This window comes from Apodemus sylvaticus, chromosome 10 (assembly GCF_947179515.1).
Source record: "Apodemus sylvaticus chromosome 10, mApoSyl1.1, whole genome shotgun sequence".
NCBI lineage: Eukaryota > Metazoa > Chordata > Mammalia > Rodentia > Muridae > Apodemus > Apodemus sylvaticus.
The window spans coordinates 57,166,388-57,269,203 of NC_067481.1; the positions used below are offsets into that span (position 1 = coordinate 57,166,388).

The 102,816-nt window shown below is 41.8% G+C and overlaps 2 protein-coding genes across 4 annotated transcripts; both read right to left on the reverse strand.

The window, feature by feature from the left end:
- Positions 1-19,369: 19,369 nt before the first annotated feature.
- Myh8 (myosin heavy chain 8) lies at positions 19,370-48,517 on the reverse strand. Of its 2 annotated transcripts, none has more exons than XM_052195486.1 (38): positions 48,308-48,517; positions 47,341-47,484; positions 47,100-47,256; positions 44,074-44,101; positions 43,868-43,976; positions 43,688-43,780; positions 43,492-43,555; positions 42,809-42,907; positions 42,610-42,713; positions 42,317-42,455; positions 41,097-41,215; positions 40,861-41,010; positions 39,290-39,460; positions 37,911-38,220; positions 37,736-37,803; positions 35,399-35,486; positions 35,198-35,315; positions 34,921-35,044; positions 34,698-34,834; positions 33,090-33,345; positions 30,889-31,131; positions 30,601-30,777; positions 30,376-30,521; positions 30,204-30,294; positions 29,552-29,941; positions 28,751-28,877; positions 28,312-28,430; positions 27,998-28,194; positions 26,543-26,726; positions 26,297-26,462; positions 26,078-26,202; positions 24,249-24,557; positions 23,401-23,604; positions 22,184-22,309; positions 21,927-22,097; positions 21,656-21,760; positions 20,934-21,029; positions 19,370-19,605 (listed from the first exon to the last, which is right to left on the reverse strand). In XM_052195486.1, exons 1-38 carry the CDS (start codon positions 48,515-48,517, stop codon positions 19,456-19,458), a joined length of 5,814 nt encoding a protein of 1,937 aa, XP_052051446.1. In that variant the 3' UTR covers positions 19,370-19,455. The 2 variants fall into 2 exon arrangements, with proteins under 2 accessions (XP_052051446.1, XP_052051445.1); XM_052195485.1 differs by having other exon boundaries at positions 37,905-38,220.
- A 20,062-nt stretch (positions 48,518-68,579) lies between these two features.
- Positions 68,580-89,064, reverse strand: LOC127694089 (myosin-4). Of its 2 annotated transcripts, none has more exons than XM_052195492.1 (38): positions 88,861-89,064; positions 88,622-88,765; positions 88,143-88,299; positions 87,522-87,549; positions 87,321-87,428; positions 86,827-86,923; positions 86,617-86,680; positions 86,370-86,468; positions 86,165-86,268; positions 84,914-85,052; positions 83,944-84,062; positions 83,694-83,843; positions 82,968-83,138; positions 80,814-81,119; positions 79,729-79,800; positions 79,106-79,193; positions 78,908-79,025; positions 78,617-78,740; positions 78,390-78,526; positions 78,022-78,277; positions 77,063-77,305; positions 76,698-76,874; positions 76,357-76,502; positions 75,995-76,085; positions 75,516-75,905; positions 74,919-75,045; positions 74,455-74,573; positions 74,144-74,340; positions 73,528-73,711; positions 73,279-73,444; positions 73,060-73,184; positions 72,520-72,828; positions 71,750-71,953; positions 70,369-70,494; positions 70,111-70,281; positions 69,920-70,024; positions 69,722-69,817; positions 68,580-68,732 (listed from the first exon to the last, which is right to left on the reverse strand). In XM_052195492.1, exons 1-38 carry the CDS (start codon positions 89,062-89,064, stop codon positions 68,580-68,582), a joined length of 5,814 nt encoding a protein of 1,937 aa, XP_052051452.1. The 2 variants fall into 2 exon arrangements, with proteins under 2 accessions (XP_052051452.1, XP_052051451.1); XM_052195491.1 differs by having other exon boundaries at positions 79,729-79,802; positions 80,810-81,119; positions 86,827-86,919; positions 87,314-87,428.
- Between the last annotated feature and the right edge of the window lie 13,752 nt (positions 89,065-102,816).

Here is a 102,816-nt window from a genome sequence, read left to right on the forward strand (position 1 = left end):
TTCAGAGTGCTCTCTGATAGACACTGTCACTTCATCTTCTTGGTTTAAGCTATCCCATGAGGCGTTTGTCAGAAAATATGGAATCTCAGACCTTAAGACAACTAAGACAGAACCTGCATGATATCAGGATTCTCAGGAGGGAGAGAATAATACCCAGAATGACTGTTCACAAAGCCCACTTGGCTATAGTAGTATCAGGTTGGGATAGTGTTTAATCAACACTTGTCTTAGAACCCACTGCACAACATGTGGGAAACCCACCAGCCCTTTTATCATTCTTCCTGGCAGTCATCTCCGTTTGGGGGCCTTTCTCTTTATGTGTGTATTCTCTCTGCTTACAAGCCAGAAAACTCATCTTAAATCCCTGCAGTAGTGACCTTGTTCAGGCACTTGACTTGTCTTGGTTCCTGCCTCATGCTATTTAAAATGAAGACACAACTCCTGCCTACCACATCCAAGTGTGTACCATCGACCGGTGACTTCCCTTCCTCCTGTCTGCTTTCTTCCCTCTTTGCATCTTTCCCCCATCTCCTCCTTGTGTTCCCCCACACACATCAACCTTCCTTTCCTTTCTCTCCTCTTTTCCTTCCTGCCCATTCTCCTGTAACTGAAATAAAATATAATTAAAATAAAATGGAATTAAATCTCACACACGCCACATCCGTATTCATCTCCATGTATTCTCTTAAACAGCTAACATTTGAATATCTCTCAAACTCTATGTTAAAGTGAGGACAAGCCCATTCTAGTTCTCTCTTCCCATCTGGCCTTCTGGGAACTTCTGTCCATTAGTCCCCATTGAAATATCCTTTCTGCAATGCTGCAGATGATGTCTTCTATGGGGAGACGGATTTGCTTAGCTCTGGGCCTTATTCTGATGGTTTCATTTTAGTTTTATTTTGGCCCGTGGCTCCTGTAAGTGAGCTATGGATCGTGGTTAAGATTTAATGGAAAAAAAAAAAACAACCCTGGGATTTAATATAGAGTCCTCAAAGAGGGCTCCCAGCCACCACGCTGCTTTAAAATGTCTTGGTTATTTCCTGGAGAATGAAAAGAACCATCCTTTTCCCTTCCACAGGCTTACAGGGGTTGCAGTTCTCCAGCTGGGCAGGCTTTGGACCCCTACATACTCTTCAAATGAAAATGCAAGGAGGGGGCATTTCCAGTGTGTACCGGAGGAGAAATGAGAATTGAGAAAAAATATGAATTCTCTAAAAGATACTATCAATGTCATTAAAGTTACATAGTTATGGAATGTTACTTTTCAAAACTAAGACATTGCAGAGAAGAACAGCACTCTGCTTTTTGCATTCTGTTCAATGTCTGATTAGTTGCTATATCTATTGTCAGATTGGTCAAAGTAAATATATATATTTTTAAGATCGGCTCTTTACACTGTAGTATAATTTAGAGAAGGAAAGGAACAGCAAGGGTTTGGGCTTGTCAAACCATCTTTTAATTATCTATTCAAATAATGTAGCTCATCATTCTTAGATACTTACTGTTTTAAACTTGACGAGTGGTAGAGTTCTCAAAGGCTACTTGCAATGGGGAACCTGAAAACATCAATATTTTTATTTGATTACATTCTAACACATTAGTCTAGCTTGCACCTTAATTTAATTTTATTTTGTTTTGAAACAGAGTAGCCTAGGCTAGTCTCATGCTGGTGTGGCAGGCCTGTTTCCACCAAGCAATCTCTCCAGCTCTTGAATTTCTATTTAATAGATTTTATAGGTCTTCTATTTCTGTTGCCTAGGTAGTAATATATGAATAGATTCTGTAGATGGGAAAACTTGGTTGTCTTATACTTTGTCTTTCTAGAAAAATTAGATTTTTTTCTATTCTAGGGAATTCTAGAGTCCAAGGGTCTCAAATAATTTCTAGTTTTCAGATAAAAATTCCTTTCCCAACCTTCTGCTCAAGTACACTGCCTCCTCATTGTATTACCTGAGTTAAAAAGAGTTGTCTCAGCAAAATTCTTTTGTAGGTGTTATTCAACTTAGTTTTACACCTCCACATACAACTTTCTCCATTCCAGACAGCTCTGACAGACCAAAGGCACTTGTTGCTTTAACTTAAAGTCTGTCTATAACTTTAGGATAGTTGATTACCATCTTAGCTCTTGATAAAGGGCAGATACATCTAGGTCCTTCTTGTTTTGTGTTCTTCGAGACTTTATTGTCCCTGTGTTAAGTGACCCCAGTTGCATCTTCATCCACTTCTTCCACAAAGTACTGTATCTCCTTTACTGTCACCGTACCCAAGTGCAACCCTGTTAATCTCATCATGTGTCATATCCAAACCACATGTCCTTCTTCTTCTCCTCCTCCTCCAGAACGCTCTCTCCTCTCTTGACCTAGGTGTAATGGCTGAGGCTGTGACTGTTCCTTGGCAGCCGTGTCTCTCCGCTGACTCACCATTTTCTGTCTAGCAAAGCCCCTCAATTCTCTCCGGGCATGCGGTTGCTAAGTCAAATCTTCTCCCCATATTTATGTAACTGAGGGCTGAGCCCCAAGAGTAAAAACATTCGTTCTTGGCTGATGAGCTTCATCTCCTCAGATCTGACCAAATTTTCTCAGTACGTGACTCACAGCGGACCCAAAGCTTTCTCTCCTCACTGGGTCCCTTAATTAGCCTTTTTCTGTTCTGCTGGCATGACCAGCTCCCACACTGCATAGCTGTACGCTTTCAGCCACCCGCTCTGCTTCTGTCTCCAAGGACCTTCTAATTGAGATGTTTGCCCTCCCACACAATCTCCATCCACATCCCCCCCCCCCCCCGAGTTCTCCTCTGTTTGTTTTGACTGTACCCTGACATCACCCTTGACTTATCCCTCTCCTAAAGGTTTCCCAAACCGTCTCGTCATCTGTGGAGCTGTCATGACTTGGTGACCCTTGGTTTGCATCTAGAATAAGCTCTAAAATGCAAAGTTTGGAATGAGAGGGGTCACAGTACAACATTGGCTCAAATGACCTCTCCCTGTTATTTCCTTAGTGTTTGTGACAGAGGCATAGCCACATGGATTTAAGGGTTCAGACTGTGCCCAAGGGTCAGCCACAACTAACCAGGCATGTACATGTGAGTCTAGGATGTCGAGTTCAGGGCAGATGAAGTATATGGACCTAGAATGTATACAGTGAAGCTCTCTACTGCATCCAGTGCATTTCTGGGCACAGGGCAAATATAGGGAGCTCTTCCTTCAGTCAAAATTGTGATTTTTGTAATGTCATTTTTAAGACTACTTTAGGTATCAGCTTGCTGATTTCTGTCTCTCATATGCACTGCAAGGTTAAAAATCTCTAGAAGGTTGCTTGCTAAATTCAGTGGCCACCATTGTGATCAAACTGAAAGTAAACTTACCTTCTCAGTTCTCAGTGTGACTGTTGGTGTCCTTCGGGAATTGGGTGTCCTCTGGGGCTGATTCAAAAGAGCAAAGGCAAACAAAAAAGATATGACTCCAAGTTTGTACTTTCTTTCTTTCTTTCTTTCTTTCTTTCTTTCTTTCTTTCTTTCTTTCTTTCTTTCTTTCTTTCTTTCTTTCTTTCTTTCTTTCTTTCTTCCTTCCTTCCTTCCTTCCTTCCTTCCTTCCTTCCTTCCTTCCTTCCTTCCTTCCTTCTTTCTTTCTTTCTTTCTTTCTTTCTTTCTTTCTTTCTTTCTTTCTTTCTTTCTTTCTTTCTTTCTTTCTTTCTTTCTTTCTTTCTTTCCATATAGACCACATGGTTATTCTGATTCGTGCCTATATTGGCAGCCATTTGCATACTCTCTCAAGTCTCCTGAAGAAAGTGGAGACGGGACATCTGAAAAGTCACCTGAGGCCAGAGAATCCTGACCCCCAGCCGGGTGTTTATGAAGCAAGTTACCATCTCAAGGACTTTCCTGCAAAAAAGTCAAATATCAAACTTGATTCCAACAAACTTCCTAGTTACTACAAACTGCTTTAGTGGTAGGGAAGACGTCATGAGATGCCTCGTGGCAGAAGCTGTCAGGTTTTGAGGCACTGGTTGCTCCTTTACTTTCAAGACTTTGATAAGCCTCAGTTATACCCTGAAGCTCACAGAGATTGCTTAGAAGCATTAGCTTCTATGCTGAGTCCCTAGCTTGAGAGAAGTAAGACTTGGAAGCCAAGCTAGTTCTGTTAAGCAGCTACTGAAAATTCTTTGGATTTTTTACTCCTTTCTGTAAAATGATACAGATGTACCAGAAAAGTTTCAAGATTCCTCTCAGCCCTGAGTCCAAAGCAGGAAGTTCTCAGGTAGAGATGATAGCACGAAACCAAAGGACCGTGAGGCTCCAAAAACTAGAGTCGTCATGACAGCTCCTACTGTGCTGGAGACTAGACCCAATGTAAAATCCACACAGGTCTCCGTACAACGTAGAAACCAGTCACCAATACCAGGTTAGAATGCATTTCAATACGAATTAAAAGTCGTACAGTACTGTGGGAATTTCCCCCTTTCAATCAGAAGTTTAAATAGTCCTAAAACCCTTCAAATTGCTTAAGGTAATCACAAAAGAGTTACCATACTTTGGCATGTTATTAATCTGTTAATTGATCAATGTGGCATCTACCTAGAAAACGGGTTTCATTCTGCAGGTGAATCTTATTTTGGTCTCCCAACTCTATGTATTTTTGTTTCTTTTCCCCTTTTAAAATATTCTTGAGGTGCAAGGACTTTGGCCATGTTGCCCGATCTCATCAGTAAGGGCGACTACATTGCCCTTGGCCGGTCACCCAACCATGTTAATGACCACTCTCTGGGGGAGAGGAAGTGGACACTTATGAGTGCTTACCTTAGGTGCTGCGGTCGGAGCAGTTTCAGGAGTGTGGCCCCCAGCTCTCTTTATAGTCCCAAATCTGCCAGCCCAGCACTCTAACTTGGCTCGATTTGGGGATCACCATTTACTCATTAGATGTAAATGCGTCGTAGTCCTGATCTCTCACTCTTGTTGAATTACTTGGATAAATGACCAGCGGAGGCTTTATAATGCCAAGTCAGCTGCATAGGGATTTTGACGTTGGACACAGATCTTTGAGACTTAGAGAGTCATTGGGGCTGAGTGGAACTGGGGCAGAGTGTGCTAAGAAGGTCAGGGAAGGGCAGAAAGCTTCTCCGGGTCATTTGTTACGCACTACATGGATGATCAGTAGCGTGGGTAGCAACCACACCCCGCTTCTCTAACATGATATGAGGTGACTTTCATGATCAACCCCGCATCCTCTCATGTACGGATTTAAGTTTGCCTCCTTTATCTCTGTTTTACTTTTGTAAAGTCTCTTATAGATTGAGAAATGTATTAGAAAGCTAGCATCAAGTTAAAACGGGGATGAATGGGTTTTAAGTGATGTAGATTCTAATGAAAATATATGATAATTCCTGTGGTCACTTGGGAATTTTTTGGAGGGTAGTGGTGGTGAAGCACGAGTGATTCTGAGTATATATAGAAGTAAGAGTCACTCACAGTGGTACAGTGTGGTTACAACCAATGTTTACTAAATGCATGGAAGATTTGTATCAGCACCTCCAGATACTTAGGTCATCCACTTCCAGAGGTCGGGGTACAGGGTAGGATACATTCTAAAACATAGTTGTGAGCAGAGGAGATTAGGAGGGAAGAGTACCAGCACACAACATTCTCCACAGAAGATCTGACAGAACGAGGGAGAAGGAACTGAGCCATTCCACTCATTCCTGTCAGAGAGTCACACAGTCTAGTCCATTAAGGATCCAGAAGGCTTTCTGTAAAGAAATACCAACAACCTTGAATTTTATTTTGGCTTCCTGTGCCCAGAACCCTGGGTCTGTGTCCTCTAGGCAAACACTCTACGGATAACTGTAAGGCCAGCCGTAAGCATCTTTATAAGGGACTTGGCATTTCTTACAATGACTTACTGTTGGAACAGCATCTTATTTGTTCCCTGTTCTGTGAAGCAAGAGAAGACTGCTGAGGGATGCAGCCTGCTGAGGGATGCAGCCTGCATTGGAATACCGGTCCAGCAGCAAACAGTAGAGAAGTGGCATAGAGCTGCTGTGTTCTGAATGTAGCAAACACTCAGTGAACATTCTTGTGATTGTTAACATAGGTGATTGATAAGATAGTATAGACTGAAAGAAACCTGAAGTGTTAAGGCAGAATAAGAAAGAGGTTAGGTCGTCAGCTTCATCCATCAATAATTATGAGGGACCTAACGCATTCCAGACTTCATCCACACTAGGGCTTCGGAACTTCATAACTGTTCTAATAGGTATGTGCTTGTGTCATTTCTATTTTAGAGTAAAGGAAACTCAGTCTCTGAGAGTAAAAGTAGCCTCTCCAAGGCCGCACAACTAGTAAGTAACAGGTATTCAAATCCTCTCTGGATATAGCACCTATGCTTCTAAACTCTCCATGTAGAAGCAAGACAGTACTAAGTACACATTGTCACAGGGCTCTGTGCTGGGACTGGAAAGAGGGATGTAAGATAGGGTCACTGTCCTAAATACTTGACAATGGAAATAGGAACAGGGTACACAGACATAGACAGGGTAAGTATTCTCCAAAGATTAAATACTCAATGAACAGGGTGTAGAGTGGATCAGATTTATTTGTAGTGGCTGGAAACCATGAAGTGCCTCATCTACATATATATTATAAATACTATATATATATATATATATATATATATATATATATAAACCATAATTTATTAAAGGGGCTGAAAAAGAGACTCAGTCAATAAAGTACTTGGTGTGTAAGCATGAGGACACATGTAAAAAAAGGGGGGGTAGGCTGTGGACATAGTGCACACTCCTGTTATCCTAGTGCTGGAGAGATGGAGACAAAGGATCTCAGAAGCTTGCCAGAAGGACAGCCTGGCTGAACCAGCAAGCGACAGCTTCAGTGAAAGACCCTGGCTCAAACAACAACAGAACAACCAACACAATTCAGAGAGCAATTGACCAAGATACCAGATGTCAACCCATGGCTTACATAGACACAGACACAGACACAGACACACACACACACACACACACACACACACACACACACACACACACAGACACAAACACACATAGACACAGACACAGAAACACACAGAGACACACACAAACACACAAGTGTAATTAGAGTGGGGTGGTAACTATGAATAGATAATGATCTTTTTGCAGTTCATATAAAATGTTGTCTGTCTTGTTATATTTAGCTCTTGTGAGAGTTATACTGTTTATATTCTTATTTATATTCTTATTAAGTTCTTTTTTTTTTCAATTGGGGACAATGATGCCTAAGGAGGAAGGTAGTAATTGTTCATAGACAGTGGTGATCCAGAGTTTCTCATCCCAAAGTGATACTTTTATTTTGTCCTCTACCTTACCCTCCTAAGGAGGTGATCATTATTACCCTCTCAATGTCATGGCTTACACTCAGGCCTTTGTGCATTCTGGGTAAGTGCTCTATCATTAAGTCATACCATACTTTAAAGGAGATGGACTTCAGGTTAGAAGAATGAGGGTGAAGAGAGGATCTGGGAAAAAAAGCCCAGCTTGGAACAGAACTTTCCAGGATGTATTTTAGCAGGTCAACCAGGTGAGGCTGGATGAAGGTCAAGATAGAATAATAGGGTTAGCATGCAGCAGAAGGCTGGGCATAAAGACTGTGCTAGTTTACAGTGGGCTTCTAATGCCCAGCAATGGAGCCAGGGCATTATTACAAGATTATAGGGGAGCATGTATATGTATATGTATATATGTATATGTATGTGATATATATGATATACATGTTTATGTGTATGTGTATGTGTGTATGTGCATGTATATGTGTATGTATATATATGTGTGTGTATACATATGTATGTAAATATATGAACTAGCAATGTATTATAATGGTAAAAAGAAAAAGAAAAGAACCTTGGGGTGCTTGATTCCTCAAGGAGTTCAGATCTGTATTAAGTATTTCCAGATTAGTAGAGTGGCCTTCATTGTCTTTGTGGCTTTAGTGACCCTGAGTCCAGCTGCAGATTCAAAGAGAAGAGCACTGTGTGTCACCACAGGTTGTGGTTGCCAAGCATTCCACTTAGATATAATAAGAAAAGAGAACTAATTCCCCATAGGTAGCCATGCGATGAATGAATTGTGTTTGGGAATAATTAAGATCCTTATGAGCTTTAGGCTCATGTTTTGAAGTCTTACCTTCATTATGACAGGATATTAAAATCTGTGTCACATATGCTACTTGCACAGGATACAAAAATAATGCTGTAAAAATGAAGGGATCCTTGATCAAGAGGTTTAAAAGGGAAGAGAAAACCAGAGGTGCTAGCTACCTCGAAGGTGGGACTCAGGACTTTGATAACTGCAGGATTGGAGGCAGGAGGAAGAATGTCTCTTTTCATCCAGCCCTCGTTTCAGCTTAGTAATCTAGGTCCCTGAAATGAGCCTAAAGGAGAAACTGTAAGAAGAAAAAAATGAGTTTAGATTGAAAACATAGCTGGTGGGTGGACACTGGGTCATACATTTAAAGATGTCAAGGCTGAAATGTAGAGTCTGTGTCAGGCAGTATCATTAACATGGCGGTGATAGCTGAAGCTATTACGGAAGATGTAGACTCATGGGAAGACTGTTGAGCATGTGGGAAGAAGAAATAAAACAAAACAGAGGAGAAAAAAAGATACAAATAAAGGTCATTCTACAAGGAAGCAAATACCAAAATGAAAAGTCATATCCCTTTGTTGGAGTCAGATGTCCCAAGTGGGTCTTCATCTGCCTCAAAGGTTCATTTGTTGGAAGCATGGTCCCCAGTGTAACAGTAATGAAAGGTGGTGGGATCTTTAAGAGGAGAGCCTACTGGGTGGTAATTGGGTCTTGACTGCCTTTCTGAAGTGATTAATTTGGTTCATCAGAGTGAGTTAGGTCTCACATAGTTCATAAGGGTGTTTCTACCCTTCTTTGTCTTTCTTACTCCATCCCTCCTTCCCTCTTCCCTTTCCCCCTTCTTCCCTTCCATCACAGTGCTAGAATTTGATCACTATATAAAACCCTATACATACTTAATGTCTACCCTCAGATATGTGAGTTAGGCCTATAGATGCAGCTACTATCCTATTGTATAATCTAGGTGATAAAAATCTGTCACCTTCAAGAGTCTCATTGGGTCGGAAGTCCCACGATTATAGTTTGTAGTTTACAGCTTTGAATCATGCTGTTTGTCTCTCTCATATCTGAGAGGATCTCTGGCAATGAAGATTTTCTTTAGTCTACTTACAAACTCTTCTCTCTTTATATGGTATAGGTAACTTTATTATTGGAGACAACACAGAAGTCAGGGGTGGCAATGTATTCAAGAGGGAGTATACGAAAATGACTATTCAGAGATCTGAAAAAGAGAGGATTGGGAATGGGGCATTGTATGGGTGAGGAGGTTGACCTGACAGGGACATCAGCAGGATGCTGGGGGTGTCGGCTTAGGGTAGGGATTGAGGCAAGAACAGGTGTTGAGGAGGAAGAGTTTTCCCTGATTTTCCTAGGAGAGTCTGGGCACCAATCACAGTGGAAGATGGAACTTGGGGGGAAACTGTAGATTCAGAAAGTGCAGTAGAAGGACAGGAAACTTGTGGCAAGGCCAGATGGAAAAGATTAGAAAAAAGTATGGTCAAGGTCGTACCTTCCATGGGTACTTGAGAAGAAAGGGCAATTAATTGTGCTGGTAGTGGGATCATGTCTCACTCCTCACAACTTGGGCTATCTAAGAGCTAATGTGACAGATGACATTTCAAAGATAACAGGGACAGAAGTTTCTGGATGAATGTCCTAGGACAGGTACATTAGTTAACAGCATTAATTCATATTTGAATTGCCCAATTGAACTGAATGTCAATATTGGATGGTAAAGGGAGTCTGGTGAATTTTCTAGTCTGTCTCACCTTACAGAAATTGAGGTTCTGAATAGGTTCTGTCAGTTTAAGTTATTCTCTCCAACTCCACTAGGATGATTTTTTTTTTACAAACTGTATCTGAAAACTGCTGGTTCCAACACTTTAATGCAGAAAATATAAAGCTATTTATATTACTCAGTAGAGACCCAACAATACAATAAGAGCATGCATTCTTTCCACCAATTAGTCTTCCAACATCTATCGAGGACCTGTAGGATAGGGAATTTTCATATGTAGGGCTCTGTCCTCATGGAAATGACTGTAGCCATGTATATGAGGGGGGTAGCATACAAACTGACATGTACTGTCATTTAGTGATAAATACTCTTGGGAGGAAAAAGAGGGAGGAAGAAACAGTGGATGTGTGCTGTTTAAACAGATGGATCAGGGAAATTCTCTGAAGAGGAAATTTTTGAACATACCCCCTGGTGACATGACTGTTAAGTCGGGATGGAGGTAAGTATTCCAGGCCTAAGAAGCAAGAGCGAAGGCTAGGGGAGCCAATGTGCTTGCACAGGAACAGAAGGAAGGCTAGAGGGAAAGAGAGAGCCAGCCAGTGATGGGGAGGAAGTGCAGAGGACAAAGGGCTATACTCTTGTAAATGAAGATAAGAACTCTAAACTAATTAATTAATTATCTTTTTGTGGTGCTAGGGACCAACCTGGGATTCTGCATGTGCTGGGCACACATTCCACTACTGATTGAGACTACTAGTTGTAGGACTTGGTTTTAAATGTCAGTTGTTATTATTATAAAGCCACTTTTATTCTTCTCAAGAGTTGCTTCTAATACCCTCTCTCCTTTTATTTATCTATTTTATGGAACCCTTAGAGTTGTATATATTTATGGTATATAGCTTGATGTTTTGATACATGTATATGTTGGATATGAGAGAAACCAAGGCAGTCAGCAAATTCATCATCACACGCATTTATTATTTATTTGTGATGAGACCATTTGAAATCTTTTAGCTATTTTAAAATACACACTGTCTTATGGTCTGTTGTGAAATGAAATATCAGAATTTATTTCTTCTTGTATAACTTTGCACCTGTTAACTTTCCCGTACTCCCCTCCTCTCTCACCTGCCCTTGCCTTTCAACTCTTCCTCTTTTCCCTCATTCCCTCTTTTCTCATCATATCTGCTCAAGTTCTGGTAACCTTTAGTCTCTTCACATTGAAAACACTGCTCATCTCTCTACTTCTGTGAGCATGTCTACTTCTTGGTGTGTATGTGTGCGCATGTTCGTGTGTGTGTGTTTTTGTGTGTGTGTGTGTACCTGTGTGTGTGTGTGTGTGTGTGTGTGTGTGTGTGTGTGTGTGCATGTGCACCCTCGTACTCTGAGGTCCAATCAGGCTTTGTGTATCCTAGAAAAGGGTTGAGTCACTTAAAAAACTGCCATCTGGGACCAGAATCTTGTGGTTATGTTTCTTTTGTGTTCAACATTTCTTCATTTTTCAAACAAAAAGACTATATTGAATGTTCCTGTTTTGTTCAGCAAATGAGTGAAAACCCTGTTCTAGGGGTTGGGTATCAAACGTTGTTCTTTGAAATACTCAGGATTTAATTGGCCAATGACAGGTCTCAAAATGCTTAAGAAGGTGGGAATAGCGCTTGAGGGAGCCACCCAACACCTCCAGAGAGAAACCTATATCTCAATGGCCCAAAGGTGGCGGAAGTCCCTTCATCTGAATCCTAGAACATCTGGGAAGGGATCAGACTGAGGGAAGAAAGGGCCGGAGGTGACTTCATTTGCATCCCAGAACATCCAGGAAGAGGTCAGACTGAGGGAAGAAAGGGCCGGAAGTGATATCTGCAGGGGTGGGACCAGCCTGGCGGTCATGTGATATCAATAAGTGTGCACCAGGGTGGATTTCATCAATCTCACCAAGTGGTTTCAGACTGAGTGAGTATGTGTGAAATTTGGTGTGGACAGAGAATCTGAGGATAGGGCAGATGACCTGACTGGCCAGAAGGAAAATTTTGGAAATTCTGGTCTCATATTTTGCTCTCAGATGAGTTTTCCCTGTGTTGCACAGGCTGTACTCAACCCATCCTCTTGCCTCAGTCTCCTAAGTTTTGGAATTACAGTCATACCATTCAGCAGGGCTTGGAAATTGTTGCCAGACCCCCAATTTAAAGTTTCCTAGTCACCTTACGTTGCTCACTTAAAGATTTCTATTTATTCTCACTGAGTTAGAGCTGGGTACTGAAATCTGTGAGTTATTTCCATCGTGATGGTGGTAGTGGTAGTGGTGGTGGTGGTGGTGGTGGTGGTGGTGGTGGTGGTGGTGGTCAAGAACCTCCAAAGTAATCCTTGCTTACAGTACCTCCTTAGCCATGCTGTTAGCAGGATTTCTCATAATTTGAACCTCCACACTGCTCAGAGTCCCCAAGAGTGCCCCAAGGCACGAGCCAGAGCCTCTGTGACAACCTTGAGAAAATAGTTTGTGCTTTTGAAGGTCAGCCTTGAGGAATCTAAGATAAGCCTTGTTTTGGGTGTGATCCCTAAGGCGGGGTGTTTTTCTCTTTCCTCACGAACCAGAGGCCTTCAGTTTTCCTTGTGGCCTCAGGAAGCTGCATCTCGGGGACTCTGGCAGCCAGGAGAAAGGAATCAAGTTGGTAAATTCCACCCTTAAGCAGGGCTTAAGGATCTGCCCCGGGCCGATTCTTCAGCTTCCCGCTTAGGAAAAAGTGACTGTTAAATCTGTAGTGAGGGTGCCTGGGGACACTGATACTGGTAACATTTGCCCAAAGCTCTACCTTAGCCAGGAGTCAGAATGTAAGTTCTACCTCGACAGCTGCTGGGTCTTAGCGCTGGAATGTTGATCCCCACTGAAAAGCTTGCTTGAAAGGCAACAGCTTTTAGCAGCTGTGCTAATGGTGTCATCCATCAAAAGGCTCTCCCCTCCCCTCAGACTTCTGTTGTCAGCTATGCCCCTTTCTTTGATGAGAAGTGGATATAAAATCTTAAGAGGCAGGTTATTTTTATTTATTTTAATAATATGAGCCTTGGAAAAAATTCCAAAGTAATACACACTTGGAAAAGTGGGATCAAGCATGCTGAAGGAAAATTTTATTATTTTTTTATTACGTTGGGAAGATAGCTCAATATAGTGCTTGCTGTGTGAGCCAGAGGATCTGAGTTCTGTTCCCTAAATCCACATGAAAAATCTGGGTGTGCTGGCACCAGTTCTGGAGTGATAGAAAGAAAGAGGATTCCCTGGGCATCCTCTCTACTAGTCAGGGAGCTCCAAGCCAGGGAGAGATGCTTTCTCCAAAAATAAGACCGATGGCTCCTCACACTCACTTTTACCCCACAAAAATTTATTACTTAAGAAATAAAAATTTTAATTTAAAAATTGACAAGAGTATGTGTTTGATCAAGAACAATGCATTTTGAAGTCTATGCATATGTGTTTTACATATGCATTCATTAGAGTTATTATTATTGTTATGAAACACCATAACCAAAGCTACTAGGAGAGGAAAGGGTCTCACATTGTGGGGTCTAGAAGGAATGCTAACAAAGGGTTCATTTGGTTTCCATATCCTGAATCACAGTCCATTGAGGGAGACCAAGGCAGGAACTCAAAGTGGCAGGAACCTGATGCAGAGGCTATGGAGGGGTGCTGCTTCCCAGCTTGCTCCCCATGGCTTGCTCAACCTCCTTTCTTATAGCACCCAGGACCACCAGCCCACCATGAGCTGGATCCTTCCATATTAGTCACTAATTAAGAAAATGTCAGATCTTATGGATTTCCTCAGTTGAGACTTTCCCATCTTTGATGACTCTAGCCTAGGTCAAGCTGACATAAAAGCCAGTCAGCAAGCACAAATACACATGTATAAGCATGTATATGCATATATGTATTTATAATTGCATACATGTATATATGCAATTATACATTTATTCACATGTGAGCATGTATGTATGCACATATGTATACATGACTATTTAAACTTAGCTAATTAACAAATACATTAACTTTCACAGTTACTTTGTGGAAAGAACACTTAATACTCATTCTTCATTTTTCAAGAATAGATGTTATCATGAGCTATACTTATTATGCTGTGTATTCTATTTTGTTTTCTGTTTTGATAAACATCATGACTGAAAGCAACTGAGGCAGGAAAAGGGCAATTTTACACATCCCTATTAGAGTTTATCACCCAGGGAAGCCAGGACAGGAACTTAAGCAGGGTATGAGCCTGGAGCAGGAACAGAAGCAGGGACCACAGAGGAACACTGCGGACTGGTGGCTTGCTCTCCATGGTTAGTTCAGCTTGCTGTTTTATACACGCTGACCCGCCTGCCCAGGAATGGCACCTCCTGCAGTGGGATGGGCCTTTCCACATCAATCATTAACCAAGAAACTGCCCCTCCCCCAGACTGCCTACGGGCCAATTTCTGGAGGTGTTTCTTAGTTGAGATTGCTCTTCCCAGATGACTAGCTTTTGTCACATTGACAAGAATCTAACCTTCACAGTGTATGTTAAGTCTATTCAGTTTATTTCCCTTCTTTGGCTCTAATCTTGTATCTTTTGACTAAAAGTTGCCCAGAAGTCTCCTAAAATTGTAGTGGTCTTGCCTTGGTTTCAATGCAGTTATGGCTTCTACCTGTGTTTGCATGCACCCTGAACACTGAAATTAGGATATGGATTTGCAAACATGGTTCTGTATTTTGCTTTTTGACATGTTTTGAACCTTTCTTGTAGTAGTAATCACAGGTGCTTCACAAACATATGATAGTCATACTTTTATGAGCTTAATTTACAGTAGTGTGAAAGCAATAGTTTAAAATGCACATTGCATTTTGAACTTTTCCTGGACTGCTGTGTGGAACATTGGCCACTCATGACCTCTGAACATCCCAGAAACCTCAATGGGAAATACTCAATAACCTTAAGTTCTCCATTAGGCTAGGTTTCACTTAGCAATATTTCCAGCTGGCAATAGGGTTTCCTGAGACGCAGTCTAATTGTAAGCTGAGGAAAAATCTGTATAGTATCATCTACAGTTGCTAAGGAACAAGCGTGTACATAAAGGAAATGTGTATACTAAAAACTACAGGATGCTAATGAGAAAATCAGAGCTCTAAATAAATAGAGACGTGGGCAGTGGTCATGAACTGGGAGATGGAATGCAGTTAATGGGTTTGTTACAATTTCTACAAAAAAGTCTCTTGCTTTTACATTCAGTGGACATTATTCTGTTAAGAGTTTTCCCAAGGTGCTATATAATTGTAGCATTTCTGTAATAAAACATTTATTTATTTTTACTTAACCATCTATTTTTTTCATTATTTTTTTAAAGATTTATTTATTTATTATATGCAGGTACACTGTAGCTGTCTTCAGATACACCAGAAAAGGGCATCGGATTTCATTACAGATGGTTGTGAGCCACCATGTGGTTGCTGGGATTTGAACTTAGGACTTTCAGAAGAGCAGTCGGTGCTCTTAACCACTGAGCCATCTCACAGGCCCCCAATCTATTTTTTTTAAATCACCATATTGTCATGAATTCCCAAATAAAAATATCTTACGGCTGACTTAATAGAGGCACTCGAACAAGCATTTGCCCAGTCTCAAGTGTGTACATCTAAGTGACGTCTGTGTGGTTCTGATAGTCATTCTGAAGAGACAGAGTGGGGGTTCTACACCTTCACTATCAGTTATATTTTTGTGGTCTTATCTGCCACAAGAAAAAGAAAAAACTATGACAGCAATGAAACTAGAAGACCAATTAACATATTTTTCTTTCAAAACTGGTGTCTGCTTGCATTTTATCTTTCCTCAAAACCTAATATTACCCTTCCTTGGAGGGTAACTTGTTTTATTTTTAATTTGCCACCTGTGCCTGTCAGCACTCAGAGGACAACTTGCAGGAATCCGGTCTCTCCTTCTATCATGTGGATCTGGGGAATCGAACTTAGGTTTTCAGGTTTACCAGTGAGTATCTTTACTCCACAGCACTATCTTGCTTGTCCTTACTTTCCCATGTAACTTGAGACTTCTATAACTGAAACCATCATCTCCACTAAGATAATGAGCTTGTTAAGAATCCCTAAGTTTTTCTTTTTCTCTTTTGTAATCTGCAAGTGTGTCAGGACACCCCGTAGCCCTGCCTCTGCGTCAATCAGTAACCATTGGTCTCTGCTAATGTGGTTTTGAGGAAACTGTATTTATGATGTGAACATATGCATATGAACCAAGTCATGCTTTGGGTGGTAAGATTTCTTTCAGTCAGCACGCATGTCTGGAGCTTTGACCTGGTGCTTTCAGTTTTTCCTTTACTGTGGGAAACAATTCACTGTGTGTGTAGAAATATTTAATCCCTTCCGGGGGGTTCTACCTTGCCTTCGACCCTTTAGTTTCTGGATAAAAGACACACACAGTCTTCATATTTACAATAAGCTTTAAATACCACAAGAGCTGGGGGAATACCTACCCTCCATGCTATTGGAATCTACTTATCTATTGAAAACCCTGACTTATTGCTTCCTATTTACTAGCTTTCATCTGGGCTGCTCCTAACTCCAGTTGGCTAGCCCTCAGGGCCATGTTTCTAGGGCTCACCTAACCCAGTGGAGGCTTCTTTTCCTCCTCCTGCACCTTCTTCTTCCCCTCATGATCCTTCTCTGACTCCAACCCTGAAAAACCCAAAACCCACCTGTGTCTGTCTCTTCTGCCCAGCTATTGGCTGTTGCCATCTTTCTTTACCAATGAAAAATAACTTGGGTGCAGAGTCACTTAGCAGCTTAGGAGCAGACTCTCTCCTCTCTGGGGCAACCAGTCCTGGTTGGCCCAATATTAGCATTAGAATACAAGCAGCATCAGGCTAACCCACTACAGGTAATACTGTAGTTTGTTTACCTGTTTACCTGGTGATGGACATCTGGGTTCTCTCCGACTATGCGACTTTACTACTTACGCTGTGAACATTTCTATGCACGTGTTCATGTGGCAGGTACTTCCAGCTCTCTGGAGAAAGCAACTAGCAGTAGAATGGCTACACTGTAAGGATTATTTCCTAACTTTAAAAAAAAAAAAAGAAGAAATCTGTCCAACTGCTGTGTCACTTCCCACTGACTGACAGGTATGATAGATAGGTTCAGCCCCAACCTCTGGACCACACTTCCTGCCTTTTAACACCTGTGTGGGAAGGTGTCCCTGCGCTTTGTTCTTTTCCTTGGACCTGTGCTGATGAATTATTTCCAGCACCTATTTGCATGTCTGTGTAAACATTGCTGTAGCATGTGGCTTGTCGTGGCTTGTCTTCTCATGCTCTTTAACAGGAGCTTTCAAAGAACAGACACAGGCATCTTGATGTCCAGTTTATATATTTTTTTCATTTGTGGCTCATGCCACAAATGGTCACTGTTATGATTATGATTTTTATTTCCTCTTTGATCCAAAGTTGTACTTGACAAAATGCTCGGCAAATTTTGTCTGTGCTTCTTTCTTTTTTTTTTTTTAATTTTATTTTGTCTTTATTTTATGCATATTAGTGTTTTGCCTGCATGTATGTCTGTGTGAGGGTGTCAGGCAGATCTTGGAGTTCCAGACAGTTGTGACCTACAATGTGGGTGCTGGGGTATGAACCCTGGTCCTCAGGAAGAGCAGCAAGAGCCATCTCTGCAACCCTTTCTTTTTATTTTACTGTTACTGTAAACATACCTGAGACTGTGGCCTGTACCTTTTATATTGTGAAAAATTGAGGCTGCTGGGGGCTGGGGGGGGGGAGATGCTAGAAGGCGGAAGGAGAGGTATGTGACAGGTAAACTTTCTCTAGATTGCAGTTTTTGCTATACCGCTCCGCACTGTTGGATTCCGCTGGCCCTCCCTTTCCCTTGTCAGTCTTCATAGTTCATTTTCTTGTTCCTGTTTCCCCTTCCTCCCACTCTGTCCCTCCTCCCCTTTCTTCTCCCTCTTTCCTTCCCTCTCTCATCTAGCCCATCTGAAAGTCCCCTGTGCTCCCTGCAGGAAATATAGAATCAGCTTTTTAATTATCTCCCAATGTTCTTTCTCTAGTTTAATCCATTGCCATATTAAAAACTCTTACATTTCATGGGGCTCCTCACTGCTCTCCAGGTATCTGCCCGTGGGCCCTCCAGGTTGTTTTTTCAACACACCAGACAAAAAGATTCCTTTAAAATACATATTAATATCTCTATGCTACTTAAAAGCTTCTCGGGCTTTCCCAGTGGACTCTGTGCTGAAGACAAGTAAGGCACTGAGTGACTCTGGGGCCGTTGCATGATCCGCCCCTGGTTCCTCTCTTGTCTCATTCTCCTGCAGTCATAGCCAGGCTAACTTCCTCACACCCGGAGCAGCTAAAGCTCCCCAGCTTCAGTCTTGACATTTTCTGTCTTGAAGTGCTCAGTCCTCAGATACTTGGTCTGGCTTACTCTCTTGCTTCCTTCAGGTCTCTGCTGGAATATGTTTGCATTAGAGAGACTTTCTGTGACGACTCTCAATAAAATGCAACTGTGTCCGTCAACCTCTGGTTTTCCTAGTTGCACAGATCCATCACATTGCATGGCTGCTCATGTGTTGGCGACCTTTCTCTCCTGGTAGAGTGTAGAATCTCTGAGAGCTGTTCATTCTCTCTGACACCCCACAGAATTTCGGGCAGTGCCTGGCAGTAAATGGATGGTATCGAGAGTCACCGAATGAGTCTTTCTGGAGAGTCACCCTCAAAAAGACACTTTCACAGATGTACACTCAGTGAGGAATTTCCTTAGTAATTTATAGCAATCCAGACATATTTATTAAAAGAGGATCTAGCCAAGCATGGCTTTGCGTACTTGTATTCCCAGCACTCCCAGCGTGGAGGCTCTTAAATTCAAATCTAGCTTGGAAAGCATAAAAAGACCCTATCTCAAACAAAAAGCCCTATTGGACCATACTGTGTGGGAGGGAACTTGAGAGTTGAGGTATTGAATGTTCCTGTGTTCATTTGTGTGGCATCAATGGGAGTCATCTGGGAAGGGGAACCTCAACTGAGGAACTGCCTCCATCTGATTAGCTTGAGGGCATGTCTGTGAGTGAGTCTGGGATGTTTAAGACCACGCAGGTGGTCCTGGGGTATTTAAGAAAGTAGATAGAGTAAGTCATGGGGAGCAAGCTAGCAAGCAGGCTTCCTCCATGGTCTCTGCTTCAGTTCCTGCGTCCCTGCCTTGAGAGCCTGCCCTGGCTTCTCACTGGTGAACTGTAAACTGTAAGCCAAACAAACCCTTTCCTCCCCCAAGTTGTCAGTGTGTTATTGGAGCGACAGGAAGTGAACTAAAATAACTCTACATAAACATATATGACAATTAAAAAAAAAGAGTTATGTGAGAACTGGCTTTGCCAACAAACAATTTTGCAAATAAAACAGGGAGCCTGGTTTAATTTATCAATGCCTTGTAGCTTTTAATTCAGTCAGCAGTAGGCTAAAAGTAAACACAGAGAGGCAAGTGACCCAGGAAGCGACCCAAAGCAGCACATTTTGTGCTTTCTTTCAGTCACTTGGCAGCCTCCCGAGATGCATTTACTCCGCACTGATTTTGGTGTGAACCTCGCGGCTCTTCACCCGCAGCTTGTTGACCTGGGACTCAGCGATGTCAGCCCGCTCCTCGGCTTCCTCCAGCTCGTGCTGCAGCTTGCGGAACTTGGCCAGGTTGACATTGGATTGCTCCTCCTGAGAACAGACGAGAGTTGTGGCAGTTAGAAGCCGCAGGCCTCGCTCTGTTTGTTACCAGGTCAGATTATTCTACAATTGTATTTCCTTCTCAAGTAGTGCTGGTCATGTCTGACCTCCAATCTCAACCCAGTTTGTAACTCTAGTGACAATTTTGCCTTGAAGGAAGGAAAGAAGAAATTGTTTTCAAATGGAAGAGACCAGCCTTTGGTCAAACCTTCTTACCACCTCCCTGCTTTTTTCAAAATTCATTTTATGTGTGCAGGTGTTTAGTCTGCATATACATACATACACACATACACATATATGTATAAATGTATATGTTTATGCAACATATTCAGGCAGTGCCAAAGGAGGCCAGAAGTGGACCTTGGAGGTCCTCCAAGTGGAGACTCCTTTCCCTTGGAAATGTAGTTACAGATGATTGTGGGCCACCATGTAGTTGCTGGAAATTGAATCTTTACTCTCTGGAAGAGCAGCCAGTGCCTTTTAACCACTGTCACCTTGCTTACTCTTTTGATGTGTATCTTGGGTGAAGAGGAGGAAGAAACCCAGGTGCCCCCAGAGTCCTCAGTAAGCAAACGTTTCCACTGAAATAGCTTGGAAATGCCACTAACTATTGTTTCCCTGTGTGTTTTAGGACTAATGCAGAGAAGGGGAAAGGTGGGATTAAGACAGAAGTTGCCAGTTTTGTGTTCTGTTACTATTCGTGCCTTCCTTCCTTCCTGTCATGTCTATCTACAAGAATGGGGGTGGGCACAGCAGGGGAAAGGAGAGCTGGAGAACCTTCCAGCATCGTTTCTCTGTTGTTTAGTCCTGCAGAACACAGGGCCGCTCAGCACTAGCTGACCCTCCAGTATCCCTGCATGTTCTGGCTGCAGCTGCACATACAGAGAGGAAAGCCTTCTACACAGTGAATCAATAAGTCAACTGAGAAAGGCGAGCAATCGATATTTGACTTTTAGGAACACACGATTTGTGAATGTTGAGGGACATGAATTGTTCATCCTGGCGTTAGTGTTTCTGATGCGTGATTGTTGCTATCAATTAAGGCCAGGTAATCGGAGCTTTCTTTTTACCTGGTCCTTCCGGCCTAACAATATTTAAACATCTCCTCTTGAGTCCTACTCTGTGATTAGCATGGGGTGTGCACTTATATTATTTGTACGATCACAACCCTAGTAAAATACGTGAATGGTAGCGTCTTACTGTGTGTCCTCCTTCCTCCCCATACGTTAAAAAACAATAAAACAACAAAACGAAGCAAAGCACATTTTCTCTCTTCAAGAGAATTCTGCTTCTTTCTACAAAGCCTCGAAGATACTCACAGCCTCCTCAGCTTGTCTCTTGTAGGATTTCACCTTCGCCTGTAATTTGTCCACCAGGTCCTGTAGCCTGAGCACATTCTTGCGGTCCTCCTCAGTCTGAAAGTTTGATTAAAAAAAGATACACATTCAATCCAAAGAAATACGTCTACCTCCGGTGCTAAAGTAAGTCGCTGGTGTGCCAGAAAGGGGACCATGGGGTAAACTTGACCAACCCACGCCGTGAAGGATACCCATGCTGGTTTAATGTGTATGATGTTCACCTTATGCATCTTAGGAACTCTGTACATCTTCTCTAGTTCTTTCCCTCCCATTCTGGGAGAGGCCACACTAAGACTAACGTCTAGCTTATTTTTCTTTAATGCCTGTATTCATTTCTCTCTAATGCTGCCTTCCCTCTCTTTCTTCCCTTTCTCTTCTCTCTTTCCTCCTTCTTTCTTCCTTCCTCTTAGTGGGAATCCAGCTCATGTGGAATATGTACCTATCCCTGAGCTGCATGCCCCGTTCTATGTTTTTTTGTAAAGGCTTCCCTAATCATCCTAGTTTGGCATATGCCTGGGACCAGCAACTCTGTCTTTTATCCTTTACATACATGGAGTTAATGTGTGTCTTTTACATACATGGAGTTAACATGCCTGTCTGCAAGTGCCACCTAAGTAGTCATGGGAGTTTTCCTTTCCCTTTGGGCAAGATAGCTGTGCATTCTAGAAAGCTATTCCTCTTACCTGGTAAGTAAGTTCCTTTACTCTTCTTTCATGCTTCCTTAACCCTTTAACAGCCTCAGCATTACGTTTCTGTTCATTTTCAACCTCTCCTTCAAGTTCACGAACCTGTAACCAAAAAAGAAAGAAGTATCTCAAGTCAGGGTTGGGGAGTTAGCCTAGGGTCAACTACAGGTATGAGCAGGGTGTTCCTGATCCCACAAGAAGAGCGTGCCCCTTGCCCTTTCCAGATTTAGGAACCCTGCAGACAACCCCCACCCTGCAGAACACCCACCCTGGCCTCCAGTTTCTGGATCTGCTTCTTGCCGCCCTTCAGCGCCAGCTGCTCAGCCTCGTCCAGACGGTGCTGCAGGTCCTTCACCGTCTGCTCCAGGTTCTTCTTCATCCGCTCCAGGTGGGCGCTGGTGTCCTGCTCCTTCTTCAGCTCCTCCGCCATCATGGCAGCCTGAGAGGCAAATAAATCAAGAAAATAATGAGCCCTGGTGGTGGCAGGCAGCACAGGTGTGGGGAAGATAATGTGTGCATGCTCACGTCAGTAATGGCTTTCTTAGCCTTCTCTTCGGCATTGCGTGACTCTTGAATCACTTCTTCTACTTCACCCTGCAGCTGTGAAACATCGGTTTCCAACTTCTTCTTGGTGTTGATGAGGCTTGTGTTCTGTTAAAAAAAAGGGGGGGGGTGGGTGGGAGTTTATAACATTTTCAGGTTTCCCACTTGGGGTTTACAATTGTTCTATTTTAGTCTAACCCCAGAATTTACTAATGTGAAGTATTCTACTTGGCAGAAATTTGCATGGTTGGAACCTCCTTCCTCATACTCAGTCCCTTACTGCCTACCTGACTCACACAGGAGGACCTCTGAAGCTTTAAGAATGCCGTATTGACAGAGTATGACAGTGAGTGCTTGCCATCCCAGCAGTGCAGGGGCTAAGGCAGGGGGATTATGAATCTGGGGCCAGCCTGTGGGAAGATCCCGTCTCGAGATAGCAGCAACGAGTGCCCACTATTGGTAGTCATCTTGTTTTTGTTCTTTTCATTTGTTTTCCTTATAGTATTCTCTGCTTAAAAGGTTGAGAATAATGGGCTTCTTGTTTTTTGTTTTGTTTTTACGTGTGTGAGGGTGCATGGCCCAGGAAGTCTTTCCAAAAAAAAAAAAAAAAGAAAAAGAAAAACCTATGTATGTGTGCATGGCGGTGTAGGGAGAGATAGAGAGGAGGACTTGTCCATTGTGTGTGTGTGGGGGGGGGTTCTGAATTTGTATTATGAAAATATTTTCTTAATATTTTCTTAAAATTTCAACACAGTGTTCTTGCAGAGAAGGAAAACTCCCTTGGTGTGTGTTGGAAGTGCTGGAGTGTGGTCATTTTGGTGTCATGGAGATCTTACAAGGGACTGCTATGACATTTAATGTCTGGGCAAGAAGGGATGGTGCAGAGAGCTACTCGGGGCCGCGCCACAGTGATCACGGTGCAGTTGAACTCTGATGTGCCCCTGAGAAGTGTTGCGTGACATGTGTTTCCATTTGGAGTCATGCTTACCAGGGTTGTTCTTCATGGTTTTATTAACCCCCAACGTCTACCTTTATGTCTAAATCTACAAAGCCCTCTTGGTAGAAAATCTAGAAAAGATAAATAGGAATGCACAATAAGATGACCCAGATCCCTCTCGTAGCTACAATGGTGGTCGAGGATATAGCTCCATCCTCGGTTGTACACATCCTCACTCGCAGAGCATCAGCAGTCGGCTCACCTGGGTGTGGAGGAGCTGCACTCGCTCACTGGCATCCAGCAGCTCCTGCTCTGCGATCTTCCTGCTCCTCTCAGTCTGCTCCAGAGTGGCCCTCAGCTCCTCGATCTCAGCCTGCAGCAGGTTGGCCCTGCGCTCCACTATTGCCAGCTGCTCCTTCAGGTCCTCTTGGCCCCGGAGAGCGTCATCCAGGTGCAGCTGGGTGTCCTATCAGTTAAGAAATATTTTGACTATTCTGAAGAGGCTTCGAACACCTAGGGGGTGAGCTAGAGGAGTGCACTGGTGTTAGGAACAGGAGAGGACTTGCCTGTCATTTGTATGAGCTTCAGAATGATGGCGACACTTGTTTAGAGTGGGAGCAAATTATCAAGGGACAGAGTCTTGTTCCGTCTCTGCCTTTAACTTATTATCTGTCACATGCCTGTCACCATCCTTTATCAATTATAGAGCAGTTTTCTACACACTCCACATAGTGCTTGACACGTGCTACCTCATTGGATCCTTACAGCATCCATGAGGCAGGAAGCTTATTTTTATTATATAGAAGAAGTAACAGGCCCAAGAAGTTAACTAACTTCCTTAAAGTCAAAGTGACAAAACCAAGACCCAACCTCAGGCCTGTTTTGTGTAAAGCCTGTGTATTCTCCTTCTTGTCATTCACCTTTTGTGTGATCGTCTACATATGATGTCTATAGACTATTATGCTTGAAGCACATTGTGAGCCACAGTAAACACCTTCCTAAAGTTGCTTTTCACTAGGATATTTTATCACAGCAGTGGGTGAAAGTAGCTAAGAACAGGTAGCTTAAGAAATAATTGTGAGAACGTCTAAGAGGCAAATGTGTGTCTACCTTGAGGATGCCTTGTGTGTTCCTGTAGTTCCTCAAGCTCTCGGCAGCCAAGCGGTTGGCATGGTTCAGCTGGATTTCCATCTCGTTGAGGTCTCCCTCCATCTTCTTCTTGACTCTCAGAGCATCGTTCCGGCTCCTGATCTCGGCGTCCAACGTGCTCTGCATGGTCTCCACAACTCTAATGTGGTTTCTCTTCAGCTGGTCGATCTCCTCATCCTTCTCAGCAATCTTCCTGTCGATCTCAGACTTGACTTGGTTCAGCTCCAGCTGGATGCGCAGGATCTTCCCCTCCTCATGCTCCAGAGATGCCTTAAGGAAACAGTGATTAGACCTCACTGAGCAGAAGAGAACTCAAGTGGCTGGAGTCTACTCTGAGTTTGTGAGGCGCACTCTTACTGCTGTCATCTTGTTGAACTTTACAGTTAATATAGTTGTCCTAAGAACCTATGTGGTGAATCATTTATTTTCATTTGTTTATCCAGTCACAGATTATATAGGAAGTTCTGTCATAAAGGCACTATGCACTATCTAAAGATTCATGACATACTAACAGAATTATCTTTTTGCATGTAGTATAAGCATACTATATATATACATGTATGTCTGCAGTCTTCATGTATGACATATAAATCTAATAGAAACTATTAGATTTAAAATAGTTTTCCCCAATTATATAATGTGTACTCACTATGCAATGTGGAGGCAATGTCTAAAAACAAAGCTCCCCATTGCTCCTCACAGAAAGACAAGAGACAACTCTTTTAATGTGGTACAATTTTTTCTGCTATTTCTAAGGCACAGTGTCTTGCTTTGTGTCTCAGGATTGCCTTGAGCTCACTCATGGTTTTTCCGTTTCCCCATTTCTATTTTTTGTCTATTTTTATCTAATCAAAGCTTTGTATGCAAATATGTCTTGCATTTTAAAAGCAAACATTCATGTCTATCATAAATCTTTCCCCACATTAATCTTACTTTTGGTCATCTTTTCACTTATTTACTTAATAAATAATTTAGACGGACAGAAAGACAGAACACGAAGGTCAGAGAATAATCTGTGGGAGTTGCTTCTCTCCTATCTTTTGGGTTCTGACGACTGGATAAAGGGCGTAAATTGCCTTAAACTACTGAGCGGTTTTTGTGGGCTTCTTTTGGTCTTCTAAGGTGTAATTTTGCTATAAAGCTCTGAATGACCTGGGTCTTACTATGTAGATCAAGCTGGCCTCAAATTTGGACTTAATCCTCCTGCCTCTACCCCTAAGCTGGGATTTCGGGTATGTGTACCTTTTCCTGGCCTATAGCCACACTTCATTGTTATTTTGAATTCTACTGTTCTAGCTTGCCTCCTTTCTTTATTGGACATATATGCCTCAATGTTTTACCTCTTCAGATTATTTTTCTTGTGGTAAATCCTAAGAAACTGAAAGGATGGGGTCGTTTGCATTTTTCTTAAACTTATTTTTATTTATGTGCACACGCGTCTGTGTGGATGTATGTCATGTCTCTGCAGGAGGTCTTGGAGTTCAGAAGAAGGAGCTAGAGTTGCAGGTGGTTGTGAGCCACCAGATGTGGGTACTGGGAACTGCACTCAGATCTTCTCGAAGAGCATTACAAGCTCTTAACATATGAGACATCTCTCCAGCCTCCAGGACTGACAATATGAAAACTTTTGATAGGATTGTCTACTTGCCCTGTGCACAAAGGTCCCAAATTTAAATTTAAATCTGCTGCATAATAATGTATTCAATTCATAATGCCATGATGTTTGATATCTTTGCTAATGTCTGCCTGCTGTTTTCCCACCCCCACCCCCCAGCATAGCAACAACATACCTCCGCTTCTTCTAAGGCAGCCTGGATCTCACACTTCTCTTGTTCCACTTGCTTCTTTATTTTCTCCAGCTCATGAATGTGTTTCCCTCCCTCTGCAATCTGCTCAGTCAGGTCAGAAATCTCCTCTGTGGAAGAACAGACAGGAAGAAGTGGTTGAGATGATAGCAACATGGGAGGGTCCAGCCGGGACTGAGCAGGGTTGTGAAGATTGGGACTTACGCTGCAGATTCTTGTTCTCTCTCTTTAGCGTCTCCAGTTGATCCAGAGACTCCTCATAGGCGTTCTTCACTTTGAACAGCTCAGTGCTGAGAGAACGGGACTCCTTCTGGCAGGACTCAAGCTCAGCCTGAGTTTCCTCATACTTCTGTCTCCATTCTGATAGAACCTGAAAAGGCCATAGATTGTCAGCTGAGACAAAGAGAAGACTTAATAGAGTTTTCATAAAGTTCAAGCAGGCTAGACCACCTTGTCGAAGTTTCTCTGCTTCTTGTCCAGAGCGGCGCAGGCGGCGTTGGTCCTCTCCACGTCCAGCATGAGGTCCTCCACCTCATTCTGCAGCCGCTGCTTCGTCTTCTCCAGGGAAGCACACTTGGCGTTCACGGCTTCCACGTGCTCCTCGGCCGCCTGCAGACGCTGAGCCAGCTTCTTCCTGAAAAGGCAGCCAGACTGTCAAGACCCAGCCAAAGCCAGGAACAAAACAGTAACTGGACAGCCCCTCTCGCCATCCTGCCCTAGGCTGGTGAGCCCATCTGTTTCTCAGCAGTGATCACAATACTTCATTCTAGACTGACAAATTTGAACGGTACAAAATGGCAGATGGTTGGGCTCAGTGAAGTCTTTGGGATGTTACTGTCAGTGCTAGGTGCTTTAATCTATCAATGACTCCAAACTTACAGAACTTCTGATTGGGAATGACTGTGAAAATCATCAGCTAGGACAACATTGTTGATTGGTTTATACATCCCTTCTTATGACCATGTTTGTTATCTCAGACTTTTCTGATTCCTTTTATGACTCCCTCCCACCCACCCAGAGAGAATGCTATATGTTTGGACAGTCTAACTAGAGAATACAATAATGATAAATATGGACAATTCATGCATAAGCAAAGTGGTCTATATTCTTTCTTTGTTTGTTTTTTGTTTGTTTGGTTTGGTTTTTTTGAGACAGGGTTTCTCTATGTAACATTGACTGTCCTGGAACTCACTCTGTAGGCCAGGCTGGCCTTGAACTCAGAAATCTGCCTGCCTCTGCCTCCCAGGAGCAGGGATTAAAGGTGTGCGCCACCACTGCCTGGCTTAAGTGGTCTATATTCTTGCTTCATTCTTTTTGGTAGGCCAAGGCCACATCCTTCAGATACAAATAACCCCTTTAAACTTGAAACCAGAAAGGTGTATTTGAAGGTGCCCCCTTTCTACCAAGACTAAAGCTTTATTTTATTTACACAAATCCTAGAAATTTTGTATAGTATAGGGAATTCAATTGTGATTTTTATGAGGGATGTTTGGTCTACTCTGAGCTTAAGAAGATGAACTCTGTAATCAGAACCTCTGGCTCCAATACGGGCTGTTCCTCTAAATAAGTCTATGCCCTCAGGTTAGAAGGTTAACTTCTTTTAGTCTCAGTTCTTTCATTGATAAAAGGAAAAAGTAGTGACCTAATATTGCTATGATGCTAAATGAGCCTATGGATGTATAACACTTGGCACAGGGTCAGAGCAGACTAGAAAAGGCAGGACTCTCCTTCCCTTCAGCTCCTGAATCGACAGCTACATGGCTAAAAGGAACTGCACTCAATAAATGTCAGCTACTGACAGTTTTCATGTCACTAGCAGCAAGATCCCCATGGCTTCTTGTGGAACTTGCTGCATTAGGGAGCACGGAGACCATATCTTTGTTCTCTTAAGTTCACATCCCATACTTGGCCTCCTCCAGCTCCTCCGTGCGCTGGATGGCATCCGTCTCATATTTGGTCCTCCACTGGGCCACCTCGCTGTTGGCCTTGGACATGGCCCTCTGCAGCTCGGCTTTGCCTTCCTGCTCCTCCTCGTACTGTTCCCGCAGCAGGTCACAGTCATGGCGGGAGGACTGCAGGGCGTGGGCCAGCGCGTTCTTGGCCTGCAGAAATTATAGTACGATGATTTCATTCGTATATCCCATAATGTTTAGCGCACACACCTCAAGTAGCTATAACATTCTCAGGTTTGGTTTGTCGAGATCTCTGGTAAAACTCACCTTGGTTTCTTCCTCAAGCTGACGCTTCAGCTCCTCAATCTGCTGGGTAAATGCCTGCTTGCTTCTTGACAACTGAGAGACTAAAGCATCTTTCTCATCCAGCTTTCTGGAGTACTCCCCTAAGAAAAGCAGAGGCGGAGAACTCGGGGTTTAACAATAAGCTATGTGCACAGGTATATATTTTTATTCATTTCTAAGCATTGTTATAGACATGGACAGTAGCAAAACAAAACAAAAGGAAAAATGCACCTTGGCAAACAGGGGTGTGGCAGGAACATAAGAAACTTCTGTACTTAATTTTGTTTCCCCACACCTTTGTGACCTGCTCTGAAAAGTTCTGATAGTATGTTGATTTCCCTCTTAAATGAGAGTATTACTGCACAGTAAGAACCCGCTTTGTGCACGGCAGGGTGTGGGAGGTCAGGGAAGGAGTCTCTACCTGCTTCTGTCTGCAGACGTCCCCTCTGCGCTGTCAGCTCGTTGATGAGCCTCTGCTGCTCCTCCTCCTTGGACTTCAGCTCGCTCACCTGGTCCTCCAGAGTGCGGCACATCTTCTCCAGGTTTCCCTAAGGATCACAGGGCAAGGGAGAATCGGAAAACAGTCAAGAAAAGAAAAGAAAAGAGAAGAGAAGAGAAGAGAAGAGAAGAGAAGAGAAGAGAAGAGAAGAGAAGAGAAGAGAAGAGAAGAGAAGAGAAGAGAAGAGAAGAATAGGGAAGGGAAGGGAAAAGAAAAGAGAAGGGGAGGGAAGGGAAGGGAAAAGAAAAGGGAAGGAAAGGGAAGGGAAGGGAAGGGAAGAAGGAAAGGAAATAAAAGAAAGAAAAGGAAAGGAAAAGGAAGGAAAGGAAAGAAAAGAAAAGAAAAGGCAGGGAAGGAAAGGAAAAGAACAAAAGAAGAAAAATTTAACCCCAATTTTTAAAGTAATTGAGATGTTTTAATATTAAAAGGATAAAATATGTTTTTTAAAAGTGAGATATGAGTAGAAAGTTGGTATTTGGCATATGCCAGAACTTAACATGCATCTTATATTCATTATTGGAAAAAAAAGTCATATATTCCAATGATGTTGACACTTAAGTGGATTTCGAAGTCATACTAGTGGTTTACTTTAAAATTTTAGAAAATGTAGAAAATGAAATTATGGGAATATATTAGGATGGGAAATATTTGAATAATGCTATAAAATGCCTGCAAACCATGTTTGATACCAAGAACCATGGATGCTGTCGCAGTGTTAGGTACCTTGGCCTTGGCGATGGCCTCTGCATTACTGCTAAGGTCGTCGATCTCCATCTTCAGTTCACTCTTCTCCTTCTCCAGCTTCTGCTTCACCCGCTGCAGGTTGTCGATCTGCTCCCCAAGCTCAGCCATACTGTCTGCGTGCTTCTTCCGAAGTGTGGCTGATGTGGCTTCGTGCTGCAGGGTGGACTCCTCCAGGTCCCTGCGAAGTTTCTGGAACTCAGCCTCCCTCTTCTTGTTCATTTCCACCTGAGCAGAGGTGGCCCCGCCAGCTTCTTCCAGCCTCTCACTGATCTCCTCCAGTTCCCGGGAGAGGTCAGAGCGCTGCTTCTCTGCTTTGGCCCTGGAGGCCCGCTCTGCCTCGATTTCCTCCTCCAGCTCCTCGATGCGGGCCTGGAAATCAAACATGCACATTAACACATCTCAATGTTATCATTTTTTGGTGTGTAGAAAAAAATGAAAGGCAAGGGGCTAGTAGTCCATGCCTTTTATCTCAGAACTCAGGATGCTGAGACAGGGGGACTGTGAGTGTGAGGTCAACCTGGGCTACATAGTGTAGATGTACACCAGAATGATGACCACCAAGATGAATGAATGAAAAGAAAGAAAGAAAGAAATGAAAGAAGGAAAGAAAGAAAGATGTGAGAAGATTCACCTGCAATTCTTTGATCTTCTTTTGCAGCTGGATTTCCACGGCTTGCTCATCTTCAATTTTGCTTATCAGATTGCTGATTTCAAACTCCTTCCTTTAGACAGAATAGCAGACACATTAATATGCAAATTATTTGAAAAATGGCAGCATACAGAATTCTTTCTGGAGCTCCTACTTTTTAAGTCTCTCATCGAGCTGCTGTTTGTCATTTTCTATGTCCATTGTGGATTCCTGGGCCAGTTTCAGGTCCCCCTCCAGTTTCCTCTTGGCTCTTTCTAGATCCATCCTCAGTTTCTTTTCTTGCTCTAGCGATCCTTCAAGCTGATGGGGGAAGAGAGACCTGTTAAAGTTGACATGCACTTAAAGAAATATGTCAGAAGGGCATTTGAAATGTGCTTACATCATCCACTTGCTGTTCGAGCTTGGTTTTGGCTTTGGTCAGGGTGTTGACTTTGTCCTCCTCTGCCTGCAGGTCATCCAGGGTCTGCTGGTGGGCCTCCTGAAGGGCCTTCTTCTCCTTGGTCAGCTTGGCGATGGTCTCGTCCAGGCCTGCCATCTCCTCTGTCAGGTTTTTCACCTTGGGAAGGAAGCGTGCTTTCCATTAAATGTTAGGTCTTAATAGTTTGGGTTTTATGTTTTGCTTCTTAATTAAAGTGAGTCACAAGCTTCCCATGTTCACATCTCATACCTTGTTCTCCGTGGCGTGCTTCTCCTTCTCGACCTTGGCCAGTGTCAGCTCAAGGTCATCGATGTCCTTCTTCAGCTCTGAGCACTCGTCCTCCAGCTTCCTCTTCTTGGCCGTGAGCTCAGCATTGATCTCCTCCTCATCCTCGGCTCTCTCAGTCACCTCTTTGATTTTGGCCTCCAGTTGGATTTTGTTTTTGATCAATTGTTCACACCTTTCCTCAGCATCAGCCAAGCTGTCTGCTTCCTGTGGATTCATTAAGACATGGAGACAGTCTGTTGCTTGTTTTGAAACTTGCTTTTTATTGGGGGGTGGGGGGGAAGTATCTAGTTTTCATCTGAATTCTGTTTGAATTTTTCAGCATGAACATAAGTTCACCTTAAATTGAGTATTAAGTCTGATGTAGACACATGCACCTAATTAGAAAATGAGACCAGATGTTTAGAAGCAAAAGAATCTACACAATGATTGGGCTGGAGAAGGTGGTGACTGTAGAATTGTGTGTAGCAAAGAGAAAGATTTGCAGGCAGGGCAGTAAGAAGCCTGGATTCTTGTCTCCAAAGATCCATAGGCTTGTCTAGGGCAAGTTGCTCCCCACACCCCCACAGTCTCAGTTTTTTATATGTAAATAAGAAGGTTGTAATAGTTAATTTCTGATCACTATTTAGTTGTTATAGTCAAAGATGTTGATTTAGTGACCAATTGGTTTCGATGTCAATTATTTTATCAATACTAGTTGCCAAATAGGATTTAAAAAAAAAGAAAAGTAAAAGGTAAATGGAATACATTTCCACACAGCATTTTTAATTCATTCCAACGTTTATGATTGTCCCTAACACTATAATTGCTTGAAGTTTCCATTTCTATTTAAAAAAATTACTTATTATCCTCAAAGTGAATTTCAGAATATATAAGAACAAGCAACTCTGAGAAATATGCTGCTATCTAAAAATTTTATAAGTAACTAATTAAAGGACTCAAAAATTCAGCCGCTAACTTACTAGATGCCTCTGCCTTGGGGATTTCTCTAGCTTCTCAGTGTGTGTTTTATCTTAAGTGTTTAAACTGGATTCGGCTGAGGACTTCTTGTGTACTTGATCTTACCTTTAATAGTGATGCATATTTACTCTGATCAACCATGGAAAGAGACAGGATCTAGTTTCAAACGTTTGGAAAACTATCCTTCCCAAGATTTCTTCCTACCACTGTTGGGTTTGTTGACCCAAGAAATGGGCAGTTATGTCTGACTAAGTGCTCTTTCTGGATTCCCTCCCCTCCTTGACTACAGCCTCTTCCTGGACTCAGGAAGGGTGACCTTGAGAGGCTCATTCATGGATGAAAGAGTTGGGGAGGGTGTCACGCACTGCCTTCCGGAGTAAGGCTCAGTGAGTTAAATCTCAAGGAAGGAGGAAAAGAAGGATGGTTATTCTAACTTTTTTAAAGACAGGGTTTTTCTACATAACCCTGGCTGTCTTGGAATGTACTATGTAGACCCTCTGACCTTGAAGTCACAGAGAATCTGCCTGCTTCTGACACCCAAGTACTGATTAGCTTGTCTTATAAGCCAGGCTTAAGCACTCAGACTTTCTGAATAGAACCTTCCTTGTGGAGTTTATTATTCATTTATTTATTTATTTATTTATTATTGTTGTTGCTTTTTTTCTTGCATTTTGCTGAGAACTGAACCCAGGATTTTTAGCAGATGGGAAAGTGCTGTACTGTACCCCCCTCTTTTTTACTCTTTATTTTGAGACAAAATCTCACTCCATTGCTAAGGCTGAAATTGGCTTTGGCCTTGTTTCATAGCCCAGGCGGGCCCGTGGGATCCTCCTGGCTCAGCCTTTGAAATAGCTGGTGTTAAAGCCCCTGTACTAGTAGATTTAGCTCAGAACTATATTTTTAAGGCTGGGATAATGAAGCCAAGTCAAAGAGATAAAATATCTGAGTAAGATCTGGGAATTTTGCTTTAAACTACTTTCTTCAAAGTTGTGAATCCTCCCTTTGCCCTGTGTAATGTAGAAGTAACTTGCTCTCCTCCTCAACACACTAGTGAAAGGAAATTAAACCAACAAAATAAATCTTCTCCCCTCAAAAGATTTTTTTTTCCTCAAGAAAAGTCCCATGATTGACGTGACAGTCTCTGAACGTCCAGGAAGCAGCCCCTGCAGCTTGCTGCCATGACATGGTGAGAAGAGCGCACTCACAGATTGAACCTGGAGTTGCAGGTCGTTTTTCTCTTTGAGAAGAGTGACCATTTTTTCCTCCAGCTCCTTCCTCTTTGCCTCGGACTTGGCCAGCTCATCTTTGGTTTTCTGGAACTCCTCCTTCATGGTGGCCATCTCCTTCTCGGTCTCCGCGCTCTTCAGCAGGGGCTTGATCTTGAAGAAGAGTTTCATCCAGGGCCAGTGCTTGACATTCATGAAGGCGCGGATGTTGTACTGGATGCAGAAGATGGATTCTCTGGAATGTGGGGAAAGATGGTGTAATCATTCCACCTGCCGCAGTGTGATTGACACCCATTGCAGACAACATGGCTTTCCTGTACTGATGCATGCATGTTCATCCTGACAATCAGAGTTAGAACCTATCGTCCTCAGTATCGCTGCTCTGCTAATATGAAGCAATTGAGTGTTCTCAGTTCCTGCCAAGCTGGCAAAGATGGGCTGAGTGTGGAAGGTACAGATTATACCATCTGGGCAACCCCTGCCGTAGGAAGAACAGACACTTATGGCAGGAGTGTCTGGGAGAGCATGGCCATTGGAATCAGATTGTGCTGTCCTGCTGTTGCCACACAGCTGTGAGCTTCCAGGTAAGTGGCCATAGGCTGAAGGATTCACCTCACCTCAGCCCAGCTACCCTTTCCTTCAAACTGTTCCTGTTTTGATTACTGCTGAATTAGCCACCTTTCTCTTGTTGGTGCCTTCAGGTAATATACGGGCTTTTCTAAATTCTCTCAGTCTTGTCAGCGCAATAAGTTCCTTAACATTTTTTTTAGCAACAAGTAAACTCCAAAGTGGCTTTATTTAAGCTAGAAAAAAAAATGAATGCTAAGAGTGGTGCAGTCTTCAAGTGATAGCAATGGGCTGGCAATGTTTGGGTGGCTTATACAATATGTAGGCATCTTTAAGTTTAAAATAAAACCAGGCAGGTTTTATTTCTATTGGTTCAGTTGCTAGGAAGTCCAACTCTGAGAAGGCAGATACCTTGACACAAGATATGATATAGATGAATGGAAAAAACCCTCAAAACTCTTATTACGCCAACCTTAAAAATCCAGATGAACAAAATTAGTAAAATGTGTGTGTGTGGCTAGAGCAATGTATAGAAATGTTGTATAGATGAGTTGGAGGATGTTAATTTGGAAAAGATGAAAGGGACTTGTCCCTAGGTAGATTTGGGTGAGTGTTAAGGTCTGCTCAGCCATGAGAATAATTGTTTAGCGTGGCTGGGAAAGGCGGTATGGTTAGATACGAAAGATGTGGTGGGGAATAGAACCGTGACAGCCAAGCAAAGCAGCCTGAGTTCGATGTGGAATTTCACGGAGAGCTGGGAACAGAGATGTGGGATGATAAAAACTGCTTGCTGCAGAATGATTCTGTGTGTGAGATGAATGGGGGTGTAGGCGGGGCAGAAGCCAAGAGAGAAGCTCTGGGGAGGCTAGCCTGAAGGGTGGCACAAAGGTTAATGTGTTGTAGGACTTAAAGCTCATGCTAATCTCAGAATGAGATGATCAGTGAATGAGGAAAACTGATGGACAGTCCCTGGGGTGGGGACAGGGGCCTTGTGATCCCGAGAATATACATAGCTGTAACCTTCTCAGCAGCATCTTCTGGTACTCGACTCTCATTAGATAGCCCCTGCAGACCGCCTGTGTTCTTGTTATAATCTGGGCCAGCTTTTCATCTCTCATTTCTTCCAGGAGACCCAGTAAACCAGCTTTGAAGAAAACCTGGAGGAGCAGAGAATCACAAGTCATCCCAACACTTACTTAGACCATGGGTTCCTTGGTCAGGTATACAGGAGTCAAAGCCATACCTTGGTGTGTCCAAATTTATACTGAGTGTGATCAATATCAATAGAGCCCAGAAGCTTCTCAGAAGCCTTCTTGCTGTCAATGAACTGCCCCTCCGGAATGGCACTAGCATTTAAAACCTTGTATCTGTACAGTTAAACACATAAGGAATGGTCAGAAAGGCATAATCACTTACCCTACTGCCACCAATTAGAAGAAGCTGTTTAACTCCCAGAACAAAAATTTAAGTAGAGATCTAATGATCTAATAGTACATAATCATAGCATTTAGTGGACTGACCTCTGCTTGAAGTCCCCATACAGGATCCTGCTGGGGAACCCCTTCCTGCAGATGCGGATGCCTTCCAGCACCCCGTTACACCTCAGCTGGTGCAGGACCAGTTCATGCTCCATGGCACCTGCACACAGAGAAAATCAGTGAAATCCTAGGTAGTGGACTTTCAGATTGAGCCCAGTTTGTTGCTAGTGCGTTGTGTCTCACCAGGGGTCTTGGTTTCATTGGGGATGATGCACCGTACGAAGTGAGGGTGTGTGCTTCTCAGGTTGGTCATCAGCTTGTTTAAGTTTTCCTAGAGAGTGAGACAGAAGAGTTGTGAAAGCTGTGTTTTGAGTTTCTTTTACTTCCTTTGCTTCTTTTCCTTTTTGGTAAAAATTACACAACACATCTTAGCTACTGGACATAAGCATATGAGGCTATAACTGCTGTGCATTTTGAAGGCTTTCAGCATTTAACCTGCTTAAATAGTCAGAAGGCCAAAATGCTGGGAAGAAATGCAGATCACCAAGGTGTCCATTATAGCACCTAGGTCCAGACAACATGGTCAGTGGCCTCCAGACAGAGGCAGTATTCTCAGCCAGCATCAGAAGACCGACCATAGGCTGTCTCTGCCAAAAGGGACCAGACTGATTTTGTGTCATCCTCCATCTCCCTAGGCTTTTTGTATGAAACAATGCAGATGACCTCTGTGGCCTCTCTTGTCTTTAGCACTAATAACTTTCACAGTAGCTGGCAAGTTGCAGTGAAAACCTGGCTTAGGAATCATTCCAATCTTTATCATTCAGATCATTTCTTGTGTTTTTTGAAGAGTGTAAAAGCATGAGTCAATATAATTCTATGGGGGTGGATCTTGGGCGCTTGAAACCATTTTCTGCCTAGAGTATATGGGGGAGTAATTGATTATGATAGAAAGTGGTCACTCAGCCAAAAAGAATGCATGCAGATATCTCTCACATATGCTTTTCCCACGCATTTCAGCCACTAGGAAATCAAAACAAATAGCATGAAGATCTAAGCCTGAAAGTGCCTTTATGGCCACCCAGAGGGATCCATCCCATATACAGTCACCAAACCCTGACACTATTGTGGATGCCAAGAAATGCTTGCTGAAAGGAACTTGATATAGCTGTCCCCTGAGAGGCCCTGCCAGAGCCTGACAAATAGAGGCAGATGCTTGCACCCAACCATTGGACTGAGCTCAGGGTCCCCAGTGGAGGAGTTAGAGAAAGGACTGAAGGAACTGAAGATGTTTGCAACCCCAGGAAGAACAACAATATCAACCAACCAGACCCGCCCCCCAGTGCTCCCAGGGACTAAGCCACCTCCAAGACATCAATGGGAGGAGAGGTCCTTGTTCCTATGAAGACTCCATAGATGCCCCAATGTAGGGGACTTGAGGGTGGAGAGTTGGGAGTGGGTGGGTGGGTTGGAGGAACACCCTCATAGAAGCAGGGGGAGAAGGGAAGGGATAAAGGGTTTCTGGGGAGGGGGCAAACTGGGAAAGGGGATAACATTTGAAATGTAAATTTAAAAATCCAATAAGAATACTTTTAAAAAAAGAAGAAATAACAATTGCCAACCCCCCCCCCCAAAAAAAAACAAAAAACAAGTGCCTTTACAGACAAGTTTACAAAGAAAACTTCTGTTTTGTTGGATAATGTAGATGGGATAATGTAGTGAGATGGGAAAAGGATAAGACCAACTTTTCTGGTTAGGTCAAAGGTCATTGGTCATATTTGCATTTCAGTTTTGAAAGCAATGAGGTATCAAAATTCTCACAAGCAGTCCTCTCAGCAGGAGCTGTGCTGTGTAAGAGTTATAATTGCATTATGGGAATGTTCAGGCATATAATGAAAAATCTCCACTATTTTGTAAATAGAAGTATTATTCTTTGGTAGTTTACCCATCTATTTAGATCACTAGGCTCAGTTTTAGTGACTTTTTTCTGTTCCACTGATCTGAGGGGGAGAATGTATTTGGGTGGGCGGATGCTCTGAAGAATGCATGTTCATTTTCAAAGGAAACAGAAATCCGGGCAAGATGGTCCATGCCTGGGATCTAGCATCTAGGAGCCTGAGTTCACAAGTTCAAGGTCAGTTTGATCTACATAGGAAGATTTAGTCTCAAAGAGAACAAAGGAAATCTCATCTCCTCAAAGGCACGGTTAATGGGATTGGAACACAACCCTCACAGGGATAATCACACTGAGGTTCAGAAGTGCTTCCTTTAAAAGCATCCTTATTATTGGTATTTATTCACATGCGTGTGTGTGTGTGTGTGTGTGTGTGTGTGTGTGTGTGTGTTGTGCCCAAGAAGCTTCTAAGGACATGTTGTCATTCCTGAGTTCAGCAGGTAATCATAATAAGGAATAAAGAATAAAGCTCCCACCCTTACCCAAGTATTGTTTTATCGCTGTCCTGATGAATGAATATTGAAAGTGATTCCTATCGCTATCCCAGTCCCTCCTAATTTATTCTAAATTGCACAGATATAATACATAAAAACTGAATATGTTTCTATCAATTTAAATTTATACTTTACCCTGAAAAGGGCTGACACAGTTTGGAAAGAAGAGCCCTTCTTCTTAGCTCCTTTCTTTGCACCACCATCTGAGATAAAAAAGAAAGCCCGTCAATGACGTAGGCTCCCCGGGGTCAGAGTGGTATAGGAACACTCTGAGGGAATGGTTTGATTTGGATGGAGGACACACAAGTACCTGCTTCAGCACTGGCGTATGTGGAAAAGAGGCTGGCCAGGGTTTTCATTGATGACTTCTGGTACAGCCCCACCACGGTCTCATTCAGGGGGTCCTTGTTCTTGTCCAGCCAGCCAGTGATGTTGTAGTCCACGGTGCCCGCATAGTGCACCAGGGAGAAGTGAGCCTCGGCCTTGCCTTTGGTAGGCTTGGGCTTCTGGAAGTTGTTGGACTTTCCCAGGTGCTGGTCATACAGCTTGTTCTTGAAGGAGGTGTCTGTCGCCTTGGGAAACATGCACTCCTCTTCCAAGATGGAGAAGATGCCCAGCGGCTGAATTCAGAAAAGTAGACTACTGTAAACTTCACTTTTCTTAGTGGATGCAGATATAGTGGCTGACATTTGAATTGTGAGCATTCCCAGTTAAATAAAAGCACAGAGTAAGTTGGGCTCCAAGCTCGAACAGTCCCTTTGTTATCTCTCATTCAATCTGTAGCATTAGGTTCAACCAAAAGGATACCCACAGAGTTTATGGGTAATTTGTTAAATACCTTGTATTATCATACTTGGCCTGTTAAGTGAATTAATTTGTTGTCAAAGTTTTAGTTTACTTCAAAAAGGATGTACTGGAACTGGGGAACTGACTCAGCAGGTAGGAGAGCTTGCTGTGCAAGAACACAGGTAAAAGCAAGGTATTGTCACACGCATACCTCTAACCCTACTGTCGTGGGGCAGGTAGGAGCTCACCAGCCTAGTGAGCTATCTCAAGAGAGTAAGGCAGGGTCTGACAGAACAGGATACCTAGCATGCTTCTCTAGCATTCACATGTGCACAGGTGATGTTCCTACAATGTTTGAGCATAGGCATGTGTACATGTGCAAACACACATACACACATACACACAAACAAACAAACAAAAATACAAATGACCCAAACATTACTTAAGATATTTTGGATATTTAGTCTTCTTTAGTAGAGATTATTTAAATAGCACAAGCAATTTGATTTCTTGCTTTTGGATACACTGACTATATGGTCTGTGTATCAGTTCTTATTTAGAAAATGTTTATTTCCTTTAATAATGTCCTAGACTCTAATAGAGGCAGATTAGAACCAGCAAGAGTGGTTTAGTAAAACCAACTGTCACAGACAGAGTATTCACAGCTGCCTTTAAACTCGATATAAGTCGGTGTTGGACCAAAATGGGGCAAACTGAACTGAGACAAGTCCTCCCAAACCCTTCTCATGCTAGAGTTGTAACGAAGTGAATGACTTCTGAATGGTGCTCTTCCAGTGTGTTTGGCTCTCAAGTGATGGGAAGGACAATGATTCTTTCTAAAGTTTCTTAAGACATCTGACATTCATCCTCACAGCCAGAGGCCTCCAGGAAAGTCACACACACCTTCTCGATGAGCTCGATGCAGGCTGCCAGGTCCATGCCGAAGTCGATGAAGGTCCACTCAATGCCTTCCTTCTTGTACTCCTCCTGCTCCAGCACGAACATGTGGTGGTTGAAAAACTGTTGCAGTTTCTCGTTGGTGAAGTTGATGCACAGCTGCTCCAGGCTGTTAAACTACACAGAGAAGCAGAGATTTCCCGGGTTAGGTGGATATTTATAGGAGTAAAATCTGTTAATGAAAACATTCTTGTGGAAGATAATCTGAATAGAGCAGTGAAGTTACACATAAGTATTTAAGCTAATTGTTGTTTGGTCAATACTCCCAGGAAGAAATGTCTTTCCTGTGAACTCTGGATATTGTTTGGGTATTCAGATATCAAACACACTTCAATTTTTCCTTCCTCCCTTCTATCCTTTCTTCCTTCCTTTTTCCTTCCTTCCTTTCTTCTTTCCTTTCTTCCTTCCTCTCTCCATTTTTCCTTCCTCCTTCCCTCTCTTCTTTCCTTCCTTTCTTCCTCCCTTCCTTCCTTCTCTCCTTTCTTTCAGAGTCACAGTTTCACTAAGTGACTCTGGCCGTCCTTCAACTCACTATACTGACCAGGCTGACCTTGAACCCATAGAGATCTATCTGCCTGTTTCTGCTTCCTGGGTGCTGGAAACAGAGCCGTGCAGTACCACATCTGAAAATGCACATTTCATTTTCCTATCTGTTCTCCTATCTACTACACTACGGTCCTAATAGAATCTGCTTTCCATTCACCTGTAAGAACACAAAGACAAGAATGTATGTCAAGGTACTGTGGCCCTGTGCTTCATGGTTCTGACATACAATAGAAAAGTGGCTTATTAGAAAAACTTATTAATAGAGGTGGTGATCTCTCTTCTCTAATTCTAGAAGAGTTCATACTTTTACCTTTGGCTGTCTTGTTTTTAAGGAAAGCTTGTTAAGACACTTGAATGATATGTAAAGTAAAATGGACAGTTAGTTTCTTGTCTGTTGACATCAAATACCCCCACTTGTCTGATCCATGAAAATAGAGATTGTGGTGCAACACAGCAGTTGACGATCTGAGAGTCTCTGTAATCACTCACTTTCTCACATTACCTGGGATAAAGCTGAAGCCTGACAGGGAAATAGTTTCTATAAGATAAACCTGGAAGAGGAGAGGCCACATCTATGGCTGGGCTCCTCCCTTTCCTGCCCAGGTCAACACAAGATGCCTCGCATGTGTACCAAATGCTGCAGATAGATCCTGACTTGGCTTTGTGTTACATATGCTTGATTTTCCTTGTGTATTAATTTTTCAATAATAATAATAATAATAACATAAACTTCTCTTTCTTGGAAGTTAAATGAGGCAACATTTTGAAGTCCCTAGAATATTATCAAAAATATACTGACTGCTCAATAAATTTAGCTGTTATTGTTTTCTGTTAGCTCTGAGATATTTTAGGGCTAATTCTTGTGCTAGATTCAGTGTTGAAGCAGGCAATATGTACAATATAAATGTCACTTAGTACATTGAAGTTCAAAGCTGTATCCCTCACTTCATATTAATATGAAGATAACTCACATCAAAGATCTCAAAGCCAGCGATGTCCAGGACCCCGATGAAGTACTGCCTGGGCTGCTTGGTGTCCAGCTGCTGGTTGATGCGGGTGACCATCCACAGGAACATCTTCTCGTAGACTGCCTTGGCCAGGGCACCCACTGCATTATACACCTTTACAGACATAGCAATGTTTGTTAGTGTTATTAAGCCGTGTCCCTTGGGCTGCAGTGTGTAGTTTATGGAGGACACGTGCTTACTTGTTGCACCGTCTGGCCTTTGGTGACATATTCGTTTCCGACCTTGACCCTGGGGTAGCAGAGGGCTTTGAGCAGGTCAGCAGAGTTCAGACACTGGAGATAGGCAGCCTTGTCAGCCACTGTGGTGACACAAATCGGGAAATGTTTAATAATGGACATCCTCCTTAGCCTCGAACCTTTGTCCTTCCCCTATCCAATTACTCAGTTATTTAGGCTATTAAAAAAAAAAAAAAAAAAAAAAAAAAAAAAAACCTAAACCAAAACAACCTTTAAATCATGTCACAAAAAGCCAAATGAGGTTCTTTGTATGTATATTAAGGTACCTGGTAGTCACTAAATGGCTGGTCACTTATACTGACTTTTACTGACTTGTTGCAAGTAGGATTTGAGAACAGTTTCATTAACCACAATAATGGTGTTTATTGTGATAATCTGTACAAGGTTCAAGACATAGACCCTTCCTTTAAGGCTTCAGGTATTGCTGGAAGGGTAAGATAAATAAGCTGTAACACTCACTATTAGGGAGGGTAAAAGGCGGGGGAATTGGACTCTTTTCCTGGTTCTACCTTTCTAGATTTGACCTGAGCTGATCAAAGGAACCTACTTTATCTAAAAACACAGCAAGGGTTAACTTAAGTGATCCTCCTTAAAAGTCCAGTATATCTGGACACATAAAGTATGTGCCGTGCTATGTGTCAGAATGAAAGGGAACCTCTGGAGAAGATGAAGGGAGATGGAGAGGGAGGAGGGCATGTTTTGGGGCAGGTGAGTAACTGGGTGGTGGTTGCTATTTTCTTTGTCCGCTCCTTTTTATCTTTCTTGCTTGTTGCCTTTGACAGGTGTGTGTATGTGATATACATACATACATACACACATACATATATATATCATACATACATATGTCATACATACATACATACATATGTGTGTAGATGCATCTGACCTACCTAGATTTCCCACCTCATTCTGTCTCCAGTTCTCTGGCCCTAGGTGAGCTTATATGTGGCTGCTGAGGTTTGATATACCTTATTTTAATTGGCAGTGATGATGAAGTAAAGGAGGAGTGAAAAGGGAGGGTGTGGAGGAAGCCATATGTGTACAAAAGTGTGCTGTAGTCTTCAGAAATGCAGTCACAAGGAGCTAGGGGTATGGGTTGGGATTTAAAGTGTTTCAATTTGAAAATTCTCCGACTCAAACCTACGTAGAGGGTATTTTGGTACCTTCAGTGCCATCCGGCTCAGCCTGCTCCTCCCGCTGCTTTTGCTTGAACTTCATGTTCCCATAATGCATCACGGCCCCTGTGAGTTTATAGATGGACACTTTCTCTTCAGGTGAGAAGCCCAGGATATCAATGGCACTCTAGCAGGAAAGATGAAAGGGCAGAGGTTAGGGTAGAAGACACTATAAGAATTTATAATATACACCAAGGTGACCACACCTCTGTGGGGCTCGCTGTTGCCGTTCCCACACAGCATGGGCTTTTTAGAAAGTGTGTGTCTATACTATGGCTTACGTCTGTGGCCATCAGCTCTTCTTGATCATCAATGCTGGGCACCGTGATCTCCCCCTGACTGACAAAGGCGAAGTCGTATGGGTTCGTGGTGATGAGGAGCATTTCTGAGCACACAGAATTAAGGGTAGATGTTTGACATGAGAAATTGTTAGTATAAAATTTTTACCTCCCATCCCACAAACTTAAAGTTCTTCCTTACCAATTAGCTCTGGCTTCTTATTGGAGGTGATCTGATAAAAAATGTGGTAACTTCTTTCAGCTTTTAGCTGGAAAGTGACTCTAGACTTCTCTAGAAGATCTGGAAAGAAAGAGATCAAACTAGGAAAACATTCTTTTGACACATTGTAAACTTTAGTGTCTTTGGCCCTACAAACTGAGGGACACTACATTTCAGTGTGCTCTTCCCATAGTTACATATTAGAACACATGACAGTCGCCATGTACCTTTCCATGTGGGGGCAACACTGAAGCCCACTTCTTCCCCGGAATTAGTTTCAAATGGGGGATCCACAACCTCTGTGTGCTAGTCAGCTTCTAGTGTTTTTGGATCACCTCACATTATCTATGGTAAAGTCTACATTGGAGACATTTACCAAATTGGAGCTAACTGGTAGGTAACTCTGGAGGTAGGAAATTAGAGTTGCTTCTGAGGTTTGGAAGTCCTCTGCAAAGGGGAGTGGATCATTAGCCTAAGACTGAGAGCTGGGTGAGACTGAGATACTGAAATAGTGAACTGTGGGTGAGTCTGGCATTATCTCACCGACAACTCTAGCAGCCAAGTGCTGTTCTGCAGGCTTCTTACATAGAAAATGTTGCAGAATGGCCATGCAACCAAGATGGCTTGTCTCCCCCACTTAGATTTTCCATGGTCCAGTTACTCACATGTTTCAATATCAGCTGATGCCAGTTTCCCTGTGGTACCGAAGTGGATTCTAATGAACTTGCCCTGGAAAATATAAAGACATATTTAGTACTAAACATTGAATCACACAGAGATAAGCATCTAGCATGTCATCTTAAATGGGATGATCCCAGCAAGTAAGGACAGGTAGGGTCCCTTTGTGATCCAGAAACTCACAAAGCGAGAGGAGTTGTCATTCCTCACAGTCTTGGCATTCCCAAAGGCCTCCAGCAGGGGGTTGGCACTGATGATTTGATCTTCCAGGGTCCCCTAGAAAGAACAGTCTTTGCATCTGGGGTTCCAGACTTCTGTGCACGATAGCAGAGTCTGAACCCATATTCTGGCTACTAGACCCACCTGCATTTTGCCAGACTCCTCCTTCTTCTTGTCCCCTGTAACTGCAATTGTTGCAAAGTACTGGATGACACGCTTCGTGTTCACAGTCTTCCCGGCCCCGGATTCTCCGCTGTTAAACACAGGGGAAAGGAGGTCAGAACTGTGCGATCTACCAGCAATGGTTAAGACAGTTGCTGCCAACCAGAAAGAAGAAGAAAGTCACATACGTGATCAGGATGGACTGGTTCTCACGATCTGTGGAAGCAATAAAGACCACCAGTCAAAACTATGCATATTCAACAGAAAGTAATTATGATGGATGAACCCAGACTCATCTACTCTTAGAGTAAGATTTGTGAAAGCAAGAGGCAAGGAATCAACTATTTTCTTTTTCTTTTTTTCATTTTATTGTTGTTGTTTTTTTAGTAAATACCCATAACATAAAATCCATCACCTTTTAAATTTTCCATGTGTCTTTGTGGTGTGTATGTGTAAGTGCATGAGCACCTGTTGAGTGTATACACATATGGAATCCCTAGACTGGTCCTTAGAGTCTTCCTTGATCACTGCACTGTGTTCACTGATGCAGGGTCTCCCAGTTGAACCTAAAGCTCACAGATACATCTAGTCTAGCTTTCCAGTTTGTTTGGGGGTGGGGAGAATCCTACATCCCCCAGGCCCAGGCTGCATCTGCTTGGTTGCTAGGGAGCCACATTATGTTCCTCCTGATTATGTGGAAGCGCTTTATTCGTGGACCTGTTTCCCTGGTTAGACTTACACTATTTTAAGTGTATAGTTCTGTGGGATTATGTTCTCTCATGTTGTACAGCCATCATCAGTACTTCCTGCTTTCAAACATCTTTTCATCTTGTAAAAATGACCCTCTGTATCCATTACATAGTGGCTTCCCATTCCTCTGGACCTGGCCACCACTCCTCAACTTTCTGTTGACAAAGTTGATTATTAATTAAGCCATCATATAAACAGAATCACACAGTGTCTGTCTTTGTGACTTTTTTACTTATGCTCATCTGTGTTGTAGCACTGCCAGAATCAACTCTTTTTAAAGGAAGAGTACTATTCCATTGCATGACTATACCATCCTTTGCCTAACTCTTCATCAGTTGGTGGGTGTGTGGGTTTCTTGCATATTTTTGCTGTTATAAATGCTGCTGCTATGGACTAGACCTGCAAAGAGATCTTGGAATGCCTGCTTCCGCTCCTTTGGCTAGCTTCCCAGAAGTAGGAACCATAGATCAGATCCTTATTATAGTAAAATTGCTTGAGAATCATTTATTGTTTTCCATAGCAATTTTGGCATTTTACATTCCCACCAACAATGGATGGTATCTTGTTTCTTCACTACTTTCTAATACTTCCTGTTTTCTATTTTTTATCATAGTTATCCAAATGCATGGGTGGATATATTTTATTACTTTATATTGTTACTAGAACATTTAAATGCACATAAGAGCAAAGATTATAATAATGAGACTTTGGGCACCCATCCTACAGAGGAATAGTCATTAATACGTGGCCAATTTCATGGCATTGCTATGCTATTCCAACCTCACTGGATTACTTTGAAGAAAACCACAGACATCAGGTGATTTTAGTTATAAGAAGTAGCAGTCACAGGATTGTGAGGTCATTAAAGACCTTAAATGTTGCTTAGGTGACATCTCCCACTTAGCAGACAGTGAAACTGAGACTTAGAGGAGAAAATAGCTTCTTAAATTTGAGTTACAGAACTAGGTAAGGTTGAAGATAGGTATTTTCACGTCCATTTTGCCTGTTTCTCAACTTCTTGTTCTCTGTCCAGATTTTGGTGTCACTAATTTGACTCTTGGCGATGTCAAATAGGAAATGGTCTATTAATTGATTGATTGATTGATTGATTGATTTCCTTTTAATATAAATATTTATTTCTATGTAATAATGCATTTTATGAAATTTCTAGTTTATCAACTCTGCAATTCTGAATTGATAGATTGTGGATTTTTGAGACTTCTAAGTTTAAAAGTATTTCCAGAGAAAATCAATACAAGTCTACATGCTATTTAGATGTATGTACACACTTAGACTTTAAAAACCTTGAGCTTCTGTTCAAGGAAATGGGTATGAATTTTGGATCAATAAGATTGTCTTCTTTTTCTAACATGAATAAAATCATGTACAACATTATTGCATCTAGGAGAACAGACAAGAAAACAATGGTCTAGTGTTTTAGCCAATGTTCAAATAACTCTAAGCAGGTCAATGCCATGTTTCTGTATAATTTTGTGTGAAAATTGTGTTTGGCAGCCTAGGTGATTTTAAATTTAGGGTAGCCCCAAAGCTGGGAGAGTCATTTGGTGTATATTGCAGTTTCTGTATATTGAAACCTCTGGTGGGAGCCAACACCTGGGCAACTTTAAGGAAGGTGGACACAGAGTCCTTGTGAAAGTCCAGGCCAGTTTGTCATAGGAGGTCCCTGTTGTGTCACTTTCCCTCCCCTTAACCTCCCTTTAAAAGACAAGAACAAGACATGAACAAGAACAGCAATATGAACAGAAAAAAAAAAGAGAAATATGTCCAGCTACCAAAACTCCACAGGAGACAGGGAACGTGGGAACTGAGGCCATATGCAGAGGCATTTGGTATGTGAAGATCAAAGGATTTAGTGCTGTTCTGAGACCTATCATGAGCATGCTTTGATAAAGTGGGACTAACAAACCTGAGTGGGAGAATGTTTCAAAGTCTGTGGGAGGGATTTTATAGGTTCTCTTTTCCCATGCACTATCTCCAGTTTACTCACACTCAGTCCCTAAGGCTGGCAACATCAGCTGTGTCATTTGAAAATCCACATATGAATTCAGAGTTCTCTGGATATGCCTGAGACTTTTTTTTTTAAAGACTGTTGAGGAGGTAAATACTTTTAAAAGGATCTCTTTGAACTTTTTTTTTTTGTATCCAAGTTAGGAAAAAAAAATGAGGGAAGGCACTAATCTGTTTTCAGAAACTGACTACTTGCTTTGTCTGAACTGCCATTTGCTGGCCCTGTTGGCTTGGGCGGGTCAGTGAATTCCGGAGTGTCACCGTTCACATCCTAAAGTGGAGATGACTGCCGGAAAAAGCAAATGTCATGCTGTGGTTGGTCTTTGGAAATGGCAGGTCCCATGAGGCACAGGTGTCTTATAATAAGACCGGAGTGAGCTCCGTTTGTCCATCCCAATTGTGTGTGCACATTCCTATAAACAGATGCCCCACTCACCCGTCAGCATGAACTGGTAGGCGTTGTCAGAGATGGAGAAGATGTGAGGCGGGGCCTCCTGGCGCTTTTTGCCTCGGTAGGCCGCCACCACCTCTGGGTTGTACACCGGCAGCCATTTGTAGGGGTTGACGGTGACACAGAAGAGGCCTGAGTAGGTCTGGAGAAAAGATCAGAAAAGTCAATCTACTGTCTCTTGTTTCATTGTTTTACGAGAAATAAATGGGCTAAAAGGGGCTCTCACGTAGATCATCCAGGCTGCGTAACGCTCTTTGAGGTTGTACAGCACTCCGGGCTCGTGCAGGTGGGTCATCATGGCCATGTCCTCGATCTTGTCGTATTTGGGTGGGTTCATTGGGAAGACTTGATCTTCCTTGACCGTGAGAGTCTGGTAAGGAGGCAGAGTGGTTTGAGATAGGTTTTATGCCTGCCTGTTCATTCTGGTTATAAAGCTACAACTGAGCACACTTTCCATCACATGGTTATTCAGTGCCTTTTAAAGGCCTGAGCATTTTTATTTTCAGGTCCGATGCTAAGGAAATCTGTTTCCCATGATAATGTAGGAGTTTGTACTTTTTATTGACACGTTTAATTGTACAAATTCAGGAGGTTTAGCTTGATTGTTTTCAGACACCCATGCAGTGTGCGTTGATCGAATCCACCCAGCCCAGCCCTCCATGAACTGGCTACTGACACTTCCCTGGTTGTATAACCAGAGGAAATGAAACTGGAACACAAAATAGAGACCCGAAGACTCCTGGTTATTGCAGTACTACTCATGTTTTTACAAGATTTTTTCTTACCCTTTTATTCTCTTTTTCTAGGCCAAGCAGTTTTAATTCTTTTTCTCATCCCACCCATCACAAGAAACTTCTTTAAACGTATCAGTACCTTATGGAACTACATAAGTAGCCCAGGAACTTTTGTGATAGTACTAGGTAGTCCCCCCCCCCCAGGCTTGGAGATTAAGATCTGCATGGGAAGTAAAGGGACCTAGTGGAGGCCAATATTAATGAGCAGAATCCTGAGGGAAGGGAGGGGTACTATAGCCTCAACTCCTTTAGCTCCTAAATCTTGGGACCTCATGCTAGGAGGAGGACGCTTATGCGCTTATGCGGCTGCAGGATCAGGCATCCCTAGCAAGCGAGACCTTGCCTCTGGACAGAGTGGAAGAAATGATCCCAGAGCGGCCCCTCCGTGCTGTCACTTACTGCACCACTTTCCGTCTTCACGGTCACTTTTCCTCCTTCCTTGCTTTGTATGACGCTTTTCACATAGGACTCCTTGGGCTCCGCCACAAAGACAGATGTTTTTGCATCAAAAGGCTTATTTTGGGCCTCAATCCTCTCCTTCTCCGATTTTCGGAGGTAAGGAGCAGCTTCGCCAAAAATAGCCATCTCCGCGTCCGAACCCGTACTCATGGCTGCGGCTTATTTAGCCGAGGTATCGGCCTTAGGGGACATTGAAAAGAGAGAAAAAAACAAAAGTCAGAAATGTGGGTGAGGATTTGAAGTGAGGGTTTTCAGGGCAGGCTGAGACCCCTTCTGCAATCTGATACCTTGTGAAAATTTGAGGACCCAGTTTTAGAACTTGGCAAGTGTCCTTCCCAGAATCTTGACTCCCAGGAGTAGGTGCCTACATCTTTGATTACAATGAAGACCTTTCTACCCTGCTTTCCCCTCTGAACTATAGTTAAAGCTGTTGACGGATTGTTTTACAGCAACTGTCATTACTTAATCCTCTTGTCTCTTGCAGAATGTCTGCATCTGCCACACTCTGGGACAGTCACCTAGTTAGGAAGGAAACATGGCTTTGTGCAAATGAAGGTTGCTGGTATTTTCAAAGGAACCAGAGACACTTTCTGATCTTTTAGACAACCATTATTGCTCAAAACCAAATGATTGCTTTTATTTTGTTGGTATTTGATATTATATCTCTCCATGGGCTGTTAGAACTTCCTAACCAATTCTTGGTTCTGGATTTTCATCCTTTGGCTAGGGAGCAGGAGGCTTAGCACTGCCCTGTTTCCCAAAGCTCTTTTGACATGAGAGATTTCAGCTCTCAGTTTAACTGATTTAACCACAGAGAAATGAGTGCTTCTGTGTGGAGGCTCTTCTTCCCACAGAAACTCCACGGGGTTCTTTTCCTTCTACTCAAAAAAAGAAAAGCATTAAGAGTTCACCACATGCGCAAACGTTGTTGACGGACCATGGGTCAGTGAACCCCTGCTGTGGAGGCATGTTAGACTGGTGGACTTTTAGCTTTACTCTCAGGTACTGACTTCTGTAGAGTGCAGTAGAATTGCTCCTAAATTATGCATGACCGCTAACACTCTGTGGCTGGAATACCTGCAGCTTTTTTTTTTTTTTTTTTTTTAAAAAAAGAGAAAAGCTGTATTTTTTGGCTCACAAAAATTAAGTGAATCCTTAAAAACAACTCAGATACGGTTTTAACAAGATGATTATGTTTCCAGTTTTAAGTAACATTGTCTGAAAAGTGTGTGTGTGTGTGTGTGTGTGTGTGTGTGTGTGTTCAATGCTATTCAGGAGGCTTGGCACACAATAGTTGATTGCCACTGGAGAGTTACAGCTGATAACTCACTGTCAAAATTCATCCTGTCCCAAATGTCCCTTTAATCCTGGGCTTCAGAAAGGGTAAGTAGTCTCTGAAAATAAGACATTCTGGAAAAATGATTTCCAGCATGTACAAGCTGTCCCTCAAAAAACACCTCCTACTCTAAAAACAGGGAAATGGTGGATAATTTAGAACTATTCACAGATTCTTTAGGCTAAAATCCCCTCGATCATCAACAAATGAAAATATCCAAGTCTTACCTATGGGGGTCTGGATGAAAACGTAGAGTCACGACTGTCTTGCACTGTGAAACAGGAAGTTTTCTCCATTAGTGATGCTCTGCAATCTGGCCATATAATATAGAATCTAAAAGTTCTCCCACCCTTCTAGCTTAAGAGGAATTGGTTCATGCTCAGGGCGAGCCACTGGGTTCTTGTTGCTTGCCCAGGCCTTAGGCTCGCAATGCTCTCACCCATCACTTACCTCTGGGCTCTTGGCGGAGATAGGGTATGAGGGGCAGCCCTGCTTATATAGGAACAGAAGTGCTGATGCTGCAGCTCCCTCCTCTTTGTCAGGGCAAAACACTTGGCAACAGGAACCCTCGGCGAAGTTTGTAGTGACATTTGGCATCTTCGGATATAATTAGAAGTATTCATATCATTCAGAGTATGTGAACCAATCTCCTATAAATAATTTGACAAGGACCATTCTGCCCTCTGAGAATGCTTTCTAGTGTGTTGGGAAGGGAATCTTTGACAACGCCTGGTGGGTCCTTTCATAAGTTAGTTCTTAAGAGTTATATTCAATTTGGCAACCTGTCAGGCACGCCTGTCCTATGCTGCCAAAGATCAGATGCCCAGCAACGCACTTTCCTTATTTGTTCCCACAGGAGCCCCCACACCGCATTCCCTTGGGCCATCGCCAGGGCTCATCCTTGGAGTCTGACTAGGGCAGCAGAGCCAAATTGAGAAGAGCCTTTATGCTGAGTCTCCACCATTGGGCCAGTGCCCACCCTGCCAGCATGCAGAAGAATTATTATTAGAAGTTAATGCATTCATCATTAAAAGAGAAAATGCACCTAGACTCTTCTGGAGAGAGAGCATGGGGGATGTAAATGGGGTATTACTTATATACACTCATATCTTAACCTGCCTTAACATTAATGTAGCTGATTCAGGCTATTAATATAATTAACATCTTTATTCTTTAAAGAAAATATTTTATGGCTATACTTTTAAAGTTAAATTCTTCCTTTTTAAAGTTATTTACATGGAGATATAATTTACATATGGCCTAACTTACCCATTTTTAGGTGGGAATTATGTTTTTTTTTTTTAACTTCACAATAAAGTTCTCTTCTTTTGCTGTGCTTCAGCATGCAGGTGTTCACCTAACCACCAGGAAGGCAGGGATGCTGTCAGCTGAACTTCTGAGAGCTTTGGCAACTGTATAATTCTGTAGCCTCATGTATTTTAATGACATAGAATCAACACCTTATAGACTAAGCTAAATTTCTCCTTTGGTTTGTAATAACCCAGACTTTGGGGTTGCATTTTCTTGTGTAGTTCCTGGGGGGAAAATAAATTGGTAAAATTGGCATAAAAAATTAGGCTCGTAGACAACGGACACTATAAATGTTTAAAATGTACTTTTGGTACTTGCCAACTTACTTTTCTTCTGCTCTTGGTTCATTTCCTTCATCAGTACACAAGCAAACATGGAACATTGTCCCAGGATACAAACGGAGAATGAATGCAGTGTATTTCTGATGGGTCGTTCATGGTTCCCATCCCCTCATTACTATATTATTTTGAAGTTATAGACTCTAAAAATCTGGGTAGGATTTCATATGCTTAAGATTTGCCTTTTCAAGTTCTGAACAATTTCTTGTCATCTAATAATGCTCCGCTGTAGCATCTCCAACTTCTAGAATTTGGATCCTCTAGACAACCTACATTTTAAGGCAAATTTATGAAAAGATTTCCATTATGTCTTTGCTCCTCTGGGTGTATCGTAAAGGGATTTCTAAAACTTGGGGATTCAGGGTCATACTTAAGTTATTTTATATTTTCAAACTAATGATTTTAAGAAAATTTTAGTTTTGTAATTTGTTTTTAATTAATTCTTAATTAAATTCTGTAATTAACTAATAATTTACAGAAGCTTTATTATGTCTGCCCTTTCTACTGTTGTGGTTTTCTCTCTCTCTCTCTCTCTCTCTCTTTGTGTGTGTGTGTGTGTGTGCACAGCATATGTTAGGATGTAAGATTGGTTTCTGGATTCCATACTTTCTCCCATATTTTCATGCAAATAGCACATAGTTTTCTACATCTATTAGGAGAATTTTTTGTTTATTAATTCATTTCAAGGTTGTTTTGATGATTTGTTAAGTCTGTATATGAGCTTTGGGATCAGGTTTTCAGATGTGAGAAACTTCTGTTGGATTTTGATTGGATCAAGTTGATTTAATAGGTTCATTGGACAAGCATTGAGAGTTGTGAGCTTGTTTCATTCCCTGGGTGTGATATATTTTATGTTTACTCCAAGTCATTACATTTATCCTCCAGAGCTTTTCCAGGTCTTAGATATTTTGCTAGTTTGTTTTTAATTGTTGGATAGGTCTATTTTTCCTAGTATACTTTTTGCTCATTAATTACTGACATGTGCCAGACACTATGGATATTCAGAACTATAGTTTCATTTATGGGAGTAGTTTTCCCAACTAATTCAGAATCTTTTGTATTCAGCTTTTCATTTGTGGGAGTAGTTTGCCCAACTAATTTAGAATATTTTGTGCTCAGGGTAGGAAGATGACACTGTTTGGGGTAATAAGGTGCCAACAGAAGTTGCTGTGGAGGGCTTCTAGTATAGCTTTTTAAATATAATTTATATACTTTTATTTTATGTACATTGGTGGTTTGCCTGCCTGTATGTCTGTATGAGGATGTCAGATCCCTGGAATAGGAGTTATAGTCCTATAGTAAGCTGTCTTGTGGGTGCCAGGAATTGAACCCAGGTCCTCTGGAAGAGCAAACAGTGCTCTTAATGGTTGAGCCATCTCTTTAGCCTACCAGAATGGCATATATATATATATATATATATATATATATATATATATATATACACACACACACACACACACACATATAAAGAGGGGGGAATTCCATGTAGCACCTTTAGTTTTCCCATCCTCCTGTTTCCCTATGTAGAACACTGGTGAACTGCTAGAGATGGTCTTTAATGAAGGGTCAAGAGAATTTTGGAGAACTTTGCCTTGGTATTTCTGAGCTGAACTTTTCTGGAAAGTCATCCATCGGTGGGTCATATAGTAGCAGTGCCTTGTGGGCCTAGTGCCCCAGACCTTGCCACTGGTGACCTTGCCTGCAAGGAGGGGTCTTGGCCAAGCACCTCAGCCCTGAGGCACAGCAGCCATCCCTTCCAGCGGCTCAGTCTGCTTGGGCTTCTCCTCAGCAACAGTTCCAAGTACCCGGGTACTCTGTGCCCCACTCCCCGGGTCTTCCCAAGGCCAGCCCGGGACACTGCTGGACCAGATTATTTTTCAGGAAATCCACTCCCCCACTCATGGCCATAGCATTGGAGCTTTCTGAGCAGACTACCCCCAGGTCTTCAGAAGCCGGATCACCTGTGACCTGACTCCTGAAACAGTGAAGAAGCAGCCAGACATCCATCCTGGCCAGGCCAACACCAGCGCCCCGTCCTGACATGTCAGAATCAGCAGCCTGCCCAAGCTTAAGTGGTGCTAAGCCAGAGCCTACCTTCCCAACCATCCCTGTAAACTAGGAAGGCTAAACAGACACCAGCAAGGGCAGAGAGAGCCCCCTCTTGGTTCATAAAATTTAGCTTTATTGACCCCATAACTGTGCCTTGCACAAAGCAGAAAATACACTCACAGCAGCTATCCTCAAAAAAAGTCATTTATTTCTTCTGTTACACTTTTGCATCTTTTAATCCTCTGCTGAATTCCCTCATTGCTTCATTTTTTGGAGGTTTGGTTTTATGACAGGACCTTTGATTAACCAGGCTGTTCTTGGACTTGCTATAGTCAAGACTGGCCTTGAACTCCTAATTCTCCTGCCTCCACCTCCTGAGTGCCGGGATTATAGACACATACTGGACTTTGCTCCATATTCACACACACACATATATATATATCATATATATATATATGATATATATATATATATGATGTACATATATCATATAGATATATATAAATTTTCAGTGCATCCTTTACAAATAATCACAATTTTGTGTTTTCTTCCTCTCTTAATTTATGTGTTATTTTTCCTTCTCTTATTTCATTGTCTGTGACATTAAGGAAAATGTTGAGTATTATTCAATATATTATTGTACTTATATGGTATTATACTAGCTAAAGTTTAAACTTGTGACACATACTATATGAGTATCTTTGCTCTTGTCCTTATTTTTTATAAAATATTTCATTTTAAAACTTTTAAAAACAGTTTAAACTTCCATGGGAAGTTGTAACTTCCATGGGAAATAGCACAATATCTTGATACATGTATATTTTATGTATTGCATCTTAAGTCTTTTTATAAGTAGTCTTTTTTTTTTTGAGCAGGTGGATTTATCGGCATAACTGGATAAAGCCTTAACTAAAGCCATATTTATGCTATATGTGTGTGTTTAGGACCCCGTTGTCATCATCAAGGTCATGTTTTCAGGACACTGCCAGCAGCATTGTTTGAGAAAAGAATGCATTCGGCACCTGTGAGCACCCCGGTCCTTGGCATACCAAGGGCAGAATGAAATAATCCATATAAGTAGTCTTTTTATAAAAGATTTCTTTGTTTGTTTGTTTGTTTGTTTGTTTTATGAGTACACTATAGCTATCTTCAGACACACCAGAAGAGGGCGTCATATCTCATTACGGATGATTTCAGTCACTATGTGGTTGCTGGGAATTGAACTCAGGACCTCTGGAAGAGCAGCCAGGGCTCTTAACTACTGAACCATTTTGCCAGGCCGCATCTGAAGTCTTATCTAGTATAATACTGGCTATATTTTTTATATTTTACATAACAAAATCAGTAAAATAATTCAGGTTCTATGTATTTACTTAAGAAAATTGAATGCATGCTTTAAAAGTACTTATTTTAAGTTGTATTAATGTGTACATGTCTATATGTGCTTGTAGCACAGGTACCCAGGGAAGCCAGGAGAGGAGGTTGGTCCTCTGGGCATAGAATTAAAAAGGCAGTTCTGAGTTGCGTAATGTTGGGCCTAGGAGCCAAACTTAGGTTCTCTTCTAGAGAAGTACATGATTTTAACTCCTGAGACATTTCTCCAGTCCTTTTATACAAGTTTATTCAAAAGTTTGCACATGACGTTCACAAAAACACAATTTATCATGGCCCAAAGTGGGAATGATCAAATGTCCACCATCCAGCAGGTGCATAAGCAAACTCTATGTGTGCTTGATGGAATGCTAGCTCTGTAAAAAGGGGGCAGGCAGTGCTGGTAGGTGCTGCTATGGAGCAGAACCTTAAGGTTCTATGCTGAATAAATGGACTAGGACACAAAGGTCCCATATTTAATGATTCTATTTGCATAAAATGTGGCATATGAATACAACCTTCTTTATACTTTTTAAAAGATACTTTTATTATTTATATGTATATGTGTGTGTATGTGTGTATGAGTATGTGTGTGCACGTGTGTGAATATGTACCGAGAGTGCGATGCCTGTGGAGACTAGAAGGTGTTGATCCCTTGGAAGCAAAGTTCCAGTCAGTGGTGAGCCTGCCAGTGTGAGTTCTAGGAACTGAACCCAGGTCTTCTGGAAAGGAATGAAGTACCCTTAGCTGCCGAGCCATCTCTCCAGCCCCTCTTTATTCTTTTGCCTCCAATTGTTATTGTAAGATTTCTTCCATATAGTCAAATGTATTATATTTTGCATTTATTGCTGTACAGTATGATAACAGTATTAAATAATAAAGATGATTATTGATCACCTGTAGATGAATTTTTGGCTATTAGTGAGGCTTTTGCTAGAATTTTAATTTTATTTAATTTATCTACATTTATTTTATATGACAGTGATTGCCATTTGTGTAAAATTTAGAATTAGCATAGATCTATCCCCCTTAACATCTTTAGTGAACTTTTTTCATGCATTGAAAATGACTCATTGTTAAGAATACACCGAGTTCAGTGGGCTTACAGAATTGTGTCCTTATTTCTATAATGGTCTTAGAGCCTGTCTTTGAGAAGTTCTTACCAATAATTTGAGCTCTTCAACCCCTGATCAACTCTATCTATACAGTTTTGCCTTTTCTGAAAATTTCACCTAAGTGTAATCCTGCAGTGGGGTCATTTGTGTTTGGCTCTCCCACACATGCTTTCCCTGTTCCCACAGTGCATCTCTCTTTGTTGGTGGCAGTACGTGGATTGTTCCCACCACTATGAATGCAATACAGGTTGCCAGGTAGACAGGTGTTTCCATTTCTCTTGGGTAGTTATCTAGGACCCGGATTTCTGTGTGTTTAACTTTTTAGGATATAGATGAATTCTTTCCCACAGTAGCTGTACATTTGTCATTTCCACCAGCAGTAAACAACAGTTCTGATTCCAGTCCTGTCACCTGTATTTGTGCACTGCCTCCCTTGATTGGGCCCTACCTACTGGGTGTAAAGTGGTCCCTCACTGTGGTTCTGGTCTGCATTTCCTTAATGCACAGCGATTTGAGTGTCTTTATCATCTTCCTGTTTACTATTTATATGTATGTGTGCATTTACAATCTCCAAATCCTTAGCCTATTTGAAACAATGTTGTCATTTTCTTATTTTTTCGGGTGCTGGTTCTTTATATGTTTTATCTATGAGTCATTAATCAGATAGATGATTAATGGGTAGTCTCTTCCTATCTGTGTAAATCTTTTAAGTTCTGAATTAATCAATGAAGCTCAGTTTATCAATATGCTTTTTTACATACCACATTTTTGGAGTCAAATCTTCCACATTTTTGTAATACAAAGTCACAAAGGTCTTCTATTTTTTTCTGATAGCTATTTTATACTTAAAGTTCTTTCATTTGCATCTGTATCCTCTTTGAGGTACATTTCTGCTAATGAGCTGACAGCTTAGTTTCTTTCCCCACTGGTATCTAATGGTTGGTGTTGAAATGGCCAGCCACGATCAGTTGATGTTCCTTGGTGACTGCAGACGTGTTTGATGCACATTTTCTTATTTCAAGATGGGAATGATTTGCTTCTTTAATTCTTTTAGGTTTATTTATTGTATTTTATGCTGTTGAGTATTTTGCCTGAATATATGTGCATCACGTGTATGCCTGGTACCAAAGAAGATAGAAAAGGGGAAGCGATCCATTGGAACTTGAGTTTCAGATGGTTCTGAATCATCATGAGGGTGCTGGAATTGAACAGGGGGTCAGCTGTTAGAACAGTCCGTGCTCTCAAGCCAACTCTCCAGCTTTATGATTGACTTCTTCTTCTCTGTTCCCTTCCCCTTCTCCTTCTCCTTCTCCTCCTCCTCCTCGTTGTAGTCCTCGCCTTCTTCTTTTCCTCCTCCTTCTCTTCCTCCTCCTTTTTTTTTTTAAATGTCTACAGTTTATTTTAGAATTCAGAACATAGGGATACAGCAAGAATCTAGGAGCCAAGGAGAAATAAATACATGACTATTTTGGCATAGAAAATTATTTATTTTAGCTATGATCTGAACATAGAAGTTCATGATGAGTCCACATCAGTCAAAAGATAACTATATTAGATACACCATTAACTAACTTTAGGAGACTAAATTAAAACTATTTCTTACAAACAGTTTTAATTCTGTTTGGTATTGCTAAATTGTTGATTTGATGTAAAGGCTTTGTCCATGGTACAATTAAACAATCATGGGAAATATTTTTTCTTTTCTTCAAGAATTAGTCATCACAAGGATTGGTTTCTTTAGTGAATACCCGTATATGTTCAAAATTCCTGAACCGCAGAATACACGGTAGACACTAGCCTTGTGCTTTCCAGGTACGCAGTTCTCAGAAACATGAATAAGTATCAGATTTTGTATCTTTCAAAAAGGGTTGTAGGTAAATAAACGACCTCACATATTCTTTCATCCCCGAATATGAATAATTTTTGTGAGTGCTATAGATTGATGTTTTAATTTTTTCCACTGAGGAGGAAGCCTCAAAAACCTAATTAAATTAACAAAAATAGTTAAGGTATAATTAGCTTTAATTAAGTTTAATTTTCTATCCACAATAAGAAGTGAAATACTAAGGATTAATATTTCATTATATTCATTTAAATTTAAATTTTCTTTGTAGAGAGAAATCAAATATGAACTAATAAAATTTTCCAGGTAGTTGAGCTTCAGGAGTAGGGCAGGACACCAGCTGTTATAATATCTGAGATTCTTTTTATTCTTTCTAACTTTCACATCCTTTCATGAGGTCAGTAGCATTCCCAGTGAAGCTATATATTAGATATATGGGAAGCATTTAATTTCTCTTATTAGTGCTACAAAGCTTTCTGTTTACTTTTTGAGAAGATGTATTTTCCTTATGGATACGTGTGTGAGTGCCTGCAGGAGTCTGTGAAGACACCTGTGGTGTTCCACCCAGGGTGCTAGCTCCCCTAAAGCTGCAGTTACAGGCAGATAAGAGCCACCTCTTATCTTGTTAGAGGATCTGGGGATCTGAACTCCAGGCCTCTGGGAGAGCAATGAGTGTAGTTAACAGCTGAGCCACCTCCCAAACACCCACATTTACTTTATGATTGCTACTTGTCTTACTGAAATTATCTGTGTCTTGATATGATAGTTGGTCTGTTATTTTCTACTGGGTTTAAGTTTAAAGTCCTCCATATGTTTTTTGACAGATTTGTTACATTGGTTTGTTTAGCTCAAAGACATTTGTTAACCGAATAGAAATTTCTATTTGTTGTATCTTCATGGTAGATTGCATCTTTTAAAAATCAGGGATGGACTGTACATGTTTTGTACTGTTTTGCTTTGAATTCTATTTTCCTCTCATGTCAATCATAATATCTGTTTGCCTTTACATTTTGGTAGGACATATACAAACTGTTTTTTTTCCTACTCACATTTTCAATCTTCTTGACTTACTTTATCTTGCATCTAACTTTAAAGAATCCATTAGCTGGTATGGTTGGATCACGATGAAATGCCTAACTTTGTACAGTTAGCATAAACTAATAAAAATGAAAACTGCTAGGTATGGTGGCACTTGCCTTTAATACCAGCACTTGGGAGGCAGAGCCAGGTAGATGCCTGTGAGCTTGAGGCCAACCTTATCTAAATGGAGAGTTCCAAGTTACCCAGGATTATACCACGAGAGCCTGCCTCAAAAACAATGAAATAAGATAACCAAGCAGTGAGTTGGAAAATACATTATGAAGTCCTGTAGTGTGTAAGTTTTAGACATCAGGCTGGCTCATGTGCCTTTGATGATGTGCCCAGTGTTTGGCTAAAATATTAATGTAGCTGGACAGGTGTCATTTTTCCATTATTTTATTCAGGCCACCCAACCTCTCAAACCCGAGCCTTGTTTATCTGTAAGGAAGGAACTGCTTTGCTTTCCCACCCCTTTTGATATTACTTTATCTAATAATGCTTGTAAAGTATTTTAAATAGTTTTCGGCACTGTTGAATATACTTAATAAATAGTTGTTTAGACTCATGTAAACAAGGAGTTGTATCCCAAGGATGATAGATAAGCCCTGTGGTCTTTTAAATGAGGAACTGACCTTAAGATTTGTTTTAGGCACAATCATGCTAGCAGCACGAATGAGGGATCAGAGGTCTGGAACAGAGATGAAGGACCTACTTACACAACTCTGCTGTTACGGGAAGAATCGAGGACTCAAGCTAAGGCATCAGAGGTGGGGTATGAAGAGAGACATGCAATATTCAGGTTGTAGACTTGACTGACCCACTGAGGGAGAAACAAAAATAATTCTAGATGCCCAGAAACTATTTGAATTGGTTCTTCTTGAGCCAAGTAGAAATAAATAGGATTTCCTTGGATTGAAAGAAATACCTCCCATGCAATGAAAACTGATCTGGAAGTAACAGACAACATGCAGAGGTTTTCTGGGTGGAAAACTTCAATGGCGAGCTTCCCCCAAAGAATGCAAGCTTCCAGAAATGTGATTTTGCTGTGTGAAAATAGATTTTTAATATGTGGTGTATAAACAGTATCAAGTTCCTATGAAGGCAGGTTGATCATTAGAACGTGAATTCTTGTATGTATAAGTTAGTGTGTGACCGAAGTGGCCTTTTGTGTCATCAGAGGAAAGAAAAGACAATTTAGCGAGCCGGGTTGAGATTTACCACTTAGGGGGAAAAAACAAATTTCTTCCCCGCCTTTTCCTATTTACTGCAGTACATTATAAAGGGTTTAAACTCGACCTGAAAATAAAGAGAAACTGGAAAGAGCAGATGTGAAAATGTAGAATGTTTATGCCTTGAGAGGAAAGACACCTTTTCCTTCAGGGCTAAGGATCAAACTAGATGGTTTCGTGTGGTAGGCAAGCTGGCACCACTGCTCTGCACACCCAACTCAGGATGATCTCTAACAGGGTAAGAGCACCACTTCTATTTATGAAGCGGACGCTCTCAAAAACTAACTTTTCAACACGTGACACAACGGGTATCAACAAATTAGATAAACAGCAGCCTTGGGAAAGCTATGGGCAATGATTACCGGATGGAAATTGTGTTCACTCATGTTCAGAAGTGAATTACAGAGAAAGAGAGACCCGTGCAAATAGAAAGTAGAGGTGCGGGATAGGAAAGAGGGTTCTCTGAACAGGGCACGCTAATGATTGGTAAGTTAAAACATTGCTTCAACAGATGCAAGGATGCAAGAGCACACATGCATTTTATCAATTAGGTTGACAAATAATCAAAAGTAGCAAACAGTGACATGTGGAGGAGTGGACATTCTTATTTGATGGAAATAAGGGTGGAGGACACCTTCTGGGGCAATTGGTTGCCTCTTTGAAATCTAAAGTTGCAATAATTTTATTTCTCATTGTATCCTGTGAAAAGACATCGTGATTAATGCTGTGCACTTAGCATTTCTTCTAAATCTCAAACTTTGGGAGACAAATATCTCTTCAGTGACTTTGTGTGTTTAATTAGGTGACCACCTGTTAAGTGATGGAGCTGATGATGTGGTCAGTGGTTGGAACCTGACACTCATTTTAATCTGCGATTTGGACTGCCACAGTCCCTTTTTCCACTAGTTCACTGAGCTGCAGTACTGAAAACTAAAATCCCTGTAAATACTCATAAACCGTGAGGGGGTGCTGATGGGTCTCTACAAGAAAACTAACTAAATGCTGAGATGTGCTTCATGGTTGATTAATTATTGTTGTATTTGTAGTTCTTCTCCAATACATAAATAACTTCTACGTGGGTCCTGTGTGGCAGCTCTTTATTTTAGGTTAGAAACCCTTCCAAGGTCTGGCACAAATCCTTGTCCTTGCTATTCTTGTTAGTATCCACTTACAATTAAGCCTAGGGCAAGACTCGAGTTACTGTCTCTAATGATCCCACAGCTTTGAGAGTCACTACCAGACATCAGCTTGCAATTCCTAAGATTCCCTTTGCCCCAGGAGTCCTTCTGTTTTTCTCTAACTAGTAATTGCAGATGGATTACAGCCACTTCAGACATCTTGTTCTGAGGTGGAAATGGGAAACTATCTTGTCTTCAACTAAAGGAAACAACTTGCCTTTCAAATGCCTTGTTGGCACAGATGTGTTACACTCTCCTGTGAATATACCATTTGGGTTTTTTGTTGCTGTGGTTGTTGGTAATGGTGGTGACTACTTTTCCATTGTGAGGGCATACAACATCTTGTCATCTCTTCTTCCTCACTTTAAGTTTGCTGTTTGATTGTTTTTGTTGTGAGATGGTCTTGCTGTGTTGCCCTGGGTAGTCTTGAGTTCAAAACTTGTGACTTAACTATTCTGAATCTCCCCAGTAGCTGGGACAATATACTTGGGCCACCATGCTCAGCTTGTGTGTATAACCCCTTGCTGATGAATATTTTTATTACCTTTCTGTGAATGTATATTTCTGCTGCTTAAGTAGCAAGAAGTAAACATTCTAGATAAAGAGCTCAAAGTATATTTATTAAGAAATTAGCAAACTTCTTTTTTAAAAATAAAGTTGTCCACCCTCCTAGCAAACAGTGTCTGAGGGACAGCAGAGGCCCAGGATCCTGTTCAATGATCTGCCACTATTAGTCTTTGTCAATTAATCATTCCTGCACGTTTGTTATGGAGTACCCTTGTGATTTTAATTTATTTCCCTTGACTGACCATACTGAATGTCATTTAATATAGTTATTAGACCTTGAAATGTCTTCTTTATGAATTGTCTCTTTTCTCCCTTTTACTCAGTTTCATTGGGTTGTGTTCTTTGGATACGGAATCTGTGGATTCTGTATCTGCAAGTCATTTGTTGAAAATGCGTAAAGCATATATTTTCTCCAAGCCAGTAGCTCACCATCTTCGAGTTTCCGACAGTACCTTGATGAGCCATTAAGTGGACTTTAAAATCTTTTTTTCATGTGATAAAGGTCAAACGCAGAACCTTGCACATAATGGAAACTGCTCTACAACAGAGCACCATCCCAGCAGCAACTTCAATTTGCCATTTTTATATTTCATATTTGTGTGTGCTGTGTTGTTTTTGAGAGCTTTTGGCTGTCATCACAGAGATATGCATCTGTATTTCTTCTAGAAGGTTTGTCTCTTTAAGATTTGCACTAAGCCTGTTGTTTTTCTTGAAATAGTTATATTTATTTTCCATCTACATATATAATTCATTTAGCATTCTTTTTGCAAAGTTTTTTTTGCTTTCAGAGTTGAAATTAGCAATTTAGTAAAATGTCATTTGACTAAATAAATATTGGATTTATTTAAAGCTCTCTGTTTTGTTTCATTTATCATTTTAAAAAAATTTAGTGTTTATTTCTATCAGTGTGTGCCTTAACATGTAATGAAAAATCGATAATGTTATCATTACAAAATGTCCATTTTATTTCTTATAGTGGTTAGATTTTTTTAAAGGTTATTTTATCTTCTATCCACAGAGCCATTTTTCATTTATCTTGTGGTTGCTGTTTATGATATTTATATTTCCCCATTCTTTTATGTTCAGTTAATTTGTACATTTGGCTAATACAAATAACCTTTCCTTGGATCATGGTTTTTAAAAGCAGCCAGATAACCTCCATCTTTTAATTTGATTATTTAATCCATTTACATTTAATGTTGTTTTTAAAATACATTTTTCTTAAATGCTTCATGACATTTTTGTTCTTTTTTTCTTTCTCTCACACTGTTTTATAATATAATTTTTGTGTGGTATTGTGGATTAAATGAGGATCCTGTACATGGAGGTAAGTACTCTGTCACTGAGCTACATGGTCTATAATGTAACATTTTAACTCATTTAATGACCTTTGAGTTACATGCTAATGACTGCTTTATGTTTTATCATATGTGCTTTAATGTATCAGCTTTAGAATTTTATTAGTTCAGTTTTTATGATAATATTTGACTATTGACTCTTACTCTGCTTTATTCCCTTTCTGTGCTTCACCACTTTATTTTTATATGTAATATATCTCTTAATATTATGAACCCCAAAATACATTGTTAGAATTATTATTTTACTATCTGAATTCATTTCCTTGCTCAACACAGCTTTGCTCCCGTATGGCTCCTTTGTGCTATCTTGCCAAGTGTATGAAATTTTTTATGTTGCCTGTGTTTATGATATTCATTTATGACTACAGGCTTAATATTACATTGCAGTTGTATTCCTTTATAGTATTTTTAATTAGGTAAGAAAGAGGAAGTAAATATCTATGTAGTCTTTTGGTGTGTATTTAGGAGGGAATATGGGAGTAGGGGTATTGACACGTGTGGAGACCAGAGGAAAATGCCCTGATGTCATGCTTTGTCACTCTCTGCCTTCTTCTTCTGAAACAGAATATTTCCCTGAGTCTGGAGCTAGCATGGGGGCCAGGATCTTCCTGTCTTTGACCCACAAAGCACAGGGCTTACAGGTGCACATGGCCATGCTTTTCCCAGGAGTGGTGGGGATTTGAACTCAGGTCCTCATGCTTATACAGCAGGAACCCCTTTACCCTGAGCTATCTATCTCCTTTAGCCCTTACATAGTGATTTTGTTTTGTGAGTATGAGTTACCTTTTCTTTCTTCAGTGTGAGATTTTCCTGGTATGGTGATTAATTCCTGTTGAAACTTTAGTGTTTTCCATTATGCTCTTGGACTGTGGATCTTATTCGAACCTTAAGCTAGATCTTTGCAACACTGCTGGGTGGAGAGATGAAGGGTGGTGTCACTGATTGCTTTCAGGGTGGTGGTATACATCCTGGTCCCCTTCTGTTGACACCCGAGTGAGCCACCCCATTTCTTTTGGATAGGGGTAGTTTTCTTACTGCTGGGAAGAGACTAAAATGATAATCATAATCTTCCTCTAGGAATCTTCTGACAGAAGGGCAAGAAACTTGCTCTCAGGGGGTGGGTGTGAAGGGTTACAATGTTATCTCCACTGATGCCACCTGACCTGTTATAACCAGTCAGGGTGAATCCCATCTTCCCAGTAGTCCTCCTTTGACAGCACTCCAATGGTATTGAAGCACCTCATTCCAATAGCATAAGGTGAAATGCAGGCTTTGCATTGAACATTTGCTAGGGATGGTGGGGCAGTGCTTCTGTGCCATTATGTACGCCTAGAACAGTTCTTGGTTAAAGTTGGGTTGTTTGTTGTTTGTTTTGGCTAGGCTGTCCATTTCTTGTCCTCTACCTAGACTCTAGGTACTGGAGACAAAGAATTTCGTTCAGGCTTTATCCACCCCCACCCCTTTTCATTCTTTAACCCCCTTTCAGTATCCATTAGTGTTTCTGTGTTGTCTGCTTCTTTAACACTGAGTCTAGGCATATTATGAAACACAGCAAAGCCACAGACTTCACCACTGTGGCCATCCTGAACCTTAAGGTCCTCCCTCCATCTTCTCTGTCTGTCCTACATTAGTGTGAAGTGGAATATCTGGTGGGGAAGGGGGAGAGTTAGTTGTATATTTATCGGGAAAAACAGGTAAAGAAGCAACTATTCATCTCCTAGGAAGGGAAAGGTTTCCTTACTAAATTTGTAAGCGAGACTGTGTTAAAATTTCCTCTGCGTGCAGATCCATTTTTAGATGGCGTTTGTATAGCATAGCACTGTACATGGTACAGATAAAATTCTTACTAAACTTTCTCATTCATTCTGCAAACATTTCTTAACCATTTGTGGTGTGCCAGGTGATGCCTGACTTCCTGACTTACCACATACTCAATAGTAAGCCATATGCACTGTCTGTCATTGTAGAGCTTATGTTTTAGCAGCAGGAGACAATCAGTAATTAATCTTGTAGCAGGACAGAAATGAGGCAAATCAAGGAGATAAGATGTAGGAAAGTTAAGGCAGAGGTGTCAGGTGCTCCTGGAGTTGCAGGTCATTGTGAGCTTCCCTACAGGAGTGCTAAGAACTAAACTCAGTTCCTCTGCAAGAGAAGTGCAGGTTCTAAGCATCTCTCCAGCCCCCAGGATCTTCTTAGTTGGTTAGCCACTAACCAACTAAGTTGGTAACCACTTACTTGGTTAGCCACTCCAGATGAAATTTTCATTGCAATAGGAGCATTTGCGTATATTGAAATTTCAATACAGCCTGCACTTTGGATGCACCCTGTCACAGTTCAGGGAAGTGTAGATATTTCTTAATGCTTCACAGCAATGAAAGAGAAGGGAAAGAGTGTTGTGTGGGCAGTCCAAGATGATCGGGTGTGGCTTTATTCTAGTAGACACAGAATGGAGGCTGAAACCCACCTCCTGTCAGGAAGATGAGGAAGAATGTTAAGCAGAATATCTGTGATCTCTAAGCTTCTTGCTTTAAAGGGAGGCAGAATAATTGACTTACATATAACAAAACCCATCCTTAACTCTGCTTAGGTAATCACTTATGTAGCCAGGAGACAGAATTATCCAACGGTTGCCTAGTGCTATGGGGGGTCGATAGGTTAACTCTACAGAGCTTAATTAAGATTTGATAATAAATGCCTACTTTAAGCAGGATATTTCATTAGTCTTCATCACGGCTGAGGTGAGATATTCCTCATAATTATTTTCTAGGCTTTTGAAATTTGCTTCTGCTGAAGCAAGCTCCTCATTACTAATTAGGTTTCTCAAAGAGAAGATAGCTTCTCAAAGTGGCCTTCTCAATAGAAAGGGTATCTATCAGCCACTTGAAAAGGAGAAATTGGGCTTCTTTTGCCTTATTTTTTTTAAACATTCACCCAATGAAACCAAAAATTTAATTTTCAAGAAAGTATAAAAGAAAAAATCAAACAGAGGTTATGATAGAATGTCAATCATGTTCCTTTTTGTGTGGGTGATATTAGAAAATGAATTCTCTTTCTCCGTCCTCCTTAAAATGTGTAAGCTACTAAGAAAGTCAAGTTCTGTAGAAAGCAGAAGGTCAACATGAGAATTTATGTAGATTCTCCTACTCCTCCTTCTTGGAAGGGGAAAGAGTCCAAAGAAAGGGGTTTCTCCCAAAATGAAATGAAATGGATCACCACAGCAAGCTGTCATTTTGAACATTGTGGACTGATTTCCTTGGTGCTGCTCCACCTCCTCCGTGTTAGCATGAGAACCCTGCGCTCTTTCTCTGCTTTCCCAGTCATGCCATCACCGCTGCCTCGAATCTGGACCATGCCTTCCAAGCAGCCTTTGAAGCTCTGGTCCTTTCTATCTACTCTTTCCTCCATGTGTACCATTATCAGAGTTGGATGTCAGGAGCCATAATGGGACAAGCTAATATACTAGCAGGTGATTATCCTGAAATGGCCCATTTCAGATTAGTATATAATCTGCAACAGGTTCACCCTCATTAAGCAAGGTGGTGAGGGATTCATTTTAGGAAAGATTCCTGCTATTAATATGCTTTTCCTGTTATTATTAAACATATATAAAATCAATAAGAAATAGCACACCCTTTGGAACAGATCTCTGCAGATCCACGAAGATGTACTGTTTTATAATGATACTGTGTAGACAAATAGATGACTACTTAAGTTTTAATGATGATCCTATAAGAATTCCTAAAAATATATATGTGATTATTAAGCTCTTTTATAGTGGGACTGCTGTTAGGTCCTTTTCTGATAGTCAAAACTGCAATGAGAACTCTGCCAGTCTCCCAAGTGTCACAAGTTAATTGCTCTCAGATGGCAACCAGACTTTCTCCTACACAGAGCACATTCCAAGAGGTTGTAAAACAATTAACCAAAGATCATAAAAAGGGAACTAATGATTTATTATAGGTGCTAGGACAGAAGATAAAATATTGACTGGGTTTATCTATACAAAACTTCATTTATAACTTCATTATGGTTTTAAACCTTAAGTGAACCTGTGGAAACTGAGACAGGTGATGGATGTTTAGCTAGATAATTACGCCTAATGGATATGCATGTAAACATTCTCTGTTGTAACTTCTATTTCACTTTATGATTTGAATTTTTGTGTGAACTTGTGATGAACTTTGTAACACGTGATCCTGTATTCTGAAAGATGTATAAGTACTGAAGACAAGAGAGAAAGACTCTCTTTCTCTCTTTCTCTCTTTCATCCTCTCACTCTCTTAACCCACCTAGAAATTTTTTCCCTTTCCCCTCTTAGGATCTTTCCCCTTTTCCCTCTTAGGTAGCTTTCATAGGAAACTTTTTACAACTTAGTAATAAACTCTATAACCACTTCTCCAAGTGTCCCATTTTCTTCCTGCGACCTCCAACTAGCAGGCTGAAAGTTAGAGCCCAGCAGTTCCTGCTGAGATAGAACAAAGGCCACACTGCTTAATCCTCCCCTGTAAGCCTGCAGATGTTAATCACCTAAGCCAGCAGTCTTTCACCCTCAGAAAGAGCAAGAATGTTTTTAGGACTTTTTAGAAGTTATCCTCAGCACTTCAGTACAATTAGAGAGCTAGAAAGCCTTGAGACCCTCAGACTTTAAAGCCATCACCAGAGTCCTACTCGGTGCCTCCATCACTGCCTTCTCCGGGCCAGGAGGCTCCTGGCAGTTGGATAACTGACTCTCTTTCTTGTGAAATTGGGCCAGCTGGATGCATGCCCTAATTCTTCCAAGCTGTGTGAGAGACCATTCCCTTCATCACCGATCACCTTCCCTTCCTGTGTCTGCTCTCATCTGCTACCCTTTGCTCATGACATCTATGCTAAAATGACTGTGGAATTTCATACTTGTTTTCTCTTCCACTGACCATCTACTTTCCCCTATCACCTGGTTGATAGCTGACTGCTCATCTCAGAAGGAGCTCACAGACTCCTTTGAGAAATCTCTCTGGACTCCCAGGTAGCACCTTATATCTTTTCTCTGAATTATCTTTAGTCTTCCGTCTGAGGAAATACACCCTTCCGTATTTGTCTAAAATGAGCTTCCCTTACCCTCTCAATTGAGTTTCTCAAAGACAGGGATAACTCATTTCCTTGGTGACCATTCTTGTATCATATATGTCCTCAATACCCAGTAAAATTGGTTGAGTAGTATTCATGTCCTTGGGCTTTAGTTGGTTCATGTCTTTGGCATCACTGCACATAGTAGGCACTCAACAAATGTTTAAAAAATAAATTGGTCCCCAAAGCATCATGGAGCTTATAATTAAAAGACAAATGAACTTCTAGATTGCAAAATTATCTGCAGATTTTATTTCCTTGATATACAAGACAGTGACAAAGAACGTCACATTTTGTGATTTCTTCTGTCACGTTTCAACAGAAGGATGAATTATTCTTCGCTTATGACTTTAGTGTGAACCTCGCGGCTCTTCACCCGTAGCTTGTTGACCTGGGACTCAGCGATGTCAGCCCGCTCCTCGGCTTCCTCCAGCTCGTGCTGGATCTTGCGGAACTTGGCCAGGTTGACATTGGATTGTTCCTCCTGTGAATGGGGATAAATTGGAGAGAACAAAATTTGACATTTTCTGCCTTTGTTGCTAAAATAAGGTACAGGGTTTGCTTCATGAATGAGAAAGTAAAAGGTTCTGTCATTTGGTGGCATTCTTATTAGGGGCAGGACAGCCCACAGATTTGATGACAAATGCTTACAATGCCCCTGCCCCATTTGTACTCTTTCATTTGACTTTTCCTAGCACACAGAAGATGCTATAGTGACTACACAGAGTCAAAGAATCAGGGATCTGATTCAATCTTGCTTCTAGAACACAAACTTGGAAGAGAAGACACAGAAGTGATGTTGGGTATACAGAGCTTTAAGGAAGAGTGGAGAACTGACAGAATGAGAAATATTAATTTTTTTTTAAATTTGGAAGTGGATTTAATCACAATGTTAAATGAGACTTAGGATAATCCAGACCCTTATTTGCATAGTCCCTATGATTGCTGGGAGTTTGGAACATTCTAAATAGTGAGTGTAGTACAGTAGAGAAGCATTTCTGGGGCTGGAGAGATGGCTCAGCAGTTAAGAACACTGACTGCTCTTCCTAAGGTCCTGAGTTCAAATCCTAGCAACCACATGGTGGCTCAGAACCATCCATAAGGAGATCTGACACCCTCTTCTGGAGTGTCTGAAGACAGCTACAGTATACTTACATATAATGAATAAATAAATAAATAAATAAATAAATAAATAAATCTTTAAAAAAAGAAAAAAAGGAGAAGCATTTCTGTGTTAACATGTCTGAAACAGTACTTGAAGCAGTCTCAGAGAAATGAATTAGGATGTCTAAAGCTCTAATCATCTGCAGCAAAAGTTTGGTTTTCCAAATAAATATTCATTTTCCTAGCTAATTTTGGGCTCCTGGTGTGCTTATTGCCTTAGAAGAAAGCCCTTTGAATTATGAGGACTTGAGTGCCTCACAGAACCAGCTGTGGTCCTGGACCATTCCCGGCTGCTGTGGAGATACTCACAGCCTCCTCAGCCTGTCTCTTGTAGGCTTTCACTTTAGTCTGTAATTTGTCCACCAAGTCCTGCAACCTCAGCACGTTCTTGCGGTCCTCCTCAGTCTGTAAGATGCAGCAAACAGATGACATCATTAGTGGACACTGCTCTGCTGGTTATACTTTCTCAAAAGCTTTAAGCCTGTCAGAGAAGGATAGGCCAGTCACCTGGTAAGTGAGTTCCTTCACTCTTCTCTCGTGCTTACGAAGACCCTTGACGGCTTCGATGTTGCGCTTTTGTTCGTTTTCCACCTCATTTTCCAGCTCCCTCACCTGGGAGAGAGAACACGATTACTAGTTTGGCTGTGATTGTTCACACAAGCATGGGCAGGGTGCTGAAAGAAGACATGGACACCCACCCTGGCCTCCAGTTTCTGGATCTGCTTCTTGCCGCCCTTCAGCGCCAGCTGCTCAGCCTCATCCAGACGGTGCTGCAGGTCCTTCACCGTCTGTTCCATGTTCTTCTTCATCCGCTCCAGGTGGGCGCTGGTGTCCTGCTCCTTCTTCAGCTCCTCCGCCATCATGGCGGCCTGGCCAGTGATAAAACAGAGTTGGTTAAAGGCTGACAAGACCCTGCAGGATTCAGACTTGCTATCTCCATTTCACCCTCTGCTCACATCAGTGATGGCTTTCTTGGCCTTCTCTTCTGCATTGCGGGCTTCCTGGACAATGTCCTCCATCTCTCCCTGGATTTGGGAAATGTCTGTCTCCAGCTTCTTCTTGGTGTTGATGAGGCTGGTATTCTATTACAAATTTAAAAAATAAAAAAACTATATTTAATTACATTTATAACTAGTGTACGTAGGCCTAAATAGTTAATAATAAGAAATGCTCAGAATAAAAACAAAATCAGAAATTAATTCCAAGTTCTTGGCTTTTTCTACCTATATCCCTGGTCATAAAACATAAATGATTAAGTGTAAAATTTAACTCTAGTGCCAATGGTATTTACTTGTTATTCATGGATGCTTGGAAACACAAAGTAAAATTGTCCAACTTTATAGTCTATGCACCATACAGCTGATGAAAAATAACTTATCTGTTCATCCATATTGGTCACCTCTATTTTGTAAGTTCATAAATAGCATATTTATTGGTACAAAAGATAATTAAGGGCCCCATGTTTTTTGGAAAGTTAACAGTATTTAAAATAGTCACTCAATTCTAGATGCTCATAATTAATAAGAAAGATGTCACATACTAACTAATATTTGATTTTTTAAATTACAGTATGGATTTGAACATTTCTATAATTGCTGATTTTAGACATTACAGTGTTCAAAAGTATTCTGTTACATGGGTTTATTATTTAAAAAGTAGAGTGTGCAAATGAGCATGAGACAAAAATAATATGCCCTCAGTAAACAGAGACAACCATTAATAATACTTTTGCTTATCCTTTTGAATATTTCTGTATGCTTAAAAAAAAAAAGACAGGGGATTCCTCACCCTAATTTGTTTTATTCTTTTTCTGTTTTGTGACTGTCTTTCTGAGGCAATGGATGTTCCATATGACCATCGCAAGATTATACCGCCACCTATTTAATTGCTTTATTTAACTTATTGAGACGCACTGTGGAACACAAGTGCTAACTTGCGCTAATGATGGCCCCATGGATTTGAACCCAAAAGCTCTTTTCATGTACTGTGATGTTAACATGATAATAAATATGATGGCCTATTATTTTTTACATTTCATCAGCTTATTTATTTGCTGTGTACAGTAGTGAAAGATAAGTTGGATGCGCAACTGCTTGTTGTCTTCTGAGCTTTCTTTTACATAAGCGTCAAAGTCCAGATTGTTCAAGTCCCCGACTACGCCAGCCCAAAAGTGGACTTGTAAACTGTCTGTGCCTCAGTACATACTTAGGTCCCTCTTTGCATTTCCCAAAACCCTGGGAAGATATACCTACCAATATTACTTGTGCATCTCATGAAAAAGCTCACACCTTTGGGCTGCCTTTAGCTTCAGGCAGTGCATTTGATCCTGAGCCTCACCTGAGTGTGCAGGAGCTGCACTCGCTCACTGGCATCCAGCAGCTCCTGCTCTGCGACTCTCCTGCTCCTCTCTGTCTGTTCCAGGGATGCCCTGAGCTCCTCGATCTCCGCCTGCATCAGGTTGGCTCTGCGCTCAACCATGGCCAGCTGCTCTTTCAGGTCGTCCTGGCCTCGGAGAGCGTCATCCAGGTGCAGCTGTGTGTCCTGCACAGAAAGCAGAGAAACTCTTACTCACATTCCAGTTAAGGGGGATTCAAATTTAACGTCGTGCTCACACCTGGATCTTATTAGCTCAGTGTCTGATTAAATAGGAACAGCTACAAGAACCCTTAATGACTTATTCTTGCATGCATAGTGCGGTGCTTAAATTCAACAAAAGCACATGATGGTTTATTTCAGATCCCTAAAAATCAAAAGAACCAATCATGGATGAGTCTATGAGATTTTGTATGAGGAAAGTACCCTTAAAATTCAGCTAAACTGGTTACGTCATTTTAGATGCTTAAAGGGGGAGGTCCAGAGCTGGGTTTGGTCGGCCATGTCTAAAGTCCTAGCTGAATTGTGTCATTACTGTCTCCATGCACCTTACCACTCATTTTGTCTCAGGAGATTGAAGTTAACTCCTTCCCAACTAGGCACATACAATCATTTTTATCTTGTTATTACATTGCTTTGATAATCTATATCCTATAATTTTCCTAAAAATTTAAGATTTGGATTCTACTATAACACTGAGCCTGCCGACACAGCACGTGTTCGCTCCCAGGTACCTTCAGCATTCCCTGCGTGTTCCGAAGGTTCCTGATCGCCTCCGCAGCCTGGCGGTTGGCGTGATTCAGCTGGATTTCCATCTCGTTGAGGTCTCCCTCCATCTTCTTCTTAATCCTCAGAGCATCGTTCCGGCTGCGGATCTCAGCGTCCAGCGTGCTCTGCATGGACTCCACGACTCTGAGGTGGTTTCTCTTCAGCTGATCGATTTCTTCATCTTTTTCAGCAATTTTGCGGTCAATCTCAGATTTCACCTGGTTCAACTCCAGCTGGATGCGTAGGATTTTACCTTCTTCATGCTCAAGGGACGCCTTGATAAAAGCAACATTTTTGGTGACCTCACTTTGGTGGTTTCTCAAGAAGACATTTAGTCCTCCTCCCAAACTTTCAGTATGCCCCAACTTAGATTACTGATCCTGCATTTGTGTGATATACATGTCTGGGTTTTCCTTGATGGTATACATTGTCCCCTGGAGCTTACAAAATGATAGATCCCAGTTGCGATTCTCTTTAACAGATGGGCGAGCAAAGCATGTATATACCTCCGCTTCCTCTAGAGAGGCCTGCAATTCACTCTTTTCCTGATCAATTTGCTTCTTTATTTTCTCCAGCTCATGGATGTGTTTCCCTCCCTCTGCAATCTGCTCAGTCAGGTCAGAAATCTCCTCTGTGGAAGAACAGACAGGAAGAAGTGGTTGAGATGATAGCAACATGGGAGGGTCCAGCCAGGACTGAGCAGGGTTGCGATGACTGGGACTTACGCTGCAGATTCTTGTTCTCTCTCTTTAGCGTCTCCAGTTGATCCAGAGACTCCTCATAGGCGTTCTTCACTTTGAACAGCTCAGTGCTGAGAGAACGGGACTCCTTCTGGGAGGCCTCAAGCTCAGCTTGAGTTTCCTCATACTTCTGTTTCCATTCTGCCAGGACCTGGAAGCATGTCGTTAGTTAAGCTCCTAACCCAGGCAAGAGTGCCCCTTTCCCCAGTTGTAAATCACAGGCCCTGTGGGCACCTTGTCAAAGTTCCTTTGCTTCTTATCAAGCGCAGCGCAGGCAGCGTTAGACCTCTCCACGTCAATCATGAGGTCCTCCACTTCGTTCTGAAGCCGCTGCTTCGTCTTTTCAAGAGAAGCACATTTGGAATTCACGGCTTCTACGTGTTCCTCAGCATCCTGCAGACGCTGAGCCAGCTTCTTCCTGAGGTGGTGGTCAGTGTGAGAAGAATCAAAGTTAGCAGAAGGAACTCTGCCCATCTGCTGATTAGGAAAGTCTATTTTCCCCTAAGAGCTCTTATTTCTCTGTGCCCATAGGTTTTCCCAGAATCGCTTCTTAGTGACCATTTTATCTCTCCCAGAATTCTGATTTTCCAGGAGAGATCTCATCCATCTGAAGTGTCCATTTCAAACATAACTATGAAACCAGAAAGAAGAGGGAGGGGAAAAGGAGACATTTCTTCACTAATGATAGGGTCTAATGGGATCCTAGACTGAGTACATGGTCCTCTTAACTGTATAGATATGGAAACTGTGAAAGTATTTGATGTTCTTTGTGGTACAGCTATTCTTTCCCATTTTCCCTCCCTATTCCTTTACTTCAGTTTCTTTCTGTCTAATTCACTGAAACCCATACTTGGCCTCTTCCAGCTCCTCTGTGCGCTGGATGGCATCCGTCTCATATTTCGTCCTCCATTGGGCCACCTCGCTGTTGGCCTTGGACATGGCCCTCTGCAGCTCAGCCTTGGCCTCCTGCTCCTCTTCATACTGTTCCCGCAGCAGGTCACAGTCATGGCGAGCTGACTGCAGGGCGTGGGCCAGCGCATTCTTGGCCTAAATAACCCAAACATTGTATGCTGTGAGTTTGCATATTCTGATCACTGGTGGCTCAGTGGTGTGTCAGGCTGCCCAGTTCCATGAATGAAAGTCTCAACTGAGGGTTCTCACCTTGGACTCCTCCTCTAGCTGCCTCTTTAGTTCCTCAATCTGTTGTGTAAATGCTTGCTTGCCTCGGGAGAGCTGAGAAACCATAGCGTCTTTTTCATCCAGCTGTCGGGAAAACTCACCTGAGAGAGGAAACACAAATGATTGAATTCTGTTCTCTCAGTAAAGAGTACAGCAGACTAGCACACGACCCTCCTTACATCACAGAATGCAAAGAACATCTCCAGCGTGTTGGTGAACTGCTTTCTTTGGTATTATAGAATTGGGGATTTTTGAGGGTTATGGAGGTAACAAAACTTTCCCAAGCCCAGGAGATCAAATTCACACCCCGCCTCCAATCACAGCTTAGAGTCATTCCCTTGTAACCATCTCTTGCACACATTGTGCAAGGCAAGACCTCAGCTTCCGGGATGGGGCAGACCGTTCTTGTTTCGTTGTTGCCAGGACAGTGTTGCACACGGACTGACCTGACTCTGTGTGTAAGCGCGCCTTCTGGGTTGACAGCTCGTTGATCAGGCGCTGCTGCTCCTCCTCCTTGGTCTTCACTTCACTCAGTTGGTCCTCCAGGGTGCGGCACATCTTCTCAAGGTTCCCCTGTGGTGGGAAGTAAAGGACAGGACGAGACGATGCTTTTCTACTTGGAAGTCTGAGATTTAGAGATCTGTTACTACGCATGACACAGGATGTTACTGATGTTGCTGTCCAAGCCTTGCACAGTGCTTGGGAGCACTTGGGAGCACAGCAGTAGAGGAGCATATGTGACTGACTGAATGAGTATGCAATCATTGCAATTAGAGTCCTTTCTTTGGGGAAACATGAACATCATTTATGGCCCAAAACGTGTAGAAGAGACTTTTTCTTGCCACTGCATTATTATTGCTGTAGCCATAGCAACAAAGTTTAAGGTGATTTTGAAAAATAAGATGTGGAAACATGAAGGGTTCCATTTAATACAGTGATGTCAATCAGAAATCTCAGATGATGTGTAGTGTGGTTAGCTAGAGTCCCACCCAGTAGATAGTCCCTTTCAAGTATTTCAGATAAAGTTGGAAGGTAGGAAAGACCTTGGCTTTGGAGACTGTCTCCATGTTACTAGCGAGGTCGTCGATCTCCATCTTCAGTTCACTCTTCTCCTTCTCCAGTTTCTGCTTCACCCGCTGCAGGTTGTCGATCTGCTCCCCGAGCTCCGCCACGCTGTCTGCGTGCTTCTTCCGAAGTGCGGCTGCTGTGGCTTCGTGCTGCAGGGTGGCCTCCTCCAGGTCCCTGCGCATTTTCTGGAACTCGGCCTCCCTCTTCTTGTTCATCTCGATCTGGGCTGAAGTGGCCCCGCCAGCTTCTTCCAGCCTCTCGCTGATCTCCTCCAGTTCCCGGGAGAGGTCAGAGCGCTGCTTCTCTGCTTTGGCCCTGGAGGCCCGCTCTGCCTCGATTTCCTCCTCCAGCTCCTCGATGCGGGCCTGGGGGTGGTGGAAAGGGCCGACTCAGCTTCTTGGGTCAGTCAGGTTTTTTCCCTGATGAGTTAGGCTGATGGAAGCCATGGGCTTACCTGCAACTCCTTGATCTTCTTCTGTAGCTGCATGCCGAGGGCCTGCTCGTCCTCAATCTTGCTCTGCAGGTTGCTCATTTCAAACTCTTTCCTAGTTTAATAGCAACACATTAGCTCATGGTTAATTCTTTCCCCAGCCTTCCTATCTGCGAATAATTGAACTTTTTATACTGCTGGCCTTCAAAGAGAGAGAAGTACATGTTTTTAAAATCTACCCCAGTGCCGTTTTAATTAAATATTTTTAAAAGTTGTCCTTGTTTACTTTACCCCCACATACCATGAAGCAATCATTTGGAAACATTTAAACACGTGTTCCCCTGCACCCACACAGCGAGAAGCCAAAGTCGAATCCTTATACTTACTTTTTGAGTTTCTCATCGAGCTGCTGTTTATCATTTTCTATGTCCATTGTGGATTCCTGGGCCAGTTTCAGGTCCCCCTCCAGTTTCCTCTTGGCTCTTTCTAAGTCCATGCGAAGCTTCTTTTCCTGTTCCAGTGATCCTTCGAGCTAAATTACAAGGGACTTGGTTAAGCCCTGAACCATATGTCCTTAACCAAATACTCAAGAACAAACTTAGAAGAGACAACAATAGCGTGAGGACTCTCAGCCTGCATTTCAAGGCTTGCCGGCTGCACTGATGGCTTCATTTCACGGTGGCGTATGTCATCCCTTATAAGGAAAAAGATTGCTTTGTATACTCACATCATCCACTTGCTGTTCGAGCTTGGTTTTGGCTTTGGTCAGGGTGTTGACTTTGTCCTCCTCTGCCTGCAGGTCATCCAGGGTCTGCTGGTGGGCCTCCTGGAGGGCCTTCTTCTCCTTGGTCAGCTTGGCGATATTTTCATCCAAGCCTGCCATCTCCTCTGTGAGGTTTTTCACCTTTAGATTTGAACAGATGATGGGAATACTGGTAAAAAAAAAATGTCATCTTGCCAAATACATGATAATTTAGCTTCTCAGAACAGCATCCTGACAGGGAACCCTTTCACCGTCTCAATGATTTTAATGTTTAAGATTCAGTACTAAATGAGTACTTGTAAATGCTTTAAAGTGAATAGCGGTTGTACCTTGTTCTCCGTGGCGTGCTTCTCCTTCTCGACCTTGGCCAGTGTCAGCTCGAGGTCATCGATGTCCTTCTTCAGCTCTGAGCACTCGTCCTCCAGCTTCCTCTTCTTGGCCGTGAGCTCAGCGTTGATCTCCTCCTCATCCTCGGCTCTCTCAGTCAACTCTTTGATTTTGGCCTCCAGTTGGATTTTGGTTTTGATCAATTGATCGCACCTTTCCTCAGCATCAGCCAAGCCATCTGCTTCCTAGTGGGAGAAATAGTACACTTCCATTTGTATAGGATATATTGAAAATACACAATAATGTATTCAAAATGGGGAAGGATTGACTACCAGTTGGTCTTTGAATAGACCATTAATTTGCTAACTTTAAAAAAAATAGACAAAATGCAATGATCTTAAGATGTTGGCAAGTAGATTAATATATTCCCTCTAAATATCCATGTGTGGAAGATGAGGAAAAGGTGGCTTTGTTGAAAATATATATGATTTACTAGCCCTCATTCCTTAAGAAATGGTCATTTATTAATTCTTAAACTCAGGGTTTTTTTCCCCCCTCACATTCAGTTAAGGGCTTAAATTAACCTGTTTTTTGGTTTGTTTTGTTTTGTTTCTGCTCTGATAAAAATAATGTGCTTTCTAGTTCCATTGACAATATTTACCAAAGAGAGAATATTCTAATATAAGAGGATGTTCCATACAGAAAGGAAAATATCTAGATGTTGTCATGACTTTGCACACTAGGGACCAGGCTGTGTACAATGCACATATAAACGTAAGTACCATGAATGTGGCTTTGTGACTGCTGCTTCTCTGGGTCTGAATCTTAGTGGTTTGAAGGGCAGGCAATCACAACAGACGCCTGGATAGAAACTGTTTACTCTGAAACCTGGAACTGCTTATATGCAGTCACATCCTGCCAAGGTACCATGAAGGGCCTGTGCGAGATATCTGACACTCACAGCTTGAACCTGGAGCTGCAGGTCATTTTTCTCCTGCATCAACGCTACCATCTTTTCTTCTAGTTCTTTTCTTTTTGCCTCTGACTTAGCCAGATCTTCCTTGGCCTTCTCAAAATCTTCCTTCATGTTGGCCATCTCCTTCTCGGTCTCCGCGCTCTTCAGCAGGGGTTTGATCTTGAAATACAGCTTCATCCAGGGCCAGTGCTTGACATTCATGAAGGCCCGGACATTGTACTGAATGCAGAAGATGGACTCTCTGTGGAAGGAGAAAAATAGATGCTATTGGGCAGATGCGTGAACTGACCATCACACTTGCCCTGGATTCAGTGATGAAGAGGTGGGAAAGGCAGACATGCTTTGCTCCTTACCTCCTTTCCATCATCTTTTTGAACTCCACCCTCATCAGGTACCCTCTGCACACAGCTTGAGTGCGGGTGATGAGCTGAGCCAGCTTTTCATCTCGCATTTCCTCTAGAGTTCCCAACAGGCCAGCTTTAAAGAAAACCTTGGCAGAGAGCAATTAGATCTGTTATTTCCCCTCAAGTAGAAACTCTAAAAGTGCTAAAATTATGCCAGCAATTTGGACTGGTGGTACCTTAGTGTGACCAAATTTGTACTGGGTGTGGTCGATGTCAATAGAACCTAGAAGCTTCTCAGAGGCCTTCTTGCTATCAATGAACTGACCTTCTGGGATAGCACTTGCATTTAGGACTTTGTATCTGTTAAAACAAACAACATAATTAAAACACGTTTTTTTCCTCATTGAGAAATAATAGAACAGTAGCAGCTACTATTGAAAAGGTGGATCAATCAAACAGTAGAGAATCAAATAGAATTTGAAATTTAACAATGCTCTACATAAAATGTGAGTGGATGTGAGACACACCTCTGTTTGAAGTCTGCATAGAGGATCCTGCTGGGGAACCCCTTCCTACAGATGCGAATGCCTTCCAGCACCCCGTTACACCTCAGCTGATGCAGGACCAGTTCATGCTCCATGGCACCTAGAAAGGGGAATGCATTCTTAATAGTCATCTAAAGAGAAGTCACACTGGGGTTGCTCTGCGCATGACAAAGGTCTTACCAGGAGTCTTAGTTTCATTGGGAATGAGGCATCGGACAAAGTGGGGGTGGGTGCTCTTCAAGTTGGTCATCAGCTTATTTAAATTCTCCTATAAAACCGTATGGAGAAGTTTAGAACAACTTGTGGCTATAGAGTTTATTTTTCTTCTATCATATTTTAATGAGCTGTCTCAGATAGATCATGGTGACCAAGGCAACTATCCTATATGTCTGGAGGGTAGATTTCTAGAACATCTCTGGTTATACAGAAATAGTCCATTCCAGTTGGTTTTTCTCAAACCCTGACAATCAAAAAGATTTTGTATTGAGACTTTGATCATAAGGAGTAGATGTTATGGAACACAGTGGGTGGTTTTTAAAGAGGACTTGATTTCATTTAATATGTCTTAACTACTAGATCTTTCTTATTTGAGGCTTGAGGGCAAGGCCTCGCTTATTGTAGGCTTTGCTAGGAAAGAGACACAGTGGGTGTGTCTTCGTTTTTGTTAAAAACTTGCAGAGATATTTTTCAGATTAAAAAAATACACTACTACTCCCCCCCCCCCCACCTTTAACATAGGCATCCTTTAAACTCTCTCATTAAAGACAGTTCAATTATCTTCTAAGTGTAAGATTATACTGTACCCTGAAAAGAGCTGACACGGTCTGGAAAGAGGAACCCTTCTTCTTGCCACCTTTCTTTCCACCGCCGCCACCCTCTGAAAAACAGAGTGGAAAAATGGAGATTATCTGCTCCAGGCTTTGCGTCTTCCATGTGTACAGGCATTGGGAGGGCCACATTTCTCAAGCAACTGTGGTACTCTTCCTCCCAGCTTCCTCCTTCCACAGCTCATCTACCCCAATTCTAGAGGAAGATACAGTCATCCCTGACATGACTTTAGAAGAAGACTTTTGCAAAAAAATGGAGGACGTGAGTATGAGGTGGAACTCCCTGATTCCATCCAGATTAGCAGTGTCCTATTCCTGAAGAACCCACCCAGAAGACAGGAGCAGGGCCCTGCCCGTGCACACATGCCCCAAACAGGTTGAGGTGCATGCTTGCTCATAGGTAGTTAAGCTTGGCTCACTAGCAGGGACCCATAGTTTCTATTTTCCTCTTTCCCTTGTACCACTTCAGGGACTTGGGATACTTCAGGAAGGTAATACAACCTCATTCAGTTACCCTAGTGCTATGGCCCTGGTGGAGGGTTTCCTTATTTCTGACTTAGCTGGATACTTGATGGAAGCAGAATTATTGACATGAAAAAGTGACTGGTACAATCACCAGGAAATCCCTGAAACTTCTGATAAATGAAGATAAATAAGCGGACTGCACAGTCCCTGTTGCCTGTGTACCATGGTTGTTAAATATGCTTTTCTTCATTTCACTCACATTGGCCTGAGTTCTCGTAGTAGATTTGGCAATACCTATATCAGTGGTTCTCAAGTTCCCAACGCTGCGACCCTTTGATACAGGTTATGCTATGGTGGCTTCAATCACAAGGTTATTTTCATTCCTACTTCAAAATTGTAATTTTGCTAGTGTTATGTATGATTCATAATGTAAATATCTGTATTTTCTGATGAACTTAAGTAACCCCTGTGAGAGGATCATTTGGCTGCTCCCAAAGGGTCAGTGGTTGAGAACCACTGACCAGTATCATCTCTGACAAACTGTATTTCTGTGATGTGATTCTTAAAACAAGCTGATACTATAAAAAGTTACCTGCTTCAGCAGCTTGTCCCCCAGAAAATAGGAAGGCCAGAGTCTTCAACCCAGATTTCTGGTACAGCCCCACCACGGTCTCATTCAGGGGGTCCTTGTTCTTGTCCAGCCAGCCAATAATGTTGTAGTCCACGGTGCCCGCATAGTGGACCAGGGAGAAGTGAGCCTCAGCCTTGCCTTTGGCAGGTTTGGGCTTCTGGAAGTTGTTGGACTTTCCAAGATGCTGCTCATACAGCTTATTCTTGAAGGAAGTGTCTGTCGCCTTGGGGAACATGCACTCCTCTTCCAGGATGGAGAAGATGCCCATCGGCTGGATATTAAAAAGGGAGAAGAAAGTGATGGGTCCCTTAGAAAAATCATGCTCTGGTAATTTGTGTGATTGGTACAAACTTGAAAAGAAGGCATTCTAAAGGAAGAACTTGGAATTATGCCTAAACAGATGATATCCTATCTCATCACTCCCCTCTTCTGACAAAATACGACCATCATCATCTGAAGAATGCATAGGATATACTTTGCTGAAAGACTTAGTTTAAAAGCCCATCTGTACCATCTGGCAAATGTGTTCAGTATGTAAAATGAAATCCTAAAGCTTGATTTTATCCTACAAATGCAGATATACTCTGATATATGCTTTTCTCTGAGTATAACATCCTTGACCACAACTCTAGACATGGAAAAGATGGGAAAAGGAGAGGCTGTGTCTGATGAACAGAAATGAAATTTCATCGAGAAGGAAGTGAATCTCCTGTTGCCTTATGAAAGCTCCCTGTACGCTCAGCCCTGCCCCACGTCTGTGGAGTTAAGATCCACCAGGGTTTGCTCACAAAGCAGTTTGATTTTTCTGAGACAAATTTGATACAGAAGACTGAAAGCAAATTTAGCCCTGATGATCATCCAAACTCACAAATTCATTCTCAAAAATCATTTTGATAATCCAGAAGTTGAAATACTAATGAAGGAAGTAAATACTTTTTCTGGAGCCTGTATAGTTTTGATGAGCACTGGAAGGAGTACATCTTATCTCCCTAAGTTGTGCTACCTAGGGTTTTATTTTTCTATTTTTGTACTTTTTCAGCTGAGTATTTGAAATTTTCCTAGCTGACGATTCCATTTTATTTCTCCTTTATTATTGCAGAGAGAGAGAGAGAGAGAGAGAGAGAGAGAGAGAGAGAGAGAGAGAGAGAATGTATGTGTGTGCATGTGCTTGAAGGCTTGTGGAAGCCAGAAAAGGATGGAGGATCCTCCCTCAGTGCTTGTGAGCCACTTGATGTGGGTGCTGGAATCACAACTCCAGACCTCATGATATAGCAACGAGCACTCTAAAACCACTGAGCCATCTCTCCAGTCCCAGGATCCCAACACTTCTGAACATTGAAGTTGTTTAATGATTTCTACCTAAATATGATACATCTATTGCTCTAACTTAATTGGACTGATTTCCTTAATGACTAATTCCCTTCATTACTAATGGAGAATTCAGAGCTCATTCCCAAGGTAAGGTCAAATGGAAGTTTCATGTAGTTACTTGATAGTAATCATGAGTAAGGAATGAATTGATAGATTCAACAATTAACTCCCCAACCTTAAGCATCTTACTATGCAATGCCATGTTATACAGTACACATGGGAGGATACATGTGCAATGAAACATCCTAGCCATACCAGGATTAATTAACTAGTCAGAGGACTGGCTGTACTTTCAGCCCCTTCCTTCCATACCCATTAAATTATGTAGGAATAAAAAATTAGGAATAAAGAAGCCCATGTATGGTTGTATGTGCCTTTAAGTGCTCAGGAGACAGAAAGAGGAGGATCTCTGTGAGTTCAAGGCTGGCCTGGTTCTACATAGTGAGTTTCAAGGCTAATGAAAGTTACATAGGGAGACCCTGTCATTAAAAAACTGAGGAAGCATGAAGTTATAAGAGCTGAAGTGAATTCATGTATTTTGCATGTGTATGTTATTGTTCTTTCATGGAGACTACTGTACTTCATTCAATAGTAACAGATCACCCATGACATGCCCTTGAACTGATCAGAGCATACAACCATGTCAAGAGATACCACTGCTTACTCCTCAAGAACAGGGATTGTAAGTAAACATGGGAAGGTGGACACATTTTTGTGCCTGTTCTGAAGTTTTAAAAGTCATACAAACCTTCTCAATGAGCTCGATGCAGGCCGCCAGGTCCATGCCGAAGTCGATGAACTCCCAGTCGATGCCTTCCTTCTTGTACTCCTCCTGCTCCAGCACGAACATGTGGTGGTTGAAAAACTGTTGCAGTTTCTCATTGGTGAAGTTGATGCACAGCTGCTCCAAGGTGTTGAACTATGGGAAGAGATAAATGATGTAATCAATTTCCCATAAACCCCCTATTTGTTTCTATAAGGCCCTGATAAATTTCTTTTTCGGATTTTGAGGCATTTAGAATTTTGAGGCATATTGAAGGTTTAGATCTTCAGATCATTTCTTAAAGGGTGCTATAATTCTAAATTAAGAGTTAAAACCTCTAATGGTTTCTAAGGACCTATATTAAATATTGAATATTGGGTAACATGCTGTTAAATATGAGCTCTTTGAAACATTCAGATATGGTGACCTAAGAAAGCGTTTCTACATTTGTGTATTTGAACTCAAGATCAGTTTTGAACAAGCTTTTGTGACCATCCTTTGAGACTCTCTCTAGTCCTGAAAACACAGCATTCTCTTTTATCCTATTCACACTCACTGGCATGTTTTCAGATCCCCCCAGTGACCCAAATCATCAGGAATTTGTACTTTTTGTAGAATATATTTGATTTTTTGTGAAGAGTATTTTCAGGGCTCTAGCAGGATCAGTCACATGACTACTCAAGTGCATCCGCTAGTCAGCCCATTACTCACATCAAAGATCTCAAAGCCAGCGATGTCCAGGACCCCGATGAAGTACTGCCTGGGCTGCTTGGTGTCCAGCTGCTGGTTGATGCGGGTGACCATCCACAGGAACATCTTCTCATACATGGCCTTGGCCAGGGCACCCACTGAGTTGTACACCTTCAGGAAGAGCATCCATTTAGTTGTTTGAGTTGGACACAGGGATGAACTGTTAAGTCTCCAGCAGTTCAAGTGAATTAGGGGCTTGAGTCACACTTACCTGCTGCACCGTCTGGCCTTTGGTGACATACTCGTTGCCGACCTTGACCCTGGGGTAGCAGAGGGCTTTGAGCAGGTCAGCAGAGTTCAGACTCGTCAGATAGGCAGCCTTGTCAGCCACTGCAGGGAAGAAGCAAGAAGAGTGGGTCTGACCATGACTTACACAGCTTTACTGCAAACAGGGATGCTGGCAACAATGGTTTCACACAAACGGTTGAGGCTCGAATTCTGTGAAGTCTGTCCATTCATTTTTGTCTGAAAAGCACTCCTGCTCTTCATACTAATTCTAGTTGTTCATAAGTTGGAGCTTGGGGAGCCTGTGCTCTGTGTGATATTTAAAATACAGCAAAAATACACTGCAGATAATAATATGAGAAACTGTAATCCAGTGGTAGCAAGGAAATTCTGAATTATTCACTGGAATAACATGGGCTCCCATTAAGAAGTATTTTCTTGGGCTGGAGAGCTGGCTCAGCGGGTAAGAGCACCAACTGCTCTTCCAAAGGTCCTGAGTTCAAATCCCAGCAACCACATGGTGGCTCACAACCATCCGTAATGAGATCTGACGCCTGCTTCTGGTGTATCTGAGGACAGCTACAGTGTACTTACATATAATAAATAAATAAATCTTAAAAAAAGAAGTATTTTCTTATAAAAAGCAAATGAAGAGGGGTGAAGATTTAGTTCAAAACAAGGCCCTGGATTCAGTCTCTTATACCAGACAGAGGCAAACACCACACACACACACACACACACACACACACACACACACACACACACACAGGAAAAACAGAACAGGGGAATGGACAGAGGTCCTGTAAATTTGCTCAATAATGTAAAATGTCAATGTAGCATCTCTTCTCCCTAAATCTTCTGTCATTTCTTAGGTCAGGCAACGCAAATGGGTCCTTGCCTCTGAAAAGTCTTGTGTCACCAGTTGTATCCAATGGATGGTGACAACAGAGTATTACCTTCAGTGCCATCTGGCTCAGCCTGCTCTTCCCTTTGCTTTTGCTTGAATTTCATGTTCCCATAGTGCATCACAGCACCGGTGAGCTTGTAAATGGCCACCTTTTCATCTGCACTGAACCCCAGGATGTCCACAGCAGTCTGTTGAAAGAATTGAACCGGCAACAATTACCACCACAGCCAGCTTGCGGGGGACCCTAAGGGGTCTGGCTTCCCACTTCCTCACCATGCTTTGCCTTATATCTGACTAATAGTCTGATGGCTTACGAGTCGGTCTCTTCCCCTCTGATCTACAGAGAAACATCGGGAAACACAGATCAGCCTTTCCGTGTGAGTAGTGTGGGTGCAAAGGTGGCCTGTGTGCTAGCCATACACTTTCTTGTTTCTTGTCTCCCACCGTGTGTCATCCTCTATATTCCCCAGTCTACCCTCCTCCCACCTCACTCGACATGGATGACTCTGGAAAGAGGCTGAGAAAAGCATTGGCTCCTACTGTTTCTCCACATGTTTCTCTGATACCAGGTCCCAGCTTGACTGACCATGGGAGTGCCTGGGTATGAATTTTTTGTGACCATTCACATTTGTTGAAATGCTTTCTGTTTTATTCTCCCCTCTATCAGGTTTTGTTTATATTCTTAGTTACTCATGCTAAACGTTGATGGTTTTTTTTTTTTGTTTCGTTGTGTTTTGTTTTTAGGTAGAAGCCAGCATCAGTAGAGGTATACGAAAGTGTGTCTCTCCTAAAATGTCTTCTTTTCTTCTAGTCCTAGCTCACTGGGACTATCTCATTCTGAAACTACACATGATTAACAAAGCCCTGGAATAAGGTTGTTATATATTTTTTTAAACCTTTCAGAATAGACTACTTAGTCTAATATTATAGCTTTTCCAAGATTCCTGAGTAAGGAGGCTAACATAAGGTAGAAAAGAAATCAATGCATTATAGGGTATAAGTGTTGAGCCAAGGGTCACTAACACCATAAAAAGTAAAAAGACCCAGCTAGGTGAGGGGTGTCAGGTCCTAACATTTATTGCAGATAGGAAACATAAATGCATGTGTGTGGGGGGTGTCATTTAAATCTGTGATTTTTTTCCCCAAATGTAGAAAGCCTGAAAGGTAGCCCTGTCCGATCCACTGTCTGTGCTAGTCCATTCCGCTTTGATGGAAGAAGAGAAGGTTACATGCTGGAAAGGAGCTTGCCTTCCCCTGCCTCTCCCCTAACACATATACTCATCCATAATATATGACTTACGTCTGTGGCCATCAGCTCTTCCTGGTCATCGATGCTGGGCACTGTGATTTCACCTTGACTGACGTAAGCAAAGTCATATGGATTGGTGGTGATCAGAAGCATCTCTGGACACATGGGAAAGAACATGCAGAGTTAGTTTGGTTTTCAGAACATTTCAGTCAGGGTGTTGTCTTCCCTGATGGAAATAAAGGAGGACGTTCCTTACCAATAAGCTCTGGTTTCTTATTGGACATGATTTGGTAGAAGATGTGGTAGCTTCTTTCAGCCTTGAGCTGGAAGGTGACTCTGGACTTCTCTAGCAGATCTGGAAAGGCAGATTAAGCATGTTTTAAATGAAAAAGCTGCAAGTAGGAAGTTAAGCTCCAAACTTCATACGCAGAAAGAAGAGCAAAGGTGTCTAATAAGCATGTCCTAAAGAAAAGACACTCAGTTGCCAGTGTTCATTAACTCACAGGTTTCAATATCTGCAGAGGCCAGTTTGCCTGTGGCACCGAAATGGATTCTGATGAATTTACCCTTGAAAAGGCAAAAGAGGGTTAATTAAAAACTGGAAACCATTTCATTAACTAAAGGCCAAGTAAGTAGAAAGTACATTGGTGTGGTGTATCTAAATGTGTGGTGGTCATTCTCACATGAACAGGACAACCAGGAAGGACACTTACGAATCGAGAAGAGTTGTCATTCCTCACAGTCTTGGCATTGCCGAAGGCCTCCAGCAGGGGGTTGGCACTGATGATTTGATCTTCAAGGGTCCCCTTAAGAGAAATGGGAGAGGAAGATAAAGTTTGGGTTATCTGAGTTGTATATACTAAAATAGCTTCTCGTCTGTCTCCTGCCTTTCCCTGTAACTAGGCAAGGCTTTAGAAGGAAGGCGGGAGCCCACATCGGAGAGTGGGACATGACTGTGACATGGCTTGATTTCTGTGCCTCTCAGGGCCCCACTTTTGCCTCTGAGAAACACCTGTGGGGACTCAGGCCTATAACTTGCTAAGTCATCACCCTGTTCATCTGAGCCCCACAAAGCCCTTCCAAAGTTTATTTTCTAAACTCCGGTGTCATGGGCATATGGTTGCTATGGTTTTGACATGCCACTGTCTTGCTTTGAAAAGCCTGGTTTTCCTCCTTCCTCCCTCAGGTGGACATGCCCACCTGCATTTTGCCAGAAGGCGCCTCCTCCTTCTTCTTCTCCCCAGTGACTGCAATTGTTGCAAAGTACTGGATGACACGTTTCGTGTTCACAGTCTTCCCGGCCCCGGATTCTCCGCTGAGGGGACAGAATGAAAGTCAGAACATAAGGCAAGAGCTCCTGCCCTATCAACCAAAACTCAGCAGACAGAAAGTCATGGTGTCTACGTACGTAATCAGGATGGACTGGTTCTCACGATCTGTGAAGGGAAGAAACCACCAAGTAAACAGAAGCACAGACACTACTAAAGTTGTGTTCTTCTTCTTTTCACAAGTCTTAGGAACTAAGTGTAAAAGATGTGCTAATTAGCACACTGGTGTCATCATTAACGTGAAGGATTATGGGATGCACCAGTTTACTCTTTTACAATTAGAGTCAGTCCAGCAACAGGTGGCCTAACAGTCTCCTGCCTCCTCCTTTCTCCTGGATCATAGTTCAAAATCCTGGCATGTTTTGAATGGCCGGGTGGCTGCCTTCCCAGTAGTGCTTGTGAAATTTCAAAGCTTACTTTTAAAATGAGATAATACAGTAGATGTAATTAAGATGCAGAGCTGATACCTAATTTGGATCAAATTGAACTGAAATGAGCATCAACCAATTTGGATTTTAGCATAGACATATAAGCAAATTTCCCCATGCTTTTATAATCGGTGCATCATGTTCTTAATCAGTTTTTCCACTCTTACTCCTCTTATCACATGTGCAGAGCATTTTACTCTCCATATGTTCTCTGTGCTGAGTCTACAAGTGTTTTCTAGTGCATGTAGGGGATGTGATTGTGGATATACTCACCCGTCAGCATGAACTGGTAGGCGTTGTCAGAGATGGAGAAGATGTGGGGCGGGGCCTCCTGTCGCTTTTTGCCTCGGTAGGCCGCCACCACCTCTGGGTTGTACACCGGCAGCCACTTGTAGGGGTTGACGGTGACACAGAAGAGTCCTGAGTAGGTCTGTGCACAAAGATAAGGATGCTCAGTCAGCAATCACCTCATTACTCCAACTTGGAAATAATACTGTGTGGGCAAGGGGAGAGGATCTAAGGAAGCGAGGATCCTCGTGAGGCTTCGTGGTTGCATCCATTGGCAGCTTCGCCACTCCCCCTCTCCCTCCCCCATTGTCCGCTGGGGCACTAATGTTCCAGACAGCCTACTAATGTGGTTAGGCAGAGAGCTATCCGCACGTGCATTTTCAGAGAAGCCATAATTTACAGCACAGGACATTTCAACAACAGAAAGGCCATGGACTTGATGAAATACTACAAGGGACACTCACATAGATCATCCAGGCTGCGTAACGCTCTTTGAGGTTGTACAGCACAGCGGGCTCGTGCAGGTGGGTCATCATGGCCATGTCCTCGATCTTGTCGTACTTGGGAGGGTTCATGGAGAAGACTTGATCATCTTTGACGGTGACAGTCTGTTAAGAATGGAAGGATCCAGTTGGTGCCTACTAATTAGCAGAAGAAGAGTATTCATGCTCCCCTACCTCTCCCAGTTCTTGCTTTTACTCACAGCTCCGCCTTCGGTCTTGGCCGTCACCTTCCCCCCTTCCCTGCTCTGCACTGTTGCTTTCACATAGGATTCCTTAGCATCCACCACAAACACGGATGACTTGGCATCAAAAGGCTTGTTCTGAGCCTCGATTCGCTCCTTTTCAGACTTTCGGAGGTAAGGAGCAGCCTCCCCGAAAACGGCCATCTCAGCGTCGGAACTCATGGCTGCGGGCTATTGGTGGCAGCTCGGGGCCAGGTGCACCTAGAAGAAATGGACGCGAAAGCTAACCCTGGCCTGTGGGTCTCCACGTCCACAGGCTTAGTTTGCTCATTCTCTTAGGCCATTTCGGGTTTCTCCCGTAGACTGTACTAGGAAGCCAAGAGAAGACAAGAGTACCTAAAAGCCCTGTGCTGAAGTTTAACTCTTTTTGTGACATTTTAAGCCTTGGGTCTTCTTTCTGTATTTAAACCAGAGTTGAGAGCTGTGGGGAGGGGATGAGGGCTAGCCAACCACATTGGTCAGGCTACAGGTATGTTCAGCATCTTTTATTGTTTCTGTATAGTCTTTATTTTTTTACCCCATTTCCTTTTCCCATCTGTTCCATTTGTTTGTCATTGTGATGATACAAAGAAATAGAACATACTTTTTCTAACTGTTTCATCTTAATGAACCTATTTTTAAAAACCTAAATATTGCTCCGTGTGATGGTACACACTTAATTCTAGCACTTGGGAGACAGAGGCGGGCAGATCTCTGTGAGTTTGAGACCAACCCAGTCTTCATAGTTCTAGGAAAGTCAGAGCTACATAATAAAAAAATGCTGTCTCAAAAAAAAAAATTACCCATCTTCTCTTGCCACAAACTATTAAAATAAAATGCATAAATTATTAAGTTTAGATGTTAGGAAAAAAATCTAAGTTCAGGTTGAATATTTTATGCACACAAACTTGTAGTTAACTGACAAGAATTAAGTAAATAAAGGAAAAATAAGTCCAATGAATATTAATAAAATATTAGTATAAGGAAAACTGTAAAATAATGACAAATGATCTTGTCCCAGGTCAAAACCAAGTCCCTTCTGTCAGTTTTCAAACTATACACAAGTTCTCACTCTTACCTGAGCAAAAATCACTCTGAAGGATTGTTTGATCAAAACAAGCACCTGCATTTTAATGAGACTGCCCAGTGGTCTTTGCCAGTTTTTACTGGCTTCAGCCTTCTCCTTCTTTCCGCCTGGTCCTCACTGCGTCAAGCTTATGGCCTATCTCCCTCCCACCCTCTCTTTTTGAAAACATCACATTTCTAATTTCTCTCCTGAAATTGATAGCCACCGTGAAGATTCAAGCCAAATCCAATTCGCAACTTTTTTTTTTCCCAACTAACAAATCCTGGTCAGATAAAACAACTCCCTCTCTGGACAGAGTAAAAGCTGGTGACCTCTGCAGTGGGGGAGGGGTCAATATGCAGCATGCAGGTTCTAGTGACTGACAATAAAAACAAAGGCTCTAATCTTTCATAGGCTTTCCATAAAACATCTCAGTCTACTGCTATAAACAGTGCGCCTCTTCTCAACATAGATACGAAATTTACCCTATACTGTAGCCTAGAATCAACAAAAGGCTTATGGGGAGACATGGAAATTGAGACCTGTTTTCAAGGGAGAGATATTGAAACACTGGTGTTAGCATTTTCCCTTCACATGTTATTTTATGACCTCGTTTTGGGGTTTTTAAGCTAAGCGCTTTTGAATCGATTACTCTGCCCTAATGGTTGCTGTCATGCAGTAGATCCTGGGGCACAGGAAGGACACCACCTCTCTGCTCTTGTCCCAGCAGTCCTTTGTCACCTTGGGGTCACTAGCTTTCAAGGGACCTACACTTGGTTGTGTGGTGTTGGGCTCTATCCACACAGTGTTAATTTCCTCCAGTGTCAATAAGTAACATTTATTCCCTTGGAAGCAATAGATTCACTACCTTTTCTACATGGATATTGCCTAATATATTAACTATAAACTTGCTTAAATCAACTGTTTAATACATAGCAAGTTTTCTGCATTTATATGTTCTTCACATACATCTCCTCCTGCAGAAGATGGGAGACCCGCTGAGTGTTTTGATTGGTGGAAAAGTTCTTGGTAACCACTGGATCAGATCTTAGGACACAAGAGCCTGAGGGATGGAGGGACGTTAGCAGCAGACTTGAATCTGCCCTTCTGACTTAATGATGAGGAAACTAAGGTTCAGCAAGGTAAAGAGTTATCCAGGGTCACCAAGGTGCTAAGAGGCAGTGATGAGCTATGTGTCCAACCAGCTGTCTAAGTCCAGGTCTAGTGTTAATGCTCTTGCAACACACATGTTTGAAGACATGTAAGAGCTGGCTGCCGTGGCCCATGGAGTTGAATCAGTGAAAAGCCTAAATTGGCACCCAAAAATTTTGACTTCTGGCGCAATGTTGGTCTTTTTTTAATTTTTCTATGTAACCTCTTTCATTGGTTGAATTGTACAGCATTTCATATTAAATATACATGAGGGTTGCCTTCTTAATCAAGTTCCAACAAAATGCAAAAGAGAAATTGCATAAAATTTTTGTTTAATTAAATGACTTTAAAAGGCCGAGTTTCATGAGAAGCTGCTTTTGAAGACCAGTTGCTCCTGTGCCCAATAATAAGGTAGAAAATAAAATAGTTGCTCATTAAAACATAACTATAGAGAAAGCCCTTTGTTCTTTGGAAGGGTAATAATAAATTTGTCTTACCTCTTCTGTTACCAGATGAAGAAGGAGGCAGGCTTGAGTCAGACAAGTACTGTTGAAAGAAAAAAAGAGATGCTGGGTATTTTCCCCCATTTAATCACCAAGTCTTAGAGCTATATTGTATGCAATGCCTTTCTCAGGAATGTTGTCATTACTTAAAGTTTGGGAAGGAATAGTTACCCCCTTCCCATGAGCACGCACTCACATCAGGAGTGCACAGCTAGCCAAGTGTTCTGCCACACATACCTACCTTTAAGGATTTGAGGAAGGACAGGACAGAGGCACCCCAGCTTCCCTTTTATAGAGGCTGTTCTGCAAACACAGCAGCCACCTCAGCTGTCCTAGCTGGGGACCTACTTGGCAAAACCATTTTTGGCAATCTCTTTGCACAATATTCACTGACTGTGGCTGTGAATGGATATAATTAGAAATATTTCTTGTCATCTATAAATAATTTGACAGGGGATGATCTAGGGTTCTTTATAGGCATCTGATAGGGAATGGGGATCCAGGGTTTCGGAGGCTGTTTCTCCTGCTTGGGTGTTGTATCATTCATCACGGAATTCAAAGCCAGGTCCCTACTTACTCTCATGCCTATGAAACTGTTTCAACAGAATGAGCCCAGTGTGAGGAGATTGGGACTGATTAATCTGCTAGTGCTTAGAGCCATTACGGAGTCTGGAATGAACTTGAGATCTGACACTGTGACTGAAAGCACTGAGTGACAGATATTAAGATAAAATTCTTAGGCAAGGGCTGGGGTTTTAGAAAGACTGGTGATAGATTCTTTTCAAGTCTGGAGGTCTAACCATGAGGGAGAAAGTGAATTCTCAGATTAGGCAGTGGGGGGGGGGGGAGCAGTAAGGCGAGGGGGAGTCAGAACAGAGATGAACTGTTCTCTGGTCCCTTTCTGGAGGGTTTGTCATAGACGTCTCCCACTCGTGCTTGCAGTGCAGGGGCAACAGGCTGCTGTGTGATAGCACATGTGTGTTTCTACTGCATCACGGAAGGAGACACAGACGTGACTTCCTAGGGCACGGGCAAATGCTCAGGGCTCACTGTAGCTCCAGTGAGGTGGGCACTCCATACTTTTACTTAAGGTGGGAGGAAACACATGCTGTCCACAAAACTCTCCCCATAGACAGAGAAGGTGGGTGGATCGGCCCCACAGTGCCCTTGAAAGGCAGAAGTTGGATCTGATTAACTTGATACAGGCGCAGCTGTTGCTGAATATGACAGGAAATCTACTCTGTCCCTGTGATCTGGTATGGTATTTTCAACCACGGTCTCCTGACTTAAATTGCTAAATTCAGTAGATGGTGGCTTTATAATTCTATTAGGTGAACTTGCCTTTCACAGGCTGGCAGGTTGAATCTTTTCTACTTTTAAATTGTCTTTGGAGCTAATGCTATGCGATAGGTTATCCCTCACGGCAGCAACCCACATGAGTGAGTGAGTGGCTTACCCCAAGAGTTAGGCTCAAAGCCAGAGAGAAAAGTATTCTGACCCTCTAAGAATTTTCACAACTCATTTTTGTCACCCCTTTTAGGAGCTATTGTCGCTATTATAGACATAATAATTATTTATTAAATACATTTGGATCTGAAGGATGAAAGAAGAAAATTTGAATGAGACAGGGAGCACATTTATGCATCAGTAGCTAAAAGAAACTGACTGTGGACCTTGTCATCAGACCGTTAATCAGTTCTTGAGAACCCCAGAAACACTACAATGACATAATAGTGGCAACCAGCAGGGACCACAATAGTAGACATCAGAGAACACCACGGATCACGGGCAGGAAGAGAAGAGAAGCGACCTTGAGAGGGTGAGCACGATTCCTCTGGGTTTGCTTGTCCAAGGGGTGTTTAAATAGAGGACACAGGAAAGGAATCTGAGCTCTCTTGTACTCGAGTGGTACTTTATGACTACATACATGTGGGAAGGCCCACCTTATTCCAAAGTAGAGCGTATTTTGGATGCTCTATTCAGCAGCCCAATAAATACTTCTTGCTGGAATTCCTCTATATTATCTTCACAGATGAGGAAATACAGGATTTTGAGAGTTTGTGTGTGTGTGTGTGTGTGTGTGTGTGTAATTTTTATCTATTGCAAGCACATCTGGGGGAAATTTAACACTGTTTCAAAAATTAATTGTGTGTTTTAAGTAATTCTGTTATGTTATTTCTCCATGTGTGGATTGGTATACAGTCTCATTTCTGCACGTCTTTATAAAATGCTCAGGACAGGGTCACTAGGGGGCGCTGAGGTACAAATTCCTCCCTTAGGGATGCAGGTCACAGTTACACAGACTCCTGAATCTCCAAGGGACTTAAAGTGTTTGTAAAAGATTATAGGTCATCAGGGGCCATCCAGGTTTTGATAAACATTTTGTAACAGTTGAAACCCGGACTGGAGATATTCGTAGCCTTGTTTTTGTGGTGTCCAGTCATGGCAGCACATCAATAAAACATCTTAAAACCCAGCAAGTCCAATTGGTATTTGTTTCTTTTAAATTACTACTGGGAAAAGTTGCAGATTTGTTTCTGTGCCAGTCATTAACCGCAGCATACACCCTTTTCCCACTGTGTGATGTCTTGTCTTCACTTTCAGTTGCTTGTCCCTTTCCTCGTTCTGCCGTATCAGGTGTGTTCTCCTATCATAGTTTCTTCCGAGTTATAAGCTCATAGGTGGTCATATTTCTTCTCCCTTCGCACTTCATTTTGACAAATGCTTCCCCAACTCTTTTTGTCCCCTTCTCCATAACTCGGCTTCATGTATTGCTACAACATCCTCTTGTACATACTTACCCACCAGAAGTTGACATTTCCAAAACCAGGAAGCTATAAATAAGCTAAAACCAAGACACAACACACAGAACTATGGAAAATATATGAATCTGAAAGTCAGAACTATGTCAAGACTTGCGTTCTTATGTTGCTGGATATAAATGGGAAAATTCGGTCTTGGTGACATATTCACCCCTTGGCCCCGACACACGTAGGAGTTTTATTCACTCACTGCTTTCCTTCCATGACTGTCTACACCTTTTTCTTCTACTATGCGGAAGAGGAAGAAGCACCTGCTAGGTGTTATAATTAACCCAAGGCACAGAGCCTTAGGAAAACAAGTCTCAGAAGGGGAAGAATGGGGACGCTATGACTTTCTGTAACAATCAGTTTCATTCTTTAGGGCTCCATATATTCCTGGTGTGGTATTTTAAAGTAGATTAATGGTGCTTCCTTCCTCACTGTCTGACACTTCAGAGTTGAGGAATCATATGCTATCCCTACTATTAGGTAACATTAGTAATTAGTGTTTGAGAATTTAATTTCCCAGATATTAATGGACTATAATGAGAAATGACTGAGCAGATAATTTTAATTCCAGGTCAGGTCCCCTTGAATCCTCTCTTGCTTCATCCCAGCTAGACAGCAAGGCCTACTTTGTTATTTTGTTCCAGAAGGAAGTCTTGGAGATTAAAGGCCAAAGTAAATTTTAGGATTTACTTTTCTCTTTGAGCTCTGACACTAGGAAACCTTTAATGTAGAAAAAAGGAGCAGGATGCCAGGGCCACAACTGCTGACAGCTGGCTTCTGCCATGGTTCTGGAAGGAGAGGAAAGAGGCACTGCCTTCCCTCGTGGTGGCACATTCGTGAGGCATGGCCGTGAAGAGGGAAGATTCCACTGTGAGGAGAGATGGAGTCAGTATTTTAGTTTTCACGAACCAGTTATTAGTGGGTATATCTGCACTCTATAAACTGCACTGTGTGAATGGTTACCATTTGGTTAAAGGGGTTGAGACTAAGAGACCATTAGAGAAAAGTGGGTTATTGAATACATGCTGCAGTTGGAGGAAATTCAGAAATAAAATGTGACTAGGTACAGCACCTTTTATTTAAACAAGTAAAACAGAGATAATTCTAGACTGTGGGCTTGCCTAGAGTAACGGGGCTGAGAGGACAGATGCAACCACTGGAGAGGAGAGCTGAGTTAGGGCAGAACTCAAGGGAAAAGACAAGGAGGTATAACAGAATGAGAGAGAAGATGTGGTGATTTAGGGAACGAGGCGGGGAGGGGATGGCGTAATAAATGGGTTAAAGATAAAAACAATGCAGAAAGTGAAAGACCAGGAGAGGCCAGGACGGAATGACTGCACCACAGAGATAAAACGACACAGGAAGTCAGTAGGTAAGAACAGGCGAAGGTGAGCAGAAGGTGGGTGGAATGTCTGAAGCAAAGATGAGGAAGAGAGATAGGACAGCAGGCAGTAACAGCCCTGGATGATGAGCTAGGATATGCAAGGAGTGGAAGGCCTAGGCAGAACAAAAGAACTGGAGAGGAAAGGTGAGATGGGTTAGAATAGCTGGACATTCGAGATGAGTCTGGACACAATACATAAAGCCAAGACGTAAGATAGGATGAAGTGAAAGGAGAGGAGAGACAGGGAAGGATCGATGGTTTGCATTCAAAAAATGAGCACAGGATGAAACATAGGATCAGGGCAGAGTGATTCAAGCAGATGAGACTGGAAGTAACAGCTGAACAGGAAAAAGCATCCAGTAGTTGTTCTAAACCACAAAGATAGAACAAGACCCCAGGTCTGCATATATGAGGCTTACTTTTTGATGGGACAGAAATCTAATCACAGTAATTGGGAGAAAGGAACTATTTAAAAAATTTTTAATTGTAGGGGTGTTTTGCCTGCCTGTATGTGTCCCTAGTGTCCATAGAAACCATAAGATGGTGTCAGATCTCCTGAAATTGGCATTAGAAATGGTTGTGGACTGTCATGTTTGTGCTTAGAATTGAATTCAGGTTTTCTGGAAGAGCAGTAAACCAAGCCATCATCTCTTTAGTCTGAGACATAAACTGTTCTTGAGAGTATATGAATATTTCCTTAAAGAAATGTAGCTCAAGCTTAGACTTTGAAGAAGTGTGGGTCTCAACTTCCATCTTAGTTATTTTTCTATTGCTGTACTAAAACCCCAATGGCTAAGAAAAAAGAAAGTATTTTCTATTTTAAAACAAATTATTAACTTTGGCTAATGGGTTTTGAAGGTTAAAGTTCATGATGGTGGAGAGGAGGAACAGCCCACAGCTCACATCTTGATCCACAACCATGAGGCAGAGAGAGCCAACTGGGAATGCCATTAGATTTTGAGACCTCAAAGCCCCTCTCCCACAGTGACAGACCTCCTCCAACAAGGCTATGCCTCTTAACCCTTCCCAAACAGTGCCATCTGCTTGTAACCAAGCATTCAAATATATGAGCCGATGGGGCCCATTCTTATTATGTCAGCCATAGCATTCCAAAGCATGGAGGTAGGAAGGGGTAAAGGATTCCTGAAGCAGAAGAAACACGACATTATTCTAAGTCCCAAATCCATGGACCTGAACAGTTCAGCTGAGTCATAAAGAGGAAAGAGGGGAACATTACCAATGTTGGAAAGAAGTCAAGGACCACCTTCAGGATCTGGCCTTCTTGTGAAGAGCAAAGCAATGGTTTAAAACTAGGAAGTGATGTCATCAGAGCTCTCTGGCTGTGGCTGAGGATGTCTGAGAGTTGGGATGGAAGCTTAGCTATGGGACAGAGTAGATCGTACGTGATGGTGGTTTGAAGAAGATGTCAGCAAAGACAGAAGTCGTAGACCTTTGAAAGAACATGTGGTTTGATTAAGAAACGTTCCCACACAAGTTCACGCATTTGAGTATTTGGTCCCCAGGTAGTGACACTGTTTGAGAGGTTATGGAACTTTTAGGATGTGGAGGCCTGCTTAGGAAAGACATCACTGGAGATGGGCTTTGAGAATTATTGTCTATCCTGGCTTCCAGCTCAATCTTTCTGTTTCCTGGTGTACTGACAAAATGTGATCAGCTAGTTTCCTACTCCCTGCCTGCTGTCATGTGATCCCCACTATTATGAACTCTTAACTCTCTGAAACCATAAATTAAATGAAACTTCATCCTTTAAGTTGATCTTGGCCACAGTATTTTGTCACAGCCACAGAAACTAGCTAATATAGCACTTGATGTATTGGGTATGGAAGAAATGAAAAAATACATAAAGATGTTAAGGATGATCCTGAGATTTTGAGCATGAGGAAATGCTGTCATGTACTGTGATAGGATATTAGATATAATCATGTTTTGAAGGAAACAGAGGAAGGGCATGGATTAGTTTTGTCTATTTCTGGTTTGGAATAACCATTAGCAGAGATTGAACCTAGATCTTGGAGGAAGAAAGAATTAGGTTTGAGATACAGATTCACAGTTCATAGGGCATGGAGGGTACTAGAAGCCAGGAGAATGGATGGAACCACATAGAGAGACAGGTAAAATGAAAATGGAGAGGCCTTCGCAGTATCAATGTGTTCCTATATTGCTCTGACACAGTGTGTGATATCCACTAAAACACACTGAAAGAATTTTGTTGTGTATGGTGTTATAGTGTATAGTATAATAGGGGATAATGCCACAAATTGCTTTAAAATATATAGATAGGACAAAGCTTTCTTGGAGCATACATTCACAACTGCCACTTAAAAGATGAATTTTACCATGTGAACATTAAAAGCATTCAGAAGATAGAAGATATTCATGCTGAGAAAATAAAGGCTGAATTTTATTCCTACAGGGTTGAGAACAACCTGCAAGGGGGAGGGGAATATTATCCAAAACACATTCCACTTAATCTCATTTTATTCATTCTTCTGAATGGTAATAGAGTGAATGTGGGCCTAGAATCAGAGCCTGGTTCAAACAGCTCAAATTCTTCATATGTAAAATGGAGAAAAAATAGTACAATTTCAGTGAGTTTTTGTAAGTGAGCCTTTTATAAAGATAAAGGACACAAAAGGATGATATATTATACAGTCATATATTACGGCTGTAGCAGCATTCATTGCCATACTAATTAGTCAAACAGTCATACAATATCAATCCATTAACCAATTAAATTGTCATATTAATATAAAAATAGAAGAGCTCAAAATGTGGCTTGAGTCCAACACACTGAGTTTTCAGGAGCATCTGAAGATCTGGCAAAGGGAGATAAAGGGAAGAGAAGAGATAGGATAGGCAGAGCCATGAAGATAACCCGAGAAGATCAGAGTCTTAGAAATCAGAAAATAAAAAGAACATTCCAAATGGAAAATATGGTCAGAGGTGTTCTATTTGGGTGAGAAAAGTCAGGCTAAGGATACAGTGTTTAGTTCAGAAGTTAATACATCACTAAGGATCACAACCATCATTGAAAGGGAGCAAGGGAACAAACACGAGGCTCTCAGGAGCTCATGAGTCAGGGCAGGTACGGGAGTGAAGGTGCTGTGTATACACATTAATACTCAGAGAGGAAGTTTCAAAAGATAGACAATATCTGGTGGAAAGAAGAGCAAGGGAGGATGTTAAAGAAGTCAGTAGATTTGAAGAGATTTGGGAAGAAAATGTAAGAGAAAGATACTCTGTTGCAAGAACTTCCCAAGAGGGTTGAGGGGTGAGTTGCTTATATGAAGAACAAGACAATAGAAATGAGGGATAGTTTCCACTTCCTAGCACTCATTTCCAACTTCTTCTAGTTTAAAAATATTTTAGTGATAACAGTCATTGACAATCTATGTGATAAAATTTATATATAAAAGGTTTTACATACAATACTTGTCCCCAGTGATTACCACCACCTATTCAATATGTTGATTATTACACATGCTGCATCTTGAGAAGATAGTTAACCTGTAAGTGAGAGCTTTGTAGCCTCTCACCAATACCTGCCTGTTTCTTCCAACTTTCTTCCCCTGGAGAAGCTCACTGCTTTTATGAGCCTGACATTTTAGACTCTACATAGATGTGAGATTGTGCAATGTGTGTCTGGCCTATTTGACTTAGCATAATGTTCTCAGTGTTCAGCCACTGTAGATACAATGGGAAGGCCTACTTTTGAATGACTTTGTAATACTGCATTGTATGTTCAAAGCAATGTCTTTTTAAAAATTTTTCCTTTTTCCAATATGTATTTGTACAACCCTAAATAGCCAGCTCCATAAGACAGGTATAGGATTTCAACACACACTGTTAAAACATTTTTTGTCATTGCTGTCACATTGTATGTATGTTTACATTGTGTATCCATTAATAAGTTATTGAAATTGTGGCTATTTTTGATACTTTTAAATTTTATTTATTCTAGAATTAAAAATTATTTAATCATTCTATTAGGGTATTTAAGCCAGGAGTAGCAGCTCCCTCCTATAATCCCATCACTTGAGAGGATTACAAAGGATTTCTACAAGCTTGTCTGGACCAACCTGGACTAAAGTGTGAGACTCTATTTCAAACACAAACACCAACAATATTAGGGTATTCTGAATTGACTGCGTGTTTGCCTTAAGCAGTGAGTTTAGAGTTTCATGTCTCTGTGTTGTGACTTGAGAGTTCCTTAATTTTAATGAGGACTCTCTTATTTCCTGTATGATAGCTCTTAGAGTGATGAACTCTTTCAACCCTTGTCTGCCAAGAATTTTTTCTTTAAAGAAGAAACAAAAGTCTCTGAAGGATGATATTTCTGTACACAGCATTTTTGCCTGGTGGTTATTTCTTTTAGAACTGAGTGTTCAAGTTTTCGAGTTTGGGGAGCACTTCACTGTTAGCCTCCCACAGACTTCCTCCTACAGGTTCCCAAGAGAAAAGCCACTTTTCTCCTGATGCTTTTAAAATTGTTAGCAATGTGACATTATGTGTCTTGTCTTCTTTGGGTTGTCCTTTCTTGGGATCCTTCAGCTTTCGTGATTCTGGATCCATATCCTTCCACAGATTTGGGGAAATGCATCCAGTATTTCTTTAAGTTTAGCTTTCTGACCCCTTTTCTCACTCCTCTCCTTCTGGCACTCCCATGACCCACATATTTGTATACTTGGTGATGTTCCAGAATCCCTGTGCTTTCCTCGCTCATTTTCCCTTTTTCTCTCTTATAATTTGATAGTTTTAAATGGTGCCTCTTGGAGTTCACTAGGTTTTCTTTTGTGTGACTGAGTGTGATGTTGGAACTGGGTCTTTCCCTTCTTTCCTTATGTTTTGAGATAAGTCTGCCAGAGAGCACACACACATCAACTCTCAGAAAGCTGAAATGAAAGTCTTTTTCACTTTCACTGATGCATGGCTGCATGGGGGAACTTGTCAAGATCATCCAACTCCTGATCATCACGGTTCTTTTTATTTTGTGTACAAACACCACATCCTCATAGACATACTTCAGTTAGCAAGAACAGTTAGAGAGTATCAAAACAACAGACACCAAAAGGCAAGGTTAGCACATTTAGGGACTTTCCTGTATCCTGGAAAGATGGACTAGGTCTTTGATGGATTAGGTCTTTGTTTCCAATTTAGCAGCCTATGTTCTGGGTTTTAAGGTGAGATTGGTCCCTCTAACATGGTGAAGGTGTGCCCGTTACACTTGAATGCTCAACCTTTAGTTTTCCTCTTGTTCTTTTTGTATTATTTTTTATTAGTTTGATTGAGCTTCTCATTTTGTTTATAAACTATTGCCCCAATTTTGTTTAGTTATCCATTTCTGAATTTTAAAATGTTTTATTTTAAAAAGCCTCTTTAAGATGATTATTCGAATTCTTTTTCTCACTGTTCATTGATCTCCATTTCTCTGGTTGCTTATTGAAGCTTTACTTGCTCCCTTTACTGGAGTTGCTCTTGCCTGATCATTATCCGTGTAAACTTCACATTGATGTCTCTACACATAAAAGACAAATGACAGTTCCAATCTTTACACATGGGCAAGACCTTACCCTGTTGCAACCCAAGACTCATAAGATTACCTCTAGGTTTATGGTTGAGTAGAGTTGGAGCTGGATTTGTGGCTACTTTAGGGTCTGTAATGTTGTGGTTGGCAGTTCTGTTAGCAGGATGTCAAGCAGATGTGAGCACTGTTTCCAGGTAGACTGACTAGACTCTGGGACCCTTTGTCAATAGGGCTAATGCTTCAGAATTCATGGCTAATAGACTTGTTTGCAGATATGGTTTTTCTTTGGGGGAGGGGTCCTATAAAGGCTCTTCTGAGCCACCAAGTACTTAGTTACCTAAGAATGCAGTGCCAGCATTGAATAAAGCATAGAAGGGTTGGAACAGAATCAAGGGGTTTTGTTTTGGGACTCACAGCAGGAAGATGGATCTGCAAGTCTATTTCTACAGGCAAAGGTAGGCATGAGCCTCAAAGAAGGAAGAGCTAAAGGATAGTGGAGGGTAAGCAAAGTTCTATTCCTTTGATATGATTATACACACACACACACACACACATATATATATATATATATGTAAAAAACAAAGGCCATGAGGCCATGGATTGGTTTTTTTTTTTAAATAATACAGAATACAATGTCTTACGCTAGTAGTTCTTAAAAACTAAAAGTAGTTCTACCAATTGAAAGAGATATTGTTTCTAGCTAAAGACAAAGGAGAAGACTGGGAGCTAGAGAAAAAAGAAGATGAGGAGAGAGTGGAGACAGGGAGAGGGAGGGGGAGGAAGGGAGAGAAAGTCATGGAGAGAGACAGAGAGAGATGGGAGAGAGACAGGAAGAGAGACACACGTAAAGGACGATAGAGGTTGGAGAGAGAATCGGGGAGAGAGCAGGTGTAGATTTCAACTTAAACTTGTGTTGGGGCAGTCTTGATGGCATGTAGACATCTTGTGTTTTCCAGCACAGTCATGATCAAGTGAAGATTCAGCTAATTAGGTGCCAGCACAGCCAGGCCCTCTGCTCCCTTCTGCCTCTTAGCCAACATCTGTCACCTGTCTATCTGCTTTTCCCCACTAAGTCAATAGCTAGGTGGACTGGCGATGTGATTGTGGCATTAAGTATTAACCCTTGGCAGAAAATTGGATAGTCAGGATTGTTAAAACTGATTTGTAAATTACTTTAAAGTCTAGTTCAAGATGTAGCACTATGATTACCCATTGGATTCAAAAACAATAGTGCTTCCTATCAACCCAGGGAGAATCTTCTAGGAGCTGAGGTCTAGAGGTGCTGCACAATTTAACCTACTGGGTGATAAGGTTAAACACGCTTAATTGTGTATTGTTCCTTTTTAACTGTATATATTGTTCTAAAAGACTTTTTGTTATATTTTTAATAAAGGTATTAACTATTTTATTTATTCACCACCTACTGAAATTGACCTAAATGGAAAGTCTGTGCTTAGCTCAGCTCAGGTAGAGTT

Bases quoted from the DNA above. Each gene is read 5' to 3' on its own strand.
- Myh8 (XM_052195485.1), bottom strand. From the start codon at position 48,517: ATGAGTACGGGTTCGGACGCGGAGATGGCTATTTTTGGCGAAGCTGCT. The intron at 29,942-30,203 runs GTGAATCTTCTC...TTTGATTTCCAG, and splicing joins AGAAGATCAAAGAATTGCAG to GCCCGCATCGAGGAGCTGGA. The intron at 22,310-23,400 runs GTGAGCCGACTG...TTTTTTTAACAG, and splicing joins TGCAGCTCCTCCACACCCAG to AACACAAGCCTCATCAACAC.
- LOC127694089 (XM_052195491.1), bottom strand. From the start codon at position 89,064: ATGAGTTCCGACGCTGAGATGGCCGTTTTCGGGGAGGCTGCTCCTTAC. The intron at 78,278-78,389 runs GTAAGGAGCAAA...CTCCTTCCACAG, and splicing joins AAAAAGATGATGGAAAGGAG to AGAGTCCATCTTCTGCATTC. The intron at 73,445-73,527 runs GTGCCCACAGGG...ACATGCTTCCAG, and splicing joins AGCAAAGGAACTTTGACAAG to GTCCTGGCAGAATGGAAACA.